This window comes from Nycticebus coucang, chromosome 5 (assembly GCF_027406575.1).
Source record: "Nycticebus coucang isolate mNycCou1 chromosome 5, mNycCou1.pri, whole genome shotgun sequence".
In the NCBI taxonomy this organism is placed as follows: domain Eukaryota; kingdom Metazoa; phylum Chordata; class Mammalia; order Primates; family Lorisidae; genus Nycticebus; species Nycticebus coucang.
In genome coordinates, this window is record NC_069784.1 from 89,346,556 (window position 1) to 89,490,734 (window position 144,179).

The 144,179-nt window shown below is 42.3% G+C and overlaps 1 protein-coding gene, 1 non-coding gene and 5 pseudogenes across 5 annotated transcripts; 6 read left to right on the top strand and 1 right to left on the bottom strand.

Annotated features, from left to right (window-relative positions):
- Positions 1-551: 551 nt before the first annotated feature.
- Positions 552-41,318, top strand: LOC128585542 (cyclin-dependent kinase 11B-like; annotated as a pseudogene). The gene is made up of 2 exons (XR_008380060.1): positions 552-606; positions 39,023-41,318. The product of XR_008380060.1 is annotated as a cyclin-dependent kinase 11B-like (transcript).
- A 19,714-nt stretch (positions 41,319-61,032) lies between these two features.
- On the top strand, positions 61,033-61,139 carry LOC128586865 (U6 spliceosomal RNA). Its single transcript, XR_008380324.1, has one exon. It is a non-coding gene; the product is annotated as a U6 spliceosomal RNA (small nuclear RNA).
- Positions 61,140-62,718: 1,579 nt separating this feature from the next.
- Positions 62,719-63,351, top strand: LOC128585543 (keratin, type I cytoskeletal 18-like; annotated as a pseudogene).
- A 2,536-nt stretch (positions 63,352-65,887) lies between these two features.
- Positions 65,888-66,885, top strand: LOC128586504 (nuclear transcription factor Y subunit gamma-like; annotated as a pseudogene). The gene has a single exon (XR_008380245.1). The product of XR_008380245.1 is annotated as a nuclear transcription factor Y subunit gamma-like (transcript).
- Positions 66,886-69,596: 2,711 nt separating this feature from the next.
- On the top strand, positions 69,597-70,542 carry LOC128586505 (protein phosphatase 1 regulatory subunit 3C-like; annotated as a pseudogene).
- An 11,364-nt stretch (positions 70,543-81,906) lies between these two features.
- On the top strand, positions 81,907-83,125 carry LOC128586503 (DNA/RNA-binding protein KIN17-like). Its single transcript, XM_053592317.1, has one exon. It carries the CDS (start codon positions 81,915-81,917, stop codon positions 83,094-83,096), a length of 1,182 nt encoding a protein of 393 aa, XP_053448292.1. The 5' UTR covers positions 81,907-81,914; the 3' UTR covers positions 83,097-83,125.
- A 47,912-nt stretch (positions 83,126-131,037) lies between these two features.
- Positions 131,038-133,465, bottom strand: LOC128585544 (nucleosome assembly protein 1-like 1; annotated as a pseudogene). The gene is made up of 2 exons (XR_008380062.1): positions 133,244-133,465; positions 131,038-131,659 (listed from the first exon to the last, which is right to left on the bottom strand). The product of XR_008380062.1 is annotated as a nucleosome assembly protein 1-like 1 (transcript).
- Positions 133,466-144,179: the final 10,714 nt, after the last annotated feature.

Consider the following 144,179-nt stretch of genomic DNA (forward strand, 5'->3'; position numbering starts at 1 on the left):
GCCCAATGACATGTGCTCCTTTTCAAGAGATACTGACACGGCTTCCACACGTACTTGTTGTAGACCTAGGAACTGGCCAGGGAGGTTAAGTGAGGTTAGGGATGTTAAAATAATTAAATGGGAGGCCATTAGACTGGGGCAGACCCTGGGTTCCTGCGTAAGCAAACCTAACCCCAACTCAGAATTTAAAAGAAAATGAAATTTAAGCTCAGTCAATGTGGCCAATGAGGCATTAATTATACTGTCCTTAACTTCCCACTGGGATAATCCAAATAAGGCAATTGTTCAAACTTTAATCAATCCAATATTTTCTTTGTTTCACCCTGTAAAAACCTCTTTATGTTCCTATGTGGGAGCCTGAACTACTTCTGGCTTTACTGATTCACGAATTGCTGTCTGCTCAAGTAAACTCTTTAAAATTGTAATATGCCAAAGTTTATTTAAACAGGCAACCCCTGTTTAAAGAGAAATTTCTAGAGAAATTCTCCAGTGAGGCACACAAGGATGTGACACAATAATGTCAACCGGGGTCAACCAGAGATGTGGCCAAAATGTGCCGGGAGCTGCCAGTGCCTAGTCGCTGCTCGGAGGGAGCAATGGGAGAAGGTGAGGCATGGGGTGGGGGCCATAGACAAGCAGGAGAGCAGCTTGGGAGAGGGTCTACAGCCTCGCTGGTACCAGGGGAGTCCCCTCAGGGGGAGGGTGGTAGGGGGGTGTATCTGGTAGAGACCATGCTCTTGGCTGGAGGAAGGGAAAAGAAAATTCTGAATGGAGTATGACATTAGCTCTTAGTGAACTAAAGAGACTATGAAAATAGGGAATAGGGCTCAGATGATGTTAGGGAAGGCTTGATCTAGAATGGTTGGGACAGCTATTAGAAGAATATAAGATGGTTTCATGTTCACACCCTAAGAGTTGAGCCTCTCCTGTACCACCTCTCACGTTATAGTCCACTGTTCTTCCTGCCACATGGTGCAACCAGCTGACATTCTCTAAACCTCCTCTCTCTCATAACCCAATCCTGTTCATAACATCACAAATATTAGATCCCACCTCACCTCCATACTTGAATTTTATAATGCCTTGGGATTTGTGTCAAATCCTATCTACTCCCAGAAGTCTTCCTTAACAACCCCAGGCCCACTTTCCACCTCACTTTACCCCATTGTCCTTCACTATTCTGGCATTTTCCGGAATCCATCCTCACTTTTTTTTTTTCCATCCTCACTTTTCATTCCAGTCAACAGCATCCTCACCAGGACCCCATCTAATCTTACCTTCTCATGGTGGCCACCCACAGCCCAAGGACAATTGGCTGAGTCCCTGCTACTCCAGCTCTGAAACAGGGCAGTCAGCCCATAGGAGCACCTTTTCTCAACAGCACAAAGCTCTCGTAGCCCAGGTGTGCACCTATAGGTCATGTCTGTTCAGAAGAGTAAGTGTCTTTTTCTAAGTTGCATGATTGTTATCCTGTACTCTTGAGTTTGTATTATCCTATATATAACTAAAAGATTTAATTTTGTAAAAAAAACCTCAAACAAATCTCTTTTTGTACATTAAAGCTGCCCAGGGCATCACCAGCATCATGTGTGTTGGGTATTGGGGAACGGCTATAATGAGATAGACTGGATGTGGAACAATGTAGAGCAAGATGAAAAGCTTCCTCATGCCGTAATTCACTAACTTTAATGTGCACACAAATTATTATCCAGTCTTCTTAAAAGGCAGGTTCTGATTCAGAAACTCTGGGTGAGACCTGAGATTCTGAACTTCTAACAGGTGTCCAGATGATGCTGATGATGCTCATCTGAGGACCACACTTAAAGCAGCAAGCGGATCTCATTTAACCCTCACAAAGACCCCTAGGAAGTGAATATTTGAAGTTGTACTTTAGAAATGAGGAAATCGGGGCGGCACCTGTGGCTCAAGGAGTAGGGCGCCGGTCCCATATGCCGGAGGTGGCGGGTTCAAACCCAGCCCCGGCCAAAAACCACAAAACAAAAAAAAAAAAAAGAAAGAAATGAGGAAATCGATGTCTAAACTGATTAAATAATTTGCTCCAGGTCACATCTTCTTTTTTTTTTTTTGTAGAGACAGAGTCTCACTATACTGCCCTTGGGTAGAGTGTCGTGGCGTCACACGGCTCACAGCAACCTCTAACTTTTGGGCTTACGCGATTCTCTTGCCTCAGTCTCCCAAGCAGCTGGGACTACAGGCGCCCGCCACAACGCCCGGCTATTTTTTGTTGCAGTTTGGCCAGGGCTGGGTTTGAACCCGCCACCCTCGGCATATGGGGCCGGCGCCCTACTCACTGAGCCACAGGCGCCACCCCAGGTCACATCTTCTTAGTAGAGGAACAGTGGTTCAAATTCTGATTAACCCTGTTATTATGAAATGAGAACAACAAAAAAAAAAATGAGTACTTTGCATCCACCATTTGAAAGATGTCTTCAGTCATAGATGCTGTGAAATCATTTTCATATCAGTAGTGTTAGTTCTCTCTCATATATTGTAATGAAGTAAGCTTTCTTTCATTCTGAATATTTGCTATGGTATTTATTTTTGTTAAAACTCATCTTGTGGGATTGAACCTGTAACAATGATTGCCAGTTAGAATCCAGATGTGCCAGTCAACATATTATCTGTCCTTTATGGCATTTTTCTGACATGTCAGTTTGATAAAAATGTCTTCTGTGTGTTCAAAGAAATAGTTTAGTATGTTAATATTTGATTATGAAAAATTTCAATCACGTACAACTGAATGATAACAGTATACTAAATTTCCATCAACTTTTGCCACTTGGGTTTCCTTTACTCCACTGCTTACAACCACCATATGCCATTCCACCCACAAATAACTCAGTGTACATTTCTAATAAATAAAGCCTTTAAACACACACACACACAAAAAATTCAGGTTAACCTGATTTAAGATCCCCTTTTTAACCATATGGTATATTCCCTTTAGAAATATTGGAGACAAAGGAATGGACCTAAGGAAGGAATTCCAGGGAGGTGCCTGTGGCTCAGTGGGTAGGGCGTCAGCCCCGTATACCAAGGGCAGTGGGTTCAAACCTGGCCCCGGCCAAACTGCAACAAAAAATAGCTGGGTGTTGTGGTGGGCGCCTGTAGTCCCAGCTACTTGGGAGGCTGAGGCAGGAGAATTGTCTAAGCCCAGGAGCTGGAGATTGCTGTGAGCTGTGATGCCATAGCACTCTACCAAGGGTGATAAAGTAAAACTCTGTCTCAAAAAAAAAAAAGGAAGGAATTTCATTCAGGTAGACTTGGTGACAAGTTGGTCTTGATCTTCTCAGTGCAGTTGGTGGGGAGGTCACTTACTGCTGGTAATAGAGCCTGTGGTGCTGGGAATGAAAACTTTGGGTGAGCAGGCGGAGTTTGGGGCAGCTGTACTGGGCCATTTACTGGGGGAGCAGCAGGACAAACAAAAAAGGCTATGGCAGAAGGAAGGGCCCTGACAGACCTGGGTGGATTGATTCTGCCAGCGCATTAAGTCAGTGAGTCCCAAACTTGACTGAGACACAAACACCAGTAGTTTTTTAATATACCTAGGTAATTCCAAAATACAGATTATTTTAGGAACCAGTGGCACAGACTATTTGGTTCTAATGCTAAATGAGGAAAGTCTATCATTATTTTTAAAGAACCCGAGGAACATTAAATAATGGTTTTGGTATTTGGCATAGTTCAGGGTTTGAAAAACTTTTTCTGTACTGAGCCAGATAGTAAATAAAATATTTTAGGCCATGTGGGCCAAGAGGCAAAATTTAGAGCATCATGTAAGTACTTACATAACAAGGGAATAAACAAATTTGCATGAAATTTTATTGATGAAACTGAAACTCTGTGAATGATGAACTTTGAGTTTTATATAATTTTGATGTATTATAAAATATAATGTTTTTGATTTTTATAATCATTTAAACATGTAAAAATCATTCTTAGCTTGTGGTTCACATAGAAACAGGCAATGGGCTAGATTTGGCCTGCTAGGTTGAAGTTTGCTGACTCCTAGTGTAGCTAATGATATGCCCCCATGAATCCAAAGAAGCCATTAAAAATATGTAACTAGGGTGGCGCCAGCCCCATATGCCGAGTGTGGCTGGTTTAAACCCGGCTCAGCTGAATTGCAGCAAAAAAATAGCTGGGTGTTGTGGCAGGTGCCTGTAGTCTCAGCTACTTGGGAGGCTGAGGCAAGAGAATCACCTAAGCCCAGGAGTTGGAGGTTGCTGTGAGCTGTGTGACACCACGGCACTCTATTGAGGGTGATAAAGTGAGACTCTGTCTCTACCAAAAAAAAAAAAGTAACTAAATAAAAATAAGTCAGTATTTAAATGAGTGCCTTACTTGACCTGCTGTAAAACTGGCCATGAAAAATCATTGCACTTTCTTTTTTTTTTTTTTTATTGTTGGGGATTCATTGAGGGTACAATAAGCCAGGTTACACTGATTGCAATTGTTAGGTAAAGTCCCTCTTGCAATCATGTCTTGCCCCCATAAAGTGTGACACACACCAAGGCCCCACCCACCTCCCTCCTTCCCTCTTTCTGTTCCCCCCCCATAACCATAATTGTCATTAATTGTCCTCATATCAAAATTGAGTACATAGGATTCATGCTTCTCCATTCTTGTGATGCTTTACTAAAAATAATGTCTTCCACGTCCATCCAGGTTAATACGAAGGATGTAAAGTCTCCATTTTTTTTAATGGCTGAATAGTATTCCATGGTATACATATACCACGGCTTGTTAATCCATTCCTGGGTTGGTGGGCATTTAGGCTGTTTCCACATTTTGGCGATTGTAAATTGAGCTGCAATAAACAGTCTAGTACAAGTGTCCTTATGATAAAAGGATTTCTTTCTTTCTGGGTAGATGCCTAGTAATGGGATTGCAGGATCAAATGGGAGGTCTAGCTTGAGTGCTTTGAGGTTTCTCCATACTTCCTTCCAGAAAGGTTGTACTAGTTTGCAGTCCCACCAGCAGTGTAAAAGTGTTCCCTTCTCTCCACATCCACGCCAGCATCTGCAGTTTTGAGATTTTGTGATGTGGGCCATTCTCACTGGGGTTAGATGATATCTCAGGGTTGTTTTGATTTGCATTTCTCTAATATATAGAGATGATGAACATTTTTTCATGTGTTTGTTAGCCATTCGTCTGTCGTCTTTAGAGAAAGTTCTATTCATGTCTCTTGCCCATTGATATATGGGATTGTTGGCTTTTTTCATGTGGATTAATTTGAGTTCTCTATAGATCCTAGTTATCAAGCTTTTGTCTGATTGAAAATATGCAAATATCCTTTGCCATTGTGTAGGTTGTCTCTTTGCTTTGGTTATTGTCTCCTTAGCTGTACAGAAGCTTTTCAGTTTAATGAAGTCCCATTTGTTTATTTTTGTTGTTGTTGCAATTGCCATGGCAGTCTTCTTCATGAAGTCTTTCCCCAGGCCAATATCTTCCAGTGTTTTTCCTATGCTTTCTTGGAGGATTTTTATTGTTTCATGCCTTAAATGTAAGTCCTTTATCCATGTTGAATCAATTTTTGTGAGTGGGGAAAGGTGCGGGTCCAGTTTCAGTCTTTTACATGTAGACATCCAGTTCTCCCAACACCATTTATTGAATAGGGAGTCTTTCCCCCAAGGTATGTTCTTGTTTGGTTTATCAAAGATTAGGTGGTTGTAAAATGTTAGTTTCATTTCTTGGTTTTCAATTCGATTCCAAGTGTCTATGTCTCTGTTTTTGTGCCAGTACCATGCTGTCTTGAGTACTATGGCTTTGTAGTACAGACTAAAATCTGGTATGCTGATGCCCCCAGCTTTATTTTTGTTACTAAGAACTGCCTTAGCTATACGGGGTTTTTTCCGGTTCCATACAAAACGCAGAATCATTTTTTCCAAATCTTGAAAGTACGATGTTGGTATTTTGATCGGAATGGCATTGAATAGGTAGATTGCTTTGGGAAGTATAGACATTTTAACAATGTTGATTCTTCCCATCCATGAGCATGGTAAAATATTGGCTGTGGGTTTGTCATAGATAGTTTCAATCAGTTTTAGAAATGTGCCACCTATGCCTATACTCTTCAGTGTTCTAATTAGAAAAGGATGCTGGATTTTATCAAATGCTTTTTCTGCATCTATTGAGAGGATCATGTGATCTTTATTTTTGCCCCTGTTAATATGGTGTGTAATGTTTATAGACTTGCGTATGTTAAACCAGCCTTGCATCCCTGGGATGAAGCCTACCTGATCATGATGAATGACTTTTTTGATGATAAGCTGTAATCTGTTGGCTAGGATTTTGTTGAGAATTTTTGCATCTATATTCATGAGTGAGATTGGTCTGAAATTCTCCTTTTTGGTTGGGTCTTTTCCTGGTTTTGGTATCAGGGTGATGTTTGCTTCATAGAATGTGTTGGGGAAGATTCCTTCTTCCTCAGTTTTTTGGAATAATTTCTGCAGTACAGGAATAAGCTCTTCCTTGAAGGTTTGATAGAATTCTGGAATGAAGCCATCTGGACCAGGGCATTTTTTAGTTGGAAGATTTTTTATTGTTTCTTTGATCTCAGTGCTTGAAATTGGTCTGTTCAGAAGCTCTATTTCTTCCTGGCTAAGTCTAGGGAGAGGGTGTGATTCCAAATATTGATCCATTTCCTTCACATTGTCAAATTTCTGGGCATAGAGTTTCTGGTAGTATTCAGAGATGATCTCTTGTATCTGTGTGGGATCAGTTGTTATTTCCCCTTTATCATTTCTGATTGAGGTTACTGGAGATTTTACATTTCTATTTCCCGTTAGTCTGGCCAAGGGTTTATCTATTTTATTTATTTTTTTAAAAAACCAACTCCTTGTTTCATTAATTTTCTGAATGATTCTTTTGTTTTCAATTTCATTGATCTCTGATTTGATTTTGGATATTTCTTTTCTTCTACTGAGTTTAGGCTAAGATTGTTCTTCTTTTTCCAATTCCATAAGATCTCTTGTGAGATTGTTGATGTGCTCTCTTTCTGTTTTTCGAATGTAGGCATCTAAAGCGATGAATTTTCCTCTCAAAACTGCTTTTGCAGTATACCACAGGTTTTAGTAGATTGTGTCTTCATTGTTGTTATGCTCAAGGAAGTTAATGATTTCCTGTTTTATTTCTTCCTGCACCCATCTGTTATTCAACAGAAGATTGTTTAATTTCCATGCCTTTGGGTGGGGTCGAGCATTTTTGTTAGAGTTGAGTTCCACCTTTAGTGCCTTATGGTCTGAGAAGATACAAGGTAAAATTTCAATTCTTTTGATTCTGTTGATATTTGTTTTGTGTCCCAGGATATGATCAATTTTGGAGAATGTTCCATGGGGTGATAAGAAAAATGTATATTCTTTATCTTTGGGATGGAGTGTTCTATATGCGTCTATCAAGCACAGTTGTTCCAGGGTCTCATTTACATCTCTTATATCCTTGTTTAATTTCTGTTTAGAGGATCTGTCCAGCTCTGTAAGAGGAGTGTTAAGGTCCCCTGTTATGATGGTATTATCAGATATCATATTGCTCAGACTGAGTAAGGTCTGTTTCAAGAATCTGGGAGCATTTAAATTGGGTGCATAGATATTTAGAATTGAAACGTCTTCTTGTTGTTTTTTTCCCTTGACCAATATAAAGTGACCATCTTTGTCTTTTTTGACTTTAGTTGCTTTAAATCCACATGTATCTGAAAATAAGATGGCAACTCCTCTTTTCTTCTGAATTCCATTTGCCTGAAAAATTGTCTTCTGACCCTTGACTCGGAGCTTTAATTTGTCTTTTGAAGCCAGGTGTGTTTCTTGTAGACAGCAAATTGATGGCTTGTGTTTTTTAATCCAGTCAACCAATCTATGTCTCTTCAGTGGGGAATTAAAGCCATTAACATTTATTGAGATAATTGATAAGTGTGGTAGTATTCTATTCGTCTTATTTTGTGAGAGTCCATTGCTTAGTTTTATCTTTTGCTTCAGTGTGGAGGTTTGGTTCTGTCCTTTAATGTCTGAGTTCTTACTTTGCTGCTGATCCATTGTGGTGGTCAGTGTGCAAAACAGGTTGAAGTATTTCCTGTAGAGATGGTCTTGTTGTGGCGAATTTCCTCAATGTTTGTATATCCGTAAATGATTTGATTTCTCTGTCAATTTTGAAGCTTAGCTTAGCAGGGTACAGAATTCTGGGCTGGAAATTGTTCTGTTTAAGTAGATTAAAGGTAGATGACCATTGTCTTCTTGCTTGGAAAGTTTCATTAAAGAAGTCTGCGGTCACTCTGATGGATTTGCCCCTGTAGGTCAACTGGTGCTTACTCCTGGCAGCTTGCAGAATCTTTTCTTTTGTCTTGACTTTGGACAGGTTCATCACAATGTGTCTTGGAGAAGCTCGGTTAGAGTTGAGGCGACCTGTGGTCCAATAGCCCTCTGAAAGCAGTGTATCAGAATCTTTGGTGATATTTGGGAAATTTTCTTTTATAATATTCTCTAGTATGGCTTCCATTCCTCTGGGGCATTCTTCTTCCCCTTCTGGAATTCCTATAACTCGTATGTTGGAATGCTTCATAAAGTCCCATAATTCTGACAGTGAACGTTCTGCTTTCTCTCTCTTCTTTTCTGCCTCTTTTACTATCTGAGTTATCTCAAAAACTTTGTCTTCTACCTCTGAAATTCTTTCTTCTGCATGGTCTAACCTGTTGCTGATACTTTCCATTGCGTCTTTAAGTTCCCTGATTGACTGTTTCATTTCCTTCAGCTCTGCTATATCCTTTTTATATTCTTCATATCGTTCATCTCTTATTTGATTCTGTTTTTGAATTTCCTTTTGGTTAATTTCCACTTTATTTCTACTTTGTTTCCATCATTTCTGTCATTGTTTTCAACATGTGTATTCTAAATTCCCTTTCTGTCATTCCTAACATTTCTATACTGGTGGAATCCTCTGCAGTAGGTACCTCATGGTCCCTTGGCGGGGTTGTTCTGGACTGGTTCTTCATGTTGCCTGGAGTTTTCTGCTGATTCTTCCTCATGAGTGATTTCTTTTATCTGTTTCCTTGCCCTAATTTTCCTTTCACTTCCTCTTGCTCTTTAAGTTCTCGTGCCTGTGGAAGTTGTGGGCGGGTTTAGACGGATTGAACACACGCGACCACTTGCCGGTTTTCCACTGTTTTAGTCCTCCTCTTGGGGTCCAGAAGTCTCTCGCTGACTCCCTGTATCCCCTCAGGGGTGATGATAGGCAGATCCCACCAGCCAGAGATGCCTGGAGTCCTATCTCCCCAGACTCACGGTGCCCAGATGCAAGGAAGCTGTTACTCGGCTGCCATCTTCTTCATATTCCAAGTGTCTCAGTAGGTGAATTTCCACAGCATCAACTATGTCCTCAGCAACTGTTGACCCCTTTTAACATGGGCTGGTTACATGACATCCAAAAAGAGAAAATAGAAACTTCCTGTTGTGAATGGGAAAATCTTCTCACAGCAATTACTCCATGAAGGAAGTGTGGACGGGTGGCAATCATTGCACTTTCTAAGGACAATGAATATTTTGAGGCAAAGACCCCTTTTACCCATATTTTTTTTTTTTTTTTTTGTAGAGACAGAGTCTCACTTTATGGCCCTTGGTCGAGTGCCGTGGCCTCACACAGCTCACAGCAACCTCCAACTCCTGAGGCTTAAGCGATTCTCTTGTGTCAGCCTCCCAAGTAGCTGGGACTACAGGCGCCTGTCACAACACCTGGCTATTTTTTGTTGCAGTTTGGCCGGGGACGGGTTTGAGCCCGCCACCCTCGGTATATGGGGCCGGCGCCTTACCGACTGAGCCACAGGCGCCGCCCTACCCATATTTTTAATAATAAGCCAAAAATAGCTGGCTGAAAACAGGAGTAACCTACATAGAGTCAACTCTCTTGAGTAGTGTGTACTGTAATGACCCCAAATACCTTGAAAATATCTTTAAAAACATAAATAGTATACTGGTTTAATTTTAAAACATGTCTGTGTTTAGCCAGATGTCAGTTCTCCTCAAGGCCTCAAACTGTTAAAGACTCTGATTGCAGAGTGCAGCCCTCTTGGGTTTGGAATTTGTGCATTTGAATACAGAGGGTATAGGTCAAAAATGGAAATCCTGTCTGTGTCATCAGGTGGATAGTCTGAAATACTTTAGAGAGGTTATAGAGTTCTCTCTACTGTCTTGAGGCATTTTATACCTAGACCACCCTGAATTATTGCATTATTAATTTCAGATAGTTTCTCATTAACAGAAAGCACAGTGGGAAAAACAAATTAAAAAAAGAAAGGTGTTTCTGGACCTGAAGATTTAAATATTGTATTCTCAATTTATTTACAAATGGATAGTTGCTTTCACCCATGTATGGAAATTTTTAGCTATAACCAGAAGTTACCAGAAAATAAAAGGGTCCTCCATTTGAAGTTAGTTTCTCAGCGTTGAGAATTTGCCAGGTGTTGAAGGGAGCCCTCTGCTGTTAGTTTTGTTTATTACAGTAAAATTTGAATTACATTGTTTTCTGCCCTTCCTTGAACCTACTCTGGTTTTTAATGTTTCTGTTATGATTGTGCATTTTACATAACAAAGAAACTATAAATTCTACAATGCCAGGTGGCCTGGTTAATGATCCATCCATTCTTCCCCTTTTGAACTACACTATAGCACTGGAACATCTGGCAGTTTCCAATTTCCATGCTAGAGTGGGGTTTTGACCTCTATTTCACTTTCAAATGGGTCTCTTCAGCAGAATAACTTGGCTTTCTCCATTAATTTTATCGTTCACACCCTTCACAGTGAATATGAAGCTTTAAAGCCAATGCTTTAGAAGGTAATTTTGCAGTTTCCAGAGGAAACTGCGACTCTCCCCTGCTGCACAGTCACCTTTGTTAGATCCTGCTCTCCACTAACTCTGAATGTTCTTCAGTCTTACTTCTTGGATCTCTAATTTTTGTTATTGTTGTCATTTATGCATGTGTTGAGATGAGAAATGACTTCTCTATTGTCACAATCCTAGTTATCATGTCTAAACTAATTACCTTTATACCATGTCAGCCACAGGGCTCTGGAGGTGAGCCGGAAACAGGTGTTCATTGCATGCCTGCTACAAGAGCAGAGTGGCATATGTGTGTAAAACATAAAAACACATAATTATGTACTTATTTCATATACATATATATATTTCACCTGGCCCTTTTCTCCACCTTTTCTCCAAGTTAGATATCAGTTGCCTTAGTCATATCCCTTCCTGGGTTAAACTCCCTCTCTGGAACTTGTTTCCCAGGCATTGGAGTATCTCCATTCCATGGCGCTCAACTACTTGGGAACAATTTTTTTAAACATCTTTAAATCTGAATTTACCCCTTTTCTCATCTATCTTTTCTGTTCCCACTGTGATCATAAAGGCCTCTGGGTGGTTTTCGCCTTTGAATTATTTTTCCTGGCCTCCAGCATCTCTCTTTCCGTCTGCGCAGCATGTCCTCATCATGCCGTTTCCATGTAGAAGACTTCTTTAATCATTTCCCTCTCTCTTGGATAATACCAGTAATTCTGCTCAAAGGCTTGATTTGAAAATTTTCATCCTCACATTCTAGGCTCTTCGAATTTTGATTTGATCTCTCCAGCCTAATACCCTGCTTCTACCAAGGCCTAGACCAATCAGGAGAACCACTTTGTCACCCACCCTCTTCCCCAACCAGGCTTAAACTCCTACCTCAATGCTCTCTCATTTTGCTCTGTCTGAAATGTTTTCTTTATCTCTACTTGGTAAAATGGAATACCTTTTTGGAATACTATTTCCCTCAAACCTTCCTTAGTGATCTAGCCAACATTGATTTCTCAGCCACCTATTTGCCACTTACTGGTAATACCATGCATTACAGTATTTCATTATATTTATGCATCAATTTATTTGTATTTAATTCTTGAGTAGTTTTAGTTGTTTCTTCAATACATCTTATCTAACAAGACTATATGTTTCTGGTACTAAAAAATTTAGTCTGGTATTTCATACTGGGATGTCATGCTGGATTTAATCCATTTCTTAAACCCTCTAAAATTCATTTTCTTCTTCCATAAGATGGAGATAATAATACCTCCCTCTCTATCAAGGACCATTTTGACCACTTAAGGCTAAAATGAAATAATTCAAGTAAATGTTCCAAAGCTTTCAAACCCATTTTTTGTCACAGTGATGATTATGATTCATAACCTCCTCTCCCCAATATATCACCTAGTACAGGGTTGCAAGGGTGGAAAGGGGTGATTCTTTTCCTCTTTATAGAAAATAGTGACAATCTACACTTCTGTAACAAAAAACAGGGTAACAAGAGAAAAGCATAACAAATCTATTACTGCCACATGTGCACGGGTGCATGGAAATCATACAAAATATGAACTCAAAGGGGGCACAGGGCAGAGACATAAATGCCTTCCTCATAGGGGAGAGGGAAGTAGGGGAGTAAGAGTAAATGATTTTTCAGGGGAAACAACAGACCCAGTGCTCAGACAATGGTTCATGGGACAAATATTATCTTGTTATACAGATAAAGTTTCTTAGGAAATCCCTGATTTTGCCCTCAGAAGAATAGATGAACAGTCTCTCTGGCATGGTGGCAAGAACGCCCAGCCTCTTCTCTTCTCTGGTGATTAATCTTTCCTGGTTATTTGATGAAATCTCTGTGTGTAGGGGGGAAGTCTTAAAACAGTTACATTTCTTTTGGAAAGAAACTTTCTTGGTCAGATACGGAGATTCCACAGAGAGTTCCTGCTTGTACTTGGGAGAGGGGTGGGAATAAGACAAGGTTATAGTGACCTTGAATCTGAGGCAGGGTCTAAGGCCTTGTAGCACATCAAAACACTGGTCTTTGGGTGTCACTTTCTGAGCATCAGTGTCATGGGTTGTCTATCTGAGGATAGAGCTAGTAACCAAAGAGGGTCACTGCCACCATGAGGAAGAAACACCGTCTCTTAATTCACATCAGATCTGTAGGAGTGAAAGGGTGAAGTCATCCCCTCAACTCAGCTTTGCATCCCCTCATCCCCTCACCTGTAGATTTTATGCTGCCTATTTCCCTCCACACAAGGGCTTGTGAAATACTAGTCTCTTGCAATTTGGGGTCAAAGCTCACAAGTACACAGAAAGTGCTTTCTAGAAGTGCTTAGAATCATTCTCATTGTTTAATCAAATAGCTACTCTTCAGTCCCCATCTTCCTAGACCTCTCTGTGGCATTAGATGCCATCAAGTACAGTTGTAATATGAGATTTCAAGAATGAGAGAGATGTCTTGATGAAAGAGATTACAGAGAGAAAGACATATGACAATATTGCATTTCCAAAACATGGAAAATATTTGTTATATATTTGATGATCACATTGCTATTTCTTTCTTTCTTTTCTTTTTTTTTTTTGAGACAGAGTCTCACTATGTCACCCTTGGTAGAGTGTCATGGTGTCACAGCTCACAGCAACCTCAAACTCTTGGGCTTAAGTGATTCTTTTGCCTCAGCCTCCTAAGTAGCTGGGACTATAGGCGCCTGCCACAATGCCCAGCTATTTTTTTTTGCAGTTGTTTAGTTGGGCTGGGCCAGGTTCAAACCTGCCACCCTTGGTGTATGTAGCTGGTGCTGTAACCACTGTGCTACGGGTGCCAACCCCACAATACTATTTCTAATAGAAACTCAGTAATATGGAAAAAGATAAACATCACATTAGAAAAAAATGGGCAAATTCATAAGTATAAGAGAACATCAAATCACGCAAGAGAAAATGCGTAAATGCACATACCATGTAATGTTCAACTTCACTAATGTTTAATTTTGGCCAGTTTTAGTTTCCATGTTTTTCTTTTTGCAATGTTTCAGAAGTATATTAAACTTCTTTAGAACATGTTCCATAGCAAGTTCTTATGAACCTGCTTGCAGTTCTTTGGATTGCACTCACAGTGGCGGGCTATCTTCATTAAGCTGGCTGAACAGTGTCAACTGGGCAAAATAAGCTTCTTTTTTCTCAGGAATGTCAGGAAGCATGTGCGTTCTAATAACAATATTGATGATAGCATCAGCCTGCAAAGGCATGTTTACATCATGTTATGTTATAAATAAGGTACATTTGCCTTTCCTCATCCAATAAAGAATAGAGTCTAGTAAAGAGAGACAAAATTGTGTTAGGTCTTTTTTCTAATTATTATTATTAAGTCATAGCTGTGTACATTAGTGCGATCACGGGGCATCATACACTGGTTTTATAGACCGTTCGACACATTTCGTCACACTGGTTAACATAGCTTTCCTGGCATTTTCTTAGTTATTGTGTTAAGACATTTATATTCGGGGATGGAGACAAGATGGCTGACTGAAGCCAGCTTTCCATAGAGGCTCCCATCCAGAAGGAGAGTTAAAGGACAGAAATTTAGCAAGTAACCTGGTGGATTAGAGCTGCACCAAGAGAGAAGGTTGAAGAACGCACATCAATCCCGCTGAGGTGAGCTGCAACCCCAAGGATACAAACAAAAGGTACAAAATCCATCACCAAGCGCACAGGAGTCCCCTCCCCCATGAGAATGGCTTGGAGTGCCCCACAAACACATGTGCAGTGTTCAAAGGTCCTCCCACTACACTCCACAGGAGAGACCCTCTAAAAGCTGGACCTACCTCCCCTCCTAGGGTGCCACAGCATTCTCCTGCCAAGCATAAAACTGTATATATTCTCTACCTGCAATTCTAAGCTCCCAGCACTTCCCTCCACTCTCACTTTGAGGTCTGGAGGCCTGTCCCCCAGGAGTCCAGATTCTTGGGTGATTTCTCAAGGGGTGTGGACAGGGCCTAGACTGCAGCTGGTCAAGGTTGATTCTGTGGCACGGGAGTGAGGAGAGGATGGTCGGCTAAGAGGAAACCACACCAAAGCAGCAGTGTCCCGAGGTGCACAGCAGCAGCTGGTTTTGGCAACAATAGGGCTCACTCCCAGATATTCTGAAGCCACACCCCCTGTCTCCCTGGGCAACCAGAGGAGGCTGGACATCTTCTCAGATGGCAACCACTGTGGAACAGATCTGGGATGGAAACACAGGCCCGATGAGTAAAGGGTTTGCGTGAGGCCATACCAGCCTGGGTGGAGCAGGGACTAGAAAATGCACATGCAGAGTTGGGAAATTCCCAGGGCGGGGCTGACCCAGAGTATCACTTTACTGAGCCTAAGACGCACGCGGCCCTCAGGGGAAGGCAGGAGGCTAGAACTGACAGGTAACTGAATACAAACCTACAGGAGCAAAGACAGGGCCTCAGGCGCAGGCTCTAGGAACTCAAAACAGCTTCTCTTCTGCAGGGGAATTTAGCAGGGACAGAAACAAATTCCCACAAAGTTGTTCTGTTCTGTTCTGTCAGTAACATCAATCAGGGGTGGGGCTGGAACTGAGTGAACACCCCCCAGCCTCCATAAAGCACCCGAGTTTGTCAGGCCTCACCTCCCCCTGCTGCTTAGAGGCAGAGCGCAGTGGCCTGGCTGAGCAGATATAGATTTCCTTGTGATTCAGGCAGGTGCAAACCCCTGAAGTATCTGTTCACTAGAGGCAAGTGGGTCACAGCACTATGGGGCTATCAGTGACTGGGTGTGAGAGAGGTACAAGGTGAAGAAGGAGGCATCAACCTTCCCAGACTAATCTATTTGCTGGGTGGGTCCTTCTGACTTCATGGAGCACCAGAGCAAGTCATATCTGAGTTGTCACCAGGCTCCTACAATCCAGTTGCTAGAGACCTTTTAAACTCTCCCACCTGAGACAGGTGCTAACTGAAACAATTGATTTGGACCTTTTGAACTGAGCCAATCACCCGAGGACTATTCAAGTGGTGCCCTAGGTGTGTGGTTGTAGGACGGTTTGATTTTCCTTTTCCAATTGTTGCCTGTGGGGGGCGGGGTGACTTAATTGCTGGTATTTCTCCACAGCTGAGACTTCAACCCAGAGTCACTGTTTCACTAGGGTCGAACAGAGACCAGGTGAAAACAAGACAGAAACATTTAGTCCCACTACACCAAACAGGTCCCCAGTTTCTCAGGCCATAGCACTGTATGGGTCCTCGACAAAGCTCCAGGGGAAAAAATCAAATGGTGTAAAATAATCATGGAGTGGATAAACAGAAAAACTCTGGTAACGTGAATAACCAGAACAGATCAACCCCCCAAAAGGAAAGACATGGCAGATGTAACTGAAGATCCCATTCATAAACAGCTGGCTGAGATGTCAGAAATTGAATTCAGAATTTGGATTGCAAACAAGATTTATAGAATGGAGGAAAATTTGGAATTAGAAATCCGAGGAGCAATTCGAAAGTCGGAACTAGAAATTTGAGGAGAAATTCAAAAGTTGTCTCAAGAACTTAACGAATTTAAAGATAAAACCACCAAAGATTTTGATGCACTGAAGCAAGAATTTACAGCCCTCAAAGATTTAAAAAATATAGTAGAATCCCTCAGTAACACGGTGGAGCAAGCAGAAGAAAGGATTTCTGACATTGAAGACAAAGCTTTTGAACGCTCCCAAACTCTCAAAGAGGAAGAGAAATGGAGAGCAAAAATGGATCATTCTCTCATAGATCTCTGGGATAATTCAAAGAAGGCTAATATTCACCTCCTTGGAATCCCTGAAAGTGATGAAGTGGCCTCACAAGGCACGGAGGCCCTTCTCCATGAAATTATGAAAGAAAATTTTCCAGACATGCCAAGAGATTCTGAAATTCAGATAGCAGACAGTTTCAGAACCCCAGCATGACTCAATTATAATAAGACATTCCCCAGGCATATCATAATTAAATTCACTAAAGTTAATATGAAGGAGAAAATTCTGAAAAATATTCTCCATTAATGTGAACAGCTTAAACTGTCCTGTAAAGAGGCACAGGTTGGCTGACTGGATACAAAAACTCAGGCCAGATATATGCTGCATACAAGAATCACATCTTACCTTAAAAAATAAATATAGACTCAGGGTGAAAGGATGGTCATGCATATTTCAGGCAAATGGTAATCAGAAAAAAGGAGGTGCTGCAATTCTATTTGCAGATAAATGGGCTTTAAACCAACAAAAGTAAGGAGATTAATGGAGAATATAGATAAGTCTGGTAAAATTTGGGGTATTGAGTTTTTTGAAAGTCCAGTGGACATTTTTAATCCTTTTGCCACTGTGGAAGTTGGAGTTTGATCAAAAGTTTCTGAGTGAGTTTACTTTCATGGTAGAGGATTGGTCTGGTCATTATGGAGGATAAGTCTGAGAATATCCTGAAGAGCTGGTTTGGTTATGGCAAATTTCTTCAACATGTGAATGTCATTAAAGTATTTAATTTCTTCATCATAAATGAAACTCAATTTAGCTGGATACAGGATCTGGGGTTGAAAGTTATTTTGCTTTAGGAGATTAAAAGTCGATGACCACCCTCTTCTGGCTTGTAAAGTTTCAGCAGAGAGATCTGCAGTCATTCTAATATTCTTCCCTTTGTAGGTAATGGATTTCTTATGTCTGGCTGCTTTCAGAATTTTCTCCTTCATATTAACTTTAGTGAAGTTAATTATGATATGGAAAATTCTCTTTCATAATTTCATGGAGAAGGGCCTCTGTGCCTTGTGAGGCCACTTTCATCACTTTCAGGGATTCCAATGAGGTGAATATTAGCTTTCTTCGGATTATACCAGAGCTCTCTGAGAGAATGATCCTTTTTTGCTCTCCATTTCTCTTCCTTTTTGAGAGTTTGGGAGCATTCAAAAGCTTTGTTTTCAGTGTCAGAAATCCTTTCTTCTGCTTGCTCCACTGTGTTACTGAGGGATTCTACTGTATTTTTCAGATTTTTGAGGGCTGCAAATTCTTGATTCAGTGCGTCAAAATCTTTGATTGTTTTGTCTTTAAATTTGTTAAGTTCTTGAGACAACTTTTGAATTTCTCCTCGAATATCTAATTCTGACTTTTGGATTGCTCCTCGAATTTCTAATTCCAAATTTTCCTCCATTCTATAAATCTTGTTTGCAATCCAAATTCTGAATTCAATTTCTGACATCTCAGCCAGCTGTTTATGAATGGGATCTTCAGTTATATCTGCCATATCTTTCCTTGGGGGAGTTGATCTATTTTCAGTATTCATGTTACCAGAGTTTTTTCACTGATTCTGCACGATGATTATTTTACACCATTTGACTTTTCCCCTGGAGCTTTGCCAAGGATGCTGATTTCTCAGTGCTATGGCCTGAGAAACTGGGGACCTGTTTGATGTGGTGGGGCTAAGTGGCTCTATCTTGTTTTCAGCTGATCTCTGTCCAACCCTAGTGAAACCATTACTCTGGGTTGAAGTCTCAGCTGTAGAGAAATACCAGAAATTAAGTCACCCCGCCCCCCCCCCCAAGCAACAATTGGAAAAGGAAAATCAAACCTTCCTACAACCACACACCCAGGACACACTGATTGGGTCAGTTCAAAAGGTCCAAATCAATTGTCTGAGTCAGCACCTGTCTCAGGTGGAAGAGTTTAAAAGGTCTCTGGCAACTAGATCGCAGGGGTCTACTGACAAGTCAAATATGATTTGCTCTGGTGCTCCATGAGGTCAGGAGGACCCATCCAGAAAATAAATTAGTCTGGGAAGGTTGATGCCTCCTTCCCCACCTTGTACCTCTGTCACACCCAGTCACTGATAACCCCGCAGGGCAGTGACTCAGTTGCCTCCAATGAGCAGATACTCCAGGGGTTTGCACCTGCCTGAATCACAAGGAAATCTATGTCTCCACAGCCAAGCCGTTGCTCTCTGCCTCTATCCAGCCAGTGGGGGTGAGGCCTGACAACCTCGGGCGCCTGATGGAGGCTGGGGGTGTTCACTCAGTTCCAGCCCTGCCCCTGATTGACCAAACAGAACAACTTTGCAGAATTTGTTTCTGTCCCGGCTAAATTCCCCTGCAGAATAGAAGCTGTTTTGAGTTCACAAAACCTGTGCTTCAGGCCCTGTCTTTGCTGCTGCAGGTTTGTATTCGCAGCAGGGTTAGCTGTCAGTTCTAGCCTCCTGCCCTCTGTCTAGGCTGATGATTCCCTGGGGACCAAGTGCGTCTTAGGCTCAGTAAAGCGGTCCTCTGGGTCAGCCCCGCCCTGGGAGTCAGCTGGCACTGGGGGTGTGTTTTTTAATCCACACGCTGCACCCAGGACAGTGCTGCCTTAGGCAAATCCTTTACTTACAGGGCTTGTGTTTCCATCCCAGATCTGTTCCATTGGTGGTTGCCACTTGAGAAGATGCCTGGTTTCCTCTGGTTGTCCAGAGAGATGGGGGTGTGACTCTGGAATATCCAGGGGTGAGCCCTATTGTTGCCAAAAATGGCTGCTGCTCTGCGCCTCAGGGCACAGCTGCTCCAGCGTGGTTCCCTCTCAGCCAACTGTCCTCTCCTCCCTCCTTTGCCACAGCATCAGCACTGACAAGCAGCTGTCCAGGCCCTGTCCCCACCTCTTGAGAAATCACCCAAGAATCTGGACTCCTGGGGGACAGGCCTCCAGACCTCAGAGTGAGAGTGGAGGGGAGTGCAGGGAGTTCAGAATTGTAGGTAGAGAATATACACAGTTTTACACAGTTTTATGCCTGGCAGGAAAGCGCCATGGCATCTTAGTAGGGGAAGTAGGTCCAGTTTTTAGAGGGTCTCTCCCATGGAGTATAATGGGAAGACTTTTGAACTCTGCTTATTTGTTTATAGGGTACTCTGAGCCGTTCTCATGGGGGAGGGGACTCCCATCCGCTTGGTGATGGATTTTGTACTTTTTATTTGTATCCTTGGGGTCACAGCTCCTTGTGTTAGGTCTTGTTGAGAGAATGAGTGATGGGTTGTTTAGGAAGGCAAAGAACAAAACAAAATTTATTTCTCTCTAACCATTGCTTCGTGTCAATATTTGAGGTTGGCATCCTGGGTTCAAGGTTATAGATCTTCCCTGAGATACATTAGCCACCAGCTGTAAAGTCATATTCCATGTTGCCAAGAATTTTCTTACTGCCTTGAACATGTCTCCCCTCAAACAATATTAAAATATGCCTTTTGTGTATGTGAATCTGGAAAATATCCCTTATCTGACAGTTAATCATTTCAAATGGAGCTAACATTGCAAAAATCCTATAAACGTGCTCTTCTGCCTTGATAATCAAGGCACCATCATTGAGTATAACATACTGGGCACTCTACATACACAATTCATTTAACTTTATGATGCCTCTAGAGGATAGGATAGGTATTTTTCATCCCATGGTTTGCAGAGAAAAACAGGTGCCATGGGTAAAATAAATAACTTACATTTACACAGCAATTAAAAAGGCTGCTCTCAATGGGAACTCAGGTGTGTCTGACTGTAGCACCCATGTTTTTTCCACCTCATTTTATTGTGAGTGATTTTTTTCAACTGTTTCATACCATGTTCATGTTAAAATTAATCCAAGGCTTGTCATGATCATGCTTCTTCAGTGGTATGGATTTGTAACCCGTACTCTTATCACACTGAGCCCAGGTAAGGCAGGTGCCTACCTGGGGGCAGTTGGGTTATCTCTCTCCTTTGCCTCTGTGTCCTGCCTGGAGAAGCTGGCTCCTCAAACTACGAGGCAGAGCTTTTTAGACCTCTTTTGATTCTGAGTCCTGCCCCTTCCTAGAAGGAATCATTCTTTGCTCAAATAAACTCTGCTAAATTTAATTTGTCTGAAGTTTTTCTTTTAACATAAAATACCAGGAAAATTGTCTTTCTTCCTGTCCTAGAGCTCACAAATATGGCAGGGTAGAGGCCTCTACCAGGTTCAAGTTTTGACTTTACTAGTTGACATGGTTGCTTCACACCCATTGTCATCTGACAGGATTTGCATGGCCAGCATCAAATGGCAACAAGGTGAATCCTTCCCAATCCCCAATTTCTCTAAATCATTTACTATGGTTCTTGAGGAAATACATCTGCCTTATGTCCAGGATTTTGCTCTTAAAATCTATTTTATTTGTAGGCTTCTAATTTTAAAAAGGTTATCATCCTAAGAAATGAAACAAAACAGTTCTGTCCATAGCAATTTGTTCCTTGTATTATAACATATATTTATTTTATCTTCCCTCAGAACAGTGCATAGTCTTTAAGGGTAAGGAGTTGTGTTTTATTTAATTTTGTGTCATTTAAGCTTGATAGAGTGCAAAGGCTCAGCAAGTATTTTATGGAATGATAAATAAATAAGTGAATGCAGAGCATAAGGTGAGCAGAAATGTCTACCTGGAAAATTGGGCTCCCCAAACAGCCACTCTGATTTGGGTAAATATTACTCCTGAGGGCTTCAGTAGGCTGAACACTGAGGTTTTCCTATTTACAAGTTATTTTAGGGCCAATGGCAAGTGGACATTTGTACTCAATTTGAATCTCACAGGCTTTGCCAAAGGCATATTTGTGAAAGAAATCCCTTCTCAAATGAGTGAGCGTCTGTCAATCACATTAAAGTTGGTATCTAAGTAGCTAGACAGCTTTTCATTGAAGAGAGGGCAAATAATTACTTGTGGTAACTGTATTCCAGAATTTGGAGATTCTAGGAGGCCTCCAGAAGCATCTCTTGAGAAACATCAATGATCTACACTACCAATAGTGATTTTTAAAAAAGGTTAATGTAAGGTAAATATAAATTGGGACTGTGATGAGATTAAGCAGATGAGAGGAAAACTACCTAGACCGGTTGTTATGAGACGGTGAGTGGGGTCCCCTACCTACAATCCCGGGAGTGTCGATGCCTTCTTGGAAGCCACTGTCACTCCTGACCATCCTCTGGAGAGGGCTCCCTTTTCTTGGTTTACCCCACTGTATCACATGCCCCACGGCCCCCATTCATTGTGCCATCGCCAATCCTCAGACCACCACCTGAGAGGTGTGAGTGAAACTTGAAACAAAGAAGAAAACTGAAAAAGGCTAGATCCCAAAAGTGCACACTTCCAGTGAACAAAAAAGGCCATTTGTTGCTATGAGACAGTGTGTGCCCCTCCCCCCCACCTTGCAATTAATTCCCCCACTGTGAACTGGCACCATTCACGGCCTGTCAAACCCTGCCTTTCTCCTCCTTTTCACACTTCTGGCAATAGGACAGTGTGTGGTAAAGAACTCCTTTCTCCTTTTTCTGTTTAAGGAAGACTAAGACTTTACTTTTCATCCTTTATTATCTGGCCAGAAGTTTATAGGTGAGGACAGTGTCCCCTATTGACATTTGCAGAGCACACCTTGACATGCTGTTATCATTGAAGGTCTTCCTTTCCAAGTGTGTACACTCATTGACAGGGCAAAACTGTATTTTTTTGGCTAACTTTTCCTGAATCAGATAGCACCTGCTGCCTACTAACTTGATTACTTTTGCATATACTGAAGAATTTGAGTCTCTTCAATGTGAACTCTATTCTGTTCTAGTATAGACGCCTACCTTCTACTGGGATATGGCCCAGGCAGTTTAGTTCTTTCGTAATTCTCTTCCTCTTCAAAACTTCGTCTCATTAGGCAGGAGAACTGAAGGAACTGGCTAGAAATCAGGATGCATTGGACAGAAAAGAAGCAGAGAGAGCAATCATCAGCTTCCTTCTCTATGATGAAAGTGAGGACACCCAGTTCAATCAGCTGAGGTGTCTGTTAGTGAATCAATAACGTAAGCTGAGTGTTCCCAAGAGTTGAAGTTCAAGGCAAGGCTGAGGTAGGGACCTGGACTTGTTTACTCATTATGTAACAAATATTTTTTACCTGTCTAGTGCCTGGAATTATCAACAGCAGTGAGATTAATTTTTTGCCATTGAGGTGGTTATGATGCACTGAGGAAGACAGATAAAAATCAGTGCTGGGTGCCAGGAAAGGCTGGGAGTGCTACTGCAGGCTGGGCTGGGGGCAGATCCACGAGGCTGAGAGAGGAGAGGCAGGCTAGTGTAGGGAGCCCTGTCCCCATCTGATGTGTAAAACTTAAACCTTTGTATCTGGGAACATTGATTCCCTTGTGTATCAGAGATAAAATTGTGCTCAGAGGTCAAGTTTCCCCTGCTGATTCAGAGCACGCTGACTCTCAGCTCCATGAAATCTTTTGAATCGGGAAGCAACTGCTGTTTGTTTTCTCTGTTACCACAGAAAATTTAAGCAAACTTTTTTCTTTGTATAACAACGGTAACAACAATATTTGCTCTTTTAATACTCTTATTTTATATTCTCTTAAGTACTTTGCTTATAATATTTGTAAAAACCTTGTTAAAATAGTATTATCCTACCTCTCTTATGGCAATGAAAATAGAAATATAGGGAGAGGTTAACTCAACTCTTGAGTCACTCAGGTGGTCAAGATTTAAAGTAAAGTTTAGTTTATAATATACTGCCTCTTTATAATTCCCCATTTTTAGTTATATTAAATCTATAAAATTGCAATCTCTTACTTAGCCTAATTTATCAGTAGCTATAAATACTTCCTGAAGGGGGTCTCTGGGTGGCTTCTAAAGGGCTTATTTTCAAGTGCTTAAGGAATAAGACTCACATAAACAATTTCAAAGAACGAACCCCCCCCACCCCTGCCCCCAATGTTAAATTCCAACATGAGAGATAGCAAGATGCAAAACCACAATTAGACTCTTGATCTAAACATGCTACAAGTTGCTTTATCCCCTGGCCTGACGGTTCCTGCTCTGGAAATTAAAAGGTAATCTAAACAATCTTAACCCTTTCTTCCAATGCTAAGATTCTTTTATTTTAGAAGCATGTATGACATTTCTGCCACTGATTGTGAACCGAAGAAAAGACTTTGTTTCATTCAAGTGATCTGTCAACATTAGCCACATTCTTGACTGTGGGAGTCAAGGGGAAAAATTCTTTCTGAGGACCATACTGCAAATACTGCTTTGAATTCAGTCAGACCCGTTCTTTTTCCCCATGGGATGTGTAGAGGTTAGGGCATATTTCTTAGTTCATAATGTTTTGCTATAAGGATCTCATGTGGAAGTTCATTTCCTTACATACCAGGAGCAGTGTTTGCAGGTCAAGCTCCCATACTGGGAAATACTTGACCTCTCTATGACGCGTTCTGGGCATATAATTACCTTCTGGCCAGCTTGGTCTCGAATGGGGGTGTTGGGAAAATGGAACAGGAAGAAAGAAGCTCAAAAAACTGGTTCAAGAACCTCAGTCTATTTCTGGCCTGAAATATATACATATATATATATTGAAAATGTATATATACCTATATATATATATATTTTTTTTTTTTGCCAGGGCCAGGCTTGAACTTGCCACCCCTGGTATACAGGGCCAGCGCCCTACTCCTTGAGCCACAGGCACTAACCTGGCCTGAAATATTTTTTGCCAGTCATCTTGCACTTTGATGGCTGCATCTTTTCACTGTTTTCACACAGTGAAATTGAATGTACTTTAGAGGCAAGTTTATATGCCTCCTTTGCTTCTGCGCTCTGGAAGAGTAGTCTCGCTGGATGAAAAGCAACACCTCCTGGCAGATCAGGGAAAAGAGAAACAATTGTCCCCAGGCTTAGTTGAGTCCTTGCAGGTTCCTCTCAATGCCTTTACTTATTCATAGTTGGAGGACTCTTTAGTTCCCTCAAACTTTCCAACACTGGGCTTGGTGCCCATAGCACAGTGGTTAGGGCACTGGCCACATATGCACCGAGACTGGCGGGTTTAAACCTGGCCTGGGCCAGCTAACCAACAATGACAAGTGCAACAAAAAAATAGCTGGGTGTTGTGGTGGGCACCTGTAGTCCCAGCTACTCCCGAGGCTGAGGCAAGAGAATTGCTTACGCCCAAGAGTTTGAGTTTGCTGTGAGCTGTGATGCCATAGCACTCTACCCAGGGCAACATAGCGAGACTCTGTCTCAAAAAAAAAAAGAAAAAAAAAGAAAACTTTCCAATACTGACCATGCTTCCCCCAAGCCTCCCTTTTCCTCTCCCTCTGTGTCAGCAGACGTTCCTTCCTGGGGACAGTTAGTTTCCAGTTACGCCCCCCAGCAGCTATCAGCTTGTCCCTACCTGCTCTCATCCACCTGCATTCATACCAGTTCCCCCGATTTGGCTTCCTACCTCAGAGGACGGCTATTCCTTTTTAAAATCCAGCTTCTCTACGCCACTGATCTAAATTGCCAACCCTCAGGCCACTCTGAACTCTGGAATCTCATTCTGCAATTACTGTCTCTCTCTCCTGTGTCTCTAACCTCTCCTGCACAAGCTCCTAAAAATGGAAACCGGTTTTGATGCCATTTTTCTCTCAAGCCACCATCATGTCTCTCTGCTTTTCTTTGAGAATTTAGCATTTTCAAAGGTGTGGACTTTTCCCTAGCTTTGCTTTTGTCCCCACCATTCCTTAATTGAGCTCACAAAGGTCACCGAAAATGCACTATTGACCAAGATGCAATGGTTGCTTTTTAGTCTTCTGTGCCTCAGTTACCTCATCTTTTAAAATGAAGTTGATAATATATTGTTGTGAGGATTAAATCAGCTATTGTACAAAAAGCAGCACTTAGTATAGATTTTGTCATTTCAAAACCAAAATTTAATCATTATGAGATAATTTAGTTATATAAAGAAGCAATTCAAAATGAAATTTTAAGTTTCTAATTTTCAGTTTTACAATAGCAGCACAATGATAGCCCAACATGCTGTAGGCCTTTCCTACTGTGAATGTCCTAGGAACTACTGGAAAAATAAAAGAAATTTGCTTTTTTGAATTTGTCATGGCATAGCCAATTAGGACTTTTAGTTATCAAGGGATATTATGGGATTTTTAAAGCATCTAAGACTATTAAAAAAAATGGATGTCCAGTTTTAATGACCACAGAGAGTTTTTAATAGAGTTGTTACAACTAAGATGAAGATCCAAAGTTACATAAAATCGGCTTGGTGCCTGTGGCTTAGGCAGCTAAGGCGCCAGCCACATATACTTAAGCTGGTGGGTTTGAATCCAGCCTGGACCCGCCAAACAACAATGATGGCTGCAACCAAAAAAAAAATAGCTGGACGTTGTGGTGGGCGCCTGTGGTCCCAGCTACTTGGGAGGCGGAGGCAGGAGAATCTCTTGAGCCCAGGAGTTGGAGGTTGCTGGGAGCTGTGATGCCACACACACTCTACCCAGGGTGACAGCTTGAGGCTCTGTCTCAAAAAAAAAGAAAAAGAAAGAAACACACAAAATCTGGTGGTGCCTGTGGCTCAAAGGAGTAGGGCACCGGCCTCATATGCCAGAGGTGGCGGGTTCAAACCCAGCCCCGGCCAAAAACTGCAAAAAAAAAAAAAAAAAAACACACAAAATCCCAAATTATTTGATTTTTTTGGATCACACAGTTAAAACAAGTCATTTGATTTAAAAAATAATAGGTAAGTTCAACTTTTATTTTCAATGAATTAATATAGTTACCAGAGATTTGTTGACTCCTCTATGATAAAATATATAAACATGATAATAATATATACTTAAACCAAATTAGGTTGATTTCAAACTTATGTGTGGAGATCATCATAAATTAGAACAAATCACTAACATACTCATAAAAATTGTGATATTGTGATATACAATTAACAGAAAAATATTTGACTTGATATTTTTTCTATTTCTTATGCAGCTATTCTAGAATATCAAAAACCTATGTCAATATTTCAGATTTCTTTCTTTTTCTTTTTTTTCCAGACAGAGTTTTACTTTGTCACCCTCCGTAGAGTGTTGTGGCATCACAGGTCACAGCAAACTCAAACCCTGGGCTTAAGTGATTCTCTTGTCTTAGCCTCCCAAGTAGCTGGGGCTGCTGGCGCTTACCACGACGCCCAGCTATTTTTAAAGATGAGGTTTCGCTATGGCTTAGGCTGGTCTCGAACTCATGAACTCAGGCAATCCACCCACCTCAGCCTCCCAGAGTGCTAAGATTATAGGCATGAGTCACCACGCCCAGCCTAATATTTCAGATTTCTTATGTACATTTTCCCCCAAATTCCAACTTAACGATTTTGATCAGGAGAACTTTACAGAGTCTTAAGATATTGTTTAGTAAATTTCTTTTACTAGCTATATAATGATTATTTTGGTTTTCTAATTCTTTTGATCTGAATATCAACTATGATTTCATGTAATGGTATGAAATAAAAGATTTAAATTCATGAAAGCCAACTTTATTTTTATTTATTTATTTTTTTTAATTTGGCCGGGGCTGGGTTTGAACCCGCCACCTCCGGCATATGGGACCGGCGCCCGTACCCGCTGAGCCACAGGCGCCGCCCAAGAAAGCCAACTTTATTAATAAATGGCATAGCTTTTTGATGGAACACAAATAAGGAGATAAAATCGCATCTGTCTATATATGTCATACTACATATATGTATCTAAATATGCATACTACTATTTACTTATATTTTCAAATGCCATGGTTAAATTATCAACTGGAGTTAGGTATGTACCTAAAGACAATATTATATACAAAAGCCAACAGAGCACTTTATTGCTTAACAATTATTTCTAGGACTCACTTTAGACCAACTGCCCGAGTACTCAAAGCCATTTAATATTATTGTTAACATTTATTGAGTGGTTACTATTGTGAACCTCTGATTGTAATACAACAAGCCAATGAAAAAAGGCGCTGCTATCAACCTTATTATACACAAAAGGAGAGGGAGGCAGTGAGGGGGCTAATAATTTGCCTGACATCACATAACAAGGTGTCGGTGGAGCCTGCATTTATAGCAAAGTAGCATGGCTCCAGAGACTGCGCTCTTCATCCCTAGGTGAGCTGCTTCTTTATCTCACATAATCCTTGCAACAGCCTCTGGAGGCAAGCGCCCTTTAGGTTGAAGCATATGAAATTGCTGATATTTACCCATCTTAACTCTTTCACAAATAGCAATTTCATATGATTCAACATAATATTACTCTTATTATAATAAGTGAAAACAGTTATGTCCTGGTTTTAGCCCTGAAAGTCCTTTGTGTTGGGAACCTTCTTGGTCCCAGGCAAACCAGGAGAGTTGGTGGCCATAGGTAGATGGGTCAAATCTGCCTGCAGTTTGACCAAAATTTCCTTGTTTCAAATAATGACAAAAGAATCCCAACAAAAACCCTTTGCTTTCAGCTCTTGTTTCCTTGTTGCGGGACTTCAGGGCAGGCAAGAAAGTTTGAAACAGTTAAAGACAGTGTTACATGCTGCAAGGAGTCAAGCCAGATTTATTTTTGTGCTTTATTTCATGCTCCTTTTTCTTTGCTAGCCTGAAGCTATAGTGGTAAAAGTAAACTTTGTCAGATCAAAATGGACTAGGTTGAGTGGACCTGTAGACATCAGAAATCTGAATAGATTCCATGCCTGTTTCAAGACATCTTTTATTTTTACCCATCCCCTCATTACTTAGAGATAGGATTTAAGACTTAAAACTTGAAATATGTTTACACTTGGAAATGTGGGACTGCAGTAATAGGAGAGTAGAGTCAACTATGGGAAGATTATTCTCACTTTGGTCTATTTCATGGACAGCTTAGCGACCTTTGGATAGATGCATCTTTTCTTCCCCTTGTGGTAAGAAGCAGAAAACATCATCAGTTGCTAGGACATCCCACATCAAGGGAACACGACGAAAACTGGCAGCCAGGGGCACTGCCCACTTGGTGACTTCTCCCTCAACCATCTCTTCTTTGTGGTGCAACTTACGGTAGATGAATGGTTTACTCTGGGCTCCAGGCCAACTAGGTGGCCCTAGAGAAAATCATTCTCACACCCACGCTGATGCACACTCTCTTTCCTGCCCTGCAGCCCCCAGATGAAATCCTTACAGTCCAGGAAGCAGCAGGCCCTTTCATTGCTGTCTCTGGGCTACCGGAATTAAAGAGCAAAATGGATGTTTTCCTCTGAGAACTGGCACTGCACAGAAGGAAGGAAATGCCTACTCTAATTCAAGCATGTTTTAATCTCTGGAGAAGTGGGTACTGGGGAAAGGCAAAATTGGCCGAGGAATCAGTGGGAAAGTCATAAATTTTGTCTCTTATCCCAGCAACTAACATTCTTCTTTTAGAGTGCCGCCCACTCTTTTTTTTTTTTAATTCTCTCTTTAAAGAATTTGGATAATGAATAATCACTTTTTTAAATTCTCAAGTTCACTCTCTCCAGGGAAGAAGAAAAGGGAGTTTTTGAGTAATCCACTAAAGGCTAGATGACTCATTTAAAAACACACTCAGAAATTTCAAGATTGACACACACCTCATGAATATACCATCTGAACTTAATCTAAAGAATCTGGCACCAAAACAAATAAAAAATCCTTTACCTCTGCTCTTTGATATTTTCAACATCTAAAAAGGGGAATAGTAAACACTTGTGTGATAACTTACAAAAACTCTGGCCCAGTTAGATCTGACCCTAATCACAGGGACACAACCAAACAAATTCAGATGGGGGGGGCATTTTGACAGCTGATAGGGACTTATCAAAATATCTATGTCATGGGTGGCGCTTGTGGCTCAGTGAGTAGGGCACCGGCCCCATATACTGAGGGTGGCGGTTTCAAACCCGGCCCCGGCCAAACTGCAACAAAAAATAGCTGAGCCTTGTGGCAGGCACCTGTAGTCCTAGCTACTCGGGAGGCTGAGGCAAGAGAATTGCCTAAGCCCAAGAGCTGGAGGTTACTGTGAGCTGTAACGCCACAGCACTCTACTGAGGGTGACAAAGTGAGACTCTGTCTCAAAAAAAAGTCAATGTCCTGAAAAACTTTACAAGAAAGGTGATGTTGGTTCATTGTTTTAGAATGAAGAAGACATTTAAGATTCAAGACAAGCAAATAGTATGCAGAAACTTGCAGTTTGATTCTTGGTTATAATAATGTGATTATGAAGGATAACGCCTTTGACCTTAGGAACTACATTCTAAAGTATTTAAAGATAAAATATCTTGAAGTGTTCAACTTCAACTTTATTTTTTATTTTTTTCACTTTAACATATTTTTTTTATTGTTAAATCATAGCTGTGTACATTAGTGCAATCAAGGGGTACAATGTGCTGGTTTCATATGCAATCTGAAATATTCTCATCAAACTGTTCAACATAGCCTTCATGGCATTTTCTTAATTATTGTATGTAGACATTTGTATTCTGCATTTAGTAAGTTTCACCTGTGCCCATTCTAGGATGCACCATCGGTGTGGCCCCACCAATTACCCTCCCTCCACCCTAACCTCCCCCCTCCATTCCCCTTCCTTGGCCCTTCCCCCATATTCTTGTGCTGTAGTTGGGTTATAGGCTTCAAATGAAAGCTATAAATTAGCTTCATAGTAGGGCTGAGTACATTGGATACTTTTTCTTCCATTCCTGAGATACTTTGCTAAGAAGAATATATTCCAGCTCCATCCATGTAAACATGAAAGAGGTAAAGTCTCCATCTTTCTTTAAGGCTGCATAATATTCCATGGTATACATGTACCACAATTTGCTAGTCCATTTGTGGGTTGATGGGCACTTGGGCTTCTTCCATGACTTAGTAATTATGAATTGGGCTGCAATAAACATTCTGGTACAGACGTCTTTGTTATATTGTGATTTTTAGTCTTCTGGGTATAAACTTAGTAAAGGAATTATAGGATCGAATGGCAGGTCTATTTTTAGATCTCTAAGTATTCTCCAAACATCCTTCCAGAAGGAACGTATTAGTATGCATTCCCACCAGCAGTGTAGAAGTGTGCCCTTTTCTCTGCATCCACGCCAACATCTCTGGTTTTGGGATTTTGTTATGTGGGCTTCTCTTACTGGGGTCAGGTGATATCTTTTTGATTTGCATTTCTCTGATGATTAAAGATGATGAGCTTTTTTTCATGTGTCTGTAGATCGTGCATCTGTCTTCTTTAGAGAAGTTTCAATTCAAGTCCTTTGCCCACCCTCAGATGGGATCACTAGTTCTTTTCTTGCTAATATGTTTGAGTTCTCTGTGGATTCGGTTATTAAACCTTTATCGGAGGTATAACCTGCAAATATTTTCTCCCATTCTGAGGGCTGTCTGCTTGCTTTACTTACTATGTTCTTGGCTGTGCAGAAGCTTTTTAGTTTGATCAGGTCCCAGTAATGTATTTTTTGTATTGCTTCAATGCCTGGGGAGGCCTCCTCATAAAATATTCACCCAGGCCAATTCCTTCAAGATTTTTCCCTGCACTTTGCTCAAGTATTTTTATAGTTTCATGTCTTAAGTTTAAATCTTTTATCCAGTGAGAGTCTATCTTAGTTAATGGTGAAAGGTGTGGGTCCAGTTTCAGTCTTTTACAGATTGCCAGCCAGTTCACCCAGCACCATTTGTTAAATAGGGAATCTTTTCCCCACTGAATGTTTTTAACTGGCTTGTCAAAGATCAAATAACGGTAAGTAGCTGGATTCATCTCTTGGTTCTCTATTCTTTTCCAGACATCTATCTGTCTGTTTTTGTGCCAAACCATGCTGTTTTGATCACTATCGATTTATAGTACAGTCTCAGATCTGGTAGCATGATTCCTCCTGCTTTGTTTTTATTTATGAGCAATGTTTTGGCTATTCAAGGTTTTTTCTGATTCCCTATAAAACAAAGTATTATTTTTTTCAAGATCTTTAAAATATGACAATGGAGCTTTAATAGGAATTGCATTAAAATTATATATTGCTTTGGGTAGTATAGACATTTTAATGATGTTGATTCTTCCCAGCCATGAGCATGGTATGTTTTTCCATTTGTTAACATCTTCAGCTATTTCTTTTCTTAAAGTTTCATAGTTCTCTTTGTAGAGATCTTTCACGTCCTTTGTTAGGTATACTCCCAAATATTTCATCTTCGTTGGCACTATTGTGAAAGGAATGGAGTCCTTGACTGTTTTTTCGGCTTGGTTATTGTTGGTATATATAATGGCTACAGATTTATTGGTGTTGATTTTGTAGCCTGAGACATTGCTGTATTCCTTGATCACTTCTAAAAGTTTTGTAGTAGAATCCCTAGTGTTTTCCAGATATACGGTCATGTCATCTGCGAAGAGTGAAAGTTTGATCTCTTCTGACCCTATGTGAATACCCTTGATCGCCTTTTCTTCCCTAATTGCAATGACTAAAACTTCCATTATAATGTTGAAGAGCAATGGAGACAATGGGCAACCTTGTCTGGTTCCTGATCTTAGTGGAAATGATTTCAATTTAACTCCATTCAATACAATATTGGCTGTGGGTTTGCTGTAGATGGGCTCTATTAGTTTAAGAAATGTCCCTTCTATACCAATTTTCTTAAGTGTTCTGATCATGAAGGAATGCTGGATACTATCAAAAGCTTTTTCTGTGTCAATTGAGAGAATCATATGGTCTTTATTTTTTAGTTTGTTTATGTGCTGAATTACATTTATAGATTTACATATAATGAACCAGCCTTGAGAACCTGGGATAAATCCCACTTGGTCATGGTGTATAATTTTTTTGATGTGTTGTTGGATTCTGTTTGTTAGGATCTTATTGAGTATTTTTGCATCAATATTCATTAGTGATATTGGTCTATAATTTTCTTTTCTTGTTGGGCCTTTCTCCGGTTTGGAGATCAAGGTGATGTTTGCTTCATAGAATGTTGGAAGAAGTTTAGTAATAAAGGTACTAGTTCTTCTTTAAAGGTATGGTAGAATTCTGACATAAAGCCATATGGTCCTGGGCTTTTCTTTTTAGGGAGATTTGGTATAGTTGATGTTATTTCAGAACTTGATATAGACCTGTTCAACATTTCCACTTCATTCTGGCTAAGTCTTGGTAGGTGACATACTTCCAGGTATTGGTTGATTTCTTTCAGATTTTCCTATTTCTGAGAGTAGAATTTCTTGTAGTTTTTGTTGAGGATTTTTTGAATTTCTGAGGGGTCTGTTGTTATTTCATCTTTACCATTTCTGATTGATTAAATTAGAGATTTTACTCTTTTTTTCCTGGTTAGGTTGGCCAAAGGTTTATCTATTTTATTGATCTTTTCAAAAAACTAACTTTTAGATTTATTGATCTGTTGTATAATTCTTTTGTTTCCAATGTCATTGAATTCTGCTCTGATTTTGGTTATTTCTTTTCTTCTGCTGGGTTTGGGGTTGGAATGTTCTTCCTTCTCCAGTTGCTTGAGATGTCCCATTAAGTTATTAACTTACTTTCTTTCCATTTTCTTGAGGAAGGCTTGCAGTGCTATAAATTTCCGTCTTAGGACTGCCTTTGCAATATCCTAGAGGTTCTGATAATTTGTGTCTTCATTGTCATTTTGTTCCAAAAATTTGGTGATTTCTTTCTTAATCTCCTCTAAAACCCATCGATCCTTCAGCATAAGGTTGTTTTGCTTCCATGTTTTTGTATGGTATGCGGGTTCCTGTTGTTATTGAGTTCAACTTTTATTCCATGATGGTCTGAGAAGATGCAAGGAATAATTTCTATTTTTTTTTTTTAAATTTGCTGAGGTTAGACTTGTAGCCTAGGATGTGGTCAATTTTGGAGTGTGTTCCATGGGCTGATGAGAAGAATGTATATTTAGTTTTGTTGGGATGAAATGTTCTGTAGATGTCTGTTATGTCCATATGTTGAATGGTTAAGTTTAAATCTAAAATTTCTTTGCTCTGCTTCTTTTTGGAGGATCTATCCAGCACTGCTAAAGGGGTGTTAAAATCTCCAACTACTATGGAACTGGAGGAAATCAAGTTGCTCATGTCTGTTAGAGTTTCTCTTATAAATTGAGGTGTGTTCTGGTTGGGTGCATAAATATTAATAATTGAAATCTCATCATATTGAGTATTACCTTTAAGAAATATGAAGTGTCCATCTTTATCCTTCCTTATTTTGGTTGGTTTAAAGCCTATTGCGTCTGCGAATAGCATTGCAGCTCCTGCTTTTTTATGCTTTCCATTTGTCTGGAGTATAGATGAGCATCCCTTCACCTTGAGTCTATATTTGTCTTTTAATGTAAGATGAGATTCTTGTATGCAGCAGATATCTGGCTTGAGTTTTTGTATCTAGTCAGCCAACCTGTGCCTCTTTAGAGGACAATTTAAACCATTCACATTAATTGAGAATATTGATAAGCCTTTCAAGAGTCCGGTGGACATTTTGGATCCTTTTGCGGCTGTGGAAGTTGGAATTCGATCAAAAATTTTTGGGGCGGCTTTACTTTTGTGGTGGAGGGTTACACTGGTCTTTATGAAGGATAGGTCTGAGAATATCCTGGAGAGCTGGTTTAGTAGTGGCAAATTTCTTCAACATGTGAATGTCATTAAAGTATTTAATTTTTCTGTCATGGATGAAACTCAGTTTAGCTGGGTACAGGATCCTGGGTTGAAAGTTATTTTGTTTTAGGTGATTAAAAGTTGATGACCATCCTCTTCTAGCTTGAATGTTTTCAGTAGAGAGATGTGCAGTTATTCTAATATTCTTCCCCTTGTAGGTAATGGTTTTCTTTCATTTGGCTGCTTTCAGAATTTTCTCCTTCATATTAACTTTAGTGAAATTGATTATGATGTGTCTGGGGGATGTCTTATTTGGGGTGAGTCATGCTGGAGTTCTGAAACTGTCTGTTATCTGAATTTCAGAATCTCTTGGCGTGTCTGGAAAGTTCTCCTTCATAATCTCATGGAGAAGAGACTCTGTGCTTTGTGAAGCCACTTCATTGCTTTCGGGGATCCCTATAAGATGAATATTGGTTTTCTTCGAATTATTCCAGATCTTTCTCAGAGAGTGATCTGCTTTTGCCCTCCATTTCTCTTCCTCTTTGAGAGTTTGGGAGCATTTGAAAGCTTTGTCTTCAATGTCAGAAATCCTTTCTTCTGCTTGCTCCTTTCTGTTACTGAGGGATTCTACTGTGTTTCTCAGATCATTGAGGGCTGCAGCTTCTTGTCTCAATGTGTCAAAGTCTTTGGTCATTTGATCTTTGAATTTGTTGAATTGTTGAGATATCTTGGAATTCTAATTCCATCTTATTTGCTATCCAGATTCTGAATTCAATTTCTGACATGTCAGCTATTTGTTTGTGCATGGGATCTTGTGCTGTGTCTGCTTCATTGATCCTTGGGGGAGTTGATCTACTCTGATTATTTATATTGCCAGAGTTTTTCTGTTGATTTCGCTTCATGATTGTTTTTCACTGTTGCCTCTGGCTGTCCTTGGAGTTGGGGAAGTGTATCTCCACGATTAGACCCCAGCGGGATCACTCTATTGTTGCTGGATCTTTGTAGGGAGTGACCCTGTGTAGTTCCTCTGGCACTGCCCCAGCCAGGGAGTTCTGGTTGTGGAAGCAGCTCCAGAGTGTGACACACCCGGATCCAGCAACAGGGCGGGGTGTGGTGTACACAGTTCTGGGAGTGCCTGGCACCCAGTGAATTTGGCACAGAGAGCCCAAGGCTCCAGCAGTCCCTGGCCAGGAGAAGAGCTCTGTGCAGAGGCAGGGAAGGCTCCAGAGGGCATGTGGCTACCAGAGTCCCTGGCTGGACTAGCGGGCTGGTGTGGAGGCAGGGAAGGTAGAGGAGGGAGGACACAGGGTTGCGTGGCTCCCCCAGTTCCTGGTCAGGGTGTGTGGAGGCCTGGTGGGTGTGGGTCATGGGTTATGGTGCAGCTCTTACTGAGGTCCAGGCAGTTGCTGACTGAGGTCACAGCGCAGCTCTTATGGAGGTCCGGGCGGGTGCTGATCGCAGTCATGGTGCAGCTCTTATGGAGGTCCAGGCAGGCACCTATCACATTTAATAAATATCCTCCCAACAAAAAAATCATAATCGTCCTCTTGTTGGCCAATTACACTTTAACAGATTTTTTACTGCTTCATATAAATCTAAGTCATGGGCAGACTCAGGATCTTAACAAGATCTGTGATAGTGGTTTGAAGCCTCATTTTGTCAGGTGTTCATCCACTCAAGTTACCACATTCTGGTGCACCAAGGTGCTGCGAGTTGATTCTCTGAAGCTGATGATAACCCAGGGGCACAAGTGAAGAATATTCTAGGCTATTCAAGAAGTTCAGGACCTGTAGCAAAAGTGTCATCCAGAAAACAGGCTGGGTTTGTGCTTAAAAACCTTCCAGAGCTTCACTCCAGTCAGTTTTCAGCCTCTAGCCCGGGGCTCAGCTCTCAACTTCAACTTTAAAAAATATTGAGAGAGAGATAGAGAAAGTCAAATGTTTAACAAATGCATTCTGGCCTAAACTGATTTGGAGTTCACATTGGAAAAAATTCTTTTTGCTTGTTCGAGTCCAGGTAAGTTCACGAGTTCATAATATAAACTGGGCTAGTCTGACATGGTCTAAAGATCTCTCTTTAGCCTGGCTTCCCTTCAAGTTTTAGCTAACAGGAAGATATGTGTTAGAGCAGAATTTCTTACAGATGTCCCTTATAGAAATATTCCAAATTCGTTTCTCTCAATTAATTTTTCAATCAATTTCTACACCCACTTCATTATATTTAAAAATTTAATTTGCAAGTAAAATGGCATTTGCATATTCTGGAGTAAGTTCATCTCTCTTTTTACCTCCCATTTCCATCTCTAGAATCTCAATTATGTTATGCTACATTCTACAATAATTGCATTGTAAAATGTCATGAACCATGATAATAGGAAGGCTATTCACAAAATACTCTCCTCATTGTCTATTCACACTAAAAGCTTGATTCATAAATTTAAAAGAAAAATTGCATGATTATATAAGCTAGTGGAGAATCTTCGTGTTTTCATAGGTCAAATAGCCCAGAGTACTGAGCCTATTCACATAGGAGTTTTTGAACCTGATCTTAAAGCAAGACTTTGGGGCATCTTCCTTTACAAAAAAAAAAAAAAAAAAAATCGAAAGTAGTTTGAAGGAAATTAACTTTTTAAAAACAAGAATCCTCAAATTTGACTCTTCTGTTCTTTCATTAGGTCATTGTTTTAGAATTAAATTTAGAATTTGTTCAGATGGCAGTAGATTTGCTTATTGAATTCAAAGAGTTACCATGATATTTTGAATTTTGTACTATAAAATTTTAATAACATTACCTTGAACGGAAGATAGGGTTGATTATGTTTGCTTGATTAGGTTTGAATGACACAATCTTAGGGTGGGACCTAGTGAGCAGGGACTGTGTCTTAGGCACCATAAAAGCACAGGGTATCCCAGCACAAACTCAGAGGCAATCAGGCCAGGAGCCAAAGAGCTGCAGCCTTGGGTTCTCCAAGACCTCCACTGGAAATCTCCAACTCAAGGTCAGTTTTCTTCCTGTCAGTGTTCCACTTCTCTCTTCAGCTACAATTGTTCTTCTGATCCCCCTACTTTTGTTATTTTAGAAGAGAAGAGAAAGGGCCAGTTTTGTCCTGTGTCAGGCAACTTTCTTCACTTTTCTCTCTAACAGCTAACATCCCCATTTAAATTCTTTACAGTGTTTACATATGTTAGCTGGGCTATGGGGTGCATACTTATAGCTACTTGGGAGGCTGAGGCAAGAAGATTGAGCCCAACTCTGAGCCCAAGAGTTTGAGGTTGCTGTGAGCTGTGATGCCACGGTCACTCTACCCAGGGCACAGAGTGAGGCTCTGTTCCAAACAAATAAATAAATGAATAAGTAAGTGAATAAATATAAATTTTTACATATGAACTTCAGTTTGCTTTGCATACATATCAGTATTTTAATGTGTTTTCAACTACCATGTGTGTGCCATTTTAAAAATTGTTCCTTTTTAAAAAAAAAATTGTTCCTACATTCTAATATTCTTTCTTACAGACTTTTCTGCATTTCCACTTAAATACATGTACCATTTCTAATAGTTGTATCATCCTTAACTGAGTCATTACATCATTTTGATCATTAGAGATCCTTAATTTTGTAGTTAACACTCAAAGGAAGAACATGGTAGAAATGTAGAAATTTCCTTTTAAAAACTTGTTTTCTTGGTTACCTTCCAAGGTGAGATAGGCAACCTCATTTAGGTTTCAAGCACTATGTCAGATTTGCCATAAAAGAACAGTAGCCATGGCAGGAAGCTTCTGGGACCCCAGGGGTTATGAAGCTAGTGTGTGAGATTAGGATTTTTTCTAGTGAAATATAATAAGGGATAATTATCAGTGTATCATTTGCATAAGTATTGCTTTAGGAAGCATCTGTTTCAACATTACAAAGACCTATCCAGGTAGATGAGGGTGTCCTCCACCCCAGCCCAGTGACAGGGGATGGCAAGGAGCTTCTTCAGGAAATTGTAAGGATCAGAGGAAATAAAGGGAACAGGAGAATCAGTTGTCTCCTTCCCCCAATGGAATTGGAAGGACAAGGAAAGTGACAATTCTTAGTCTCTATGGGAGGAAGTCAAAGGGTAGAACATACCTAGACCCAGCCCTTTGGTACCCATGTCATATCAGAAAAAAATAGTCCAACACTATGGACTCTGAAACCTTTAAAAACGAGTTATCTTGAGACTGTAGGAGAAGGGTGGGAAATCAGTCTGACATGATGTGGATGTGCTGGGGAAGAGGGGCACCAACTGAGACAGGATGTGACAGCAGGACCAAACAGAATACTCCTGAGAACATCAGACATTTTATAAATTTAATTGCAAGGAAATGTAAATTCTACTAATACAAATCAAAAAACAATTTTAAAAACAGATTTATGATGAATACACATTAATGAGTTAACATGGTTGGTAAACAATTCTTACCAATCAAAATTTAGCAACAGTGGTCTGAAGTTTGGGCTGGCTGGGACATGGCCTTTCATCTCAGAAAGCACAGAGGGATTTTGCAAGTGAACCTGCATCTCCTGGGCAGATGTTCAGGGATCCAGTCTTTGGAACAGTCATTTTGTCCTTTATAGAATTGATTCCAGAAGTTTCCCAATCTTTTGCTATTTTATAACCTTGACATTATCTCAGTAAGCCTATTGGCATCTTCATGTCTATCATACATACCCTGGTATACTGACAGCTACACAACAGGTCAATAGTTGAAATGGGCAAAGGATAATTCCCAGTTAATATTAATCACCACTCACAATATACTTTGGTCAAAGTTCTTTGTCTCTCAAGAAACTGTTTCATGTTTCTTCTCTCGGACTGGCAGCAGCGGTGGCGGTGGCGCAGGGTGTTTTAATTCAAATAGGTGATGAAAAGGACTCTTGGGAAGTGAAAACTTTAGATGACATTCTTCAGGAAAAGAAACGAAGAGGGGAACAAGTGGAGAAAGCAGAGATAAAACGCTTAAAAAATTCTGTGACCAGGTTTCCAAGAGGGATTCCCTTGAAGAGGGGGAGCTGAGAGATCATGGCATGGAGATCATGATAAGGAACTCACCATATAGAACAGAGGGTTCTATGGAAGACAGAGGAGAGGAAGATGATTCTTTGGCTATCAAAGAATCACAGCAAATGTCTCGGGAAGAAAAAGCTCATCACAGAAAAGATGAAAAGAGAGAAGAGAAACATAGGCATTGCAGCCATTCAGCAGAAGCGGGGAAGTGTTCAAGAGTGAGAGAAAAGGAACAAGAACAGGAACGTCAGAAACGACATCGAGAAGGACAGGACAGAGCTCGCTGGGAGTTGGAAAGACAGAAAAGGAGAGAGATCCTCCAGGAGAGAGAGAGATCGCCTTGAGCAGTTAGAAAGGAAGGGAGAAGGGGAGCACAAAATGCGAGAGCAGCAGCAGGAGCAGTGAGAGCGGAAGGAGCGCGAGCCGCCGGCTGAGCGGCGGCGCAGGGAGCGCGAGGTCTGCCGGGAAGGCTCTGCACAGCATCAAACAGCGCGGGAGGACTGTGGCGACAAGGCCAAGGCCAGCCAGTGGAGCCGTAGCCCCCTCGGGCAGCCCAGGGAGCGCTTCGAGCTGGGAGACAGCCGGAAGCCAACAAAAGAAGAGAAAATGGAAGAAAAAGACCTGCTGTCCTACCTGCGAGAGGAAAACCAGCTTGGCGGTCAGGTTCTGAGGAGGAAGACGAGGAGGAGGAAGAGGAAGGGAGCGCCAGTGAAGAAGAATCAGAGGAGGAGGAGACTGGGAGCAACTCTGAGGAGGCCTCAGAGCAGTCAGCGGAAGAAGTAAGTGAGGAAGAAATGAGTGAGGATGAAGAGCGAGAAAATGAAAACCACCTCTTGCTTGCTCCAGAGTCACGATTTGACAGAGATTCTGGGGAAAGTGAAGAAGGAGAGGAAGAAGTGGGTGAGGGCAACCCGCACAGCAGTGTACCAACAGAAGGGGACTATGTGCCGGACTCCCCAGCCTTGTCACCCATCAAGCTCAAGCAGGAGCTGCTCAAGTATCTGTCGGCCCTGCAGGGCTGCCGGAGCATGGAGGAGTTCCAGTGCCTGAACAGGATTGAGGAAGGCACCTATGGGGTGGTGTACAGGGCAGAGGACAAGAAGACAGATGAAACTGTGGCTCTGAAGTGGCTCAAAATGGAGAAGGAGAAAGAGGGCTTCCCAATCACATCTCTGAGGGAAATCAACACCATCCTCAAGGCCCAGCACCCCAACATTGTCACTGTCAGGGAGATCGTGGTGGGCAGCAACATGGATAAAATTTACATCGTGATGAACTACGTGGAGCACGACCTCAAGAGCCTGATGGAGACCATGAAGCAGCCTTTCCTGGTAGGGAGGTGAAGACCCTGATGATCCAGCTGCTTCGTGGGGTGAAGCACCTACACGACAACTGGATCCTGCACTGAGACCTCAAGACGTCCAACCTGCTGCTGAGTCACTCCGGCATCCTCAAGGTGGGCGACTTTGGCCTAGCACGGGAGTATGGGTCTCTTCTGAAGGCCTACACCCCTGTGGTGGTGACCCTATGGTACTGTGTCCCAGAGCTCCTACTTAGTGCCAAGGAGTACTCCACGGCTGTGGACATGTGGTCAGTGGGCTGCATCTTTGGGGAGCTGCTGCCTCAGAAGCCTCTGTTCCTTGGGAAGTCGGAAATCGATCAGATCAACAAAATGTTCAAGGACCCGGGGACCCCCAGTGAGAAAATCTGGCCTGGCTACAATGACCTCCCAGCAGTGAAGAAGATGACCTTCAGCAAGTCCCCCTATAACAACCTCAGCAAGTGCTTTGGGGCCCTGCTATCGAACCAGGGCTTTGATCTCATGAACAAGTTTCTGACCTACTACCCTGGGAGGAGGATCAATGCTGAAGATGGCCTCAAGCACGAGTATTTTCACGAGATCCCCCTCTGCATCGAGCCCTCCATGTTCCCCACGTGGCCTGCCAAGAGCAAGCAGCAGCAGGTGAAGTGGGGTACCAGCCCACGGCCCCGAGGGAGGCCTGGGCTACAGCCAGCTGGGCGATGACTACCTGAAGGATACCGGCTTCCACCTCACTACCACAAACCAGGGGGCCTCAGCTGCAGGCCCTGGCTTTAGCCTCAAGTTCTGAAGGTCCAAGCAGCCCAGCCAAGCCTCAGCCTCAGGGAGGAGGCACCTGACCCTGATGTGGACACAGCTGCTGTGGCTGGAGGCACCCAAGTCTTGGAATGCCTCGTCTTGCTTGGTTTTCCATGTTTTATTTTTATATTATTTTGGTTTGTAAATCTGTAGCATTAAATCACATTTTCCTTGTGGAGGGAAGGCTGCATGTGTCAGGGACCTCTGACTCGCCCAGTGAGGCAGCTCTCCCACATACAGGGTGGGCTGGGCCACGATGTGGACAGAGCTGGGGGTGTCTACTTCTCAGGCTTCAGGGTTGGGGATATGTTTGTGCACTAGGATGAGCAAGGCCTTCGTGTCCCTCACCTGCGTGTCTGAATCAGCCCTGTCCCCATAGCCCTCAGCCCCTGGTTTGCAGCAGCCTCAGCCACTGAGAGTTTTTAAACATAGGTTGCTAGAAGTCTTTAAATGTAGTAAAATACTCTTGGAGGAAAAAAAATAAATAAATAAAATATTAGGAGCTTAAAGTTAATCTGGTTGTTTCGATGGGATGAGAAAGGATTAACTCACTTTTAAACTACTTGCACTTAATAGTCACATTGTGTAGTATAAAGCCAGCTAAATTAAATATCAGCAGGTTATACTTATTAAATGACTTTCTCAGTACAAGTAAATGACTTTCTCAGTACAAGTAAATGGTAAAGTAAACAAGGAAAATGTACATTTTATTACTTGAGTAAATGTTTAAGTTAATGGCGTTAAACATATAACCCCCACTGGTGATGTCTGTCTCTTCTTAGTAGAACCATTGAGGTGATTTGAGTGGTGACTGCCAGAAGGATGGGTGCTTTACACACATTATCTCTAATCCTCACAAACCTATAAATTAGGCTCTATTTTCTCCCATCTCACAGATGAGAAAACTAGGTAAGCCTCAGACAGGTTAAATAATGTGCTCTGGACCACACAGCTAGGAAGGGGCTCCTAGAAACCAATTCTCATTCCATTAATAACTTCATGAACTTAGAACATTTATAAAATGAATGTCTGACATTGAGCTAATCAAGGCATTCAGTAGTAGAATATACTTAACAAGTGGTAGAACAGCTTCCACATAAAACCAGAAGTGAGTAAGGTCTGACTTCAGCACTTGCAGCCTTTGGATGATATCCTGTATAAGTAGGAGTAGGAGTAGGTCATCTCTCCCTCCCTCTTCTCTCCACAAGTCTTGTCTTAATGGAAATCACAATATCAGATCTATTTGCCTCAGTTAAGTTAGGTTTTGTTACTTTCGTAGGGAGATGGGAAGTTTTAGATTCTAAGTTTTAATAAAATGTTTCAACCATGCTATGAGAATCTTAGATGTAATCAGTAAGACACAACTTGATTTGGGAGGACTTCCCTTTGCATACCAAATTCACAAAGTTGTATCTTTTCTAAGATTGCTTGCATAGTCAATGTGTGTTAATCATTCTGTAGGTAATTATTCATTGAATATATATCTAGTGAGCACCTTCAGTGCGTCAAGCACTAGGCCAGCTGTGAGATAGACTTATCTAATTTGTGGGTTCTAGAACATTAAACCAGGCCCTGGAGTCCTTGCAAGCTCTTCTGTGCAACTGTGTAGAAGTTCACAGAGGGGCTTGTGAACTTCATGAAGTTCACATTCATGAAGCTGACTCTGGCAAGGTTCTCAGACAGCTGCCCTCATGAAAGTCATAGTCTATTAGGACAGACAGATTATAAACCGAAAATCTTCACATTAAATAATTTGATTATTTGATAATAATAGACAAAATAGTTTCGACACTTTTCATTTTTTTTTTTTACTTGTATATATACCCATTTCCTCTTATTTGTGGGCACAATTGCAATTTTGCTGCATTGTTATATTGCATTGTGGTGAAGTCAGGGAGTAACGATACTATATACTAAAATAAGTACTCTCAGGAAAAAGAAAGACATTCTAAGAGATACTGTATTGAAGGAAGGAAAGAAACTGAGACTTGTGCTCAGAGAAAGATTTCCAGGAGAAGGAATGTTTAAAGGAGAGGGAGAAATCAACTACATCGCAAGGGAGGGAGGAGCTTCATTTCTTTTTTGTATTTACCTGCTCAGCTAGTGGGGGGAGGGGCTTGGCACATCATAGGATCGAGGGAGGGATTATGCATGGGGAGTACAGGGGGTGAGTGGCGGGACCCAGCTTCTGTGCAGCACATGGTCCCGTAGGCCAGGGTAAGGATTTTAGCCTTTATCTTTAGGGACAAGGGAAACTCACTGAAGAATTTTAATCAAGAGACAGGGAGTAAGAGGTCTGAGTAAGAAAAAGATTGGGTGGGGACAGAGTGAACGCAGGGCCACCAGGCAGGAGGCTGCTGTGGCACTTGAACTAAAGATAACAGTGGCTTGGCCTGGGTCAAGGTGTGAGGGGACATAGATGGCAGTGATGGGGGCCTCTTTGGGCAAGGATGTGCAAAGAGGAGGGGAGAACAGAAGGCTCGGAGGAAGGGTTTCTGGCGGAACTTGTAGGAGCATGATGCTGGCAGAAGGAGTTACAAATGAGGGGCCTAGGGCAGCGCCTGTGGCTCAGTGAGTAGGCTGCCGGCCCCATATACCGAGGGTGGCGGGTTCAAACCCGGCCCCAGCCAAACTGCAACAACAACAACAACAACAAAAAATAGCTGGGCGTTGTGGTGGGCACCTGTAGTCCCAGTTACTCGGGGAGGCTGAGGCAAGAGAATCCCCTAAGCCCAGGAGTTGGAGGTTGCTGTGAGTTGTGATGCCACAGCATTCTACTAAGAGCGATAAAGTGAGACTCTGTCTCTACAAAAAAAAAAAAAATGAGGGGCCTAAATCACAGTTTGCTTAGCTTTGTCTATCCCAGCAAAGATTCAGAAAATTGAGATAAATAAATAGTTGAAAGATGAGAAAAAACAAAAAGCTTCCCTTTTCTACGAACCCATCTCACTTTGGGGGAGAGAGAAATCAGTGATTTTGTTTGGTCCCCTGAGGGGTGAGCCGTGGGTGGTCTCAGAGTTCTGAAGATAGAGGTCTGGTGGAGAAACGAACAGCTAGAACAGCTGAAACACAGGATTTTTGTTGTATTCTCCCTTACCTAAGGGATAGACATGTTTTTGTTTTCCTTGAAAAGGAAATTCAGACCTTCTTTGCAAAGTCTGCAGAGACATGAAGGCTTAAAAGCAAGTCATTCTTATAAAGGTCTTTATGTAAAACTGGCTGCCAAAACCCAAACACAACAACATTTTCCTTGACATAATTAATTTTAAAAGATGCTATGGAGCCCTCCCAGTCTTTTGTGTTGAGTAACCAGAGGGTGAGAAGCAACAGTGATACACAGAAGGAGTTCCCTCTTCCTTTACTTTGGAAGCACTCTCTCCAGCCCACTATTCTGCCCAGACTCCTATTTCTTTTTAGATGCTTCCCACTGCTCCCACTTAGGGACTGAATTCTTACCTGCTCAAGGGATTATCTTAAGCTGTTATTCTCCCCAGAGTAATTTTGACAATACCATGCCTATCACATGAAGAACAAATGTGTTTGGAATTGGGGCATGTCAAGTTCTCCATTAAGGCACAGTGCTTCTCAGCAGCTAGCCTACTCCTTGAAAAGTTGGCCTTGCAAGAGGTCATCAGGATTAGGTACTGGCTGTGTGCCAACTATGCACTAGGCATGGTTTATAAATACCTATTAAATTGAAATCCATTCAGTTTCAGCTAGTAGTATTGGCACTTTGGTGAATTAAATCCATAACAAAATCCTATCAAAATCTCTTCCCCTTCATTGGTCTATCACAATTGCTAACAAGCTCAGCTAACAAGGCTGTAATGTGACAGTCCAGTATTAGGCATTATCTCCTTTCCTTTGGTGTTACTATTGCAGAGAATGGCCAGAAGTTGGGTAAAAAGATTAAAAATAAGAGAGGATAGACCAAATGTAGGCTGGTGACCTTTACAAAATTAATACCAGATAATATTAGAAGAGTATTATACAAGTACTTCTTTTATAAATAAAACAGACATGCATGAACACTTGCTTTTCTTCCATACATATACATAACTTAATAATCTTGATTAGAGTTGTATGCTTTGGGATTTCATTTAAAAAAAATCCAGAATATCTTTTTTGTCTTTTCTCTCGGATGCTGAGAAAAGAGATTACAAATTTTATAAACTGATATCCCTCAGTGAGGAAATTTCTTGCCTAATCTTACCACACTGTTCCTAAAATCACCATCCCATGGATCTCGATGAATCTGACTGCAAATGTGCACATCTTTCATTTGCATCTTTTTCTAATATTTATAAAACCTCCCACAAGGGAAAGAAATATGTTGCTCTGACTGTTTTCCTGTTCACCATCATAAACAATGAAGTCTGGGGCTGCAGTTTCAGCAGAGACACGGTAGATGGCAGTGTGCAACACAGATTCCCCAGCGTCTGCGCCTTGTACTACTGCTTGGGAAGAGACCTAATCTCTGGGCATGGAGGCTGTTTTTTCCAGCCCAGTTGGAGGAAGAGATTGTTCACTTAGGAAATGCTTCTTCTACATAAACTTGGTTTTGCTGGATCAGTAAATTGAAGTTATTTGAACTGCTTTGACACAAAAGAATGTTAAGCTGCTTTAATTTAAGCCCGATAAAATTTGTACTTCAAAAGTCTTCTTCAATGCATGGCATAACCTTTCGGTTATATGATGAGCTCACCTCCCTGTGCTTCGTATTTTATTAATTTATTAAAACAAGACCTCTCTGGGTAACCTGCAGATAAACGCTATGGACGTTTCTAAGTACATGTTAGATATACCAGGACTTCATGATTTGATTTTTCGGCATGATGGGTGGGCTAATTTGAGCATCAGTATGTACTCTCAAGGCCACATTTAATTAGGTATGTTTTTTGGTTATTTTAAAGCATTTTTATATTTTTGCATGATAGTTCCCCTAAAGTTAGTAATAATTCTCTAATAGTCTTAAAAGGTATTTAACATAGTTAAACTTTTTTTTTTTTTTTTAAATTACAGAAGGGACAGTCATCTGGGTAGTTTTGCTGAATATTTAAAAACTCCTACTTCCTTAGTAAGCAAAGAAATCATTTCTAAAATGATGCTTATTGTTAAACATTAGCAAAAGAGATCTTAACATTGGTGAGAGATATATTTTTAAACATGCAATTTCCTTAGAATAAGAGTTCTTAGAGGGAAGATGTAAGTAAATAGTGTACAGCAATTAACTACCCTGAGATTTAATAATCTAAATAGAACAGACCCATATTCATGTTCTCCCAAACTTTTCCTTCTTGACAGGTTGTATACTTAGATTGCCTGGCTTGCTCAGCATTTCCCACTTGGACTAATGAGCTACATCATATTTATTTTTCCAGACTCTTGGTCCATTTAGATTTCAGAGCTCTGTTCAATTGCACAGTATCCTGAAACTGCCAGCTTTGGCTTTTTGTGGCCTGACTCATTCTGCTGTTATGTGAGGCTAGCCCACTGAGGCTAAACCACAGGGCACTCTCAGAGTTGCATTCATTTGACTAGAGGTCTTGGGATTCCAAAATGGTCTCTTTCCTCAGTGTTCAAGACACAGTCTTTTGGATATTGTCTTTCCTCTTGCTCTAAATGTTGATATTTCTCAGGGTTCTACCCCAGCCTTCCTTTCTCACTCTGCCTAGAGTTTGTGGACAATTCCAACCACTTGCCTGGCTCTCAACTGCCATTTGTACTTACATCCTAACAACTTCCACAGCTCAGATCCCCCTCTGAAAAAACTCTGATATCTCACATCTATAGAGATACTTAGATGTCTCACTGGTCCCTTTGTTTTAGTCTTTATAAGACTAAAATTTCGTTACTCATTTTCCCCATGTATTTGTTCTTCCTGCCCACCCCACTCAGTGACTAATGCCACCATCCATCTCTGTGCCTAGGCCAGAAATCTCACATTCATTTTTCATCTGTTTTTCTGCCTCCAAATAATGACTGAGTCCTGCTGATTCTGGTTCCTGAGTTTCCTGGAGAATCATTATACATTTTTCTTCCGTTCTCACCTTATATTGGGCCACCATCCACTCTTAGCTGAATTTCTGCAACAACGTTGAACTGATCTCCTTGTCTTCAGCTTTGTCCTTGCGATCAATCCCATTTCCCATGCTGCAGTTGCATGATAGCCCTGGAATGCTTATTTGATCATTGTTTTCCCTTGCTTAAAAAAACCTTTCTTCTATGACTTACCTCCCTCCTTTTGGACTACTTTTTATCATTCATTAGTGCTCCACCAATGGTCCATTTTCTCTGAACACCTGTCTTGATTCTTTCAGGCTTGTGTGAAGTACTCTCTCATGTGCTCTACAGCACCACGTGCTTTCCCTACCATAGCATTTACAGAATACATTGCATTTTCCAGTTTATTTGTCTCTATCTCCCACTAGCTACTGAGGTAGAGGCAGGGACTACACCTAGTTTGATCATTACTATTACTATTATCATTTCTATTACTCAGGAAATTGCCTCTTATATTGCTACAGGGGTGAAGTAGCAATACATTATATGTAGGAGGAATTCATGAATAAATAAATTCATTGCAAACTATCAATCTGTGGTACTTTTTGGACCTTTCCTAGAGGACAGACATGGTGATAGGTAATTAAAATTGTGTTAGGGTAGAGGGACTTTGCCTAACAATTGCAATCAGTGTAACCTGGCTTATTGTACCCTCAATGAATCCCCAACAATAAAAAAAAAAAAAGCCAAAAAAAAAATTGTGTTAGGGTAGAAGGTGTGATTAGGAAAGTAAAACTTCATCAATTACCTGATTCCAACCATGTAGGACAGATTAACATTGTTTTCAAAGGTCTTCAATGGCTTAAAAAAAATGAGCATTATGACCAGTTGTGGTGGCTTACCCCGGTAATCCTAGTATTCTGGGAGGCCAAAGTGGGTGGACTGCTTGAGCTCAGGGGTTCAAGATCAGCCTGAGAAAGAGCGAAACCCTGTCTTTACTAAAAATAGAGAAACTAAGGGTGGTGCCTATGGTTCAGTAGGTAAGGCGCCGGCCCCATATACCGAGGGTGGCGGGTTCAAACCCGGCCCTGGCTGAACTGCAACCAAAAAAAAATAGCTGGGTGTTGTGGCGGGTGCCTGTAGTCCCAGCTACTTGGGAGGCTGAGGCAAGAGAATCGCTTAAGCCCAGGAGTTGGAGGTTGCTGTGAGCTGTGTGATGCCACGGCATTCTACCAAGGGCCATAAAGTGAGACTCTGTCTCTACAAAAAAAAAAAAAAGTTAAACAAAAATAGAGAAACTAGCTGGGCATTGTGGTGGGCACCTGTAGTCTCAGCTACTTGGGAAGCTGAAGCAAGAGAATCTCTTGAGCCCAAGAGTTTGAGTTGCTGTGAGCTATGATGCCATGACACTGTACTCAGGGTGACAGACTAAGACTCTGTCTCAAAAAATGGGCATTGTGTCATTAGCTATGCAGAAGCTTTTCAGTTTAATGAAGTACCATTTGTGCAGGATGCCAAGAGCCAGATAACCTCTGAGCAAGATGATTTGCAGCTGGGGAACAGACCCTCGGGCCATTTGTCCTCAGGTGCTCCTTGTGGAGAAAGCCGAGCCCATGGTGATCCTCAGGCACCCAATCATTATCTAATACTCCCCTCATCTGTCTTGTGCTGTGTCAATAAAAGGCCACTGTGGAGGTTGCTGGGGACTGTCCTGCAAGCAAGGTTAGCCCACCTCCTGCAAGCTTGTACTTCTTTTTTGGGGGGGTGGGGTGGGTACAATGTGCTGGTTTCATATACAATCTGAAATATTCTCATCAAACTGTTCAACGTAGCCTTCATGGCATTTTCTTAGTTATTGTATGTAGACATTTGTATTCTACATTTACTAGGTTTTGCCTGTACCCATTCTAAGATGCACCATAGGTGTGGCCCCACCCATTACCCTCTCTCCAACCTGACTTCCCCCATCCCTTCCCCTCCCTTGGCCCTTTCCCCATATTCTTGTGCTATAGTTGGGTTATAGCCTTCAAATGAAAGCTATAAATTAGCTTCATAGTAGGGCTGAGTACATTGGATACTTTTTCTTCCATTCTTGAGATACTTTGCTAAGAAGAATATGTTCCAGCTCCATCCATGTAAACATGAAAGAGGTAAAGTCTCCATCTTTATTTAAGGCTGCATAATATTCCATGGTATACATGTACCACAATTTGCTAGTCCATTCGTGGGTCGATGGGCACTTGGGCTTCTTCCATGACTTAGCAATTATGAATTGGGCTGCAATAAACATTCTGGTATAGATGTCTTTGTTATAGTGTGATTTTTGGTTTTCTTGGTATATACATAGTAAAGGAATTATAGGCTCAAATGGCAGGTCTATTTTTAGATCTCTAAGTATTCTCCAAACATCTTTCCAGAAGGAACGTATTAGTGTGCATTCCCACCAACAGTGTAGAAGTGTGTCCTTTTCTTTGCATCCACGCCAACATCTCTGGTTTGGGATTTTGTTATGTGGGCTACTCTTACTGGGGTCAGGTGATATCTCAAAGTAGTTTTGATTTGCATTTCTCTGATGATTAAGGATGATGAGCTTTTATTCATGTGTCTGTAGATCGTGCATCTGTCTTCTTTAGAGAAGTTTCAATTCAAGTCCTTTGCCCACCCTCAGATGGGATCACTTGTTGTTTTCTTGCTAATACGTTTGAGTTCTCTGTGGATTCTGGTTATTAAACTTTTATCGGAGGTATAACCTGCAAATATTTTCTCCCACTCTGAGGGCTGTCTGCTTGCTTTACTTACTATGTTCTTGGCTGAGCAGAAGCTTTTTAGTTTGATCAGGTCCCAGTAATGTATTTTTGGTACTGCTTCAAATACCTGGGGAGTCCTCCTCATAAAATATTCACCCAGGCCGATTCCTTCAAGAGATTTCTCTGCACTTTCTTCAAATATTTTTATAGTTTCATGTCTTAAGTTTAAATATTTTATCCAGTGAGAGTCTATCTTAGTTAATTGTGAAAGGTGTGGGTCCAGTTTCAGTCTTTTACAGATTACCAGCCAGTTTACCCAGCACCATTTGTTAAATAGGGAATCTTTTCTCTGCTGAATGTTTTTAATTGGCTTGTCAAAGATCAAATAATGGTAAGTAACTGGATTCATCTCTTGGTTCTCTATTCTGTTCCAGACATCTACTCCTCTGTTTTTGTGCCAGTACCATGCTGTTTTGATCACTATGGATTTATAGTACAGTCTCAGGTCTGGTAGCATGATTCCTCCTGGTTTGTGTTTATTTCTGAGTAATGTTTTAGTTATTCAAGGTTTTTTCTGATTCCCTATAAAATGAAGTATTATTTTTTCAAGATCTTTAAAATATGACAATGGAGCTTTTATAGAAATTGCATTAAAATTATATATTGCTTTGAGTAGTATAGACATTTTAATGATGTTGATTCTTCCCAGCCATGAGCATGGTATGTTTTTCCATTTGTTAACATCTTCAGCTATTTCTTTTCTTAAAGTTTCATAGTTCTCTTTATAGAGATTTTTCACATCCTTTGTTAGATAAACTCCCAAATATTTCATCTTCTTTGGCACTACTGTGAAAGGAATAGAGTCCTTGACTGCTTTTTCAGCTTGGCTATTGTTGGTATATACAAAGGCTACAGATTTCTGTGTGTTGATTTTGTGGTCTAAGACATTGCTGTATTCCTTGATCACTTCTAAAAGTTTTGTAGTAGAATCCCTAGTGTTTTCCAGATATATGATCATGTCATCTGTGAAGAGTGAAAGTTTGATCTCTTCTGACCTTATGTGGATACCCTTCATCACCTTTTCTTCCCTAATTGCAATGGCTAAAACTTCCATTACAATGTTAAAGAGCAATGGAGACAATGGGCAACCTTGCCTGGTCCTGATCTAAGTGGAAATGATTTCAATTTAACTCCATTCAATACAATATTGGCTGTGGGTTTGCTGTAGATGGCCTCTATTAGTTTAAGAAATGTCCCTTCTATACCAATTTTCTTAAGTGAAAGGATGTTGGATATTATCAAAAGCTTTTTCTGCATCAGCTGAGAGAATCATATGGTCTTTATTTTTTAGTTTGTTTATGTGCTGAATTGCATTTATAGATTTACGTATATTGAACCAGGCTTGAGAGCCTGGGATAAATATACACTTGGTCATGGTGTATAATTTTTTTGATGTGTTGTTGGATTCTGTTTGTTAGGATCTTATTGAGTATTTTTGCATCAATATTCATTAGTGATATTGGTCTATAATTTTCTTTTCTTGTTGGGTCTTTCCCTGGTTTAGGGATCAAGGTGATGTTTGCTTTGTAGAATGTGTTGGGTAATATTCCTTCTTTTTCTATATTTTGGAAGAGGTTAGTAATGTATGTACTAGTTCTTCTTTAAAGGTATGGTAGAATTCTGACATAAAGCCATCTGGTCCTGGGCTTTTCTTTTTAGGGAGATTTTGTATACTTGATGCTATTTCAGAACTTTATATAGGCCTGTTCAACATTTCTACTTTGTTCGGGCTAAGTCTTGGTAGGTGGCATACTTACAGGTATTGGTTGATTTCTTTCAGATTTTCATATTTCTGAGAGTAAAGTTTCTTGTAATATTCGTTAAGAATTTTTTGAATTTCTGAGGGGTCTGTTGTTATTTCATCTTTACCATTTCTGATTGATGAAATTAGTGATTTTACTCTTTTTTTCCTGGTTAGGTTGGCCAAAGGTTTATCTGTTTTATTGACTTTTTCAAAAAACCAACTTTTGGATTTATTGATCTGTTGTATAATTCTTTTGTTTTCAATTTCATTTAATTCTGTTCTGATTTTGGTTATTTCTTTTCTTCTACTGGCTTTGGGGTTGGAATGTTCTTCCTTTTCCAGTTGCTTGAGATGTCCCATTACATTATTAACTTCCTCTCTTTCCGTTTTCTTGAGGAAGGCTTGCAGTGCTATAAATTTCCCTCTTAGGACTGCCTTTGCAGTATCCCAGAGGTTCTGATAATTCGGGTCTTCGTTGTTGTTTTGTTCCAAAAATTTGGTGATTTCCTCTTATTCTCATCTATGACCCATCTATTCTTTAGCATAAGGTTATTTAGCTTTCATGTTCTTGTATGGGTATGCAGATTCCTGTTGTTATTGAGTTCAACTTTTTTTTTTTTTTGTAGAGACAGAGTCTCACTTTATTGACCTCGGTAGAGTGCCATGGCATCACACAGCTCACAGCAACCTCCAACTCCTGGGCTGAAGCGATTCTCTTGCCTCAGCCTCCCAAGTAGCTGGGACTACAGGCGCCCGCCACAACGCCCAGCTATTTTTTGGTTTGCAGTTCAGCCAGGGCCAGGTTTGAACCCGCCACCCTCGGTATATGGGGCTGGTGCCTTACCGACTGAGCCACAGGTGCCGCCCGAGTTCAACTTTTATTCCATGATGGTCTCAGAAGATTCAAGGAATAATTTGTATTTTTTAAAATTTGCTGAAGTTAGATTTGTGACACTGGATGTGGTCGATTTTGAAGTATGTTCCATGGGCTGATGAGAAGAATGTGTATTCCGTTGTGTTGGGATGAAATGTTCTTTATATGTCTGTTAAGTCCAGATGTTGAATGCTTAAGTTTAAATCTAAGATTTCTTTGCTTAGCTTCTTTTTTTTTTTGAAGTTTTTTTTTTTTTTGCCAGAGCTGGTTTTGAACCCGCCACCTTAGGCATATGAGGCCAGTGCCCTACTCCTTTGAGCCACAGGTGCTGCTTAGCTTCTTTTTGAATCCAGTACTGCTAAAGGGGTGTTAGAATCTCCAACTACTATGGAAGTGGAATAAATCAAGTTGCTCATGTCTGTTAGTTTCTCTTATAAATTGAGGTGCGTTCTGGTTGGGTGCATAAATATTAATAATTGAAATCTCATCATATTGAGTATTACCTTTAAGAAATACGAAGTTTCCATCCTTATCCTTCCTTATTTCAGTTGGTTTAAAGCCTTTTGCTTCTGTGAATAGGATTGCAACGCCTGCTTTTTTCTGCTTTCCATCTGCTTGGAGTATAGATGAGCATCCCTTCATCTTGAGTCTATATTTGTCATTTAATGTAAGATGAGATTCTTGTATGCAGCAGATATCTGGCTTGATTTTTTGTATCTAGTCAGTCAACCTGTGCCTCTTTAGAGGACAATTTAAACCATTCACATTAATTGAGAATATTAATAAGCCTTTTGAGAGTCCGGTGGACATTTTTAATATTTTTGTGACTGTGGAAGTTAGAATTTGATCAAAAATTTCTGGGTGGGTTTACTTTTGTGGTGGAGGATTATGCTGGTCTTTATGGAGGATAGGTCTGAGAATATCCTGGAGAGCTGGTTTAGTTGTGGCAAATTTCTTCAACATGTGAATGTCATTAAAGTATTTAATTTCTCCATCATAAATGAAACTCAGTTTAGCTGGGTACAAGATCCTGGGTTGAAAGTTATTTTGTTTTAGGAGATTAAAATTCGATGACCACCATCTTCTAGCTTGAAAGTTTTCAACAGAGAGATGGTACAGTTATTCTAATATTCTTCTCCTTGTAGGTAATGGTTTTCTTTCATCTGGCAGCTTTCAGAATTTTCTCCTTCATATTAAGTTTAGTGAAATTGATTATGATGTGTCTGGGGGATGTCTTATTTGGGTTGAGCCGTGCTGGAGTTCTGAAACTGTCAGCTATCTGAAATTCAGAATCTCTTGGCATGTCTGGAAAGTTCTCTTTCATAATCTTATGGAGAAGAGACTCTGTGCCTTGTGAAGGCACTTCATTGCTTTCTGGGATCCCTATAAGATGAATATTGATTTTCTTCGAATTATCCCAGAGCTCTTTGAGAGAGTGATCTGTTTTTGCCCTCCATTTCTCTTCTTCTCTGAGAGTTTGGGAGCGTTCGAAAGCTTTGTCTTCCATGTCAGAAATCCTTTCTTCTGCTTGCTGCATTCTGTTACGGAGGGATTCTACTGTGTTTCTCAGTTCATTGAGGGCTGCAACTTCTTTTCTCAATGTGTCAAAATGTTTGGTCATTTGGTGTTTGAATTCGTTGAATTCTTGAGACATCTTTTGGGTTACTGCTTGGAATTCTAATTTGATCTTATTTGCTATTCAGATTCTGAATTTGATTTCTGACATCTTAGCTATTTGTTTGTGCATAGGATCTTGTGCTGTGTCTGCCCCATTGTTCCTTGGGGGAGTTGATCTACTGTGATTATTCATATTGGCAGAGTTTTTCCTTTGACTTCATCTCATGATTGTTTTTCACCATTGCCTCTGGCTGTCCTCAGAGTTGGGGTGATGTATCTTCGAGTTTAGACCCCGGGGGATCACTCTATTGTTGCTGGATCTTTGTAGGGTGTGACCCTATGTAGCTTTTCTGGGGCTGCCCCAGCCAGGGAGTTCTGGTTGTGGGAGCAGCTCTGGAGTGTGACTCTCCCAGATCCAGCAGCAGGGCGGGGGGTGGTGCACATGATTCTGGGAGTGCCTGGTGCCCATTGACTTTGGCACAGCATGTCAAGGCTCCAGCAGTCTCTGACCAGGAGAAGGGCTCCGCACAGAGGCAGGGAGGGCTCCGGAGGGCATGCATCTACCAGAGTCCCTGGCCAGATGAGGGGCGGTGTGGAGGCAGGGATGATACAGAAGGGAGGTCGTGGGGTTGTACAGCTCCCCGAGTTCCTGGTCAGGGTATGTGGAGGCCCTGCAGGCAGGGTAGCCGGTCCCAGTGCAGCTCTTACCAGGTATGGGCAGGCGCAGCTCTTATGGAGGTCTGGGAGGGGTTGATCGTGGGTCCCGGTGTAGCCCTTCCAGAGCTCCGGGAGGGTCCCAGCGCAGCTCTTACCAGGGTCCAGGAGGGTGCCAGCAGCTCTTCCAGAGGTGGGAGGGTCCCGATCATGGGTCCTGGAAATTCTTCCGGAGGTCTGGGAGGGTGCTGATTGCAGGTCCTGGTGCAGCTCTTCTGGAGGTGGGAGAGTCTGCTGAAACCAGGAAGGCAAATGGAAAGGACACAGGGAGGAAGATGAACTGCGGCAAAGCCTTTGTCATATGATACTGACCTTTCCATAACAGAGGAGCAATGAGTGGAGTGTCCCCGTGCCCATGCCTGCTCGAACTGGAGGCAGTCTGGGCAAGCTTGTACTTCTAATCCATGTCATGCCTGGTTCCTTCCTGTGGCAATTGAGTCCAGGGCCATAGGGGCCACTAAGGGCTGCGACACCATTTGTTTATTTTTGTTGTTGTTGTGATTGCCACATGAGTCTTTTTCATAAAATCTTTCCCCAGGCCTTGGGCGGCGCCTGTGGATCAAGGAGTAGGGCGCCGGTCCCATATGCCAGAGGTGGTGGGTTCAAACCCAGCCCCGGTCAAAAACCAAAAAAAAAAAATCTTTCCCCAGGCCAACATCCTCAAGAGTTTTTCCTTCTAGTATTTTTATCATTTCATGCCTTAGATTTAAATCTTTTATCCATCTTGAATCAATATTCGTAAGCAGTGAAAGGTGCAGGTCCAGTTTCAGTCTTTTACATGTGATTATCCAGTTCTTCCAGCACTATTTATTGAATAGGGATTCTTTTCCCCAGTGTAGGCTTTTGTTTGGTTTATCAAAGCTCAGATTTCTGTAAGAGACTAGTTTCATCTCTTGGTTTTCTATTCAGTTCCAAATGTCCATGTATGTATTTTTGTGCCAATGCCATGCTGTTTTGATCACTGTGGACTTGTCATACAGCCTGATGTCTGGTAGGCTGATGCCTCCAGCTCTGTTTTTATCACTAAAGATTGCCTTGGCTATATGTTTTTTTTCCTGGTTCCATACAAAGTAAAGAGCTACTTTTCTCCAGTTCTTCAAAGTATGATGTTGGCATTTTAATGGGGAAATAGACAACCTTCAGAATGATAAAACATATTTGCGTGTTACAAATATGACAAAGGGTTGATAACTGGGAGTTACAGAGAACTCAAATTAATCAACAAAGAAGAGCAAACAATCCCATCTACCTCTGGGCAAGAGACATAAACAGAACCTTCTCTGAGGAAGACAGACAAATGGCTAACAAACATATGAAAAAAATGCTTATTGTTCCTAATCATCAGAGAAATACAAATAAAAACCATGCTGTAATGTTGCCTAACCCCAGTAAGATTAGTCCACATCACAAAGTCCCAAAGCTACAGCTGCTAGGGCGGATGTGGAGAGAGGGGAATGCTTTTACACTGTTGGTGGGACTGCAAACTAATACAGCCTCTTTGGAAAGATGTATGGAGAATCCTCAAAGAACTCTAATTAGATCTCCAATTTGGCCTTGCAATTCCACTACTAGGCATCTCCCCAGAAGAAAAACCATCATATTATAATAAAAACATTTGCGTTAGATTGTTTGTCATAGCTCAATTTACAATCACCAAGATGTGGAAACAACCTAAATGTTCATCAACTCAGACTCAGGAATGGATTAACAAGGTGTGGTACATGTATACCATGGAGTACTATACACCTATAAAAAGATGGTGACTTTACATCTTTTGTATTAACCTTAGTAGAGTTGAAACATCTTCTTCTTAATATAGTATCACAAAAATGGAAAAACAAACTTGGTGCCTGTAGCTCAGCAGCTAGGATGCCAGCCACATACACCAGCACTGGCAGGTTCCAACCCAGCCCAGGCCTGCCAAACAATGATGATAACTACAACCAAAAAATAGCTGGGTGTTATGGCGGGCACCTGTAGTCCCTGGTACTTGGGAAGCTGAGGCAAGAAAATCACTTAAGCCCAAGAGTTGGAGGTTGCTGTGAGCTGTGACACCACAGCACTCTACTGAGGATGACATAGTGAGACTCTGTCTCAAAACAGAAAAAAAAAAACAAATAAAAAAATGAAAAAGCAAGTATCCAATGTACTCAATACTAATATGAAACCAGTAGACAATTTAATTTACACCCACATAGGAGAAAAACTCATCTCTATTCAGTTGAGGAGAGGGGGAAGGAGGGAGTGAGGTGAGGGGATGGGTGTTTGGGGTGCTCCCACTGAATGGGCACAATGTAGGGGTGTATGGCACACCTTTTGGGGGAAGGACACAAGTACAAGAGGGTCTACCTAAGAAATTCAAATATTGTGACCCTGTTGTTTGTACCCTCACATTAACCCGAAATAAATTTTTAAAAAAAGCACTATGTGCATGAAGATTCTGAAAAAATAATTTCTAATAACAAGCTAAAATGCATTGTTCTTTGTTGTATATATGTAGATGTGGTTACAAAGACAACGTAATCAGCAGCCCATTACATACCACAGTCTTATCTACTTCACAACATTACTTATGAGAAGTCATATATTTGTCTTACTTCACTTCATTATGCTATCACATAAAGGGTATTGGCTTTGTCATTTATTTTGGGGGGAGGTTCCCCTAGTATTTAACAGGATATCTCAAATATGAAGACACTCAATAGACTGGGATTGCTGGCTTTCTCAGCAACTTCATAAGGAAGATAGTTGATTTGTTTATTTTTGACTCAACCTCTTTACAGTGGTCAGTGTGCTGCTAAGATATCTTGTGTTCAGATGATAGGAATTGAAAGGTTTCACTACATAAAGCATTCTTTGCTGAGTTCACAGAACTGTGCTAACTCTGCTACTTAGTCATTACCTTTTCTTGTTTTGCAATGATGTCATGGAACTCACTAATAGAATTTTTACAAAACCATAAGGATAATCAGGCACACAAGTACTGACAAGGACATTTAAAAGTATAGCAGATCCAACGAGTCGTGCCTGTCTGTCAGTTAGAACATAAACTATCAGTAAAATGAAATACATGGTAGAAAATAAAGATGGGATCCTGGATTTTCAGACCTCTGCCTGAAGTTTGATGAGTTACTATGATGTTAGGGCTGTCAAAAAAGCATAGATTTCAAGAAAGTAAAAACTTAGCATTTGTTTTAATTGGGATTTAATTAGATTGAGTTGGATATACAAAACAGAAAAACTATAAAATATTGTAAAATAACACCAGTTATTTCTGTCTCCAGATAGGTTTTAGTAACACAACAAAATCACACAGCTTGGTGGTGGCAAGAGCCTTAAATTATTATTTTAAAAAATTTTTATTATGGGCAAATCTAAGGGTATATATGATTAGTATTATTTGTATTGGTATGGGAAAGTCTAAAGTGTGAGTTGTAGTTGAGTCCTTCACCCAGGAAGTGTGCCATGTACCTCTACACTGCACTCAATAGGTGGGAACTAATTGAACCCCCTCCTAACACTCTCCATTCTTGAACTTAATTGTATTTTTCTCTAGTGTGGGCCTGTAGTAGTTGTTCTACTATTTTCACATTAGTACTGTGTAGGTGGGATGCTTGCTTTTCTATTCTTGAGATAGTTTACTTAGGAGAATGTTCTCCAAATCTATCCAGGTAAATACAAAAGATGGAAAGTCTCTGGGCGGCACCTGTGGCTCAGTAAGTAGGGCGCTGGCCCCATATGCCAAGGGTGGTGGGTTTGAACCCGGCTCCAGCTGCCAGCTAAAACAGCAGTGGCAATTGCAACAAAAAATAGCCGGGCATTGTGGTAGGCACCTGTAGTCCCAGCTACTTGGGAGGCTGAGGCAAGAGAATCTCCTAGGCCCAAGAGCTGGAGGTCCAGCATTCTACCGAGGGTGACAGAGTGAGACTCTGTCTCAAAAAACAAAGAGCCTTAAATTCTTATCTGAGCGATTAAGTCAGTAACAGTACCTACATCATCGTATCATAGCTAAGAGGATTCAAGGATAGAAAACACATATGGGATTTAGTAACATGCCCCGTACCTGGAACATGCTTAGTTGGTGTTATTTATGAATGTGAGGGAGCCACAGATTGATCAGGGGACATTAAAAATGTCTGATAACTTACATGGAGGAAGGATGAGGGATGCAATAAGAGGACACAATAGGGATTCAGGGCCTAGTTTGGGGGTCTCTGGGACCGCTTTCCTGAGGGACCAGCTCCCCAGCTGCGTCTGCAAACTGAGCAGGCCTCAGCTGGGTGGCCGGCTGGGACTGTTTCTGGTCAGAGAGCCAACCGTCCTGAGCTGGGAGAGGGCACAGGGAAGGAGTGAAGGAAGCTCCGGGGCTGGATTTCACAAGACGAGAGGCTGGAGAGGGGCAGGGTGAGGGCCAGGAGGATGTGTTAGGAACCTTGTCTAGATCTGGAGAGCCATGGGTCGGTACCTATGAGGACGAAACCATGAAGGAAGTAGTGCGTTGGATCTCTGCTGGCGGGGAGGGTGAGGACGCGGTGGGGTTGGCTGCAGGCTGCTCATAGCCTCCTCCAACTTTGATCAGGGGCAGAAGGGTGGGGCTCCAGCCATTTCCACAGATTCACAGTGTGCATTCCAGATACATAGGTGGAAAGGAAATTTATTTTGACTCAGATTTCCTCACTTATACAAAAATATTTCGACAACTCTAAAGCAGAAGAGAGAACATATGGATAATCTGAAAACACATATTCAGCTTTAGAAATCACAAAGATAAACAGCTCAAGTGGCAGGGTCACCTGTATGTTTTTGTCATGTGTTCCTCACTTTCACTTGAGTTAACACTGTCCCCCCTGCCCCCCCGGCCTCTGCTCAAGGCCTGGGACCTGCCCGAAGGTGGCCCCACTTGGGGGGTGACTTAAGTGCCACTCATTTACTCACTGGCTGAAATTCACGCAGGGACTCAGATTAGAGTATGTTATAACATGCTGTAGGTAAGGAAATTAAGTCTGTTGCCAGTTCTTACGCAGAAATTCACACACCTTATGCATAAAACACATAGACATGATTCAATGTTTTCAATGCTTTTTGACAAAAAAACAATTTAGAAATTGAAAAAAGATAAGGAAAGAGGTTCATTCATAAGACTACTGGAGAGACTACATGTTATCAAATCTGTAGCTGTGGAGTCTAATCACCCCAACTGTTACTGTAGTCTGTCCTTTAAAATGTGTTTCTACACTTTTGTGGAGCATTCTTCGTATTCTACATGCCAAAAATATTCTCTTCATGAAGCTCGCAAGTCTGCAAAACACAGCTCCTTTTGCAGAGGAGAGTCAAGGAACTCCATTAGCAGGCCCTGATGATGTTAATAATTCAGAGGTGCCCTTCATCTGCTTTTAGATAGGCAGAAGGGTCCATTTTAATGTATAACCAGGCAGCAGAGTGCAGGAGAGGACACGAATTGGAGAAAAGAAGGGGTTGTGGAGTGGCACCTGTCCCACACCAGGGGATGGAAACAATTGTGAAAAGCTGCCCCTCTCAGCTGCTGCCTTTTGAAAAATGCAAACTATGATTTAAGCAAACACATCATTCTCTTGTAGACATGTTAGACTCCTGACTCAGCTGATTATTCCCCCCCTCACCCAGTGGCTGCATCTTATCTAACTAGCATGCATGAAAATTGATTTCTTTTTTAATCAGAAAGCTATGAAGACGAGTTTAGTTTGTGATTTCATCTGAACTTGTGGAAGTGCTAATGATAATTAAAAATTATTCTGAAAATTAAAAAAACTGCATGCACATTTTTGATATGTTGTCATGAAGATATTAAGATATCACAGATAAGTGGCTTCAAATATTTCCAGTCCTTGAAAATTAAAAAAAAATGACATTTCTCCTTGTTTTCAGCATTACTGTAGTAACGGAGAACCTGGGAATGAAAGTATTTCTGGTGCTCGCTTCAGCAGCACATATACTAAAATTGGAACGATACAGAGAAGATTAGCATGGCCCCTGCGCAAGGATGACACGCAAATTCGTGAAGCGTTCCATATTTTTAAATAAAAAAAAAAAAAAGAAAGTATTTCTGGGGCGGTACCTGTGGCTTAAAGGAGTAGGGCGCCGGCCCCATATACTAGAGGTGGTGGATTCAAACCTGGCCCCAGCCAAAAAGTGCAAAAAAAAAAAAAAAAAGGAAGTATTTCTGGGAAATACTCCTCCTGGCAGACAAAGGCATCGAATCACTGTATGTCTGAGCCACAGTCAGAGCTGCCTGAAAAATGTAGAAATCAATGAGAAAAGCATTAGCTTTTCTGTTGAGGGCCTAGTAGGTGTTATACAGTGGTAGAGAACAAATTGATTTGGCAGCATCACTGCAGTTAAATAAATTAAGTGAAAAAATTGAAAAGAATCTCATCATTATTGGGAAAAGAAGGGAGAACCTTCTGCATTGAGCCACATCATATAAATTTGTTTTGTGATGCCAGAAGCCTTACAAAAGGATGGTTGGGCACTCTCTTGTTTATCAAGGAGCTAAGATTTGCTGCCCTTGAAGTTATGAAGTTCGTTGTACAGCAATGGTCTTCAAATAGTGGTCAGAGGGATGCTGGAGGTCCCTGATATCCATTTAGGAATTCTGCAAGATCCTTCCTTTTTCACCTAAATGGCCATGAGAAATCAAATTTTCTTCACATATTCCAATCAAGGCAACTATCACAACAGATTGAGCAGAAACAGATGTGAGAATCCAGCTGCCTTTAATTAAGCAGAAATTACAGAGGTTCTCAGATATGCAAAACAATTACACGTGTCTCAGTAATTATTTTTGCTCTAGAAAATAGTTATTTTTTCATAAAACTATGTTAGGTTAACATGTAATAGTGTCCTCATTTTAATAACAAATAAATCTTTAAAAATGTATCAGTTTTAATTTTTAATACTGGGAATTTGCGGAAATATAATTCATATAACGACAACACTTTTTTTGGTTCTCATCCATGAATAAGAATATTAAAGGGTATTACTGCATACCTGTAAAAATGGTTTTTATTAAAAAGAAAGATAAATGCTGATGAGGATGCAGAGAAAGAGGAACCCTTGTACATTGTTGTTGGGAATATAAGTTAGTGCAGCCATCAAGGAAACTGCAAAAACAGCACAACTAGGGCGGCACCTGTGGCTCAGTGAGTAGGGTGCCAACCTCATATACTGAGGGAGGTGGGTTCAAACCCAGCCCCGGCCAAACTGCAACAAAAAAATAGCCAGGTGTTGTGGTGGGTGCCTGTAGTCTCAGCTACTCAGAAGGCCGAGGCAAGAGAATCGCCTAAGGCCAAGAGCTGGTGGTTGCTGTGAGCTGTGATGCCACAGCACTCTACTGAGGGTGACAAAGTGAGACTCTGTCTCTACAAAAAAAAAAGCAGAACAACTATGTGATACATCAATTTCACTTCTGGAAATACATCTAAAGGAAAGGAAATCAGTATCTGGAAGAGATATCTGCACTGTTATGTTCATGCAACATTATTCACAACAGTCAAGATATAGAGTCAACCTATATCCATCAGTGGATGAATGTGTAAAGAAAATATGCTACGCAGTCTCAGCTCATCCGAGTCTCGTCCTCTCCTCTTCAGACACCATGTTCTTCATTACTCATTCCACCACTTTCTCCAGCAATTACTGGTCCCTGGCCTCAGTCCAGGCGCCCAGCTACAGTGTCCGGCCCACCAGCAGCACAGCCAGCGTCTGTGCAGGCGCCCCGGGGCTCCAGCTCCCGGATCTCCGTGTCCCACTCCACCAGCTTCCGGGGCGGTTGGGGGTCCCGGGGCCTGGCCATGGGGATGGCCGGGGGTCTAGCAGGAATAGGGGGCATCTAGACTGAGAAGGAGACCATGCAAGAACTGAACTACCGCCTGGCCTCTACCTGGACAGAGTGAGGAACCTGGAGACGGATAATCGGAGGCTGGAGAGCAAAATCCGGGAATACCTGGAGAAGAAGGCGCCCCAGGTCAGAGACTGGGCACATTACTTCAAGACCATCAAGGACCTGAGGGCTCAGATCTTTGCAAATTCTGTGGACAATGCCTGCATTGTTCTGCAGATTGACAATGCCCGTCTTGCTGCTGATGACTTTAGAGTCAAGTATGAGACAGAACTGGCCATGCGCCGATCTGTGGAGAGTGACATCCATGGGCTCTGCAAGGTCATTGATGACACCAATATCACTCGACTGCAGCTGGAGTCCATGAGAAATCAGGACAGCCTGAGGTAGGTGGAGGCCTGCTATGCCATGCAGATGGAGCAACTCAATGGGGTCCTGCTGCATTTGGAGTCGGAGTTGGCACAGATCCATGCAGAGGGGCAGTGCCAGGCCCAGGAGTATGAGGCACTATTGAACATTAAGGTCAAGCTAGAGGCTGAGATGGCCACCTACCGCCGCTTGCTGGAAGACCGGGAGGACTTCAACCTTGGTGATGCCTTGGACAGCAGCAACTCCATGCAAACCATCCAAAAGACCACCACCTGCAGAATAGGGGATGGCAAAGTGGTGTCTGAGACCAATGACACCAAAGTTCTGAGACACTGAGGCAGTAGAGCAGCATGCCCTTATGCCAATAAAGAGTTCAATGGTCACTAGAAAAAAAAAAAATGCTACGCAATGTAACTCTATTTAGCCTTAAAGAAGAAAGAAATTCTGTCATTTGCCATAAATGGATGTGTCTAGAGGACATTACGCTTAGTGAAATGGACCAAGCACTGAAAGACACTGCATGATCTCTCACCCATGCATGAACTCTAAAAAAATCAGACTTCTGTAAGCACAGAATGGAATGTTACTGGGGGTTGAGGTGGCGGATGAGAGGAGGAATGGGGAGATGTTGGTTAAAAGGTATCAATTTTCAGGTAGACAGGAAGAAAAACTTCTGAATGTCTATTGTATGCAATGGTGTCTATAATTAATAATATATATTAAAAATTGTTAAGAGAGTAGATATTTTATGTTTTCATCACATTTAAAGTAGGTGAGGTAATGGATATGTCAACTAGTTTGATTTAATCATTTCACAATATATTAACATATCAAAACATCATGTTATATATACATGATAAGTATGTACAATTTTTCATCCATATTTGTTCTCTAACACACTTTGCTTTTTCAAGTTGAATTCTGGAATTAGAGAATCTTGTTTAGATGGTAGTAGATTTGGTTATGGAATTCAAAGAGTTACCATGATATTTGAGTTTTGTACTATAAAATATTTTTTCTTTATTTTTATTGTTAAATCATAGCTGTGTACATTAGTGCAATCAAGGGGTTCAATGTGCAGGTTTCATATACAATCTGAAATATTCTCATCAAACTGTTCAACGTAACTTTCATGGCATTTTCTTAGTTACTGTATGTAGGCATTTGTATTCTGCATTAATGACATCATCTTGCATGGAAGGGTGGTGGTGATTACGTTTGCTTGATTAGGTTTGAATGACACAATCTTAGGGTGGGACCTATGCCCCTGAGTGGGCGGAGACTGTGTCTCAGACACCATAAAAGGGCAGTGTATCCCAGCACAAACTCAGAGGCAACCAGCCAGGAGCCAAAGAGCTGCAGCCTTGGGATCTCCAAGACTTCCACTGGAAATCTCCAACTCCAGGTCAGTTTTCTTCCTGTCAGTGTTCCACTTCCCTCTTTGGCTACAATTGTTTTTCTGATCCCCTTACCTTTGTATTTTAGAAGAGAAGAGAAAGGGCCAATTTTGTTCTATGTCAGGGAACTTTCTTCACTTTTCTAACATCCCATTTAAATTCATTACAATGTTTACCTATATTAGCTGGGCTTTGGGGGGTGCATGCTTATAGCTACTTGGGAGGCTGAGGCAGGAAGATTGCTTGAACCCAAGAGTTTTAGGTTGCTGTGAGCTATGATGCCATGGCTGGCTACTCTACCCAGGACAGAGACTCTGGCTACTCTACCCAGGACAGAGACTCTGTCTCAAAAAATAAATAAATAAAGGCCCATAGCACAGTGGTTATGGCGCTGGCCACGTACACAGAGGGTGGCAGGTGTGAACCCGCCCCGGGATACCTAAACAATGAGAACTACAACTAAAAAAAAAAAAAAATAGCCAGGCATTGTGGTAGGCGCCTGTAGTCCCAGCTATTTGGGAGGCTGAGGCAAGAGGATCGCTTGAGTCCAAGAGTTGGAGGTTGCTGTGAGCTGTGACCCCACAGTGCTCTACCGAGGACAACACAGTGTGACTCTGTCTCAAAATAAATAAATAAATGAATAAATATAAATTTTTACATATGAACTTCAGGTTGCTTTGCATACGTACCAGTATTTTAATGAGTTTTCAACTACCATGTATGTGCCATTTCTAAAAATCGTTCCTTTTTACTTTCTAATATTATTTCTTAAAGACTTTCCTGAGTTTTTCACTTAAATATAAGTACCACTTATAATAGTTGTATCATAATTAACTGAGTCATTATATTGTTTCTGACCATTGGAGATCATACTTAACACTCAAAGGAAGAACATGCTATAAATGTAGAAATTTCCTTTTAAAAACTTGTTTTTTTGGCATTACACCATACAGAGAATCAAGGCGCCCGGGGAGGAGGAAGAGGAGAGGGGAGACGGTGCAAACCGCGTGGCGGCGGTCTTGTCTGTGCCCCGGCTTCGCCTGCGCTCGGTTCTCGGTGACGCACCTTCCTCCGCCCCCTGCCGTGCCCGGGCCTCTGCATTGCCTGACTCCGCAGGGGCAGCTCCTGCTCTTCCCTGGACTCTTCAGCAGAGGCGTTTATCGAAATGTCCACAGAAGGAGGATTTGGTGGTACTAGCAGCAGTGATGCCCAGCAGAGCCTGCAGTCCTTCTGGCCTCACGTCATGGAAGAAATGCAGAATTTAACAGTGAAAGATTTCGGAGCACAAGAACTCCCACTGGCTCGTATTAAGAAGATTATGAAACTGGATGAAGATGTGAAAATGATCAGTGCTGAGGCCCCTGTGCTGTTTGCCAAGGCAGCCCAGATTTTTATCACTGAGTTGACTCTTCGAGCCTGGATTCATACGGAGGATAACAAGCGCCGGACCCTACAGAGGAATGATATCGCCACGGCAATTACAAAATTTGATCAGTTTGACTTTCTCATCGATATTGTTCCAAGAGATGAACTGAAACCACCAAAGCGTCAGGAGGAGGTGCGCCAGTCTGTAACTCCTGTTGAGTCTGTCCAGTACTACTTCACGCTGGCTCAGCAGCCCACTGCCGTCCAAGTCCAGGGGCAACAGCAAGGCCAGCCGACCACCAGCTCCATGACCCCCATCCAGCCTGGGCAGATCATCGCACAGCCTCGTCAGGGCTAGACCACACCCATGACGATGCAAGTCGGAGAAGGTCAGCAGGTGCAGATTGTCCAGACCCAGCGGCAGGGTCAAGCGCAACAGTCCAGAGTGGCAGTGGACAGACCATGCAACAGATCATCAGGAACACAGGAGAGATCCTGCAGAAACTGGTACAGCTCAGTACTGGCCAGCTGCAGTATATCCACTTAGCCCAGCCTGTATCAGGCACCCAAGTAATGCAGGGACCGATGCAGACCCTTGCCACCAATGCCAAACAGATTCACAGACAGAGGTCCAGCAAGGACAGCAGCAGTTCAGCCAGTTCAGAGATGGACAGCAGCTCTACTAGATCCAGCAAGTCACATGCCTGCAGGCCAGGACCTCACTCAGCTCATGCTCATCCAGTCAGCCAACCAGCCCTCCGACAGGCAGGCCCCTCAAGCGACCAGGGACTGAAGTCCTGAGCTGGCAAGGCCAAGGACACCCAACACAATTTTTACCCTACAGCCCCAGGCTACGGGCACAGACTCCCTCCCCAGAGGACCTGGCTGACCTCAGCACCTCCTGCAGGCTAGGACACTGGCTACACCCCATGCTTGGGGACCGAGATTCTCCAGCAGAAAGATGCAATTTTTTTTGTTTTCCTTTTTCCATCTTTTTTCTTTAATGAATCAGCATTTCAGTATGCTGAGCTGCGTGTCCAGTGCTATGAAATGAAAACATTAAATAACATATTTATGGCATTTTCTTGAAGAGTGTGGTTGAAGAAATATGTCTCTTTTGGTTCTCACTGCCACTTCTTTTTAGGAGCAAATCTCCCTGGGGTGTACCATACAGTATTTCCTAACTCTTGGAACTGCTGCTACCCCCAAGATTTGCCACATTGTTCTGCCCTCAGAGTGAATTAGGTGAACGTGTGTACCTTTTTTTCCACTAGTGGTCCTCTCTCCACCCCCTGCTTTTCCCCCAGACTTTCCCATATTTGTATCCAGAGGCCGTGGCAACATTCCTTGCATTTAAGAGATGAACTCATTCCCTGTGGAGAGTGGATGGTTTCATTCCCATACACGTCTCTCCCAGGGACCCAAGGAGACTAGAACTTTGTGTATTTGCTGCCTTTCCCCCCTTTATTTTTTAAATTTGTTGTTAGGCCTAGGCTAAAGTAGAAAAATAGCAGTTAACTCCTGGCAAATTCCTGGGCTGCAAGCCCTCAACAAAATGGAGTAAGTCTGGTTCACTCCCAAGATAGATGGGAAAGTATTCATTAACTTCTTACTTGACTAGCTTCCTGGAAAACAACCTGACTATCTATCCCCTGACTGACCTTTAAACAATACCAGGTGGAAAGAGTACTGGAACTAAGATGTATGGGAAAATATTAAAACAAAGATGTATGACGTACAGCTAACTAACTGCAAAATTCTGCTTCTGTACAATGCTCGCTTGCTACCCCATCCAAATGTCCCGGGACAGCCTGCATGCCACCCAGGATGCAGACCAAGCCGACTCCTTAAGCACTTGGGGCTGCTCTCAGAAACCCCATGTTGGGACACTGAGGTAGTTGCCAGCCGGCTCTTCAATAAAAGGACTCTGCTGTAATTTTGACTTCTTTGGCAGTGTGGTCTTTGTGGAATTCTTGGGCACAACATATTAAAAATCTGCTAGTCTCCTTTGCTGCATGGACTTCAAACTGCATAAAATGCAATAAATCTCATTTTAGATTAAAAAAAAAAAACTTGTTTTCTTGGATACCTTCCAAGGTGAGATAGGCAACCTCATTCAGTTTTCAAGCCCCATGTCAAATTTGCATAAAAGAACGATAGCCATGGCAGGAGGCTTACGGGGGCCCTAGGGGTTATGAAGTTTCGGGAGCACTTGGGGCAATGGGAGGATCTCTTGTGAGGAGCATCTTTCTGGTTATGGTTCAGGCCCAGATTATTTTAGAGAAGTTGATGACAATGATTATAACTTTTGATAAAGTAGTTTTCTCAGAGTGCTTGAAAGCATTTCATCCAATGATACTTTGTCCTTAAAAATGATTCTGTTCCTGGGCAGCGCCTGTGGCTCAGTGAGTAGGGCGCCCCCCACATACCAAGGGTGGTGGGTTCGATCCCGGCCCTGGCCAAACTGCAAAACAAAACAAACGAACAAAAAAATAGCTGGGCGTCATGGCAGGTGCCTGTAGTCCCAGCTCCTGGGAAGGCTGAGGCAGGAGAATCACCTAAGTCCAAGAGCTGGAGGTTGCTGTGAGCTGTGACACCATGGCACACTACCGAGGCGGCAAAGGGAGACTCTGTCTCTAAAACAAACAAACAAAAAATTATTCTGTTCTAGGCATCTCATTCACTCAGCCGGGGATTTTGCTAGTTTCACTCACCATGTGGTCTTTTTTGAAATTCTGAGGGTCCCTTAGTCACTTTTCTGTCATAACTCCTGCAGAACTGGCTTTGCTTTTATGATTGGATTTAGATGTTGATAATTTTTTTCTTGAACTGCAGGTGACTTTCAAAGAAGTATGGATTAGGGGTGTGACTTCACTCCCAGATCCCATTAAAGACGCAGTTGGGCTCAGCTCCCATAGGGAGAAGCTTTGGTCCCAGCCAACACATCATCTGGAAGTCTGCACACAAGTAAGCTGCCCTGTCTCTCTCTTGTGCTTGCCTAGATTTTTGAGTTTTGATAGTTTTCTCACAGACGATTACACTACTAAGATTCTGTAATCACTTAGTGTCACTTCCATACACAAATGATGAAAATATTTATATGACTTAATTTTTGTATTGGATCTAGCTACATCCTGATATTGAGGATCAGATTGTGTATTGAAGATTTCTAAGAACTCCCAAGAAGCAGATAAAGCACCATTTCAGCTCAGTTGCCTGCCAAGGAGTCTGCACGCAGAGGCAACCTGCTCAGTTTGCCTGGATTTCTTCACCAAGCCCTTCTCCTTCTCTTATGGGCACATCTTCTGTTTTGATCGCATCCACACTTGAACATCAGAAAGGGAGGCTTCGATACCGATCTGCCCCATGTGTCAAGGATCAACAGAGAAACCTCCTAAGAGAGAATGGCGAATGAGGAATCTGCTCCAGCCACCACCAACTGAGGACGACCCAGAACCAGGGTGCGAACTTGTGCAGGCAGTTCGGTCACTGCCTCTCTGCCTCATGAGCTGCACCAGAATGATCCAGGTTTTATATCCATGTCCTTTCACAAGTTCAGTCTTGCCAATGGATATAGCCGTGAGGCTTTGCTTGGCTCATCCACCACCTCTGAAGAGTTTCTTGGGTCCTTATAACAACTTTCAATGAGGACATTTTGTGAATAAATTAAAACCCCTGAAATCATGTCTCAACCTAAAACAGGAAGCCAAATTGTAGAATGACTGCAAATGCTCACACAACCAAGCCAACACGTGGGTTGTGTTTGCTGACTCCAAGGGTTTCTCTCAACGCCATCCACATCTTCTCTGACCTCTCAGAAGAACCAGTGTGGGATCTTCAGTTTGATCGTTTGGACATTAACAATATCTCCTCTGGCTTAAAACTCCACAAGGAGAAAAACTTGATTTTAGATTTCCCTCAGCCTTTAAGTGATTACTTAAGTTTCTGGAACTGCTTTCAGAAGAACTTTGTCTGTCTGGAGAACTGCTCTTTGCAAAAGTGAACAATGACTGGGACTGTGCAAGTGAAAAATGTGAGCTTTCAGAAGAAGGTGCAGATCTGTATCATCTTTGATACTTGGAAAAGATACACCGATGTGGACTGTGTCTACATGAAAAGTGTATATAGTGGCTCAGAAACTGACACCTTCTTATTTGCCATTGACCTCCCCCAGTCATTCCAACTGAGGAGAAAATAGAGCTCAGCATTTCTTACTGTGCTAATGGGCAAGTCCTCTGGGACAACAATGAGGGCCAGAATTCTAGAATTGTCCACACACCGTGGAAACCTGATGGGGTGCAGACACAGATAGCACCCCTGAACATTCCACCAAGCATCCCCTAAGATGGAGTTAGAGTCACCAGTCTTTGGCAGTCCAAGTATGGCTAGTGGGCTCTTCCCAGAGTGGCAGAGCTGGGGGAGAATGGAGAACTTGATCTCTCATCGATGAATTAAGCAACCTAGTGGTTGGTCTTGAGCCGTCATATTCCCCATGCAATTCTAGGTCTGTATTGCTCAGTATGGGCGGTGCCTGTGGCTCAAGGAGTAGGGCGCCAGTCCCATATGCCGGAGGTGGCAGGTTCAAACCCAGCCCTGGCCAAAAACCACAAAAAAAAAAAAAAAAGTCTTTGCTACTTTCCATCAGTAGGTTTAGATTTGAGCTTTTGAGACCTGGCTACAGAAAAGAAATCCACTTGAGGATTTAGTTTTGGGGTCAATGGAGATGATGCTGCCCAATTTTGCTTTGGAGGATCAAGTAACAGCCTGGGAACTATTTGAATAAAGGCAATATCTTTTCAGTGCCCTTCCTTCTGCCCTCTGAATTCATGAGCTTTCAGGTTGGGGAAGGAAGAGTTGAGGAAGGACAAGTGATGGTGATGGAAAGCTGTGTTAATGGTATGAGGAATGTATGAAATATGTACACAAAGGGCTCTGAAGTCAGAATAGGAGCAGGAGGTCTGATACTTAATTGTTGGTGAGAAAATGTAAGGTTATTTTGTGTTTTTAAGGTGGTTTTATGGTTCTATCCTGGGGAAACATTTGTAGAGGGGGGGAAAGATGCATTCTATATATTCCTGTGGAGAAGAGCCAAATAACCTTTAAGGGTATCAGGTGGCACTTGGTGAAGATGAATTGTAACTATGAAGAATCAAGATTTTTTTTTTTTTGGTAGAGACAGAGTCTCACTTTATTGTCCTTGGTAGAGTGCTGTGGTATCACACAGCTCACAGCAACCTCCAACTCTTGGGTGATTCTCTTGCCTCAGCCTCCTGAGTAGCTGGGACTACAGGCACCTGACAAAGTGCCTGGCTATTTTTTTGTTGCAGTTTTCTGGGGCCAGTTTGAACTTGCCACCCTCACTAGATGAGGCTGGTGCCCTACTTACTGAGCCACAGGTGCCGCCCCCAAGAATAAAGATCTCAAATGAAGCCTTTCTATTCAAATGTGATCTACCAAAAATCATGATTTGGAGAAGGTTTAAGCATATCTGACTTCACAATCCTAATCTTGTAAGTGACTTTGTGGTTAAGACATCATGCTTGGGTTCTTAGTACAGAATCCTGCTAACAAAAACCATGCCATCAATGGTTAACAACTTTTGGGAGAATGGGGACCAAAGACCCCATTCTTGGCAAAGGAAAGCACCCTCCAAAAAAGAGGAAAACAAAAAGTAAGTTGAGTGAGTTGCAACAAAAAAAAAACCAGCTAGTTTACATTTAAGCTAGCCATTGCTAGCAAGCTTCTTGTCTTTTCTGAAATTCTAGCCTACTCAAGATACAGCTTATAAACACCCTGCCAGGTCTGTGAGCACTCTGAGGAGAATAATGGTCATAGGAGAGGCTATGGCAAATCCTAAGAAAAGATACATCTTCTGGGGCATTTCGTGGCCATTAAACAGGCAAAGCAGATACCCATTGTGGAGATTTGCATTTGCCTGGGGCAGAGACTAAGGGAGTAGCTCCATCCCTGAGATATGGGCAGAAGAGCTTATATCCCTTATAGCAGAGGAAAATCCTCTGTGATGGTGATGGAAGGAAAATGCCTCCCACCCACCAAGAGGGACTTTACCTAACAAATGCAATCAGTGTAACCTGGCTTATTGTACCCTCAATGAATTCCCAACAATAAAAAAAAAGAAAAAAGAAAAAAAAAGGTCCATTCTGTACATTGGCAGTCCTCTTCGAATACTCTTGTATCTTTGAGAGTATTGTCAGTGTACACAACTCACATCCTTCATATTGAAGGTGACTCATTTTTCTGCCACACTTTTTTGATGTGATGTTTGAAGTGTGGCCCAACACTAGGATTCTCAGTGCAAGAATCCAGTACCTAGCACACAGAAATAGCAATCTATCTTCTTGCCTATTTTTGTCTTGCTGTTTTATTTCCTTTGAAGTCAAAGGCCTCTTTAAAAAAAAAATGGATGGGAATTCTTTTGTTGTAATATATTTGTTTTGTGCAAATATCCATTCTGTAAGATCATAAGGACAGGAGTCCCAGAGCATTTGCTTCTATTATTGTGCACATCGGCTGAGAAGTGTCAAGAAAGTGCTCTTGATTTTAACACGTGTGATGTGCCATGCTAAAAAGTACTACTGTAGTAACTCTGCTGTGACAGTATGTAAGGTTGGGCTAACTTCCATGAGTTTTTCACTGTAAATATTTCACTTCCCTTTATCTATCCTTTATGAGCTTCTCACCGTAAGAATAAATGTGTTTGATATAAAAACAAAAAAACAGACAAAAAAAAAAAAACCCAAACAGCAGAATGACAGACAAGAACGCTGACCCTTCTCCTCAAGCAGCATGGGCCCCTCCTGGAGCAGACGATGCACGTGAGCCCTGAGCTCCAGCGGTTCCGGGAAGATATGAGCCTGGATGCAGCCACCACCAGCTCCCTTCTTGTCGTCTCCGAGGACCTAAGGAGCGTCCAGCGTGCAAAGAGCCATCAGGACATGCTGGAAGATCCCAGGAGATTCATCCCGCTGGCCTGTGTCCTGGGTACACCCAGCTTCTCCACTGGCCGACATTACTGGGAGGTGGACGTGGGAGAGGTGAAGGAGTGGTCTCTGGGTGTCTGCAAGGAGTCGGTGGACAGAAGGCAGAGGGACTTGTCCTCTGAGCATGGCTTCTGGATCATCAGCATGAAGGCAGGAGCAATCAGTGCCAACTTCATCCCAGAAAGTAGGATCCCTGCAAGCCCTGGACTTGAGCGTGTGGGAATTTTCCTGGATGTGGAGATGGAAGAAATCCGGTTTTTCGATGTTGGAAATGATGCCCTCATTTATATGTACAGTCCTGTCTCCTCGCTGGGGCCTTTTCGTCCGTTTTTCCTTCTTGATTGGCCAGGAGAAGGTGACGGTGTTGTCCTGAGAATCTGTCCTTGAGAAATTGAGATCTTCCTAGCAGCTTTGTAGAGAAGTCAAAGAGAACTTTGGCCTGAAAAAGATCAGAATGATCAAGGACCAGACAGTGTGCTGCAGTGCCATGAACTGTCAAATATTGTTAAGGGCATTTTGTAGACTCTGTACTGACAATGGTATAGATTTGTTTATGGTAAATATTTTAGGCTTGTAGGTAAATAACTATCAGATATTTGGGAATATTGTGAAGCCCAAGAAGCTTCTGTTTTCTAGTCTGAAAATTAGGATAATTGTATCTCTTAGTCAAATAGCTGTCATGATTAGAGACAATACTGTATGATATTTTTAGTAAATAAAGAATGGAGAATAGTAGGATATAAGTTATCTAGATACTAGATTCTGTGGATTCAAACTGTCTTTTTTATTTTATGGCTTTTTTGGTGCAATTTCTGATGATAGTCCTCTGTGGACCAACAAGAATCAGATAGAAGATGCTTTGATAAGGCATAAAATTTCAGAGACAGGGAAATAAGTCTTAGGGAAGACAAAGTTTCTCATTTTTATTTTCGCTGAAACACAGTTTCTTGAGAGACAAAGAAGTTTGACCAAGGCATATTGTGAGTGGTGATTCATATTAATTGGGAATTATCCTTTGCCCATTTCAACCATTGACCTGTTGTGTAGCTGTCAGTAAACCAGGGTATGTATGATAGGCATGAAGATGCCAATAGGTTTAATGAGATAATGTCGAGGTTATAAAATAGCAACAGATTCAGCAACTTCTGGAATCAATTATATAAAGAAGGAAACGACTGTTCTGAAGACTACATCCCTTTGCTTCTGCCTAGCAGATGTAGATTCACTTATAAAACTCCTCTGCATTTTCTGAGATGAAAGGCCATGTCCTAGCAAGCCAAACTTCAGACCAGTGTTGCTGATTTTTGATTCGTTAAGAATTGTTTATCCACAAGAATGGAGAAGCACGAATCCTATGTACTCAATTTTGATATGAGGACAATTAATGACAATTATGGTTATGGGGGGGAAGCAGAAAGAGGGATGGAGGGGGGGTGGGGCCTTGGTGTGTGTCACACTTTATGGGGGCAAGACATGATTGCAAGAGGGACTTTACCTAACAATTGCAATCAGTGTAACCTGGCTTATTGTACCCTCAATGAATCCCCAACAATAAAAAAAAAAAAAAAAAAAAGAATTGTTTATCAACCATGCTAACTCATTAATGTGTATTCATCATAAACTTGTTTTTAAAGTTGTTTTTGGATTTGTATTAGTAGAATTTACATTTTCTTTTTCTTTTTTGGCCGGGGCTGGGTTTGAACCCGCCACCTCCGGCATATGGGACCGGCGCCCTACTCCTTGAGCCACAGGCGCCACCCGAATTTACATTTTCTTGCAATTAAATTTATAAAATGTCTGATGTTCTTATGAGTATTCTGTTTGGTCTGCCTGTCACATCCTGTCTCAAGTTGGTGCCCCTCTTCCCCCACCACAACCACATCATCTCAGACTGATTTCCCACCCTCATCCTACAGTCTCCCAATGGCTCCTTTTTCAAGGCTTCAGAGTCCATAGCGTGGGACTTTTTTTCCCCTGATATGACATGGGTGCCAAAGGGCTGGGTCTAGGTATGTTCTACCCTTTGACTTCCTCCCATAGAGACTCAAAATTGTCACCTTCCTTGTCCTTCCAACTCCACTGTGGGGGGAGACAGCAACTCTCCCCTTCTTGTTTCCTTTTAATCCTTACAATTTTATTTGAAGGAAGTCCTTGCCCTCCCCTGTCCTGTGCGGGTGGAGGATACCCTCATCTACCCGGATAGGTCTTTGTAATGTTGAAACACGTTTTCTAAGGCAATATCCATGACAAATGATACACTAATAATTATCTCTTAATGTATTTCACTAGAAAAAATCCTGATCTCACACACTGGTTTGATTTCACAACTCACCAGTAGGTTGAGGCCTGTAGTTTGAAAACTCACAGAAGCTGTGGGCTTCCCGACTCCCTATCTTGAATGCTAAGGGGAAGGGCAGCCTCAGTTTCCCTGTGACCAGGGTTAAGAGCTTGTGTTACATTGGCATGTTGGCTTTTCTCCAAGGTTTCTTGTTTCTTTTCTTTTTTTGGAGAAAGAGTCTCACTTTGTCACCCTTGGTAGAGTGCTGTGCCGTCACAGCTCACAGCAACTTCCAGCTCTTGGACTTAGGTGATTCTCTTGTCTCAGCCTCCCAAGTAGCTGGGACTACAGGTGCCTGCCAAAAAAAAATGCCTGGCTATTTTTTTTGTTGCAGTTTGGCTGGAGCCGGACTTGAACCCGCCACCCTTGGTATATGGGGCCTGTGCCCTACCCACTGAGCCACAGGCACTGCAGGGCTCTTTGTTTCAAGGATCTTTCCTTGTAGACATTTAAGCCCCAGGATTCCCTTCATTTCTCAAACATTAGGGGAAAGTGTCCATGCTCAGTGATTGGCCTGGTTCCTTTCTCTCTTCTGATTGAATTACCAAGGCTCTGGGGGTTGGGTTCCATGCTTAACCTGTGGTAGAATCAGTATCTAACAAAATTGTTCTCCCCAACTCCCTTTCATCTCAGCTTGCTATGGACCAAATCAGAGGCAGGCACTTGTCCACATGTCTCATCTGCTTTATTTTTTTTGAGACAGAATGTCCCCTGTTGCCCTGGGTAGAGTGCAATGGTGTCATAGCTCACAGCCACAACCAAAGTATTAGGCTCAAGTGATCCTCCTGCCTCAGCTCCCCATGTAGCTGGGGCTATAGCTGTCTGCCATGACACCTGGCTAGTTTTTGTAGTTTAGTAGAGATGGGGTCTCCCTCTTGCTCACTCTTGTCTCCATCTCTGGAGCTCAAGGGACCCTCCTGCCTCAGACTCCCAGTGTGCTAGGATCAGATGAGTCCCTGGGCCCGCCCACCTATCTCTGGAGGGGCTGCCTCCTGACTCCTTGTCTCCCTCTTGCCTTCCCAAAATTCCTGGCCCTGTCACATCAGTCAGGTGGCTCCTGTCCTAAATCCTGCAAACCTGGACAGGGTTTGGAGTAAGTTGGAGTAAGTTCTCTCAGTTGCTGCCTCCTGCGCTCTCTCCTTCCGTCCTTACCAGGCCCACTAGCTTCTTTCCCTGATGGAACCTGGATTCTGGGGACTCAAACCTGATTTTTTTGATTTGTAGCTTTGTGAGCATGGGTAAGTTATTTAGCTTCTGTTCTCAGTTTCCTACCTAATAAAGGGTGGGGGTGGGGCGAGAAAAACAAGCCCAACATTTAAGCAGGTTGTGAGGAAGAAATAAAGTAATTCTTGTGAGGATTAAATAAAATAGTTAACAGTAATTACTTAACTCAGGCCTTGTTAACAGCACATAGAAGAATGTGCTGACACTTCATTTATTTATTTATTTTTTTTTGCGACCAAGTCTCACTCTATTGTCCCAGCCTAGATTTCTGTGGAGTCATAGCTCACAGCAATCACAAACTCTTGTGCTCAAGTGATCCTTTCACCTCCGTCTTTCAGCAGGTGGGACCATAGGCGCCCACCAGAACTCCTGGATAGTTTTTCTATCATCTATTTTCTATTTTCTATGTATAGTACCCTGTTTCCCCGAAAATAAGACATCCTCCGAAAATAAGACCTACTTACAGGAAAGATAAGATGTCCCCTGAAAATAAGACCTAGTGCATCTTTGGGAGCACACCTTAAAATAAGACACTGTCTTATTTTCGGGGAAACAGGGTAGTAGCAACAGGGGTCTCATTGTTTCTCAGGCTGGTCCTGAACTCCCGAGCTCCATCCATGGGCTCACCATGGCTTTAGCTAACCAGAGTGCTAGGATTATAGGTGTGAGCCACAAGCTGACAAGGTATTTCTTCCCAGTTGTTAAGATCACGTATTCTTATTTTTGGTTAAGTATGAGGTTGGCTATTATTTCCACATACTCTTCATCAAGATACAAATACACGTTTTGAAATGCTTTAAATATCATCAGGAAGAAGTTTTGCATACTGACCATTTTGTCCTTGCTAATGATATGACTGTCTGATATCCCTGATGGACTGATACAAGCATCCAGCCCTGCCGTCATTCCTTCCTCCCTCCTCACTCCCTGTCCTGTTCTCTCCCTTCTACCCGCCCTCCAGCCTCCCCCACCCCCTACAAACTGTAGTGTGGAGGTGTACGTACCCAGAGAAGCTTCACTGAATGCTGGTGGTAGAGGTGGGGTCAGTCTGGGAACAGGACTCAGGCTGCCTCAAAAAGCAATAGTCATGTGAAAATAGTTTACAATTCTCAATCCTAATTTGCAAAATATGATAATGTGTGTTATTACAGAATCCCCCACTTCCTCTCCAACAGTCATTTTCAAATTTTACCTTTCCCGGCCTCCATCCATCTTATTCTCATTTGGGATTCCCTAAAAAAAACTCATAAAATCTTTGCTCGCCCTCTGCTCTTTTGTTGCCTCTTCCTCTTCCACAGTCTCCTTCCCAGGAGTGCTCTCTGTAGGCATGTTCCTTCTGCTTTAATTAATGCGACTGGCCAGGACTAAAGCTGGGTGAAGAGGGGACAGTAGGAGCCTACGGAGATCCCAGAGAGGAATGAAGGGGAGAGCTCTGCTCAGCTCCAAAGTGCACTAGCCCGGTGCCCTGAACCAAGGTGTAGGTGGTGTCCAACCCTTTCCACCTGGACACATGAAAGGACAAGGAAAAACTTAAACCTCAAGTTCTCCAGATATGGGAGGAAAGCAGTTCCCGCTACTCCTGAGATGTAGTGGATTTGAGTATTTTTCTTTGGTCACGAAGACCAAGAAAACCAAAGCAGGCTGTACAGTGGTTTTCAAGTGTAGCTTCACATTGGAATCAGCTGGAGAGCTGTCAGACATTTCCAAGACCAAAACCACAGCCTACCCCAATCCAATCAGAATCTCTGTAGCTCGGGACGGGATAGTGGTATGTAGAAGTGATTACGAAGTGAAGTGCAGCTATGAGCCAGGTGCGGGGGCTCACACCTGTAATCCTCTCACTCCAGGGGCCTGGGCAGGTGGATTGATTGAGATTATGGGTTCCAGACCACCCTGAGTCAAAGAGACACCTTGTCTCTAAAAATAGCCAGGTGTCACAGTAGGCACCTGTAGTCCCAACTACTTAAGAGGCTGAGGCAAGAGAATAGCTTAAGCCCAAGAGTTTGAGGTTGCTGTGAGCTGTGACACCACAGCATTCTACCGAGGGTAACAAGGTGAGGATCTGTTTGAAAAACAAACAACAACAACAAAGTGCAGCTATAGTGGAGAATCACTGGGCTAGAGTGTGGTTTCAAAACTCTATTGTGCATTAGAGTCCCCTGAATGGGATCAGGGGGTCTGGGGTAGGACCCGGGTTTTGCATTTGTAGCAAGTTTCCAAGGTTGGTGGAGGAGCCCTACTTTGAGAGCCAGGGGAAGGGAGGGTGCAGTGCCCCCTGATGCTGATGTCTGGGTTTATATGTGAATTTATTTTACAAAAACTTATAAGAAAAATTAAGTTTGCTGTCATAAACTTAAAACTGATTTTTTAAAAATAAGGACAACTTGAGAGATTTGAATCATCTCCATTGTTTTAATGACTATACTCACCAACTCTGTATTTCACTTGTTGTTGCTCAATTTTTAGTCCATTTCCTGCCTTTTAAAAAACTGGAAGAATTGAGATCTGGAGGAAGGAGGGAATTCAGTGGTCTTAGCAGGGATGAGATCAGTGTGTTAACAAAACTCACACAGCATCATGGACATTCTTGCTGATCACTCCTACCCGAATACATACACAAAAAATGACAAAATTTCTCACATTAATTCTAACACCTAGACCATACCCAAAAGCCTACATAAAAGTGGCTTTGGTCATGCCTTCTGTGTAAAGGGCTTGCCTACAACTTGGACTTTACCTTAGAAATCACAAAAATGTAAACTAAACATTTGTTCCCAAATGTGAATCTGAAATTAAAAAAGAAAAAAAAGAGAGAGAACATTTTCTGTATGAAAAAAAAAAAAATGACCTGCTTATTATACTGACCCCAATCTGTGTTAAGTTTTAGAACTTTCTGTAAAAAAAGCCTCTAAGCTGGGTGTGGTGGCTCATGCTTGTAATTCTAGCCCTCTGGGAGCCTGAGGCTAGTAATTGCCAAAGTTTAGGAGTGAGAGAGCAGCCTGAGCAAGATGGGGGCCAAGTCTGTACTAAGAAAAGTAGAAGAACTAGCTGACTATTTCAGCTGGTGCCTGTAGTCCCAGCTACTCAGGAGGCTCAGGCACTAGCATAGGTTGAGCCTAGGAGTTTGAGGTTGCTGTCAGCTGTGACGCATAGTACTCTACACAGGTAAGACTCTGTCTCAAAATAAAGAAATAAATAAAAATTTTAAAATAAATGAAATAAAAATGGAAAGAAGTGCCTACCTTGTAGGTATTTAATTCACAGAATGGAGATAGCATCAAGGAAAAATACAGAAAAGTGGGGCATTAGGCCGAGCAGAAAGAACCCGAGAAAGGCGAGGTGACTCAGAGTGCAGTTCATCTCAGGGAGGGCGTGCCCCTTAGCAGCAGGACTTCGCTGGCTCTCTACCAACCCCCTTTGTAAAGACTGTGTCTTAGATTTCCCCCATTATGACTTTTCCTGCTGCTTCTGCTCCCAATGCAGACACCACGGCACTGTTTATACAAGGACACTTTCAAGAGAGTAAAAAATGGTATGGTTGCCATCTTTCCTATCTTGTCCAGGAAAGACCCTCAAGAGTAGTAGAACTGCTGAGTCAAAGCACATGGACACCATTGTAGATCCCGACATGGTCCATGACTGTATGAGAGATATGAATACCACTGATTATATTAGCGAGATGTGAATAGGTTTCACGGTGTGCTTCTGTATTTGATCTCTAACACACTTTGCTTTTTCAAGTTGAATTCTGAAATTAGAGAATCTTGTTCAGATGGTAGTAGATTTTCTTATTGAATTCAAAGAGTTACCATGATATTTTGAATTTTGTACTCTAAAATTTTAATGGCATCACTTTGCACGGAAGGGTGGGATTGATTAAGTTTGATTGATTAGGTTTGAATGACACAATCTTAGGGTGGGACCTATGCCCCTGAGTGGGCGGGGACTGTGTCTCGGACACCATAAAAGGGCAGTGTATCCCAGCACAAACTTGGAGGCAACCAGGCCAGGAACCAGAGAGCTGCAGCCTTGGGAGCTCTAAGACTTCCATTGGAAATCTCCAGGTCAAGGTCAGTTTTCTTCCTGTCAGTGTTCCACTTTTCTCTTTGGCTACAATTGTTTTTCTGATCCCCTTACCTTTGTACTTAGAAGAGAAAGGGCCAGTTTTATCCTATGTCAGGGAACTTTCTTCCCTTTTCTCTAACATTAACATCCCCATTTAAATCACAGTGTTCATATACATTAGCTGGGTTATGGGGTGCATGCTTACAGCTACATGGGAGGCTGAGGCAGGAAGATTGCTTAAGCCCAGGAGTTTGATATTGCTTTGAGCTATGAGCTATGATGCCATGGCCACTCTCCCCAGGGCACACAGTGAGACTCTGTCTCAAATAAATGAATGAATAAGTAAATGAATAAATAGAAATTTTTACATATGAACTTCATTGAAGTTCATATGTATCACGTGTCTTAAGTATCACTTTAGGAAACTTCTGTTTCAACATTACAAAGACCTATCCGGGTAGATGAGGGTGTCCTCCACCCCAGGCCAGTGACAGGGGAGGGGAGGAGTTTTTTCAATTGAAATTGTAAGGATCAAAACAAAATAAGGGGGAGTGGAGAATCAGTTGTCTCCCTCTCCCAGTGGATTGGAAGGACAAGGAAGGTGACAATTCTTGGTCTCTATGAGAGAACATCAAAGGGTAGAACATACCTAGACCCAGCCCTTTGGTGCTCATGTCATATCAGAAAAAAAAAAGTCCAACACTATGGAATCTGAAGCCTTTTTTTTCTTATTGTTGGGGATTCATTGAGGGTACAGTAAACCAGGTTACACTGATTGCTTTTGCTAGGCATAGTCCCTCTTGCAATCGTGTCTTGCCCCCCAAAGGTGTGGCACACACCAAGGCCCCACATCCTCCCTCCTTCCTTTCTCTGCTCTTCCTTTCTCCACCCCTGCCTTCTTCTTTCCCTCTGCTCTCCCTGGACTCTGAAACCTTTAAAAAGGAGCCATCCTGAGACTGCGGGAGGAGGGTGGGAAATCAGTCTGAGATGTGGATGTGCTGGGGGAAGAGGGGCACGAACTTAAGACAGGATGTGACGGGTGGACCAAACAGAATACTCATGAGAACATCAGACATTTTATAAATTTATTGCAAGAAAATGTAAATTCTACTAATACAAATCCATTAAAAACAAATATATGGTTCTGGTTGGCAGGGCGCTCGAGCCCAGAGAGTTGTTGCTGTGGTGGTCACGATGGGAAAGCCAGATTTTCTTACTCCCAAGGCTATTGCCAACAGGATTAAACCCAAGGGGCTTCAAAAGCTGCGCTGGTATTGCCAGATGTGTCAGAAGCAGTGCCGGGATGAGAATGGCTATAAGTGTCATTGTCTGTCTGAATCTCATCAGAGGCAACTATTACTGGCTTCAGAAAATCCTCAGCAGTTTATGGATTATTTTTCAGAGGAATTCCAAAACGACTTTCTACAACTTCTCAGGAGACGCTTTGGCACTAAGACAGTCCATAACAACATCGTGTACAATGAATACATCAGACACCGAGAGCACATCCATATGAACGCCACCCAGTGGGAGACTCTGACCGACTTTACCAAGTGGCTGGGCAGAGAAGGCTTGTGCAAAGTGGACGAGACACCAAAAGGGTGGTACATTCAGTACCCCGACAGGGACCCAGAGATAATCCGTCGGCAGCTGGAACTGGAGAGAAAGAAGAAACAGGATCTTGATGATGAAGAAAAAACTGCCAAATTTATTGAAGAGCAAGTGAGAAGAGGTCTGGAAGGGAAGGAACAGGAGGTCTCTGTTTTTACGGAATTAAGCAGAGAAAATGATGACGAGAAAGTTACATTCAATTTGAATAAGGGAGCATGTAGTTCCTCAGGAGGAGTATCTTCAAAGTCACGTTCTTTGGGCCCGAGTGCACTGAAGACCATAGGGAGTGCAGCATTGGTGAAACGGAAGGGATCTTCCCAGAGCTCAGCTCCGTCCAAAGAAAAGAAGAAGAAATCTGTGCTGGATGAGATCATGGAGATTAAAGAGGAGAAAAAACAAAAAACTGCCCAGACAGATTACTGGCTGCAGCCTGAAATTGTCGTAAAAATTATAACCGAAAAACTAGGTGAGAAATATCATAAGAAGAAGGGTGTTGTTAAGGAAGTAATTGACAAATACACAGGTGTCATAAGGATGATTGATTCTGGAGACAAGCTGAAACTTGACCAGACTCACTTAGAGACAGTAATTCCAGAACCAGGAAAAAGAATTCTAGTTCTAAAGGGAGGCTACAGAGGGAATGAAGGTACCCTAGAGTCCATCAATGAGAAGACTTTTTCAGCTACTATAGTCATTGAAACTGGCGCTTTAAAAGGATACAGAGTTGAAGGAATTCAATATGAAGACATTTCTAAACTTGCCTGAGTTTGAAAATTTGTCAATGACACATTAAAATCTTAAAGCACCAAATTGGTGTTCACCAAGGCATTATGACACTCTACTTGGTTAGGGTTATTTCTTTTGTATAAAAGAAATGGAGTTTTATTTGTATTAGTTTTTGAATACTCCTATTGAGGAAGTGTAAGAATCCATAAAATGTGAATAAATGGAAAGAAAACAAACACAAAAAAGAAATGGAGTTTTGAAAATATTATTGTATAGTTGTTTAGCTAAACTTATAGACAAATATAATAATGTCTCCTGAAGTATCAGAACTATGGAATTTTGCCCATTATTTTTTGTTTCCTTGTAATACTTAATGATTTTTTTATCTTCATTAAAGAATGTTATAAAAAAATTTGTGATGAATACACATTAATGAGTTAACACGGTTGGTAAACAATTCTTACGAATCAAAATTTAGCAACAGTGGTCTGAAGTTTGGGCTGGCTGGGAGATGGCATTTCATTTCAGAAAGCACAGAGGGGTTTTGCAAGTGAACCTGCATCTCCTGGGCAAATGTTCAGGGATCCAGTCTTTGGAACAGTCCTTTTGTCTATATAATTGATTCCAGAAGTTACTCAATTTTTTGCTATTTTATAAACTTGACATTATCTCAGTAAGCCTATTGGCATCTTCATGCTTATCATACATACCCTGGTTTACTGACAGCTACACAACAGGTCAATGGTTGAAATAGGCAAAGGATAATTCCCAGTTAAAATGAATAACTGCTCACAATATACCTTGGTCAAACTTCTTTGTCTCTCAGGAAACTGTTTCAGAGAAAATAAAAATGAGAAACTTAGTCTTCCCCAGGACCTATTTCCTTCTCTCTGAAATTTTATGCCTTCTATCTGATTCTTTGCCCACAGACAACTATCATCAGAAATTCCACAAAAAAAGCTGTAACATAAAAAAGACAGTTTCTATCCACAAAATCTAGTATCTAGTTAACTTATAACCTATTACTCTCTATTGATGATTTACTAGAAATGTTACTAGAGATGTCTCTAATCATGACAGCTATTTGACTGAGAGATAAAATTATCCCAATTTACAGACTAGAAAACTGAGGCTTCTTCTGCTTCACAAAATCACCAAATATCTCAGTTATTTGCCTACAAACCTACAATATTTACCACAAACAAATCTATATCATTGCCGCTACAGAGTCTACAAAATGCACTTAACAATATTTGATAATTCTTTCCATTATAGCACACTGTCTGGTCCTTGATCATCCTGACCTTTTCCAGACTTCTTTATAAAGCTGCTAGGAAGAGTTCAATTTCTCATGGGCAGATTCTTAGGACACCACCGTCACCGTCTCCTGGAAGCTCAAGAAGGAAAAATGGTCGAAATGGCTCCAGCAAAGAGACAGGACTGTATAAATAAATGAGGGCATCATTTCCAACATCAAAAAACCGGATTTCTTCCATCTCAACATCCAGGAAAATTCCTACACGCTTAAGTCCAGGGCTTGCAGGGATCCTACTCTCTGGGATGAAGTTGGCACAGATTTCTCCTGCCTTCATGCTGATGATCCAGAAGCCATGCTCAAAGGATAAATTGCTCTGCCTTCTGTCCACCGACTCCTTGCAGACACCCAGAGACCACTCCTTCACCTCTCCCACGTCCACCTCCCAGTAATGTCGGCCAGTGGAGAAGCTGGGTGTACCCAGGACACAGGACAGCTGGGTGAATCTCCTGGGATCTTCCAGCATGTCCTGATGGCTCTTTGCATGCTGGACGCTCCTTAGGTCCTCAGAGACGAAAAGAAGGGAGCTGGCGGTGGCAGCATCCAGGCTCATATCTTCCCGGAACCGCTGGAGCTCACGGCTCATGTGCATCCTGTGCTCCAGGAGGGGCCCGTGCTGCTTGATCTGCTGGGTCAGCATACTCACCTGCCATTCTTCCATCAGAGCTTTCTCTGTCGCTGCTCGGCATATGGGGCAGGTCAGTTTTGAATCTTCCCTTTCCAATGCCCAATTTTGGATGCAATCCAAACAGAAGACATGCGCACAGGGAAAGGAGATAGGATTCTTGAACAAATCCAGGCAAACTGGGCAGGTCGCCTCTTCATACAGACTTTTGGCCATGGTCCCCGGGGGTCACTCCTTGGCAGGCAACTGAGCTGAAATGTTTTATCTGCTTTTCGGGAGTTCTTAGAAATCTTCAATACACAATCTGATCCTCAATATCAGGATGTAGCTAGATCCAATACAAAAATTAGGTTATATAAATATTCATGTCTTTCGTATAGAAAGTGACACTAACTCACTACAGAATCTTAGTAATGTAATCATCTGTGAGAAAAACTATGAAATGGATCTAAAATCTAGGCAAGCACAAGAGACAGGACAGCTTACTTGTCTGTAGACCTCTAGATGATGTGTTTGCTGGGCCCAGTGCTTCTTATAGGAGCTGAGCCCAGCTGGGTCTTTAACAGGATCTGGGCCTGAGGACACTGTCCTAATCCATCTTTCTTTGAACCTGCAGTTCAAGAAAAAGATTCTCAACATCTGAATCCAATCATAAAGGTAAACCCAGTTCTGCTGGAGTCATCACAGAAAAGCGACTAAGGCACCCACAGAATTTCAAAGAAAAGAACACATGTGACTGAAACCTGCAAACTCTACTACAGAGTGAATGAGATGCCCGGAATAGAATCATTTGGAAGGAAAAAGTATCATCGGATGAAATGCTTTCATGCACTCTGAGAGAAATAATCAAGCCTCAAGCCAACATGCATACAAATGTTATAATCATTGTCATTAACTTGTCTCAAATAATCTGCACCTGGTTAGCACCAGTATCTCAGTGGTTAGGGTGCTGGCCACATGCACCGGGGCTGGTGGGATAGAACCCGGCCCAGGTTCTATCAACAAGCTAAACAATGACAACTGCAACAAAAAAAATAGCCGGGTGTTGTGGCAGGCGCCTGTTGTCCCAGCTCCTGGAGAGGCTGAGGCAAGAGAGTCACGTAAGCCCAAGAGTTTGAGGTTGCTGTGAGCTGTGACTCCATGGTACTCTACTGAGGGTGACATAGTAAGACTCTGTCTCAAAAATAAATAAATAAATAAATAAATAAAAATTCTGCACCCGAACCAGAAAGATGCTCCTCACAAGGAAGAACCCCTCCCATCACCCCAACTGCTCCCAAAGCTTCATAACCCCTGGGTCCCCAGAAGCCTCTTGGCTACCATTGTTTTATGGCAAATCTGACATGGGGCTTGAAAACTAGACGAGGTTGCTATCTCACCTTGGAAGGTACGTAAGAAAACAAGTTTTTAAAAGGAAATTTTTACATTTATAGCATGTTCTTCCTTTGAGTGTTAAGGACGAAATTATGGATCTCCAATGATCAGAAACAATGTAATGACTCAGTTAAGGATGGTACAACTATCACAAGTGGTACATATATTTAGCTGAAAACTCAAAAAAGTCTTAAAGATATAAGATTAGGTAAAAAGGAACAATTTTTAAAATTGGCACCTATATGGCAGTAAAACACATTAAAACACAGGCATGTATGCAAAGTTCATATGTAAAAATTTGTATTTATTCATTTACTAGTTCATTTATTTGTTTTTGTGAGACAGAGTCTCGCTCTGTGCCCTGGGTAGAGTGGCTGTGGCATCACAGCTCACAGCAACCTCAAACTCTTGGGTTCAAGCAATCTTCCTGCCTCAGCCTCCCAAGTAGCTATAAGCATGCACCCCCAAAGCCCAGCTAACATATGTAAACATTGTAATGAATTTAAATGGGATGTTAGATGTTAGAGAGAAAAGTGAAGAAAGTTGCCTGACACGGGACAAAACTGGTCCTTTCTCTTCTTCTAAAATACAAAGTTAAGGGGATTAGAAAAACAATTGCAGCCAAAGAGAGAAGTGGAACACTGACAGGAAGAAAACTGACCTTGACCTGGAGATTGCCTGTGGAGGACTTGGAGATCCCAAGGCTGCAGCTCTTTGGATCCTGGCCTGGTTGTCTGAGTTTGTGCTGTCATACACTGCCCTTTTATCGTGCCTGAGACACAGTCTCCGCCCACTCAGGGGCATAGGTCCCACCCTAAGATTGTGTCATTCAAACCTAATCAATCAAACTTAACCCTGCCCTTCCATGCAAGGTGATATTAAAATTTTATAGTTCAAAAAAAATTTATAATATAAAACTCAAAATATCATGGTAACTCTTTGAATTCAACAAGAAAATCTACTGCCATCTGAACAAGATTCTCCAATTTCAGAATTCAACTTGAAAAAGCAACATGTGTTAGAGATCAAATACAGAAGCACACTGGTGAAACCTATTCACATCGCAACTAATGTAATCAGGTGTGTTCATATCTGTCATACAGTCATGGACTGTGTCAGGATCACAAAAAAGGCTGGAGAGCCAATGAAGTCCTGCTGCTAAGGGCACGCCCTCCCTGAGAGCCAATGAAGTCCTGCTGCTAAGGGCACGCCCTCCCTGAGATGAACTGCCCTCTGAGTCACGTCGCCTTTCTCTAGTTCTTTCTGCTAGGCCTAGTGCCCCACGTTTCTGCATTTTTACCTAATGCTAGCTCCATTCCGTGAGTTAAATACCTATATGGCAGGCACTTTGTCCATTTTTATTCATTTATTTTCTTTATAATTTTAATTTTTTGTTTTTTGAGACAAAGTCTCAGTCATTAGCCCTAGGGAGAGTGCCATGGATCAAATTTCACAGCAACCTCAAATTCCTGGTCTCAAGCTATCCTCTTGCCTTAGCTGCCTGAGTAGCTAGGACTACAGGCGACTGCCACAATGCCTGCTTAGGTTTTCTATCTGGACAGGATAGATCTTGCTCTTTAACTCCTAAGCTTAAGAAATCCACCTTCCTCAGTCTCCCACAGTGCTGGAATTACAGGCATGAACCACTACCCTGGGCTTAGAGACTTTTTCTGACAGAAAGTTCTAAAACTCAATGATAAGGAGAACACAGATTTGGGTTCTACAGTAAACAACCTATTTTTTCTTTACGGGGAAAATGTTCTCATCTTTTATTTTTAATTTCAGATTAATATAAGGGTACAAATGTTTAGCTTATATTGATTTCATTTTTAAGGTAAATTTCAAGTTGTAGTGAAGCTCTTCACTGAGGGGATGTGAGCCGCCATTTTTATATGTGCTTTGGGGTATGGTTGGGTGTCAGAATTAATGCCAGAAATTTTGTCATTTCCTGTGTGTGGATTAGGGCAAGATGTCCATGATGCTGTGTGAGTTTGTTACCACACTGATCTCATCCCAGCTAAAACCACTGAACTGCCTCTTTACTCTAGATCTCAATTGTTCCATTGTTTTTAAAGGCAGGAACTGAACTAAAAAATTGAGCAACAACAAGAGAAATACAGAGCTGGTTAGTACATGTCATTAAAACAATGAAACAGGCTGGGTGCGGTGGCTCACACCTGTAATTCTTGCACTCTGGAAGGCCGAAGTGGGTAGATTGCCTGAGCTCACACATTTGAGAACAGCCTAAGCAAGAGCCAGACCCTGTGGCGGGCATCTGTAGTCCTCTCTGCTACTCGGGAGCCCGAGACTTTGAGGTTGCTGCAAGCTATGACACCACGGGACTCTACCTTGGGTGACAAAGTGAGACTCTGTTGCAAAACAAACAAAAGGAACATTTTCAAACATCTAAAGTTGTCAATTTTTTCTTTTTGAAAAAATTAGTTTCAAGTTTATAACAGCAAACTTAATTTTTCTTATAAGTTTTTGTAAAATAAATTTGCATATAAACCCACACATCAGCATCAGGGGGTACTGGGTCCTCTCATCCACTGGCTCTCAAAGTATGGCTCCTCCACCATACCTTGGGAACTTGCTACAAATGCAAATCCTGGGTCCTCCCCAGACCCACTGAACCCATCCAGGGGACTCTGGAGCTCAGTAAAGCTTTGGGACAACACTCTAGTCCGGTGATTCTCCACCATAGCTGCACTTTGGAATCACCTAGATATACCACTGCCTGGGCCCTAGCCACAGACATTCTGATTGGATTGGGGTAGGGTGTGCTTTTGGTCTTTAAAATGTTTGAAAGCTCTCCAACTGATTCCAATGTGAAGCTACTAGAATTAAAAACCACTGTTGGCAGCCTGCTTTCATTCTCTTGATCTTCATGGCCAAGTAAAAGTACATCAACTACATCTCAAGAGTGGCGGGGAACTGCTTCCCTCCCCAAACCTGGAGAGCTTGAGCTTGAGGTTTAAGTTTTCTTCTCCTTTCATGTGTCTGGGTGGAAAGGGTTGAGCGCCACCTCCACATTGCTTCACAGCAATGGGCTCGTGTACTTTGGAGCTGAGCAGAGCTCTCGCCTTCGCTCCTCTCTGGGATCTCCATAGGCTCCTACTGTCCCCTCTCCACCCAGCTTTAGTCCGGCCAGTCACATTAATTTAAGCAGAAGGAACAGAGAGCACTCCTGGGAAGGAGACTGTGGAAGAGGCAGACGCAACAAAAGAGCAGAGGGTGAGCAAAGAGTTTATGAGAAGATATATATATATATTTTTTGTAGAGACAGAGTCTCACTTTATGGCCCTCGGTAGAGTGCCATGGCATCACACAGCTCACAGCAACCTCCAACTCCTGGGCTTAAGCGATTCTCTTGCCTCAGCCTCCCGAGCAGCTGGGACTACAGGTGCCCGCCACAACGCTCAGCTATTTTTTGGTTGCAGTTCAGCCGGAGCCGGGTTTGAACCCGCCACCCTCGGTATATGGGGCCGGCGCCTTACCGACTGAGCCACAGGCGCCACCCATGAGGAGATATTTTTTAGGGAATCCCAAATGAGAATAAGATGGATGGAGGCCGGGAAAGGTAAAATTTGAAAATGACGTTGGAGGGGAAATGGGGGATGCTGTAATGACACACGTAATCGTATTTTGCAAATTAAGATTGAGAATTGTAATCTATTTCCACACCACTGTTGCTTTTTGGGGCAGCCTGAGTTCTGTTCCCAGACTGACCCCACCCCTACCACCAGCATTCAGTGAAGCTTCCTTGTGTACGTACACCTCCACACTACAGTTTGTAGGGGGCGGGGGAGGCTGGAGGGCGGGTAGAAGGGAGAGAACAGGACAGGGAGTGAGGAGGGAGGAAGGAATGACGGCAGGGCTGGATGCTTGTACCAGTCCATCAGGGATATCAGACAGTCATATCATTAGCAAGGACAAAATGGTCAGTATGCAAAACTTCCTGATGACCGTTAAAACATTTCAAAAATGATATTCATATCTTGACAAAGAGTATGTTGAATTAATAGCCAACCTCACACTTAGCCAAAAATAACAAAAGAGGATGTTAATAATTGGCAACAAATAGCTTGTCAGCAGATGGCTCACACCTGTAATCCTAGCACTCTGGATTGCTAAGGCCAAGGTGAGCATTTGCTTGAGCTGAGGAGTTGAGGACCAGTCTGAAACAGAATAAGACCCCTGTCACTACTACAAATAGAAAAACTATCCAGGAGTTGGGGTGGGCGCCTGTGGTCCCAGCTACAGAGAAGGCGGAGGTGCGAGGATCACTTGAGCCCAGGAGTGTGAGATTGCTGTGAGCTATGACTCTACAGGAATCTAGACTGGGGCAACAGAGTGAGACTTGGTTACAAAAAATAATCATAATAATGATAAAGTGGCAGCACATTCTCTGTGCTATTAATAAGGCCCACATTAAATAATCAATGTTATCTATTCTATTTTATCCTCATGAGAATTATTTTATTTGTTCCTCACAACCTGCTTTCATGTTGGGCTTCTTTCCATCCCTCTTTACTAGGTAGGGAACTGAGGACAGAAGCTAAATAACTTGTCCATGACCACAAAGCTACAAGTCAAAAACATCAGGTTTGAGTCCCCAGAATCCAGGTGCCACAAGGGAAAGAAGCTAGTGGGTCTGATAAGGACGGAAGGAGAGAGCGCAGGAGGCAGCGACTGAGAGAACTTACTCCAAGTGGCCCTGTCCAGGTTTGCAGGGTTTAGGACGGGAGCCACCAGACTGATGTGACAGGGCCAGGAGTTTTGGGAAGGCAAGAGGGAGACAAGGAGTCAGGAGGCAGCCCCTGCAGAGAGACAGGTGGGCGGGCCCAGGGACTCGTGTGATCCTAGCACACGCAGAGTCTGAGGCAGGAGGGTCCCTTGAGCTCCGGAGATGGAGACAAGCGTGAGCAAGAGGGAGACCCCGTCTCTACTAAACTACAAAAACTAGCCGGGGGTCCTGGAAGACAGCTGTAGCCCCAGCTACATGGGAGGCTGAGGCAGGAGGATCACTTGAGCCTAAGACTTTGGTTGTGGCTGTGAGCTATGACATCATGGCACTCTACCCAGGACAACAGAGGGAAATTCTGTCTATCAAAACAAAACAAAACCAGATCAGACCTATGTACATGTGCCTGCCTTTGATTAGGTGCATAACAAGGTGAGATGATAAGAAGTTTGTGAGAACTATTTTGCTAAATGCTGATTCTCAACTCAGCACCCATAGCACAGTGGTTATGGCAACAACCGCATATACTGAGCTGCCGGGTGGGAATCCAGCCTTGGCCAGCTAAAACAACAATGACAACTGCAACAAAAAATAGCCAGGTATTGTGGCAGGCACCTTAGACCTGGCTATTTGGGAGGCTGAGGCAAGAGAACCGCTTAAGCCCAATAGTTAGAGGTTGTTACGAGCTGTGACGGAATAGCACTCTACTGAAAATGATACAGTGAAACTCTTTCTCAAAGAAAACTAAAATCCTGATTCTACCACAGGTTGAGCATGGAACCCAGCCCCCATCAAAGCTTTCCTTCCCCCAGGGCCTGAGTAATTCAATCAGAAGCGAGAAAGGAACCAGGCCAATCACTGGGCATAGACACTTTCACCTAAAGTTTGAGAAATGAATTGAAGGCTGGGGCTTCAATGTCTACATGGAAAGTTCCTTGAAACAAGGAACCCAGGAGAAAAGCTCAACCTGCAAATGTAATACAAGTTCTTAACCTTGGTCCCAGGGAAACTGAGGCTGCCTTTCCCTTAGCATTCAAGATAGGGGGTCAGAAAACCCACAGCCTCTGCCAGTTTTCAAAATACAGAACTCAACTGACTGCTGAGTTGTGAAGTCAAACTAGTGTGTGAGATCAGGATTTTTTTCTAGTGAAATATAATGAGAGATAATTATCAGTATATCATTTGTCACAAGTATTGCTTTAGAAAACTTCTGTTTCAACATTCAAAGACTTAACTGGGTAGATGAGGGTGTCCTCCACCCCAGCCCAGTGACAGGGGAGGGCAAGGACTTTCTTCAAATAATATTGTAAGGATCAAAAGGAAATAAGAAGGGGAGAGTCGGCTGTCTCCCTCCCCCAGTGGAATTGGAAGGACAAAGAAGGTGACAATTTGGGTTTTCTATGGGAAAAAGTCAAAAGGTGGAACGTATCTAAACCCAGCCCTTTGGCACCCATGTCATAGGAGAGAAAAAAGTCCCACACTAGGGACTCTGAAGCCTTGACAAAGGAGCCATCCTGAGACTGTAGGAGGCGGGTGGGAAATCAGTCTGAGATGACGTGGACGTGCTGGGGGAAGAGGGATACCAACTTGAGGCAAGATGTGACAATGACACGTGGACCAAACAGAATACGCAGGAGAGCAACAGACATTTTATAAATTTAATTGCAAGAAAACGTAAATTCTACTACTACAAAACAAAAAACAACTTTAAATACACATTTATGATGAATCCACGTTAATGAGTTATCATGGTAGATAAATAATTCTTAACAAATAAAAAATCAGCAACAGTGGTCTGAAGTTTGTGCTGGCTGGGAGATGGCCTATCATCTCAGAAAACGCAGAGGGGTTCTGCAAGTGAGCCTGTGTCTGCTGGGGAGACCTTCAGGGATCCAGTCTTCAGAACAGTCATTTCATCCTGTATATAATTGATCCAGAAGTTGCTGAATCTTTTGCTATTTTATAAACTTGACATTATCTCATTAAACCTATTGGCATCTTGGTGCCTAACATTCATACCCTAGTCAACTGACAGCTACACAACAGGTCAATTGTTGAAGTGGGCAAAGTATAATTCCCAGTACAATATGAATCACTACTCACAACATGCCTTGGTCAAAGTTCTTGACTCTCAAGAAACTTTGTTTCAAAGAAAGTAAAAATGAAAAACTTAGGGGTAGTGCCTGTGGCTCAAAGGAGTGGGGTACTGGCCCCATATGCCAGAGGTAGTGGGTTCAAGCCCAGCCCTGCCCAAAAAATGCCAAAAAACAAAAGAGAGAGAGAGAGAGAGAGAGAAAGAAACTTCATCTTCCCCAGGATCTATTTCCCTCTCTCTGAAATTTTATGCTTTATCAAAGCATCTCACATTGGTTCTATCAGACTCTTTGTCCACAGACAACAATCATCAGAAAGTCCACAAAAGAAGTAGTAACATAAAAAAGACAGTTTCTATCCACAAAATCTAATATCTAGTTAACTTAACCTACTGCTGTCTATTCATTGTTTGCTAGAAATGTTACTACAGAGATGTCTCTAATCATGACAGCTATTTCACTGAGAGATAAAATTATCCCAATTTACAGACTAGAAAACTGAGGCTTCTGCTTCACTACATTCACAAATATCTCCGTTATTCAAGTACAAGCCTAAAATATCTACCACAAACAAGTCTATATCATTGTCGCTATAGTGTCTATAAAATGCCCTTAACAATATTTGACAGTTCATGGCACTGCAGCACACTGTTGGTCCTTGATCATTCTGATCTTTTTCAGGCCAAAGATCTCCTTGATTTCTCTACAAAGCTGCTAGGAAGAGCCCAATTTCTCAAGGGCAGATTCTCAGGACACCACCGTCATCTTCTCCTGGCCGATCAAGAAGGAAAAACGGACGAAAAGGCCCCAGCGAGGAGACAGGACTGTATATATAAATGAGGGCATCATTTCCAACATCAAAAAACCGGATTTCTTCCATCTCCACATCCAGGAAAATTCCCACACGCTCAAGTCCAGGGCTTGCAGGGATCCTACTCTCTGGGATGAAGTTGGCACAGATTGCTCCTGCCTTCATGCTGATGATCCAGAAGCCATGCTCAGAGGACAAGTCCCTCTGCCTTCTGTCCACCGACTCCTTGCAGACACCCAGAGACCACTCCTTCACCTCTCCCACGTCCACCTCCCAGTAATGTCGGCCAGTGGAGAAGCTGGGTGTACCCAGGACACAGGCCAGGTGGGTGAATCTCCTGGGATCTTCCAGCATGTCCTGATGGCTCTTTGCATGCTGGACGCTCCTTAGGTCCTCAGAGACGACAAGAAGGGAGCTGGCGGTGGCTGCATCCAGGCTCATATCTTCCCGGAACCGCTGGAGCTCAGGGCTCATGTGCATTGTCTGCTCCAGGAGGGGCCCGTGCTGCTTGAGGAGAAGGGTCAGTGTTCTCATCTGCCATTCTTCCCTGACAGGCTTCTCTGTCGCTGCTCGGCACATGGGGCAGATCAGTTTTGAACTCTGCCTTTCTGATGCCCAACTTTGGATGCAATCAAAGCAGAAGATGTGCCCACAAGACAAGGAGACGGGATTGGTGAAGAAATCCAGGCAAACTGGGCAGGTCGCCTCTGCATACAGACTTTTGGCCATGGTCCCCGGAGGTCACTCCTTGGCAGGCAACTGAGCTGAAATGATGCTTTATGTGCTGCTTGGGAGTTTTTCGAAATCTTCAATACACAATCTCATCCTCAATATCAGGATGCACCTAGATGCAATACAAAAATTAGGTTATATAAATATATATCTCATTTGTGTATGAAAGTGACACTAACTCACTACAGAATCTTAGTAATGTGATCAACTGAGAGAAAAACTATCAAATCTATAAAAAATCTAGGCAAGCACAAGAGAGAGACAGGGCAGCTTACTTGTGTGCAGACTTCCAGATGATGTGTTGGCTGGGACCAAAGCTTCTCTTATGGGAGCCGAGCCCAACTGGGTCTTTCACAGGGTGAGGGAGTGAGGTCACACCTCTAATCCGTACTTCTTTGAAAGTCACCTGTAGTTCAAGAAAAACATTATCAACATCTAAATCCAATCATAAAGGTAAACTCAGTTCTGTGGGGTCATCACAGAATAGTGATGAAGGCACCCACAGAATTTCGAAGAAAGGGACACATGTGAGCGAGAGTAAATGACAAAAGTAAATGAATGAATAGTAAATGAATAACTATAAATGTTTACATATGAACGTCACGTTGCTTTGCATACGTGCCAGTATTTTAATGTGTTTTCAACTAACAGCCCCAAGTGAATGAGATGCCCTTTTAAGGACAAAGTATCATTGGATGAAATGTTTTCAAGCTCTATGAGAAAAATACTCAAAGGTCAAGGCAATGGGAGTACAAAAGTTATAATCGTTGTCATCAACTTCTCTAAAGCAATCTGCGCCTGGACACAAACCAGAAAGATGCTCCTTACAAGGAAGAAGCCCTCCCGTCGCCCCAACTGCTCCCGAAGCTCCATTACCCCTGGGGCCCCCAGAAGCCTCCTGCCATGGCTGCCGTTCTTTCATGGCAAATCTAACATGGGGCTTGAAAACTAAATGAGGTTGCCTATCTCTCCTTGGAAGGTATCCAAGAAAACAAACTTTTAAAAAGAAATTTCTACATTTATAGCATGTTCTTCCTTTGAGTGTTAACTACAAAATTAAGGATGTCTAATGATCAAAGCAATGTAATGACTCAGTTAAGGATGATAGGACTATTAGAAATGGTACGTATATTTAAGTGGAAATGCAGAAAAGTCTTTAAGAAAGATTTTTAGAATGTAAAAAGGAACAATGTTTAAAATGGCACATACATGGTAGTTGAAAACACATTAAAATACTGGCACGTATGCAAAGCAACCTGAAGTTTATATGTAAAAATGTATAGTTATTCATTTACTTATTCATTTTTGTGAGACAGAGTCTCACTCTGTGCCCTGAATAGAGTAGCTATGGCATCATAGCTCACGGCAACGTAAAACTCTGGGGCTCCAGCAATCTTCCTGCCTCAGCCTCCCAAGTAGCTATAAGCATGCACCCCCAAAGCCCAGCTAACATATGTCAACATTGTAATGAATTTAAATGGGAACATTAGAGAAAAGTGAAGAAAGTTGCCTGACACAGGACAAAACTGGCCCTTTCTCTTCTCTCCTAAATACACAGGAGACGGGATCAGAAAAACAATTGTAGCTGAAGAGAGTAGTGGAACACTGACAGGAAGAAAACTGACCTTTTGTTGGAGATTTCCAGTGGAAGTCTTGGAGCTCCCAAGGCTACAGCTCTCTGGTTCCTGGCCTGGTTGGCTCTGAGTTTGTGCTGGCATACACTGCCCTTTTATGGTGCCTGACACACAGTCTCCGCCCACTCAGGGGCATAGGTCCCACCCTAAGATTTTGTCATTCATACCTAATCAATCAAACTTAATCAACCCTGCGCTTCTGTGCAAGGTGATATCATTAAAATTTTGGAGTACAAAATTCAAAATATTATGGTAACTCTTTGAATTCAACAAGCAAATTTACTACCATCTGAACAAGATTCTCTAATTCTAAAATTCAACTTTAGAAAGCAAAGTGTGTTGTAGATCAAATACAGAAGCACATTGGTGAAACCTATTCACATTGCGGCTAATATAACCAGTGGTGTTCGTATCGCTCATACAGTCATGGACTGTGTCAGGATCACAAAGAGGCTGGTTTGCCAGTGAAGTCCTGCTGCTAAGGGCATGCCCTCCCTGAGGTAAACTGCACTCTGAGTATCCTCACCTTTCTCTGGTTCTTTCTGCAATGCCCCACGTTTTGGTATTTTTACCCGATGCTATCTCTATTCTGTGAATTAAATACCTACAAGGTAGGCACTTCTTTTGGTTTTATTTCATTTATTTCTTTTGAAATTTTTATATATTTATTGTTTTTAGACAGAGTCCTATCTGTCCCATTGTGTAGAGTACAATGGGGTCATAGCTCACAGCAACCTCAAAGTCCTAGGTGGCCTCAACCTACGCTAGTGCCCGAGCCTCCTATAGCTGAGACTATAGGCACCAGCTAAAATAACCAGCTAGCTCTTCTATCTTTTTTTAGTACAGACGTGGCCCCCATCTTGCTCAGGCTGCTCTCTAACTCCTAAACTCAGGCAATCTAGCAGCCTCAGCCTCCCAGAGTGCTGGAATTACAAGCATGAGCCACCCCTCCCAGCATAGAGCCTTTTTTTATAGAAAGTTACAGAACTTAGCATTAAGGAAAACACAGATTGGGGTCAGTATAATAAGCAGCTGATTTTTTTTCATTTGGAAAATGTTCTCGTTTTTTCCTTTTTAGTTTCAGATTCACTTTTGGGAACAAATATTTAGTTTACATATTTGTCATTTCTAAGGTAAAGTCCAAGTTGTAGGCAAGCCCTTTACACAGGGGGCGTGACCAAAGCCACCTTATGTAGGCTTTTGGGTAAGGTCTGGATGTCAGAACTGTTAGAAATTTTGCCATTTACTGTGTGTGTACTGGGGCACGGGGTGATCGGCAAGAATGTCCACGATATGTGTGAGTTTTGTTAACACGCTGATCTCATCCCTGCTAAGACCCCTGAACTTCCTCATTCCTCCAGTCTCAATTGTTCCAGTTTTTTATGGTTTTTGTCCAGGGCCGGGTTTGAACCCACCACCCTCCGTATATGGGGCCCGTGCCATATTCCTTGAGCCACAGGCGCTGCTCTGTTCCAGTTTTTTAAAAGGCAGGAACTGGACTAAGAATTGAGCAACAGCAAGAGAAATACAGAGTTGGTGAGTATATGTCATTAAAACAATGGAACAGATTCAAATCTCTCAAATTGTCCTTATTTTTTTAAACATCAGAGTTTATAACAGCAAACTTACTTTTTCTTATACGTTTTGGTAAAATAAATTTGCGTATAAACCCAGACATCATCAGCATCAGGGTACACTGTGTCCTCTACCAACCTTGGGAACTTGTTACAAAGGCAAATCCTGGGTACTGCCCCAGACCCACTGAACCCATCCAGGGGACTCTGATGCACAATAGAGTTTGGAACCACCCTCTAGCCCAGTGATTCACCACCATACCTGCCCTTTGTTGGTTTTGGGTTTCTTTGAGACATATTCTCACTTTGTCACACTTGGTAGAGTGGCATGGGCTCATAGCTCACAGTAACCTCACACCCTTGGGCTAAGATTCTTCTGCCTCAACCTCCTAAGTAGCTTTAGACTACAGGTGCCTGCCACAATACTTGGATATTTTTAGAGAGAAGGTCTCTCTCTGACTGAGGCTGGTCTCGAACCAATGAGTTCAAGCAATCCACTGCCTCAGCCTCAGAGAGTGAGAATTACAGGACCAGCCACCCCACAGAGTATAAAGGTGCACTTTGGAATCACCTAGACCAGGCGTCCTCAAACTTTTTAAACAGGAGGCCAATTCACTGTTCCTCAGACTGTTGGGGAGCCGGACTATAGTTAAAAAAAAACACAAAACTATGAACAAATTCCTATGCACACTGCACATGTCTTATTTTGAAGTAAAAAAACAAAAACGGGAACAAATACAGTCACACTGCCTCATGTGGCCTGCGGGCCACAGTTTGAGGACCCCTGACCTACACATACCACTGCTTGAGGCCTACCCACAGACATTCTGATTGGATTGGGGTAGGGTGTGGTTTGGTCTTGGAAATGTCCGAAAGCTCTCCAGCTGATTCCAATGTGAAGGTAGACTTCAGAACCACTGTTCCAGCCTACTACTTTTCTCTTAGTCTTCAAGGTCAAGGAAAAATACCCATATCAACGATATCTCAGGAGTGGTGGGGAACTACTTCCCTTACAAAATCTGGAGAGCTTGATAAAGTTTTTCTCCTCCTTTCATGTGTCCAGGTGGAAAGGGTTGAGTGCCACCTCCACATTGGTTCATGGCACCTGGCTAGGGTACTTTGGAGATGGACAGAGCTCTCCCCTTCATTCCTGTCTGGGATCTCCATAGGTTCCTACTGTCCCCTCTTCACCCAGCTTTAGTCCTGGCCAGTCACATTAATTAAAGCAGAAGGAACATGCCTACAGAGAGCACTCCTGGGAAGGAGACTGTGGAAGAGGAAGAGGCAACAAAAGAGGAGAGGGCGAGCAAAGACTTTTGAGGAGATCTTTTTTTTTTTTTTAGGGAATCCCAAATAAGAATAAGATGGATGGAGGCCTAGAAAGGTGACATTGGAGAATGACTGATGGAAGGGAAGTCACACACATAATCATATTTTGCAAATTGGGATTGAGAATTGTAATCTATTTCCACACCATTATTGCTATTTGACGCAGCCTGAGCCCTGTTCCCAGACTGACCCCACCTCTGCCACCAGCATTCAGTGAAGCTTCTCTGGGTACGTACACCTCCACACTACAGTTTGTAGGGGGTGGGGGAGGATGGCGGTGGGTAGAAGGGAGAGAACAGGACAGGGAGTGAGGAGGGAGGAAGGAATGACAGCAGGGCTGGATGCTTGTACCAGTCCATCAGGGATATCAGACAGTCATATCATTAGCAAGGACAAAATGGTCAGTATGCAAAACTTCTTCCTGATGACCTTTAAAGCATTTCAAAAATTATATTTGTATCTTGATGAAGACTATGTGTAACTAATAGCCAACCTCACACTTAACCAGAAATAACAAAAGAGGATGTTAATAATTGGCAACAAATAGCTTGTCAGCAGATGGCTCACACCTGTAATCCTAGCACTCTGGATTGCTAAGGCCAAGGCGAGCATTTGCTTGAGCTGAGGGGTTCAGGACCAGCCTGAGACAGAATGAGACCCCTGTCACTACTACAAATAGAAAAACTATCCAGGAGTTGGGGTGGGCGCCTGTGGTCCCAGCTACAGAGAAAGCGGAGGTGAGAGGATCACTTGAGCCCAGGAGTGTGAGATTGCTGTGAGCTATGACTCCACGGGAATCTAGAGTGGGGCAACAGAGTGAGACTTTGTCACAAAAAATAATCATAATAATGATAAAGTGTCAGCACATTCTCTGTGCTATTAATAAGGCCCACATTAAATAATCAATGTTATCTATTCAATTTTATCCTCATGAGAATTATTTTATTTGTTCCTCACAACCTGCTTACATGTTGGGCTTGTTTTCACCCCTCTTTACTAGGTAGGGAACTGTGGCACAGAAGCTAAATAACTTGCCCATGATCACAAAGCTACAAGTCAAAAACATCAGATTTGAGTCCCCAGAATCCAGGTGCCACAAGGGAAAGAAAGCTGGTGGGCCTGGTAAGGACGGAAGGAGAGAGCGCAGGAGGCAGCAACTGAGAGAACTTACTCTAAGTGGCCCAGTCCCGGTTTGCAGGGTTTAGGACAGGGGCCACCAGACTGATGTGACAGGGCCAGGAGTTCTGGGAAGGCAAGAGGGAGACAAGGAGTCAGGAGGCAGCCCCTGCAGAGAGACAGGTGGGCGGGCCCAGGGACTCGTGTGATCCTAGCACACGCGGAGTCTGAGGCAGGAGGGCCCCTTGAGCTCTGGAGATGGAGACAAGCGTGAGCAAGAGGGAGACCCCGTCTCTACTAAACTACAAAAACTAGCCGGGGGTCCTGGAAGACAGATGTAGCCCCAGCTACATGGGAGGCTGAGGCAGGAGGATCACTTGAGCCTAAGACTTTCGTTGTGGCTGTGAGCAACAAAAACATAGCACTCTACCCAGGACAACAGACAGAAATTCTGTCTCAAAAAACAAAACAAACAAACAAACAAAAACATAGATGGGACGTGTGGACAGGTGCCTGCCTCTGATTAACTCCATAGCAATTGAGATAGTAAGGAGTTCCTGAGAACTATTTTGCTAAATACTGATTCTCAACTCAACACTCATAGCACAGTGGTTAAGGCAACAGCCACATACACTGAGGCTGGCAGGTTTGAACTCAGCCTAGGCCAGCTCAAACAACGACAACTGCAACAACAAATAGCTGGGTATTATGGCAGGTGCCTTAGTCCTAGCTACTTGGGAGGCTGAGGCAAGAGAATTGCTTAAGCCCAAGAGTTGGAGGTTGCTATGAGCTGTGACGCCACGGCACCATACTGAGAGCGATACGGTGAGACTCTGTCTCAAAAAAAAACAAACAAAAACTAAATAAATAAATACATATTGATTCTACTACAGGTTGAGCATGGAACTCAGCCCCCATCAAGGCTTTCCACCTCCAGGGCCTGAGTCATTCAATAGGAAGAGAGAAAGGAACCACGCCAGTCACTGAGCACAGGCACATTTCCCTAAGGCAGCGGTTCTCAACCTGTGGGTCGTGACCCCTAAGACCATCAGAAAATACATCCTGCATATCAGATATTCACATTACAATTTATAACAGTAACAAAATTACAGTTATGAAGTATCAACAAAAATAATCTTATGGTTGGGGATCACCACAACATGAGGAACTGTCTTAAAGGGTTGCGGCATTAGGAAGGTTGAGAACCACTGCCTAAGGTTTGAGAAATGAAGGGAAGGCTGGGGCTTCAATGTCTACAAGGAAAGTTCCTTCTTACAAAGAGCCCCGGAGAAAAGCCCAACATGCCAATGTAACACTAGTTCTTAACCCTGGTCTCAGGGAAACTGAGGCTGCCCTTCCCTTAGCGTTCAAGTTGGGGAAGCCCAAAGCCTCTGCCAGTTTTCAAACAGGCCTCAACCTACTGGTGAGTTGTGAAATCAAACTAGTGTGTGAGATCAGGATTTTTTCTAGTGAAACACAATAAGGGATAATTATTAGTGTATCATTCGCCGTATCGCTTTGGGAAACATGTGTTTCAACATTACAAAGACCTATCCGGGTAGTTGAGAGTGTCCTCCACCCCAACCCAGTGACAGGGGACGGCAAGGAGTTTCTTCAGGAAATTATAAGGATCAAAAGGAAATAAGGGGAACAGGAGAATCAGTTTTGTGGAGTTGGAAGGACAAGGAAGGTGACAATTCTGGGTCTGCATGGGAGGACGTGAAAAGGTGGAACATGCCTAGATGCAGCCCTTTGGCGCCCGTGTCATAGGAGAGGAAAAAGTCCCACACTAGGGACTCTGAAGCCTTGACAAAGGAGCCACCCTGAGACTGTAGGAGGCGGGCGGGAAATCAGTCTGAGATGACGTGGACGTGCTGGGGGCAGAGGGGCACCGACTTGTGACAGGATTTGAGAGGAGGACCAAACAGAATAGGCAGGAGAGCATCAGACATTTTATAAATTTAATTGCAAGAAAGTGCAAACTCCACCAATAACAAATTCAAAACAACTTTAAATACAAATTTATGATGAATACACGGTAATGAATTAACAGGGCTGGTAAACAATTCTTACAAATCAAAATTTAACAGTGGTCTGAAGTTTGGGCTGGCTGGGAGGTGGCCTTTCACCTCAGAAAAGGCAGAGGGGTTTTGCGAGTGAACCTGCATCTGCTGGGCAGAAGTTCAGGGAGCCAGTGTTCAGAACAGTCATTTTGTCCTTTGTATAATTGATTCCTAAAGTGTCTCAATCTTTTGCGATTTTATAAACTTGACATTATCTCATTAAACCTATTGGCATCTTCATGCCTATCATTCATACCCTGGTTTATTGACAGCTACACAACAGGTCAATGGTTGAAATGGGTAAAGGATAATTCCCAGTTAATATGAATCACCACTCACAATATGCCTTGGTCAGACTTCTTTGTCTCTCAAGAAACTGTGTCTAGAGAAAATAAAAATGAGAAACTAAGTTTTCCCCAGGACCTATTTCTCTGTCTCTGAAATTTTATGCCTTCTCAAAGCATCTGACTTTGATTCTATCTGATTCTTTGTCCACATGACTATCATCTAACACTGCAAAAAAAATCCATAAAATAGAAAAGACCATTTCTATCCACAAAAATTGGTATCTAGTTAACTTGCAACCTACTATTCTCCATTGATTATTTACCAAAAGTGTTACTACAGCGATATCTGCGATCATGTAGCTTTCATGATCATAGATATCGCTGTAGTAACACTTTTGGTAAATAATCAATAGAGAATTTACACACTAAAAATTGAGGATTGAAGTACATAATAACTTTCCTAAATATCTCATACTTATTTACCAACAAGCCGAAAATATTTACCACAAACAAATCTGTATCATTGTCGCTATGGACTCAAGAAAATGCACTTAACAATATTTAACAAATCGTTGCACTGCAGCACACTGGTCCTTGATTATTCTGACATTTTCAGGCCAAAGATCTGACTTCTTTATAAAGCTGCTAGGAAGAGCCCAATTTCTCAAGGGCAGATTCTCAGGACACCACCGTCACCTTCTCCTGGCCGATCAAGAAGGAAAAACGGACGAAAAGGCCCCAGCGAGGAGACAGGACTGTACATATAAATGAGGGCATCATTTCCAACATCGAAAAACCGGATTTCTTCCATCTCCACATCCAGGAAAATTCCCACACGCTCAAGTCCAGGGCTTGCAGGGATCCTACTTTCTGGGATGAAGTTGGCACTGATTGCTCCTGCCTTCATGCTGATGATCCAGAAGCCATGCTCAGAAGACAAGTCCCTCTGCCTTCTGTCCACCGACTCCTTGCAGACACCCAGAGACCACTCCTTCACCTCTCCCACGTCCACCTCCCAGTAATGTCGGCCAGTGGAGAAGCTGGGTGTACCCAGGACACAGGACATCTGGGTGAATCTCCTGGGATCTTCCAGCATGTCCTGATGGCTCTTTGCATGCTGGACGCTCCTTAGGTCCTCAGAGACGACAAGAAGGGAGCTGGCGGTGGCTGCATCCAGGCTCATATCTTCCCGGAACCGCTGGAGCTCAGGGCTCACGTGCATCGTCTGCTCCAGGAGGGGCCCGTGCTGCTTGAGGAGAAGGGTCAGTGTTCTCATCTGCCATTCTTCCATGACAGGCTTCTCTGTCGCTGCTCGGCACATGGGGCAGATCAGTTTTGAACTCTGCCTTTCTGATGCCCAACTTCGGATGCAATTAAAACAGAAGATGTGCCCACAAGACAAGGAGACGGGATTGGTGAAGAAATCCAGGCAAACTGGGCAGGTCGCCTCTGCATATAGACTTTTGGCCATGGTCCCCAGAGGTCACTCCTTGGCAGGCAACTGAGCTGAAATGATGCTTTATGTGCTGCTTGGGAGTTCTTCGAAATCTTCAATACACAATCTCATCCTCAATATCAGGATGTAGCTAGATCCAATACAAAAAATTAAATAGTATAAATATTTCTGTAATTTGTGTATGGATGTGACACTAACTCACTACAGAATCTTAGTAATGTAATCATCTGTGAGAAAAATTATCACATCTATCAAAAATCTAGGCAACCACAAGAGACGGGGCAGCTTACTTGTGTGCAGACTTCCAGATGATGTGTTTGCTGGGACCAAAGCTTCTCCTTATGGGAGTTGAGCCCAAATGGGTCTTTCACAGGATCTGGGAGTGAGGTCACACCCCTAATCCGTATTTCTTTGAAAGTCACCTGCAATTCAAGAAAAACATTATCAACATCTAAACCCAATCGTAAAGGTAAACCCTGTTCTGTTGGAGCCATCAGAGTAAAGTGATGAAGGCACCCACAGAATTTCAAACAAAGGGACTACATGTGAGTGAAACTAGCAAAATCCACCCCGGAGGGAATGAGATGCCCTTTCAAGGACAAAGTATCATTGGATGAAATGCTTTCAAGCTCTATGAGAAAAAAACTCAAGCGTCAAGGCAATGGGAGTACAAAAGTTATAATCCTTCTCATCAACTTCTCTAAAGCAATCTGCACCTGGACACAAACCAGAAAGATGCTCCTTACAAGGAAGAAGCCCTCCCGTCACCCCAACTGCTCCTGAAGCTTCATAACCCTTGGGGCCCCCAGAAGCCTCCTGCTATGGCTACCATTCTTTTATGGCAAATCTAACATGGGGCTTGAAAATCAAATGAGGTTGCCTATCTCTCCTTGGAAGGTATCCAAGAAAACAAGTTTTTAAAAGTAAATTTCTACATTTATAGCATGTTCTTCCTTTGAGTGTTAATTACAAAATTGGGGATCTCCAAGGATGTAATGACTCAGTTAAGGATGATAGGACTATTAGAAATGGTACATATATTTAAGTGGAAATGAAGAAAAGTCTTTGAGAAATAATATTAGACAGTATAAAGGAATAATTTTAAAAAATGGCACATACATAGTAGTTGGAAACACATTCAAATACTGGTACCTATGCCAAGCACCCGGAAGTTCATATGCCAAAATTTGTATTTATTCATTTACTTATCATTTATTTTTTGAGACAGTCTCACTCTGTGCCCTGGGTAGAGAGGCCAAGGCATCATAGCTCATATCAACCTCAAACTCCTGGGCTCAAGCAATGTTCCTACCTCATCCTCCCAAGTAGCTGGGAATATAGGCATGTACCCCAAAGCCCAGCTAACATATGTCAACATTGTAATGAATTTAAGTGGGAATATTACAGAAAAGTGAAGAAAGTTGCCTGACACAGGACAAAACTGGCCCTTTCTCTTTTCTTCTAAATACAAAGGTAACTGGATCAGAAAAACAATTGTAGCTGAAGAGAGAAGTGGAACACTGACAGGAAGAAAACTGACCTTGAGTTGGAGATTTCCAGTGGAGGTCTTGGAGCTCCAAAGGCTGCAGCTCTCTGGTTCCTGGCCTGGTTGGCTCTGAGTTTGTGCTGGGATACACTGCCCTTTTATGGTGCCTGAGACACAGTCTCCGCCCACCCAGGGGCATAGCTCCCACCCTAAGATTGTGTCATTCATACCTAATCGATCAAACTTAATCAACCCCACGCTTCTGTGCAAGATGATGTCATTAAGATTTTATAGCATAAAATTCAAAATATCATGGTAACTCTTTGAATTCAACAAGAAAATCTACTACCATCTGAATAAGATTCTCTAATTCCAGAATTCAACTGGAAAAAGCAAAGTGTGTTAGAGATCAAATACAGAAGCACACTGGTGAAACCTATTCACATCTCAGCTAATATAATCAGTAGTATTCATATCTCTCATACAGTCGTGGACTCTGTCGGGATATACAATGGTGTCCATGTGCTTTGACTCAGCAGTTCTACTACTCTTAGGGGAAAGACCAAGCTAAGACAGATAAGAAAGATGGCAACTGGGGTGGCGCCTGTGGCTCAGTGAGTAGGGTGCCAGCCCCATATACTGAGGGTGGAGGGTTCAAACCCAGCCCCAGCCAAACTGCAACAAAAAAAATAGGCGGAAGCTTATAGTCCGAGCTATTCGGGAGGCTAAGGTAAGAGAATTACCTAAGCCCAGGAGTTGACAGGTTGCTGTGAGCTGTGTGACCCCACGGCAATCTACTGAGGGCGGTAAAAAAAAAAAAAAAAAAAAAAGAACGATGGCAACCATACCATTTTTACTCTCTTAAACGTGTCCTTGTATAAACAGTGAGTGCCGTGGTGTCTGCATTGGGAGCAGAAGCAGCAGGAAAAGTCATAATGGGGGAAATCTAAGACACAGTCTTCACAAAGAGGGTTGGAGAGCCAGCGAAGTCCTGCTGCTAAGGGGCACGCCCTCCCTGAGATGAACTGCAGGCTGAGTCACCTCGCCTTTCTCGGATTCTTTCTGCTCGGCCTAATGCTCCTTGTTTCTGTATTTTTACCTGATGCTATCTCCATTCTGTGAATTAAATGCCTACAAGGTAGACACTTCTTTCCACTTTCATTTCATTTATTTCAAAACTTTTATTTATTTCTTTATTTTGAGATAGAGTCTTACTCTGTCCCCCTGTGTAGAGTACTATGCGTCACAGCTGATAGCAACCTCAAACTCCTGGGCTCAACCTATGCTAGTGCCCGAGCCTGCTGAGTAGCTGGGACTACAGGCACCAGCTGAAATAGGCAGCTAGTTCTTCTACTTTTCTTAGTACAGACATGGCCCCCATCTTGCTCAGGCTGCTCTCTCACTCCTAAATTCTGGCAATCCACCAGCCTCAGCCTTCCAGAGTGCTAGAATTACAAGCATGAGCCACCGCACCCAGCTTAGAGCCTTTTTTTTTTTTTTTTTTTTTTTTCCTTTTTTTTTTTATTGTTGGGGATTCATTGAGGGTACAATAAGCCAGTTACACTGATTGCAATTGTTAGGTAAAGTCCCTCTTGCAATCATGTCTTGCCCCCATAAAGTGTGACACACACTAAGGCCCCACCCCACTCCCTCCCTCTCTCTTTCTGCTTCCCCCCCCATAACCTTAATTGTCATTAATTGTCCTCATATCAAGATTGAGTACATAGGATTCATGCTTCTCCATTCTTGTGATGCTTTACTAAGAATAATGTCTTCCACTTCCATCCAGGTTAATACGAAGGATGTAAAGTCTCCATTTTTTTTAATGGCTGAATAGTATTCCATGGTATACATATACCACAGCTTGTTAATCCATTCCTGGGTTGGTGGGCATTTAGGCTGTTTCCACATTTTGGCGATTGTAAATTGAGCTGCAATAAACAGTCTAGTACAAGTGTCCTTATGATAAAAGGATTTTTTTCCTTCTGGGTAGATGCCCAGTAATGGGATTGCAGGATCGAATGGGAGGTCTAGGTTGAGTGCTTTGAGGTTTCTCCATACTTCCTTCCAGAAAGGTTGTACTAGTTTGCAGTCCCACCAGCAGTGTAAAAGTGTTCCCTTCTCTCTACATCCACGCCAGCATCTGCAGTTTTGAGATTTTGTGATGTGGGCCATTCTCTCTGGGGTTAGATGATATCTCAGGGATGTTTTGATTTGCATTTCTCTAATATATAGAGATGATGAACATTTTTTCATGTGTTTGTTAGCCATTCGTCTGTCGTCTTTAGAGAAAGTTCTATTCATGTCTCTTGCCCATTGATATAAGGGATTGTTGGCTTTTTTCATGTGGATTAATTTGAGTTCTCTATAGATCCTGGTTATCAAGCTTTTGTCTGATTGAAAATATGCAAATATCCTTTCCCATTGTGTGGGTTGTCTCTTTGCTTTGGTTATCGTCACCTTAGCTGTACAGAAGCTTTTCAGTTTAATGAAGTCCCATTTGTTTATTTTTGTTGTTGTTGCAATTGCCATGGCAGTCTTCTTCATGAAGTCTTCCCCCAGGCCAATATCTTCCAGTGTTTTTCCTATGCTTTCTTTGAGGATTTTTATTGTTTCGTGCCTTAAATTTAAGTCCTTTATCCATCTTGAATCAATTTTTGTGAGTGGGGAAAGGTGTGGGTCCAGTTTCAGTCTTTTACACGCAGACATCCAATTCTCCCAACACCATTTATTGAATAGGGAGTTTTTCCCCCAAGGTAAGTTCTTGTTTGGTTTATCGAAGATTAGGTGGTTGTAAGATGTTAGTTTCATTTCTTGGTGTTCAATTCATTCCAAGTGTCTATGTCTCTGTTTTTGTGCCAGTACCATGCTGTCTTGACCACTATGGCTTTGTAGTACAGACTAAAATCTGGTATGCTGATGCCCCCAGCTTTATTTTTGTTACTAAGAACTGCCTTAGCTATACGGGGTTTTTTCTGGTTCCATACAAAACGCAGAATCATTTTTTCCAAATCTTGAAAGTACGATGTAGGTACTTTGATAGGAATGGCATTGAATAGGTAGATTGCTTTGGGAAGTATAGACATTTTAACAATGTTGATTCTTCCCATCCATGAGCATGGTATGTTCTTCCATTTGTTAATATCCTCTGCTATTTCCTTTCTGAGGAGTTCATAGTTTTCTTTATAGAGGTCCTTCACCTCCTTCGTTAGGTATATTCCTAGGTATTTCATTTTCTTTGAAACTATGGTGAAGGGAGTTGTGTCCTTAATTAGCTTCTCATCTTGACTGTTATTGGTGTATACAAAGGCTACTGACTTGTGGACATTGATTTTATATCCTGAAACATTACTGTATTTTTTGATGACTTCTAGGAGTCTTGTGGTTGAGTCTTTGGAGTTCTCTAAGTATAAGATCATGTCGTCAGCAAAGAGGGAGAGTTTGACCTCCTCTGCTCCCATTTGGTTTCCCTTTATTTCCTTGTCTTGCCTAATTGTATTGGCTAGAACTTCCAGCACTATGTTGAATAGTAAAGGTGACAGAGGACAACCTTGTCTGGTTCCAGTTCTAAGAGGAAAAGCTTTCAGTTTTACTCCATTCAGTAAAATATTGGCTGTGGGTTTGTCATAGATAGCTTCAATCAGTTTTAGAAATGTGCCACCTATGCCTATACTCTTCAGTGTTCTAATTAGAAAAGGATGCTGGATTTTATCAAATGCTTTTTCTGCATCTATTGAGAGGATCATGTGATCTTTATTTTTGCCTCTGTTAATATGGTGGATAACGTTTATGGACTTGCGTATGTTGAACCAGCCTTGCATCCCTGGGATGAAGCCTGCTTGATCATGATGAATGACTTTTTTGATGATAAGCTGTAATCTATTGGCTAGGATTTTGTTGAGAATTTTTCCATCTATATTCATGAGTGAGATTGGTCTGAAATTCTCCTTTTTGTTTGGGTCTTTTCCTGGTTTTGGTATCAGGGTGATGTTTGCTTCATAGAATGTGTTGGGGAAGATTCCTTCTTCCTCAATTTTTTGGAATAATTTCTGCAGTACAGGAATAAGCTCTTCCTTGAAGGTTTGATAGAATTCTGGAGTGAAGCCATCTGGACCAGGGCATTTTTTAGTTGGAAGCTTTTTTATTGTTTCTTTGATCTCAGTGCTTGAAATTGGTCTGTTCAGGAGGTCTATTTCTTCCTGGCCAAGTCTAGGGAGAGGGTGTGATTCCAAATATTGATCCATTTCCTTCACATTGTCAAATTTCTGGGCATACAGTTTCTGGTAGTATTCAGAGATGATCTCTTGTATCTCTGTGGGATCAGTTGTTATTTCCCCTTTATCATTTCTGATTGAGGTTACTAGAGATTTTACTTTTCTATTTCTAGTTAGTCTGGCCAATGGTTTATCTATTTTATTTATTTTTCCAAAAAACCAACTCCTTGTTTCATTAATTTTCTGAATGATTCTTTTGTTTTCAATTTCATTGATCTCTGATTTGATTTTGGAGATTTCTTTTCTTCTACTGAGTTTAGGCTTAGATTGTTCTTCTTTTTCCAATTCCATAAGGTCTCTTGTGAGATTGTTGATGTGCTCTCTGTCTGTTTTTCGAATGTAGGCATCTAAAGCGATGAATTTTCCTCTCAAAACTGCTTTTGCAGTATCCCACAGGTTTTGGTAGCTTGTGTCTTCATTGTTGTTATGCTTAAGAAAGTTAGTGATTTCCTGTTTGATTTCTTCCTGCACCCATCTGTTATTCAACAGAAGATTGTTTAATTTCCATGCCTTTGGATGGGGTCGAGCATTTTTGTTAGAGTTGAGTTCCACCTTTAGTGCCTTATGGTCTGAAAAGATACAAGGTAAAATTTCAATTCTTTTGATTCTGTTGATATTTGTTTTGTGTCCCAGGATATGATCAATTTTGGAGAATGTTCCATGGGGTGATGAGAAGAATGTATATTCTTTATCTTTGGGGTGGAGTGTTCTATATGCGTCTATCAAGCATAATTGTTCTAGGGTCTCATTTAAATCTCTTATATCTTTGTTTAATTTCTGTTTAGAGGATCTGTCCAGCTCTGTAAGAGGTGTGTTAAAGTCCCCTGTTATGATGGTATTATCAGATATCATATTGCTCAGACTGAGTAAGGTCTGTTTCAAGAATCTGGGAGCATTTAAATTTGGTGCATAGATATTTAGAATTGAAATGTCTTCTTGTTGTAGTTTTCCCTTGACCAATATAAAGTGACCATCTTTGTCTTTTTTGACATTAGTTGCTTTAAATCCACATGTATCTGAAAATAAGATTGCAACTCCTCTTTTCTTCTGAATTCCATTTGCCTGAAAAATTGTCTTCCAACCCTTGACTCGGAGCTTTAATTTGTCTTTTGAAGCCAGGTGCGTTTCTTGCAGACAGCAAATGGACGGCTTGTGTTTTTTAATCCAGTCAGCCAATCTATGTCTCTTCAGTGGGGAATTCAAGCCATTAACATTTATGGAGATAATTGATAAGTGTGGTAGTATTCTATTCGTCTTATTTGGTGAGAGTCCATTGCTTAGTTTTATCTTTTGCATCAGTGTGGAGGTTAGGTTCTGTCCTTTGATTTCTGAGTTCTTACTTTGCTGCTGATCCATTGTGGTGGTCAGTGTGCAGAACAGGTTGAAGTATTCCCTGTAGAGCTGGTCTTGTTGTGGTGAATTTCCTCAATGTTTGTATATCCGTAAATGATTTGATTTCTCCATCAATTTTGAAGCTTAGCTTAGCAGGGTACAGAATTCTGGGCTGGAAATTGTTCTGTTTAAGTAGATTAAAGGTAGATGACCATTGTCTTCTTGCTTGGAAAGTTTCATTAGAGAAGTCTGAGGTCACTCTGATGGATTTGCCCCTGTAGGTCAACTGGCGCTTACTCCTGGCAGCTTGCAGAATCTTTTCTTTTGTCTTGACTTTGGACAGGTTCATCACAATGTGTCTTGGAGAAGCTCGGTTAGAGTTGAGGTGACCTGGGGTCCGATAGCCCTCTGAAAGCAGTGTGTCAGAATCTTTGGTGATGTTTGGGAAATTTTCTTTTATAATATTCTCTAGTATGGCTTCCATTCCTCTGGGGCATTCTTCTTCCCCTTCTGGAATTCCTATAACTCGTATGTTGGAACGCTTCATAAAGTCCCATAATTCTGACAGTGAACGTTCTGCTTTCTCTCTCTTCTTTTCTGCCTCTTTTACTATCTGAGTTATCTCAAAAACTTTGTCTTCTACCTCTGAAATTCTTTCTTCTGCATGGTCTAACCTGTTGCTGATACTTTCCATTGCATCTTTAAGTTCCCTGATTGACTGTTTCATTTCCTTCAGCTCTGCTATATCCTTTTTATATTCTTCATATCGTTCATCTCTGATTTGATTCTGTTTTTGGATTTCCTTTTGGTTATTTTCCACTTTATTAGCAGTTTCCTTCATTGTTTCCATCATTTCTTTCATTGTTTTCAACATGTGTATTCTAAATTCCCTTTCTGTCATTCCTAACATTTCTGTATAGGTGGAATCCTCTGCAGTAGCTACCTCATTGTCCCTTGGCGGGGTTGTTCTGGACTGGTTCTTCATGTTGCCTGGAGTTTTCTGCTGATTCTTCCTCATGAGTGATTTCTTTTATCTGTTTCCTTGCCCTAATTTTCCTTTCACTTCCTCTTGCTCTTTAAGTTCTTGTGCCTGTGGACTAAGGGTTACAGGACCAGAAAGGTGAGAAGGTTGAAGAGCAAAAAAGGGATGAAAGAAAGGAGGACCGAGTGATAAGAAAAAAAAGAAAGATACAGAAAGGAGGGGGGTAGGGATAAGGAATATTGACAAAAAGAAGAGAAGCACAGAAAGAGGGAGACAGGGCAATATAGGTGTACAGTAGGGTACTTTGACACAACCTTAAAAAACCCCACCTTCTGGGGGTTGGGTGCCCAGTTGGGTGGTTCCCTTCTGGTCAGCAGCTCTTTGCTAACTGGTCAGACACAGTACCCCACCTCCACCAAGTAGAGAGGAAAGACAAAAATGCTATAAATCAAACCAAAACAAGCAAACAGAAAACTTTATGGCAATAAAATTGGGTGAAAAACCAAGTGATAGTGGTAGAAACACTAGCAAAAATGAAGTTGTAGTTATTAAAAAAGGCAGCAATGGGAAATTATAATTAAACTAGAAAAATTGAGAAAGAAAAAGGGATCTGTATGGAAAAGATTGAAATTAAGAAACAAAAGAACATCAACAACGTCAAAATAAGCAAACAAAAAAACCCAACCAAACAAAAAAAAAGAAAAAAAAATACACAACCAAAAACAAAGCAGTTTGTATATGTTGTTGAATATTGTCTGGGCAACACGTGGTCTTTTGGGGTATGAGATGTTAGTCACAGTTCTGATACGACTGGAGGCTGCTGATTTCTCAAACCCCAGCAGGTAGACACCCTAAATCTCTCTTCAGCCCACTTAAAAGGCACTTTGAACTTGTAAACTTGCTGAGCAGAAGCTTTCCCAGCTTTCTCGCTGGAATCACTGCTGAAGTGGCTATCCACTTACTCAGTGTGCCAAAACCGGTCTCACTCTGCCCCTGAGGGTTAGGGCTGCAAGGCGGCTCAGACCCCACCCTTAGGCTACTTGGTTGCTGGGTTACCAGCTCCCACCCGTTTCTAGCTCTGCGACCCTGAGGGCGGAGCTTGCCGGGGCAGATCACTGACAATGGATCCGTGTGACCCACCGCCAAACACTATTAGCTCCGTCTGGCTCAGCGGCTCAGACTGGGGCCCTAGACAACGGCCAAAGTTCTCCGCACTCCCACTCAGGCCTTCCCCAAGGCAGTTCAACTCAGTGCCAAGTCCAAGGACATCAAAAGAGTTCACAGGTAAGGCCTTTCTGGTTTGCAGTCTCGCTGCTACTGAACTTACAGTTGTGGGCGGGTTTAGACGGGTTGAACACACGCGACCACTTGCCGGTTTTCCACTGTTTTAGTCCTCCTCTTGGGGTCCAGAAGTCTCTCGCTGACTCCCTGTATCCTCATAGGAGTGATGATAGGCAGTTCCCACCAGCCAGAGATGCCTGGAGTCCTATCTCCCCAGACTCACAGTGCCCAGATGCAAGGAAGCTGTTACTCGGCTGCCATCTTGCTCCGCCCCCCCCTTAGAGCCTTTTTTTAATAGAAAGTTCTAAAACTTAGTGTTAAGAAAAACACAGCTTGGGGTCAGTATAATAAGCAGTTCATTTTTTTCTTACAGAAAATGTTCTCTCTTTTTTTTTTTTTTTTAATTTCAGATTCACTTTTGGGGACAAATGCTTAGTTTACATTTTTGTGGTTCCTAACGTAAATTCCAAGTTGTAGACCAGCCCTTTACACAGAGGGCATGACCAAAGCTACTTTTATATAGCCTTTTGGGTATGGGCTGGGTGTCAGAATGAACTTAGTAATTTTGCCCTTTATTGTGTATGTATTGGGATAACAGGTGATCGACAAGAAGGTTCGTGATGCTGTGTGAGTTTTGTTAATACACTGATCTCATTCCTGCTAAGACCACTGAACTCTCATTCCTCCAGATCTCAATTCTTCCAGTTTTTTTTTTTTGTTTGTTTTTTTTAGACAGAGTCTCATTATGTCGCCCTTGGCAGAGTGTTGTGGTGTCACAAACACAGTAATCTCAAACTCCTGGGCTTAAGCAATTCTCTTGCTTCAGCCTCCCAAGTAGCTGGGACTACAGATGCCTGCCACAACGCCTGGCTATTTTTTGTTGCAGTTGTCATTAATGTTTAGCTGGCCAGGGCCAGGTTCGTACTTGCCACCCTCGGTGCATGTTGTCAGCACCATAACCACTGTGCTATGGGCACCACCCAATTGTTCCAGTTTTTTAAAAGGCAGGAACTAGACTAAAAATTGAGCAACGCAGCAAGAGAAATACAGAATTGGTGAGTATATGTCATTAAAACAATGGAGGAGATACTAATCTCTCAAGTTGTCTTTTTTAAAAAAATCAGTTTCAAGTTTGTAACAGCAAACTTAATTTTTCCTGTAAGTTTTTGTAAAATAAATTCACATATAAACCCAGACATCAGCATCAGGGGGCACCGTGTCCTCCCGTCCCCTGGCTCTCAAAGGAGGGCTCCTCCACCAACCTCGGGAATTTGCTACAAATGCAAATCCTGGGCCCTGTCCCAGACCCACTGAACCCATCCAGGGGACTCTGATGCACAACAGAATTTTGGAACCAGACTCTGGCCCAGTGATTCACCACCATACCTGCCCTTCGTTGGTTTTAGGATTTTTTTTTTTTGTAGTTTTTGACCAGGGCTGGGTTTGAACCTGCCATCTCCTATACATGGAGCCACAGGTGCCACCCGTTTTAGGTTCTTTTTTGGGACACATGTTCATTTTGTCACACTCAATAGAGTGCTGTGGGCTCATAGCTCACAGAAACCTCAAAATCTTAGGCTAGAAGGATACTCTTGCCTCAGCCTCCCAAGTAGCTGGGACTATGGGCGCCTGCCATGACACCTGGCTGTTTTTAGAGACAAAGTCTTGCTCTGGCTGAGGCCGGTCTCGAAACAGTGAGGTTACTCAATCTGCCCGCTTCGGCCTCCGAGAATGTGAGCATTACAGGCGTGAGTCACTGTCCCTGGCCCATAGCTGCACTTTGGAATCACCTAGACATACCACTGCCTGAGCCCTAGCCACAGACATTCTGCTTGGATTGGGGTAGGGTCTTGGAAATGTCTGAAAGCTCTCCAACTGATTCCAACATGAGCCTACAATTGAGAACCGCTATTCCAGCCCACTCCCTTCTCTTGGTCTTCATGTCCAAGTAAAAATACTCATATCAACTACATCTCAGGAGTGGCAGAGAACTTCTTCCCTCCCTAAATCTGGAAAGGTTTATGAGGTTTATGATTTTCCTTGTGCTTTCATGTGTCCAGGAGGAAAGGGTTAAGCGCCAACTCCTTGTTTCAGGGCATGGGCCCAGTATACTTTGGAGCTGAGCAGAGCTCTCCCCTTCGCTCCTGTCTGGGATCTCCATAGGCTCCTACTGTCCCCTCTCCACCCAGCTTTAGTCCGGCCAGTCACATTAATAAAGCAGAAGGAACAGAGAGCACTCCTGGGAAGGAGACTGTGGAAGAGGCAGACGCAACAAAAGAGCAGAGGGTGAGCAAAGATTTTTGAGATTTTTTTTTTAGGGAATCCCAAATGAGAATAAGATGGATGGAGTCCTGGAAAGGTGACATTACAGAATGACTGATGGAGGAGAAGTGGGGGAGGGAAAAATCACACATAATCGTATTTTGCAAATTAGGATTGAGTATTGTAATCTATTTCCAAACCACTATTGCTTTTTGAGGCAGCCTGCGTTCTGTTCCCAGACTGACCCCGCCTCTACCAGCAGCATTCAGTGAAGCTTCTCTGGGTACCTACACTTCACACTACAGTAGGTAGGGGGCAGGGGAGGCTGGAGGGTGGGTAGAAGGGAGAGAACAGGACAGGGAGTGAGGAGGGAGGAAGGAATGACAGCAGGGCTGGATGCTTGTACCAGTCCATCAGGGATATCAGACAGTCATATCATTAGCAAAGACAGAAATGGTCAGTACGCAAAACTTCTTCCTGACCATGGTTAAAGTACTTCAAAAATTATATTTGTATCTTGATGAAGAGTATGTTGGATTAATAGCCAACCTCACACTTAACTAAAAGTAACAATAGATGATGTTAATAATTGGCAACAAATAGCTTGTCAGCATGTGACTCATGCTTGTAATCCTGGCACTCTGGATTGCTTCCCCCAGCACGTCCACGTCATCGCAGACTGATTTCCCACCCTCCTCCTACAGTCTCAGGGTGGCTCCTTTTTCAAGGTTTCAGAGTCCATAGTGGTGAACTTTTTTCTCTCCTATGACACGGGCACCAACGGCTAGGTCTAAGTATGTTCTACCTTTTGAAGTTCTCCCATGGACACCCAGAATTGTCACCTTCCTTGTCTTACCAACTCCACTAGGGGAGGGAGACAACTGATTCTCCTGTTCCCCTTATTTCCTTTTGATCCTTATAATTTCCTGAAGAAACTCCTTGCTGTCCCCTGTCACTAGGCTTGGTGGAGGACACCCTTATTCACCTGGAGAGGTCTTTGTAATGTTGAAACACATGTTTCCCAAAGCGATACGACAAATGATACACTAATAATTATCCCTTATTGTGTTTCACTAGAAAAAAATCCTGATCTCACACACTAGTTTGATTTCACATCTCCCCATAGGTTGAGGCCTGTAGTTTGAAAACTGGCAGAGGCTGTGGGCTTCCTGACCCCCCAACTTGAACGCTAAGGGAAGGGCAGCCTCAGTTTCCCTGAGACCAGGGTTAAGAACTAGTGTTACATTGGCATGTTGGGCTTTTCTCCGGGGCTCTTTGTAAGAAGGAACTTTCCTTGTAGACATTGAAGCCCCAGCCTTCCCTTCATTTCTCAAACCTTAGGCAGTGGTTCTCAACCTTCCTAATGCCGCGACCGTTTAATACGGTGCCTCATGTTGTGGTGACCCCCAACCATAAAATTATTTTTGTTGCTACTTCATAACTGTAATTTTGCTACTGTTATAAATTGTAATGTAAATATCTGATATGCAGGATGTATTTTCTGATGGTCTTAGGGGTCACGACCCACAGGTTGAGAACCGCTGCCTTAGGGAAATGTGCCTGTGCTCAGTGACTGGCGTGGTTCCTTTCTCTCTTCCTATTGAATGACTCAGGCCCTGGAGGTGGAAAGCCTTGATGGGGGCTGGGTTCCATGCTCAACCTGTAGTAGAATCAATATGTATTTATTTATTTAGTTTTTGTTTTTTTTTTTGAGACAGAGTCTCACTGTATCGCTCTCAGTATTGTGCCGTGGCGTCACAGCTCATAGCAACCTCCAACTCTTGGGCTTCAGCAATTCTTTTGCCTCAGCCTCCCAAGTAGCTGGGACTACAGGCACCTGCCACAACACCCAGCAATTTGTTGTTGCAGTTGTCATTGTTTGAGCTGGCCTAGGCTGGATTCGAACCTGCCAGCCTCAGTGTATGTGGCTATTGCCTTAACCACTGTGCTATGGGTGTTGAGCTGAGAATCAGTATTTAGCAAAATAGTTCTCAGGAACTCCTTACTATCTCAATTGCTATGGAGTTAATCAGAGGCAGGCACCTGTCCACATGTCCCATCTGGTTTTTTTTTTTTGAGACAAAATTTAAATCTGTTGTCCTGGGTAGAGTGCTATGGTTTCGTTGCTCACAGCCACAACCAAAGTCTTAAGCTCAAGTGATCCTCCTGCCTCAGCCTCCCATGTAGCTGGGGCTACATCTGTCTTCCAGGACCCCCGGCTAGTTTTTGTAGTTTAGTAGAGACGGGGTCTCCCTCTTGCTCACGCTTGTCTCCATCTCCGGAGCTCAAGGGACCCTCCTGCCTCAGACTCTGCGTGTGCTAGGATCACACGAGTCCCTGGGCCCGCCCACCTGTCTCTCTGCAGGGGCTGCCTCCTGACTCCTTGTCTCCCTCTTGCCTTCCCAGAACTCCTGGTCCTGTCACATCAGTCTGGTGGCTCCTGTCCCAACCCCTGCAAACCTGGACAGGGCCACTTGGAGTAAGTTCTCTCAGTCGCTGCCTCCTGCGCTCTCTCCTTCCGTCCTTACCAGGCCCACTAGCTTCTTTCCCTTATGGAATGCAGATTCTGGGGACTCAAACCTGATGTTTTTGACTTGTAGCTTTGTGATCATGGGCAAGTTATTTAGCTTCTGTCCTCAGTTCCCCACCTAGTAAAGAGGGATGGAAAGAAGCCCAACATGAAAGCAGGTTGTGAGGAACAAATAAAATAATTCTCATGAGGATAAAATAGAATAGATAACATTGATTATTTAACTTGGGCCTTATTAATAGCACAGAGAATGCTGTGCTGATACTTTATTATAATAATAATTATTTTTTTTGCGACCAAGTCTCACTCTGTTGCCCCATTCTAGATTCTCCTGGAATCATAGCCCACAGCAATCTCAAACTCCTGGGCTCAAGTGATCCTCTCACCTCTATCTTCTGAGTAGCTGGGACCACAGGCACACACTATAACTCTTGGATAATTTTTCTCTTTGTAGTAGTGACAGGGGTGTCGTTCTGTCTCAGGCTGGTCCTCAACTCCTGAGCTCAAGCAAAATGCCCACGTTGGCCTTAGCAATCCAGAGTACTAGGGTTATAGGTGTGAGCCAATGATTGACATCCTCTATTGTTTTCTTTGGTAAAGTGTGAAGTTGGCTATTAATTCAACATACTTTTCATCAAGATACGACTATAATTTTTGAAATACTTTAAACATCATCAGGAAGAAGTTTTGCGTACTGACCATTTCTGTGTTTGCTAATGATATGACTGTCTGATATCCCTGATGGACTGGTACAAGCATCCAGCCCTGCTGTCATTCCTTCCTCCCTCCTCACTCCCTGTCCTGTTCTCTCCCTTCTACCCACCCTCCAGCCTCCCCCGCCCCCTACAAACTGTAGTGTGGAGGTGTACGTGTCCAGAGAAGCTTTACTAAATGCTGATGGTAGGGTGGGGTCACTCTGGGAGGAGAACTTAGGGTGCCTCAAAAAGCAATAGTGGTGTGGAAATAGATTCCAATTCTCAATCCCAATTTGCAAAATATGATTATGTGTGTTATTACAGCATCTCCCACTTCCCCTCCATCAGTCATTCTCCAATGTCACCTTTCCAGGCCTCCATCCATCTTATTCTCATTTGGGATTCCCTAAGAAAAAAAAAATCCTCAAAAATCTTTGCTCACCTCTGCTCTTTTGTTGCGTCTGCCTCGTCCACAGTCTCCTTCCTGGGAGTGCTCTCAGTGCTCTCTGTAGGCATGTTCCTTCTGATTTAATTATTGTGAATGGCCAGGACGAAAACTGGGTGAAGAGGGAACAGTAGCAGCCTATGGAGATCCCAGAGAGGAATGAAGGCGAGAGCTCTGCTCCGCTCCAAAGTGCACTAGCCCAGTGCTGTGAATCAAGGTGTCGGTGGTGCCCAACCCTTTCCACCTGGACACATGAAAGGATTAAAAAATAAAACTTAAGCCTCAAGCTCTCCAGGTATGGGAGGGAAGCAGTTCCCCGCCACTCCTGAGATGTAGTTGATGTGGGTACTTTTACCAAGACCAAGACAAGGATAGTAGGCTGGAATAGTGGTTCTCAAGTCTCACTCCACATGGGAATTACCTGGAGAGCTCCCAGACATTTCCAAAGCCAAAACCACCCCCTAGCCCAATCCAATCAGAATATCTGTGGCTAGGGCTCATGCAGTGGTATGTCTAGGTGATTCCAAAGTGCAGCTTTGCACTGTGTGGGGTGGCTGCGCCTATAATTCTCTCACTGTCCGAGGCTGAGGTGAATGGATTGCTTGAGCTCATTGGTTCGAGACCAGCCTCAGTCAGAGAGAGACCTTCTCTCTAAAAATATCCAAGTATTGTGGCAGGCACCTGTAGTCTAAAGCTACTTAGGAGGTTGAGGTGGAAGAATCTTAGCCCAAGGGTTTGAGGTTACTGTGAGCTCTGAGCCCATGCCACTCTACCGAGTGTGACAAAGTGAGAATATGTCTCAAAGAAACCCAAAACCAACAAAGGGCAGGTGTGGTGGTGAATCACTGGGCTAGAGGGTGGTTCCAAACTCTATTGTACATCAGAGTCCCCTGGATGGGTTCAGTGGGTCTGGGGCAGGACCCAGGATTTGCCTTTGTAACAAGTTCCCAAGGTTGGTAGAGGACACAGTGTACCCTGATGCTGATGTCTGGGTTTATACGCAAATTTATTTTACCAAAACGTATAAGAAAGAGTAAGTTTGCTGTTATAAACTCTGATGTTTAAAAAAATAAGGACAATTTGAGAGATTTGAATCTGTTCCATTGTTTTAATGACATATACTCACCAACTCTGTATTTCTCTTGCTGTTGCTCAATTCTTAGTCCAGTTCCTGCCTTTTAAAAAACTGGAACAGAGCAGCGCCTGTGGCTCAAGGAATTTGGCACCGGCCCCATATACGGAGGGTGGTGGGTTCAAACCCGGCCCTAGCCAAAAACCATAAAAAACTGGAACAATTGAGACTGGAGGAATGAGGGAGTTCAGGGGTCTTAGCAGGGATGAGATCAGCGTGTTAACAAAACTCACACACATCGTGGACATTCTTGCCGATCACCCCGTGCCCCAGTACACACACAGTAAATGGCAAAATTTCTAACAGTTCTGACATCCAGACCTTACCCAAAAGCCTGCATAAGGTGGCTTTGGTCACGCCCCCTGTGTAAAGGGCTTGCCTACAACTTGGACTTTACCTTAGAAATGACAAATATGTAAACTAAATATTTGTTCCCAAAAGTGAATCTGAATTTAAAAAGGAAAAAATGAGAACATTTTCCATATGAAAAAAAATCAGCTGCTTATTATACTGACCCCAGTCTGTGTTTTCCTTAACGCTAAGTTCTGTAACTTTCTGTAAAAAAGGCTCTATGCTGGGAGGGGTGGCTCATGCTTGTAATTCCAGCACTCTGGGAGGCTGAGGCTGGTGGATTGCCTGAGTTTAGGAGTTAGAGAACAGCCTGAGCAAGATGGGGGCCACGTCTGTACTAAAAAAAGATAGAAGAGCTAGCTGGTTATTTTAGCTGGTGCCTATAGTCTCAGCTATAGGAGGCTCGGGCACTAGCGTAGGTTGAGGCCACCTAGGACTTTGAGGTTGCTGTGAGCTATGACCCCATTGTACTCTACACAATGGGACAGATAGGACTCTGTCTAAAAACAATAAATATACAAAAATTTCAAAATAAATAAATGAAATAAAACCAAAAGAAGTGCCTACCTTGTAGGTATTTAATTTACAGAATAGAGATAGCATCGGGTAAAAATACCGAAACGTGGGGCATTGCAGAAAGAACCAGAGAAAGGTGAGGATACTCAGAGTGCAGTTTATCTCAGGGAGGGCATGCCCTTAGCAGCAGGACTTCACTGGCAAACCAGCCTCTTTGTGATCCTGACACAGTCCATGACTGTATGAGCGATACGAACACCACTGGTTATATAAGCCGCGATGTGAATAGGTTTCACCAGTGTGCTTCTGTATTTGATCTACAACACACTTTGCTTTCTAAAGTTGAATTTTAGAATTAGAGAATCTTGTTCAGATGGTAGTAAATTTGCTTGTTGAATTCAAATAGTTACCATGATATTTTGAATTTTGTACTCCAAAATTTTAATGATATCACTTTGCATGGAAGGGAGGGTTTGATTAAGTTTGATTGATTGGGTTTGAGTGACACAATCTTAGGGTGGGACCTATGCCTCTGAGTGGGCGGAGACTGTGTGTCAGGCATCATAAAAGGGCAGTGTATCCCAGCACAAACTCAGAGCCAACCAGGCCAGGAGCCAGAGAGCTGCAGCCTTGGGAGCTCCAAGACCTCCACTGGAAATCTCCAACTCAAGGTCAGTTTTCTTCCTGTCAGTGTTCCACTACTCTCTTCAGTTACAATTGTTTTTCTGATCCGTTGCCTTTGTATTTAGAAAAGAAGAGAAAGGGCCAGTTTTGTCCTGTGTCAGGCAACTTTCTTCACTTTTCTCTAATGTTCTGATTTAAATTCGTTACAATGTTGACATATATTAGTTGGGCTTTGGGGGTGCATGCTTATAGCTACTTGGGAGGCTGAGGCAGGAAGATTGCTGGAGCCCCAGAGTTTTAGGTTGCTGGGAGCTATGATGCCATGGCTACTCTATGCAGGGCACAGAGTGAGACTCTGTGTCACAAAAATAAATGAATGAATAAGTAAATGAATAACTACATTTTTACATATGAACTTCAGGTTGCTTTGCATATGTGCCAGTATTTTAATGTGTTTTCAACGACCATGTATGTGCCATTTTAAACATTGTTCCTATGTACGTTCTAAAAATTTTTCTTAAAGACTTTTCTGCATTTCCACTTAAATATACGTACCATTTCTAATAGTGCTATCATCCTTAACTGAATCATTACATCGTTTTGATCATTAGACATCCTTAATTTTGTAGTTAACACTCAAAGGAAGAACATGCTATAAATGTAAAAATTTACTTTTAAAAGTTTGTTTTCTTGGATACCTTCTAAGGAGAGATAGGCAACCTCATTTAGTTTTCAAGCCCCATGTTAGATTTGCCATGAAAGAACCGTAGCCATGGCAGGAGGCTTCTGGGGGCCCCAGGGGTAATGGAGCTTCGGGAGCAGTTGGGGCGATGGGAGGGCTTCTTCCTTGTAAGGAGCATCTTTCTGTTTTGCGTCCAGGCGCAGATTGCTTTAGAGAAGTTGATGAGAACGATTATAACTTTTGTACTTCCATTGCCTTGACGCTTGAGTATTTTTCTCATAGAGCTTGAAAGCATTTCATCCAATGATATTTTGTCCTTAAAAGGGCATCTCATTCACTTGGGACTGTTAGTTGAAAACACATTAAAATACTGGCAATGTGACGTTCATATGTATACATTTATAGTTATTCATTTACTTTTGTCATTTAGTCTCGCTCTCGTGTCCTTTTCTTCGAAATTCTGTGGGTGCCTTCATCACTATTCTGTGATGACCCCAGAGAACTGGGTTTACCTTTATGATTGGATTTAGATGTTGATAATGTTTTTCTTGAATTGCAGGTGACTTTCAAAGAAGTACGGATTAGGGGTGTGACCTCACTCCCGCACCCTGTGAAAGACCCAGTTGGGCTCGGCTCCCATAAGAGAAGCTTTGGTCCCAGCCAACACATCATCTGGACGTCTGCACACAAGTAAGCTGCCCTGTCTCTCTCTTGTGCTTGTCTAGATTTTTGATAGATTTGATAGTTTTTCTCTCAGTTGATCACATTACTAAGATTCTGTAGTGAGTTAGTGTCACTTTCATACACAAATGAGATATATATTTATATAACCTAATTTTTGTATTGCATCTAGGTACATCCTGATATTGAGGATGAGATTGTGTATTGAAGATTTTGAAGAACTCCCAAGCAGCACATAAAGCATCATTTCAGCTCAGTTGCCTGCCAAGGAGTGACCTCTGGGGACCATGGCCAAAAGTCTATATGCAGAGGCGACCTGCCCAGTTTGCCTGGATTTCTTCACCAATCCCGTCTCCTTGTCTTGTGGGCACATCTTCTGCTTTGATTGCATCCAAAGTTGGGCATCAGAAAGGCAGAGTTCAAAACTCATCTGCCCCATGTGCCGAGCAGCGACAGAGAAGCCTGTCAGGGAAGAATGGCAGATGAGAACACTGACCCTCCTCCTCAAGCAGCACGGGCCCCTCCTGGAGCAGACGATGCACGTGAGCCCTGAGCTCCAGCGGTTCCGGGAAGATATGAGCCTGGATGCAGCCACTGCCAGCTCCCTTCTTGTCGTCTCTGAGGACCTAAGGAGCGTCCAGCATGCAAAGAGCCATCAGGACATGCTGGAAGATCCCGGGAGATTCTCCCACCTGGCCTGTGTCCTGGGTACACCCAGCTTCTCCACTGGCCGACATTACTGGGAGGTGGACGTGGGAGAGGTGAAGGAGTGGTCTCTGGGTGTCTGCAAGGAGTCGGTGGACAGAAGGCAGAGGGACTTGTCCTCTGAGCATGGCTTCTGGATCATCAGCATGAAGGCAGGAGCAATCAGTGCCAACTTCATCCCGGAAAGTAGGATCCCTGCAAGCCCTGGACTTGAGCGTGTGGGAATTTTCCTGGATGTGGAGATGGAAGAAATCCGGTTTTTCGATGTTGGAAATGATGCCCTCATTTATATATACAGTCCTATCTCCTCGCTGGGGCCTTTTCATCCGTTTTTCCTTCTTGATCGGCCTGGAGAAGGTGACGGTGGTGTCCTGAGAATCTGCCCTTGAAAAATTGAGATCTTCCTAGCAGCATTGTAGAGAATTAAAAGAGAACTTTGGCCTGAAAAAGACCAGAATGATCAAGGACCAGACAGTGTGCTGCAGTGCCATGAACTGTCAAATATTGTTAAGGGCATTTTGTAGACACTATAGCGACAATGATATAGATTTGTTTGTGGTAGATATTTTAGGCTTGTACTTGAATAACGGAGATATTTGTGAATGTTGTGAAGCAGAAGAAGCCTCAGTTTTCTAGTCTGTAAATTGGGATAATTTTATCTCTCAGTGAAATAGCTGTCATGATTAGAGACATCTCTGTAGTAACATTTCTAGCAAACAATGAATAGACAGCAGTGGGTTAAGTTAACTAGATATTAGATTTTGTGGATAGAAACTGTCTTTTTTATGTTACAGCTTTTTTTGTGGAATGTCTGATAGTTGTCTGTGGTCAAAGTATCTGATAGAACCAATGTGAGATGCTTTGATAAAGCATAAAATTTCAGAGAGAGGGAAATAGATCCTGGGGAAGATGAAGTTTCTCTCTCTTTTTTTTTTTTTTTTTGGCAGTTTTTGGGCAGGGCTGGGCTTGAACCCACTACCTCTGGCATATGGGGCCAGCACCCCACTCCTTTGAGCCACAAGCACTACCCCTAAGTTTGTCATTTTTACCTTCTTTGAAACACAGTTTCTTGAGAGTCAAGAACTTTGACCAAGGCATATTGTGAGTAGTGATTCATATTGTACTGGGCATTATACTTTGCCCACTTCAACAATTGACCTGTTGTGTAGCTGTCAGTTGACTAGGGTATGAATGTTAGGCACCAAGATGCCAATAGGTTTAATGAGATAATGTCAAAAGTTTATAAAATAGCAAAAGATTCAGCAACTTCCGGATCAACTATATACAGGATGAAATGACTGTTCTGAAGACTGGATCCCTGAAGGTCTGCCCAGCGGACGCAGGCTCACTTGCAGAACCCCTCTGCGTTTTCTGAGATGATAGGCCGTCTCCCAGCCAGCACAAACTTCAGACAACTGTTGCTGATTTTTTATTTGTTAAGAATTATTTATCTACCATGATAACTCATTAACGTGGATTCATCATAAATGTGTATTTAAAGTTGTTTTTTGTTTTGTATTAGTAGAATTTACGTTTTCTTGCAATTAAATTTATAAAATGTCTGTTGCTCTCCTGCGTATTCTGTTTGGTCCACCTGTCATTGTCACATCTTGCCTCAAGTTGGTGTCCCTCTTCCCCCAGCACGTCCACGTCATCTCAGACTGATTTCCCACCCGCCTCCTACAGTCTCAGGGTGGCTCCTTTGTCAAGGCTTCAGAGTCCATAGTGTGGGACTTTTTTCTCTCCTATGACATGGGTGCCAAAGGGCTGGGTTTAGATACATTCCACCTTTTGGCTTTTTCCCATAGAAAACCCAAATTGTCACTTTTCTTGTCCTTCCAATCCCACTGGGGGAGGGAGACAGCCGACTCTCCCCTTCTTATTTCCTTTTGATCCTTACAATATTATTTGAAGAAACTCCTCCCCTCCCTTGTCACTGGGCTGGGGTGGAGGACACCCTCATCTACCCAAATAGGACTTTGTAATGTTGAGACAAGTTTTCTAAGGCAATACTTACTACAAGTGATACACTGATAATTATCTCTTATTATATTTCACTAGAAAAAGTCCTGGTCTCACATACTAGTTTGATTTCACAGCTCAACAATCAGTTGAGTTCTGTATTTTGCAAACTGGCAGAGGCTGTGGGCTTCCTGACCCCCTATCTTGAATGTTAAGGGAAGGGCAACCTCAGTTTCCCTGGGACCACGCTTAAGAGCTAGTGTTATATTGGCACGTTGAGCTTTTGTTTCAAGGAACTTTCCTTGTAGACATTGAAGCCCCAGCCTTTCATTCATTTCTCAAACTTTAGGGGAAGTGTCTGTGCTCAGTGATTGGCATGGTTCCTTTCCCTTTTCTGATTGAATTACTGAGGCCCTGGGGGAAGGAAAGCCTTGATGGGGGCTGGGTTCCATGCTCAACCTGTGGTAGAATCAGGATTTATTTAGTTATTTTTCTTTGAGACAGAGTCTCATTGTGTCGTCTTTGGTATTGTGCTGTGGCGTCACAGCTCATAGCAACCTCCAACTATTTGGCTTAAGCGGTTCTCTTGCCTCAGCTTCCCAAATAGCCGGGACTAAGGTGCCTGCCACAATGCTTGGCTATTTTTTGTTGCAGTTGTCATTGTTGTTGTAGCTGGGCAAGACTGGATTCCCACCTGGCAGCCTCGGTGTATGTGGTTGTTGCCATAACCACTGTGCTACGGGTGCTGACATTTGGACCTGAAGCATTAAACTTGCTCTTTATTGTATATACTTAAAAAAATAGATCTCGCTGCCCTAACATATAGTGTAACTCTTGTCCTCTAGTCTTTTCATATGCATAAATTAAATCCCTTAAATAGACATTTATAAAAATGTACATGGTTTAATGGAAAATAAAATATTACCCAAGTTTCTTAATGAGTTGATGTGAGCCATTTTAAATACTGGTATATTTTCAGAATAGTAGAATTACTAAGTAACAGAAAAATGTTGATTGATGATGAAACTCATTCCCAAACTGCCTTTGTACATATATTAGGAAAAGTTAATTGTGCCTCAGTTTATACAACTGTAAAATATTGTTTTTCTTTCCAGTGTAGTGGTTTGGGAACATAAATTCCCCATGCTAGTATGCTCAGCCATACCCATTGTTATGATGGAATACTACTTTGAAGTGGCTATTTTATAAGGCCATAAACTTGATCCATATGCTGAGTGATAGAATATTTTGGTTCTACAATATAGTAGGATGTATTTCCCCTAAAACATCCCTTCTAGGGCTACATGATATGTAGCTTTAAAATAGGTAATCTGTCATTTTGGCCAAACAAAATAACACTGAGTAGTTGTAATTAAGTTAAAAAGAGGGGAGAGTCTGGTTATGATGGTTTCTTTGAATTTACAAGGCATTCGGATTCTGACTAGAGGGAGAATTGTTCTATGTAAACATTTCGGCTTCTTATAAAAATGTTAAATATTATAAGAAAGCTATCTTCTCTTTTATTTACTATGATACATTTACTGTAAAGTAGGGAATGAATGAATGTGGATTGCTGTCAACTATAAACACTTCTGTATGTCAGCATCTAATGACCACCTACTGTGTGCACAGCACTACTGGTAAAATTTTTAAGACATTGTTAACATTAAAATATTTAAAAATTGCCTATATAAAAAAAAAAAAGAATGAGTATTTAGCAAAATCGCTCTCACAAACTTCTTATGATCCCACCTTGCTATGGACCTAATGAGAGACAGGGACATGTACACATGTCTGATCTGTTTTTTTTTTTTTTTCTAGACAGAATTTTGCTCTGTTGTCTTGGGTAGAGTGCCATGATGTCATAGCTCACAGCCACAACCAAAGTCTTAGGCTCAAGTGATCCTCCTGCCTCAGCCTCCCATGTAGCTGGGGCTACAGCTGTCTGCCCTGACTCCCAGCTAGTTCTGTAGTTTTAGTAGAGACGGGGTCTCCCTCTTGCTCACGCTTGTCTCCATCTCCAGAGCTCAAGGGACCCTCCTGCCTCAGACTCCACGTGTGCTAGGATCACACGAGTCCCTGGGCCCGCCCACCTGTCTCTCTGCAGGGGCTGCCTCCTGACTCCTTGTCTCCCTCTTGCCTTCATACAACTCCTGGCCCTGTCACATCAGTCTGGTGGCTCCTGTCCTAAAACCTGCAAACCTGGACTGGGCCACATGGAGTAAGTTCTCTCAGTTGCTGCCTCCTGCGCTCTCTCCTTCCGTCCTTACCAGGCCCACCAGCTTTCTTTCCCTTATGGCACCTGGATTCTGGGGACTCAAATCTGATGTTTTTGACTTGTAGCTTTGTGATCATGGACAAGCTATTTAGCTTCTGTTCTCATTTTCCTACCTAATAAAGAGGGATGGAAATAAGCCCACCATGTAAGCAGGTTGTGAAAAACAAATAAAATAATTCTTATGAGGATTAAATAAAATAGTTAACATTGATTGTTTGACTTGGGTCTTGTAACAGCACATAGAATGTGCTGACACTTTATTAATTTATTTTTGCAACCAAGTCTCACTCTGTGGCCCCTGTCTAGAGTCCCGTGGAGTCATAGCTCACAGCAATCTCACACTCCTGGGCTCAAGTGATCCTCGCACCTCCGCCTTCTCTGTGGCTGGGTCGACAGGCATCCCCCCAACTCCTGGGTAGTTTTTCTATTTGTAGTAGTGACAGGGGTCTCATTCTGTCTCAGGCTGGTCCTGAACTCCTCAGCTCAAGCAAATGCTCGCCTTGGCTTTAGCAATCCAGGGTGCTAGGATTACAGGTGTGAGCCATCTGCTGACAGCTTTTTGTGACCAATTATTAACATCCTGTATTGTTATCTTTCGTAAAGTGTGAAGTTGGCTTTTAATTCAACATACTCTTTGTCAGGGTACGAATATAATCTTTGAAGTGCTTTAAACATCATCAGGAAGAAGTTTTGCATACTGACCATTTCTGTCTTTGCTAATGATATGACTGTCTGATATCCCTGATGGACTGGTACAAGCATCCAGCCCTGCTGTCATTCCTTCCTCCCTCCTCACTCCCTGTCCTGTTCTCTCCCTTCTACCCGCCCTCCAGCCTCCCCTGCCTATTACAAACTGTAGTGTGGAGGTGTACGTACACAGGGAAGCTTCACTGAATGCTGGTGGTAGGGGTGGGATCAGTCTGAGAAGAGAACTCAGGCTGCCTTAAAAAGCAACAGTGGTGTGGAAATAGATTACGATTCTCAACCTAATTTGCAAACTACGATTATGTGTGTTTTACAGCATCGCCCACTTCCCCTCCAATAGTCCTTATCAAATTTCACCTTTCTAGGCCTCCGTCCATCTTACTCTCATATTGTACTTCCTAAAGAAAAAATCTCCTCATAAACTCTTTGCTCACCCTCGGCTCTTTTGTTGCGTCTGCCTCTTCCACAGTCTCCTTCCCAGGAGTGCTCTCTGTTCCTTCCGCTTGAATTAATGTGACTGGCCAGGACTAAAGCTGGGTGGAGAGGGGACAGTAGGAGCCTATGGAGATCCCAGAGAGGAGCGAAGGCGAGAGCTCTGCTCAGCTCCAAAGTACACGAGCCAGGTGCTGTGAACCAAGGTGGAGGTGGCTCTCAATCCTTTCTACCTGGACATATGAAAGGATAAGGCAAAACTTCAACCCCAAGCTCTCCAGTTTTGGGGAAGGAAGAAGTTCCCTGCCATTCTTCGGATGTAGTTGACCTGAGTATTTTTACTTGGCTACAAAGACCAAGAGAACCAAAGTACGCTGGAACAGTGGTTCTCAAGTGTAGCTCCACGTGGGAATCACCTGACAGATCTGTCAGACATTTTCTTTCTTTTTTTTTTCTATTTTTTATTATTAAATCATAGCTGTGTACATTAATGCAATCATGTCAGACATTTTCAAGACCAAAACCACACTTCACCCCAATCCAGTCAGAATCTCTGTGACTAGGGCCCAAGCAGTGGTATGTCTAGGTGATTCCAAAGTGCAGCTATGGGCTGGGTGTTGTGGCTCATGCTTGTAATCCTCTGGGACGCTGTTGCCAGTGGATTGACTGAGATTACAGGTTCGAGACCAGTTTTAGTCAAAGCTAGACCTCATCTCTAAAAAGTGTCGTGGCAGGTGCCTGTTTCCCCAGCTACTTAAGAGGTTGAGGCAAGAGAATCACTTATGCCCAAGAGTTTGAGGTTGCTGGGAGCTATGACACCATGGCATTCTACTGAGCATGACAAAGTGAGAATCTGTTTCAAAACAAACAAACAAAAAACAACAACAATAACAACAACAACAACAACAAAGCAACAAAGTGCAGCTTTGGTGGAGAATCACTGGTTCCAAAACTCTATTGTGCATCAGAGTCCCTTGGATGGGATCAGTGGGTCTGGGGTAGGACCTAGGATTTGCAATTGTAGCAAGTTCCCAAGGTTGGTGGAAGAGCCCTACTTTGAGAGCTAATGGATGGGAGGATACCAAGTCCCCTGATGCTGATGTCTGGGTTTATATGGGAATTTATTTTAGAAAAACTTACAAGAAAAATTAAGTTTGCTGCTATAAACTTAAAACTGATTTTTTAAAAATAAGGACAATTGGGTTGCAGCTGTGACTCAGCAACCATGTACCAAGGGTGGTGGGTTCAAACCCAGCCTCAGCCAAACTGCAACAAAAAAATAGCTGGGCGCCTGTAGTTCCAGCTACTCGGGAGGCTGAGGTAAGAGAATCACCTAAGCCCAAGAGCTGGAGATTGCTGTGATCTGTGATACCACAGCACTCTACCGAGGGTGACAAAGTGAGACTCTACCTCTAAAATAATAATAATGATAATAATAATGACAATTTCAGAGATTTGAATCTCCTCCAAAATTTTTTTTTTGTGTGTGTGTATTTGACATTTTTATTTTAGGCTGTAAAAACAAAAACAAGGAAGCAAACAAACAACAACAAACAACTTGAAATAGGCTTGTCAAAAGATGTAAATTCATCCTTTCCAGGGAAGCAGAAGGCAGACCATCCTGCTTCACTGCTGCTTGCACTCTGCTGGATTTTGATCCTTCTTCGGGTCATAATCTGGATCTTTTTCCTCATCTGCTCCTTCACCTTCTTCATCATAATCACCATCGTCATCTTCAATAGCTTCTCCAGTAAAGTATAACACTGATCTTGGGATTATATACTAATGTAAGAAGTGACCAATTTCAAAGTCTGCAGCAAGAATAGCTTCAGCAGCATCTTCCAGATCTCCACTTTCAGGAACTTCAGGAGGTACAAAAAAATTAAAGAAGGAGTCATTGGAAACTGTTTTAGTCACAGTATGAACTGTCCCATGTCCCTTATGTTTCTGCTTCTTCTTAATGGTTTTCAAAATGACATTCTTTTATTTTTTCCAATCTATCTGGCACCCTGTACAATCCATAATTTCTGGACCATCAAAAGAAAACGGATCAGAATCCTCTGGTTCTGACCTCATCCTATATGTCTCAAAAATCTAGGCAACCTCAAGAAAGAGACAGGGCAGCTTACTTGTCTGCAGACTTCCAGATGATGTATTGGCTGGGACCAAAGCTTCTCCTTATGGGAGTCACTCTACCCAGGGCACAGAGGGAGACTCTGTCTCACAAAAATTAATAAATGAATAAGTAAATGAATAAATACAAATTTTTACATATGAATTTCACATTGCATTGCACATGTACGTGTATTTTAATGTGTTTCCAACTACCATGTATGTGTCATTTTTAAAAATTATTTCTTTTTACTTTCTAATATTTTTTCTTAAAGACTTTTCTGCATTTCCTCTTAAATATATGTACCATTTCTAGTAATCCTATCATCCTTAACTGAGTTGTTACATCATTTCTGATCATTGGAGATCTGGAATTTTGTACTTAATGCTCAAAGAAAGAATGCTATACACGTAGAAATTTACTTTTAAAAACTTGTTTTTTTTTTGTATACCTTCTAAGGTGAGATGGGCAACCTCATTTAGTTTTCAAGAACTATGTCAGATTTGCCATAAAGGACTGGTAGCCATGGCAGGAGGCTTCTGGGGACTCCAGAGGTTATGAAGCTTTGGGAACAGTTGGGGTGATGTGGGGGGCGGGCCTCTTCCTTGTGAGGAGCATCTTTCTGGTTCGGGTTCAGGAGCAGATGATTTTAGAGAAGTTGATGACAATCATTGTAATTTTTGTATTCATGTTGGCTTGAGGCTTGATTATTTTTCTCAGAGTGCTGGAAAGCATTTCATCCAATGATACTTTGTCCTTAAAAATGATTCTACTCTGGGCATCTCATTGGCTCAGGGGTGGATTTTGCTAGTTTCACTCCCACGTGTCCTTTTCTTTAAAATTCTGAGGGTCCCTTAGTCACTGTTCTGTGTTTATTCTAGTAGCACTGGGTTTGAAGTTGTTGTGAGCTATGATGACACCATGGCACTCTACCCCAAGGGTGATAGAATGAAACTCTGTCTCAGAAAAATAAATAAATAAATAGGCATTCTTCAGGCCTTTCTGGACCAACATTTTTCATAAGAAACCATGTGAAAAGAATGGTGAAATTTTCTGCTCCTTAAGAGGTTACTATCTTGGTGGGGCAGTGCCTGTGGCTCAGTTAGTAGGGCACGGGCCCCATATACTGAGGAGGTAGGTTTGAACTCGGCCCCAGCCAAACTGCAACATCAACAACGAAATAGCTGGGTGTTGTGGTGGGCGCCTGTAGTCCCAGCTACTCAGGAAGATAGGAGAATCGCCTAAGCCCAAGAGCCGGAGGTTGCTGTGAGCTATGATGCAACAGCACTCCACCGAGGGCTACAAAGTGAGACTCTGTCTCTTAAAAAAAAAAGAGGCTGTTTGGACAGTTTGATAAAAAGCTATTTTTTGTTTCTCATAGGTATCAGATGCTGACATGGCTGTAAGATGTGTATTTAGGTGTCACACAAAGCCTGGTCTCAGCCCTTAGCAAAGTAGCTTCTAAGAACCTCTTTTTTTTTTGGCCGGGGCTGGGTTTGAACCCACCACCTCTGGCATATGGGGCCAGCGCCCTACTCTGTTGAGCCAAAGGCACCACCCAGAACCTTTCTTAAAAGATAGTGGCTGTCCCTCCGGTCACTTTGGGTCTCTTCTAGCATTTTTGCTTCCTGGAATGTAGACACTTGGACTTCAACATGAGGGGCTGCCTGAGGGCCTGGGAGAAGATTGAAGCAGGATAAGCTGCATCCCTGAAGGCTACGGGGATCCCTGAGGGCTACAGAGCCGCTCAGACAGCCCTGGCACCTCACCTCCAACTTCATGGACATGATAAAGAAAAAGTGACTTTCTGTTTTAAGCCCCTGTGATTTTTTGTGTTTTACTTGCCCATTAACTTATTACTAATTCATGTTCTGGTGTACCAAGATCTCTGCGACACGATGATTGATTCTTGCGTGTTCTCTGCAGTATTCAACCCCCCAGAGGCCTTTCTGAAGCCCTGTAGGGCGGCCTCCAGGACTCTTGTCATGTCCTGCAGGGCAGTGGCCAGTATACTTTGGTGATTGTCTCACAGCCTGCCCTCAGCTTTATTTTCTCTCCCTCTACGAGCAGCTTCAATAAATGAAAGACTTGGAGCAAAATGTACCTCAGTTTTCTTTATTTAGTGGAAAACTTCAAACATGTGCAAAAAATAGAGAAAAGTATAATGAATCCTCATATGCTTACCACTCTGCTTCAGCAGTATCAACAAATGGCCACCCCCCCACCAGATTATTTAACAGCAAATCTCATATCATTTAGTTCATAAGTGCTCAGTAAATATCTGTAAATGAAAAGGACTTAGGAAAATTATACTACCATTATCATACATAAAAAATACATGATTCCTTAATAGTATCATATATCTGATTAACATTCACAATTTTTCTTTCTGATTCAGGATTGAGGCTGTACTTTGAGTATCTCCAGCTATTCTGAACTGGGGTGTTTGCCTACATTTGAGTCCCTGTGTTTTCTGTGTCAAGATTTCTAATCTCAAAATAGACACTTTTTCCAGTTTTATTTTATATGTTTATTTATTTTATAATTTTTAATTTTTTTTGAGACAGTGTGTTAGTCACCCTGGGCAAAGTGTTATGGGGTCATAGCTCTCAGCAACCTCAAACTACTGGGCTCAAAGGATCCTCTTGCCTTACACTCCTGAGTAGCTGGGACTGTAGGCACCTGCCAAAATGCCCAGCTAGTTTTTCTATTGTTTTAGTAGAGAGAGGGTCTAGCTTTTCCTCTGTCTAGCCTCAAAGTCCTGAGCTAGGCAATCCACCTGCCCTGGGCTCCCAGAGTGCTAGGATTACAGGCATGAGCCACTGTGCACAGTCATTCCAGTTTTATTTTAGGTGTTTAAGAAACTAACCAGGGGCCGGGCGAGGTGGCTCATGCCTGTAGTCCTAGCACTGTGGGAGGCTGAGGCGGGTGGATTGCCTGAGCTCAGAGGTTCCAGACCATCCTGAGCTGGAGTGAGCCAGACCTCGTCTCTACCACAAAAAACAAACAAACAAAAAAAACCCAAACAGCCGGGTGTTGTGGCGGGGGCCTGTAGTCTCAGCTACTTGGGAGGCAAAGGGCAAGAGAATCACTAAAGGAAGAAAAGAAAAAAAAATTAAAAAAAAGAAAACAAAAAAACACTTCAAACTAATATGAGTGAAAGCCAGTTGACATTGAAAGCAAAATTAAAAAAACAAACAAACAAGAAAACAAAAGAAACTAACCAGGGCTCTCCTCACCTTCCATTAAGTCACTATGTTACCCTAAAGCCCACCCAGGGCACTTGGGCATCCTGTTACAGTCACCCAGCTATAGCTCATCTTCAGGGCATCAGTGATTTTAAACTTCCAACTTTCAGATTCGGATCCACCTAGAGGTATTTTTCATATTCCGATGCATGTCACAAAAGCAACACCTCAGTTCCATGGCCTCTTCCCGGGGTTCTAGAGTAGCATTGCCTGAAGGTTGTTACTATTTTCTTTTTTTTTCTGAGACAGAGTCTCACTGTGTCACCCTCAGTAGAGTGCTGTGGCATCACAGCTCATAGCAACCTCCAACTCTTGGGCTTAAGCGATTCTCTTGCCTCAGCCTCCCAGGTAGCTGGGACTACGGGTGCCCGTCACAACGCCTGCTTATTTGTTACTATTTTCTTTATAAATGTCCTCAGTGATGAGGAAGTAACTTCTGGGCTTAGTGGCCAGATCTGCTCTTGACCGGCTCTGTGGGCTGTCAGCACAGCAGATCAGCAACAGGCAGGCCCTTTCCCTCAAGGAGCGAAGACTTGCCTTCTTACAAAATTGCCCTAGGGAACATAGGTTTGTAGATGACTGTTCAAATCAAGAGAGGTGAAAATGAACCTATATGTTTTCCTAGGAGAATGATTTAACTATCAAAGATGAAGAGAAGCCATTGGAAAAATTGGAATATTCATGCAAAAAGCATCCTGTTTATGCTTTGCCACCAAGGTGAACCACATATTAGGACTGGAAGTTGTATATCATTTATGTTAGAAAAATAACTTGATTCAGTCTTTTTTGAGGTGAAGTTGTGCTAAGTTGCAACAATCAGCTACTATTTGTTACATACAATTTAAAATTAAACCATTGGCTTGGAACTGTACCTCAGTGGTTAGGGGGCAGGCCATATGCACCAGGGCAGGTGGTTTCGAACCCAGCCAGGGCCTGCTAAACAACAATGACAACAATAACAAAAAAATAGCCCTGCGTTGTGGCGGGCGCCTGTAGTCCCAGCTACTTGGGAGGCTGAGGCAAGAGAATCACTGAAGCCCAAGAGTTGGAGGTTGCTATGAGCTGTGATGGCACGGCACTCTACTAAGGGCGACATAGTGAGACTGTGTGTCAATAAAATAAATAAATAAAACTATTATAATTTTATTTAGGGTTTAATTTTTATGATGACATTTAAACAAAGTTTTTATCATTTTTTCTATAAACATGTCCTCGGTCTTTAAAATAGAATTTACTTTTTATAAATATAATCATTCAGATGGTAGCTTGGTGTGGTGCCGCACGCCTGTAATCCTAGCACTCTGGGAGGCCAAGGTGAGTGGTTTACTTAAGCCCAGGAGTTGGAGACCAGCCTGACCAAGAGTAAGACCCTTGTTTCTACTAAAAATAGAAAAAACAGTCAAACATTGTGAAAGGACCTGTAGTCCCAGCTACTTGGGAGGTTGAGGCAAGGGGATTGCTTGAGCTCAGGAATTTGAGTTGCTGTGAGCTGTGATGATGCCATGGCATTCTACTCAGAGTGATAGACCGAGACTCTGTCTCAAAAAAAAAAAAAAAAAAAAGAGAAGGTCATTCACATGGTATATGCGTATTTTGGGATTTTTATGCTTTATCAGGGGTCCTCAAACTGCGGCCGGTGGTGTGATTGTATTTGTTCCCGTTTTGTTTTTTTACTTCAAAATAAGATATGTGCAGTGTGCATAGGAATTTATCCATAGTTTTTTTTTTTTAAAACTATAGTCCGGCCCTCCAATGGTCTGAGGGACAGTGAATTGGCCCCCTGTTTAAAAAGTATGAGGATGCCTGCTTTACATTTTTTTTGACCAGATAATAATTGCATGGACCCTGTCTTCAAAATGGCCCTTAGAGAAAGTATTTCTTGACACCCCGCATCTTCTCATTCTTCCTCAAAACAACTTCTGTTGGGGATTCCAGTAGTAGTCTATATGTATATTGTACCTAAAAGTTAATTTGGTGCTATATATATATATTGTTTTGCACCTTGCTTTTTTCATTTGAGAATATTTAAGGAGATTGACTTTAAACCTTTTCCCAGGACTCAGCTCATGACGACTTATTTTATTGTGTTTATCACCTTAATCAGTCTTGTGAACACAATTCTCCTTCAGATTTGTAAGTGTAAATTTTCCCTTAGTCCAGGAGTCATTAGCACCTCTCTCTCCAAAATGAAAGACATCATGATGCCATCGAGGAATTGCTAGAAGGTCTAATTAACTACAAGATACCAGTAAAAACATATTGACCTTAGGCCCCCAAGTTTTCAAATAAGAAACTATTTTATTTTTTCAAGCGTGATTTTGGATAAAATAAGAATGATGTCTTAATAAGACCTTTAGAAAAACAGAAATGTGAGATTCACTAAAGGACATTAACTATGATCTCATGTTCCCTGAGACCTTAATAATGGGTGAGAAGGGAAGCAGGAAGCTGGTTTAGGTTTCTTAAAGAAAAAAATGCTTATACTCTGCTTTAATAGGTGCAATTTGAGAACCCAGGTTGTGGCCAAATGGGGAGGTCCAGTGGCAGGCAGTGCTGGTGATTATGGGATGTCATCAAAACTGCTGATGTTTTACAAACTTGACTTGAATGAAAGACCTACCAAAAGAAGGCGGATGAAGAAGTGGCCCTTGGCTTGCAAATAATTAGTCAAGACCCAGATACTCCAGACAATCAGAGAAGAAGAATTTAATTAATTAATTAATTAATTAATTTTGAGACAGAGTTTCTCACTCGGTTGCAAAGGCTAGAAAGCCATGGCATCAGCCTAGCTCACAGTGACCTCAAACTCTTGCCTCAGCCTTCCGAGTATCTGGGACTATAGGCGCCCCCTACACACTCAGCTAATTTTTTCTATTTTTAGTAGAGAAGGGGTAGCTCTTGCTTAGGCTGGTCCGTACCCTTCCCCCCACGTGTGATCCTCCTGCCTGGGCCTCCCATAGTGTCAGGATTACAGTTGTGAGTCACCACACCTCACCAGAGAATTTTATCCTAACCTATAAAGATGGTTTTAAAGGTGTGTCTACTCATCCTTATGAGCTGGGGCCTGAGCGCAGAAGATCCTCCCTCATTGTGAGCAGATCTATCCAATCAGTGGGGGTCTGGGTATCAAAAGGGCAGAGGAAGGGTGACTTCATGTTCCCTCTCCTGGAATAGCCTTTTCTCCTGTTGTTGGCCATCAGAGCTCCAGGGTCTCCTACCTTCGGACTTCAGAGCTGGTGCCAGGGATCTCCCAGGTTCTCAGGCTTTCAGCCTCTGACAGAGTTACACTGTTGGATTCCTGGTTTTGAAGCCTTGGACTTGGACAGCCACGCTGCTGGCTTCCCGGCTTTGTCAGCTTACAGGAAGCCTATCTTGTGGTTCTTTGGCTTCCTTGACTGCATGAGCCAGTCCCCCTAATGAGTCTCCCTGTTAGGTCTGTCTACCTATGTGTACCCTCTGGAAAAGCCTGACTAATAAACCTTCACAGTGCGGACTGAATCTTCCTAGATGCTAAACTGAGGAAAGTGAACTTTTTAAATGACAGTGATAGTTTTCTTACTACTCAGTTATTTCGTTAGCTTGGTACCGGTGCACCTGTTCTGTTCTGGCCAGCAGAAGACGATGCTGAGATTCTCCCCGAGTGCCTGCAGCGTGAAAGCACGCTGAACATGCAAATGCTGTGAGTGCAGCAGGCTTTATAAGCTTTTTAGGATGATGGGATATACATTACACACCACACAGCAAAATCCTGGGTATTATTAGATGCTCAGGTTTTGTAAAAATCTCCTAAAGATTCCAGCTGACCATGATCCTAGATGAAACTTCCACCCACAGACATTCCTTCTGTCTTCTGCTAGTCGGCTGCCCCTCCTAACAGTGCCACTCTCAGGCAATTCAGAAAACTCAGCTTCCTCCCAGAAACTGAAATTCTTAGTTTTTATGTAGAACAAGTCTCTTTGTCTCCCTCCTTTTGGGAGAAAGACAGGTGATATGGGGATTTATTGGCTTATGATGAGTGATTCTTTCTTCTAAGATCTGCAAGAAAAAACTAAATAATACACTCAGAAAAGGAGAACAATCAAACTTAATAGCCATTATTTTGAAAAATGTTAGAAAACAAGGACAAGAAGGATTTTTTTTTTTTGTAGAGACAGAGTCTCACTGTACCGCCCTCGGGTAGAGTGCCGTGGTGTCACACGGCTCACAGCAACCTCTAACTCCTGGGCTTACACGATTCTCTTGCCTCAGCCTCCCAAGCAGCTGGGACTACAGGCGCCCGCCACAACGCCTGGCTATTTTTTTTTGTTGCAGTTTGGCCGGGGCTGGGTTTGAACCCGCCACCCTCGGCATATGGGGCCGGCGCCCTACCCACTGAGCCACAGGCGCCGCCCCAAGAAGGATATTTTAAAAGTGTAGTATAGACCATATCAAAGCAATACTATTGTTAACAGTATTTAAGAGAAAAAGGCAAAAACCTAAAATGGATATGGAAAGCTTTATTGTTTACTCTGTGTCAGGCACTGGTCTCACTGGGTAACATTAATCATGAACATTTCACTTAACCCTCTTTTGAATAATAAGGAAACTGAGGCAAAGGGAGGTTAAATAACTTGCCTAATCATTAAGTCTCTTTTCTCCATCAGTAGCCTGTGAGTGAAAAAGATAAAAATAGACTCTGAATCTAAGCAGTTGAGTTCAGAGACTGTAGTCTTGACCATGGGGCAGATGTGAGGCCCTGGTGGTCAGCCAATTCCTTCGCCCTAGTCCTTGGTCAGCATCGCTCATGGATAATAATGTTTCCCCTCTACGGACAGACACAGAACTCCAAGAACTCACTAATACCTAATCAAACGTAGTCCATAGGAGGAAGGTTGTTTGCCACTGAAGAGTAAAGAAAGCATTAGGATGCGGAAAAGCCTGCTTGCTGCCATCACTGCTGTGTAACATTGTTATCCACATAGTGGCCACATAAATCAACCACGAGCAGAACTGTGAGGGGTGCTGTTGGTCCAGCCTCCAGAGCACCAACTGTGAGCTTGTCTTCCCAACTCTGCCCTCAGTGATGTCATGCTGCAGCTTCAAACTGGCCGTGTCGGAGGGATTTATACTGGCAGACTGGCGAATGTTACAATTAAGGCTCTTTTTCTTTTCTTCTCCTTTTCCTTCTCATTTTTTTTTCTTTAAGAAACAGTTTTTAATCATTTACGAGCATAGCACTGATTTGTAAACTAAAGAGAAGAGATGAAATTATCAGCATATAGTTTCATACATTGAAAACCTTGGGAACAGTGGGGAAATTTCTCTAAGAATTAATGAGATTTTTGTAAAATCCAGGCTAGCCTACCGATTCACTCCCTGGGGACAGACAATGCCTGCTCTGGTGTTGAGTGAACTTGCACAAGGGTAAATATTGGAACAGACTCTGGATCTATGATCTCCAGTATGTGGAAAAGATGGTCATTGGCAAGGGACAAAAAAGGCAGCATGCTGTGGGAGCTGGAAGTGGTGGACATTAGCCCTGATGGTTTAAAAGCCTGAGGCCCAGTGGCTTCCTGACTGTCCTTGCTCCTTGACTCTGCCGTGGGACGCTGCAGTGTCTTTCTCCTGAACTCACTTTTGAAACCCAAGGTGGGGTTTCTTTCATTCCCTTCAAAACCAACTTAACTAATAAAATCCTCTGTTTATTCTTACTGAATCTATAAACAAGAAACCTCTGACTTCCTCCCTTCCCTGCATGTTTTCTTTGCAGTGATGGTTTTGCACGACAATCAGTAGGACTCTTCGTGTAACACCCTCAATACAAAACACTTATTTTTTTAAAGTTTTCCAGAATTATGTACTTATTGTTCTATAAAGCAACTTACTGATCTGTAACGATAAATGTCATCGATGAAGTTGAGGAGCAGCACTCTGGTGTTAAAGAAAGGAACCTGATTTTAAAAATACGGATCTCTGTAGCAATGATAAATGTGTGGTTGCTAGTTGAAGCATTCTTCAGCAGCACTATGGTGAAAATTTTGAGATTCCTTCTACTTGGCTGTTTCATTATTGGTAATTAAACCCTCCCCTCCTCCAAAGTACATGTTGGTGACGTCAAGGAATTTCCACCCCTTGCTTGCTTTTTGGCAAGAGAGGAAGATCTAAATTTAACAAAGGCTTCTAGTTCAAGCTCATGGACCCAGACAACATGGCACTTTCTCTTGGAATGATGACAGAGAAGTACCGAGAGGTTGAATTTATAAGAATTTTGAAAATGGGAAGCTAGAAACATGTTTTACATGGATTTTTGGAATTGAGAAAAAGCGCCTGAGCTCTTAACATATAAAGCACAACAGAGAAATCCTCAGCCCAGAAAACACAGAAAAATGTGTAATGGGTATGAGACTTATTTTTCTAGCAGAGCTTCAGAGGTACTTTTAAGTTTGGAGAAAGCCAGTACTAAAAATAGGAATGAGATGGAAGCATAAATCAGAATATTTAATAAAGGGGTAGTATTTACATGATCACTGTAAATTATAGTCATTTTTTAATCTCCCAAATTGAACCCCCCAAATTGCTTTTCAAAGAAAGTGCCTAGTAGGGGCTTCCTCAACAGGCTGTGAGCTAGACAGAAGCAGAGTAATTTCTGCGGTAATTATAGACATCCACAATGGAGGTATGAGGGTTTCCACCCTTTTTTCTTCCCAGGACAGAAATACACTAAAGTGAACACTTTGTAGCTCAATTTTATTTTTATTTGCAGCCTGGCTATTGAGCCACTTTAACCCATTCTATGGACACTGTGGTTGTTCTTTCTAACTATGGATGGGCAGATCTGCCAACAGCAGAGGAAATTCATATCCCATACCTATAGTTACCAATAGTTACCAATTTAATCATTTTATTCAGACTATAGTCAGACTATCAAAGTCTCCAGATATATTTTAGGATAAATAAAAATCTTTTTTTTTTTTTCTTAAGCAGGGTTGGGCCGAGTTTGAACCCACTACTCCCAGTGAACAGAGCCAGTGCTGTAACCACTGCATACAGGAGGATGATGGACTTGGAAAAGAAGAACTATGATTATCAAAGAACTGACTCTTGAATGAAGAGAAGTAACTAGATATTTTTATTATATAAAATTTCAAATGTACACGTAATAGAGTACTTAATAAAACAATGTCCCTATGAACCAAACTCAATAATTATAAATATGTGGCCTTAAGATTATTTTGAAGCAAACTCAAGTACTATATCATTTTATCTATAAACATTTTACTGTACATATAATTCTTTAAAAAAATTATGTTTTTATTTTTAATATTATGGGCATATAATAGTTGTATTTCTTTATAGGGTACATGTGATATTTGATAGAGGCATACAAAGTGAATTACTCAAATCTGGGTAACTGAGGTAGCCATCATCTCATGCATTTATCATTTCATTAGGTAAGGAACATTCCAGTTTCACTCTTTCAGGTATTTTATAGCATATCCTAACTTATTGTTGATTACAGTCACTTTGTTGTGCTATTAAATATCACTCACTCTATATAACTATATTTTTGCGCCCATTAAACATCCCCACTTTATCCTTACCTCCCTGCTACCCTTCCCAGACTCTGGTAATCACCATCTACTCTTTGTCTCCATGAGATCAATTGTTTTTAATATTTAGCTCCTACGTATGGGTGCGAACATGTGAGATTTGTCTTTTGGTAGTTGGCTTACTTCATTTAACATAATGTGTTCCAGTTCCACCCATGTTGTTGCAAATGGCAGGATTTTATTATTTCACGGCTATATAATATTCTATCATGTATAAGTACCACAATTTCTTTATCCGTTCATTTGCTGATGAACACTTAGTTTAATTCCAGACTCTCCCTGAGCTGCATTGCCTGTAGTTAGGGGAGTGGTGACATAGGCACTGGCTTAGCTACCACTGCTGGTGTCTCCCTGGGTCACGTGCACCCTAAGTTCACTGGCTCTGAGCCAGCACAGCTGCTAGAATTGCCCAAGGACTGTAACCTTTGTGGGTCAACTGCCTTAAGAGTTTAGTTCATGGCTGAGGATCCTTTTTGTCAGGTGGTGGGGCTGTCTGAAATGCTCCCTCCCAGGGCACTAGCTAAATTTTCCCCTGTCCTGTGTTTTCCTGTGCCAAGGTGGCCTTAGATGTCAATGCTCCACAGTCACTTCCCTTTTCTCCCCCTGGGCACACGAACTCTCTCCCATCCACACCATGTGCTGAGGTGGCACTGCTGGGCATGGGGGAAGAGTGGCATAGGCCATGAAAGAGAGAGACCAGAAATACAAGACCGTCTTTTCTGCCCTCTTTGGTGTCTCTTTGCTTCATGTAATGCTGAAACCAGCTAGTATGATTGCTCACAAGATTTTTGGTTCTTTTGAAGGTGTTTCCTTGTGTTGAATTTGCTGTTGGCCAGAGGTTTCTACTCAGCCACTCAGCCTTCTTTTACCCCCTTTCCATATATAACTCTTAAAGAAAGAAAAACCCCTTTAAAAATAACTATAATACCATTATCACATCTAAAAATAGCTCCTTAATAATACAAAATATCCAATGTTCACATTTGTTCATTTGTCTTATACTTTGCTTTCCAGTGTGTATGCTTGACTTGAGATACAAACAAGGTCCAAACATTGCTATTGGCTGACATGTCTATAAACTTGCCTTCCACTTACTTTTCCTTGAGATTCTTTTGCTGAAGAAACTGAGTTGAAGAAATCTCAGTGTCAGGATTTTAGTCCAAGTGTGTTAAATGAAGTTATAAAAATTACTAATAAAAGAATGTTAGTGTCAGATGGATTTTGGTTGGTGTCTTATCAGGCTTTGCCTTTTGGGAAGAAAGCCCCCCCCTTTTTTTTTTTTATTTTTGTAGAGATAGTCTCACTGTACCGCCCTCGGGTAGAGTGCCGTGGCATCACACGGCTCACAGCAACCTCTAACTCTTGGGCTTATGCGATTCTCTTGCCTCAGCCTCCTGAGCAGCTGGGACTACAAGCGCCCGCCACAACACCCGGCTATTTTCTTTTTTTTTTGTTGTTGCAGTTTGGCCGGGGCTGGGTTTGAACTCGCCACCCTCGGCATATGGGGCCGGCGCCCTACTCACTGAGCCACAGGAGCCGCCCGAAAGCCCCTTAAAAGAATTTTAACATGGACTTTCTCTCATTGGCCAGAACTGGGTGGAGCTCCCCAGATACAGTAGAGTCTGGATGTTGCATATTTTACCTTTTAGTCTTCATGTTAGAAG

Excerpts from the sequence above, each read along its gene's own strand:
- LOC128586503 (XM_053592317.1), top strand. The coding sequence starts at position 81,915 with ATGGGAAAGCCAGATTTTCTTACTCCCAAGGCTATTGCCAACAGGATT.